This window comes from Siphateles boraxobius, unplaced genomic scaffold (assembly GCF_051911475.1).
Source record: "Siphateles boraxobius isolate OS27281-9 unplaced genomic scaffold, OSU_SipBor_1 24, whole genome shotgun sequence".
In the NCBI taxonomy this organism is placed as follows: domain Eukaryota; kingdom Metazoa; phylum Chordata; class Actinopteri; order Cypriniformes; family Leuciscidae; genus Siphateles; species Siphateles boraxobius.
Genome location: NW_027508855.1, coordinates 2,534,606 through 2,655,263, shown reverse-complemented (window position 1 = coordinate 2,655,263; position 120,658 = coordinate 2,534,606). Strand labels below are relative to the sequence as shown.

At 38.1% G+C, this 120,658-nt stretch overlaps 1 protein-coding gene across 3 annotated transcripts; it reads right to left on the bottom strand.

Moving 5' to 3' along the window:
- Positions 1–24,717: 24,717 nt before the first annotated feature.
- Positions 24,718–102,944, bottom strand: spns2 (SPNS lysolipid transporter 2, sphingosine-1-phosphate). Of its 3 annotated transcripts, none has more exons than XM_077240827.1 (13): positions 102,424–102,944; positions 81,681–81,746; positions 55,624–55,760; positions 48,387–48,538; positions 44,012–44,078; positions 40,865–41,007; positions 39,692–39,844; positions 39,405–39,594; positions 35,909–35,974; positions 35,305–35,403; positions 32,329–32,492; positions 29,581–29,620; positions 24,718–27,530 (listed from the first exon to the last, which is right to left on the bottom strand). In XM_077240827.1, exons 1-12 carry the CDS (start codon positions 102,653–102,655, stop codon positions 29,596–29,598), a joined length of 1,494 nt encoding a protein of 497 aa, XP_077096942.1. In that variant the 5' UTR covers positions 102,656–102,944; the 3' UTR covers positions 24,718–27,530; positions 29,581–29,595. The 3 variants fall into 3 exon arrangements, with proteins under 3 accessions (XP_077096942.1, XP_077096943.1, XP_077096941.1); XM_077240828.1 differs by having other exon boundaries at positions 29,581–29,617; positions 102,424–102,898; XM_077240826.1 differs by lacking the exon at positions 29,581–29,620 and having other exon boundaries at positions 102,424–102,898.
- Between the last annotated feature and the right edge of the window lie 17,714 nt (positions 102,945–120,658).

Sequence of the window (120,658 nt, the reverse complement as noted above, 5' to 3'; positions counted from 1 at the left end):
TCATTATTTATTCACTGTAATGTTGTTCCAACCCTATATTAATGTATTTCTTGTGCTGAACACAAAAGAAGATATTTTGAAGAATGTGAGTAACCAGACAGTTGCTGGTCCCATTAACTTCCATAGCGAAAAATATACTATGGAAATCACTGGGGTACATCAACTGTTTGGTTACCCACATTCTTCCAAATAACTTCAACAGAAGAAAGAAACTTATTCAGGTTTAAAACAACTTTAGAGAGTAAATGATGACAATTAAAATTTTTGGGAGATCTATTTAATGTTAATAAAACAACAAAATCGGTATATTTTCCTGCTTTTTTGTCCTTAGCCAATCACATGGCTGATTCTTCTGGATGTGTAATAAATCGGTCAGCATCAGCCCGCCCCTTTTTCCTAATATGGTGTCTGTGTATATCAAATCAGCGCTCTAGAATCTTTGCTGTGTATGTTCAAGCAACTCACTCGTCTCGCACGTTGAGCTGGCAATGTTTTACAGATGGTCTTGAAGTGGTAAGTGGGCAAAGCAACAAATCGGCATTGAATTAGTTATCGGATGATATTAAAAGGTAGTGGGATTATTTGTGGTTGACCTGGAAATTTGAACTTGATCAAAAAGTTATGGATTTGATATTAGCTGCGAATTCAGAGCATTAACTTAAGTTGTGTCAGTGTAACGTTATCGATAGCTAGCCTAGTGTAACCGTCAGAAAACAATTGCCTCAGATTGTGCCCCCTCAGAATTTTGGCTTGCATGACGCCCCTGGATAGCGCGACTCGCTGACAACATGTCTGACTGCGAAACTTCTGATGATGAAACCAATTTTAGCACAATGTCAGACGGATCAGATGATGAAAGTAATTTTAGCACAACGACAAAGGGATACCTTTATGAACCGGAGTATAAAAGATCAAATCAAATGTTATTGATTGCAACACAAAACCTCAATTGTGTGTGTGTTCAATCAAATAGTTTTCTCAGCAAATTGTACCAATATCCCTATATACTGTTTTTATATTAGACATCTTTTCACGTGTTTTATAATGGAATCTAAACATCAGCTTGTTTACCGTACAGTTTAGACATGGGATCATAAAGTTAGTAAATAGAGCTTACCCGTGGTACTGGTACAGCAAAACTCTTTAATTTTCCTTTTCCTCCTTGGTTGGGGATGTAATCGTCTTCGCTGAAGTGAGCACTACACATACGAAAATCCTTTATTCTGGATATTTTAGCTCCCGCAGAGTAGCCGATGGCAACCAGCCAAAGCTGTCTCATAGTTATATTCGAAACAGGAAAACGATGGAATCTGAACTTTGAATCACATCCTTGTGGTCACAGCCTGGGAATTTACAAGTTCGCACCAATTTTAATTGAATAATTTTTATGTCGTTGTCAATCGATTGTGTAAACACTATGGAACAGCTGATCGGAACGTGCGCACTGTTGACGTTGACAGCAGCGCGGATTGATAGAAATTGATAGAAAATAGTGGCGATTAAAACTGAGGTTTGAATTTTGACCGGCGTGTTTTTTGTGTGGTAAATTAATCAAGCTTTGAAACGCAAATCATTTTTTCACGTAAAAACGCAAAGTTTGTGGCCCCGGAAAATAACCGGGAGTACTTAATTGAAAAACTTACAGCGGCCAGAACTCTGACCAGGGAGGTGCAACAGAGTGGTTCAGTGTGTATGGACTATAGTGCTGGTAAGGATTGCATACAAATCATGTCTTAAATGGGCGAACCAACCCTTTAAACTATAGTGCGATATTTTCAGTTTATTGCCTACCGGCCATAATATGAAGATAATAATTAATCACCATATTGTATCAGCCACAATATTGGTACATCCTTACCATTTACACTTAGTGACATGCATTTTGATTGATCAGATTGGTGACATTCTATTTTCATTTGCCATAAAAAAATAAAACAGAGTTAATTCCAATCAATTTTTCAAATATAAGTGTTCAGTACATGATTATGCCGATACTGAGCAGCAAAATTTTCTGTTCAATGTTTTCTTCTCTTTAATATTGCTGTGACACGTTCCATGCGTCTCATTCCGCATTCCGACGTACTTCTGTGTAAAGTTTATGTATGTGTCTAATCAGTAATAATGCATGAAGTGACAAAATAAATAACCAAGACTGCGATGTGTGTTATGCAATGCTGTGTATGTTGCTGTAGTTGAGGACAGTGAGGTATGAAGCAATCTGTCCTTGCATGGTCCATCTGTGTGTTTTGTGTACCAGCAAGTGCTCTCACTCAGGGATTGAATATTTAGACCCTGACAGATTGCATGAGTCTGTACGGGTCATCCTGACATAATCACTAATACGCACTCTTCATTGACAGCATGACCCCATGGCTTGCTGCATCCCACACCAAGTGTATGGGTATTTAATTCAGTTTTTTTTTTTTTTGCAGTGTTTCAGACAAGTGTAAGAGAATAAGAAGTCCCTGAAGATGGTGTGGTGCAGTTTCTGTGATGCATTAAGTGGCTGTCATCATCTACTCTCCCTAGAAACAGGCATCTTCATTACGCTCTGAGAACTGCAGCATCCATCTTCACTGAGGACGCACTGTTCTCTCTCTCTCTCTCTCTCTCTCTCTCTCTCTCTCTCTCTCTCTCTCTCTCTCTCTCTCTCTCTCTCTCTGTTTGCTGATCTTCACCTTCTCTTTCTCATTAGTTCTGCTTGTTAAGACTAGACTGTGCAGAACCTCTGACCCCAAGTTTTACATTTTGTCTTTTAATTCATCCTTCAGAGCTTGTGCCACAGACATAAATGTTTCTTAAATCATGCAGATTATTAAGGAAAGGTGGTCTGTTACTTTTCTAAGCAATCTGATTCATGACACACCTGGTGGACATGAATAAAACCTGCATTAAAACCTGATGGAGGGATCCAAATCTAGAGACTTGACTTTAGTCAGTAAGCAACTACCTATGTTTTGGATGGTTGCCAGGAGGTTGCTATGCAGTCTCTATGGCATAGACCTTATTCACAGCAGCGCCATCTTTTAATGGGAATGAAAGATGCAGTTTGATGCTATGCAGTTTCTAAAGTGGTTTGAGCGGTTGCCAGGGCTTTGCTTTGTTTCTATGGTGTTCTGAGCGGTTTTTAGCATATAGATATTCTGTTGCTAGGGTGTTTAGGTGGTTACAAGGATGTTGCTATGCAGTATCTATGGTTTTCAGAGTGACTTTTAGCATATTGCTATGATGTCGCTAGGGTGTTGTAGATGGTTGCTAGGACATTGCTGTGCAGTTTCTTAGGTGCTCTGGATGGTTGCCATGATATTGCTATGCGGTTTCCAATGGGTTCTAGGAGGTTGCCCGGATGTTGCTATTCAGTTCCTATGGTATTCAGGGTTATTTTTAGCATATTGCTACGCCGTTGTTATAGTGTTCTATAGTTTTGGATGGACAAGCGCCACTTTCGGATGAGATGTTAAACCGAGGTCCTAACTCTTTTTGGTCATTAAAAATCCCATGGCACTTCTCGTAAAGAGTAGGGGTGTAACCCCGGTGTCCTGGCCACATTCTATTAATTGGCCCTTGCCTATCATGGCCTCCTAATAATCCCCTTTAATTGAATGGCTCGATCACTCTCTCTCCTCTCCACCTATAGCTGGTGTGTTGTGAGCGCACTGGCGCCATTGTACTTTGGCTGCTGTCGCATCATCCAAGTGTATCATCTGGTGGTGTTAGTGGAGAGACCCCTGATATGATTGTAAAGCGCTTTGGGTGTACAGTAGTACATATGAAAGCGCTATATAAATGCCTCATTCATTAATTTATTCATTCACTTCTGAAAACGTAAAAATCTGTTATTTTTACTTCTTTATGTTTTATAGTTTTGTATATTTCATATAATTTGTAGCAAGAAGGGAGAGTTAATTTTCCTTCTCTGTTTCTGATATGGTCTCTTTCGCTCCCCTCTTCTTTCTAATAATCACAATCGGTAACACTTTATTTTAGTGTCCTGATTACACATTACATGTAGTTACTATATAGTATTTACTATGAATTGTGCATAATTACATACAACTTACCAGCAAACTAATTATAACCATAACCCTATAGAAAAACATGTAGCTTATTATTGTTACTCAGTACTTAAATGTATATTTACACTGTAACAAATGTATCACTACAAAGTACAAAATGTATAATTACACTGTAACAAACATATATTCACGCTGTAACAAATGTATATCACCTAATTACGCTAAAAATCATAATTACACTGCAACAAATGTATATTTACACTGTAACAAACGTTTAATTGCACTGTAACAAATGTATAATTACAAAGTAAAAATGTATTACACTGTAATAAACATAATTACATGGTAACAAAACGTTTAATTGCACAATAACAAATGTATAATTACACTGTAACAGATGTATAATTACACTATAACAAACATATTACACTGTAAAAATATGTTATTACACTGTAACAAACATATTCTCTAATTACATTAAAACAAATGTTTAATAACACTGTAACAAATGTATAAGTACACTGTAACAAACGTATTAAAACACTTAATTACACTAACGAATGCATAACACTTAAAATGTATAACAAACATATAATTACACTGTAACAAACGTTTAATTACACTGTAACAAATGTATAATTACAAAGTAAAAATGTATTACACTGTAATAAACATAATTACATGGTAACAAAACGTTTAATTGCACAATAACAAATGTATAATTACACTGTAACAGATGTATAATTACACTATAACAAACATATTACACTGTAAAAATGTGTTATTACACTGTAACAAACATATTCTCTAATTACATTAAAACAAATGTTTAATAACACTGTAACAAATGTATAAGTACACTGTAACAAACGTATTAAAACACTTAATTACACTAACGAATGCATAACACTTAAAATGTATAACAAACATATAATTACACTGTAACAAACGTTTAATTACACTGTAACAAATGTATTTTTACAATCTTTAACTACACTGAAACAAACATATATTACACTGTAACAAAGGTATTATTACACTGTAACAAACGTACACTAATACATTGTATAATAACCATAATAATAATAATAATACACTGTAACAAATGTATTTTGACACTGTAACAAACGTAGAATTACACTAACAAATGTATAATTACACTGTTTAATTTTTCTTTACACTGACAACTTTTTCTTGTCAAAAAAGACACCAAGTGTAATCACGCCCGAAAAAATGTATTATTACACTGCAGAAAATATATTATTACAATGCAACAAATGTATTAATACACTGTAACAAACTTATAATTACACTGTAACAAATGTATTATTACACTGCAACACATATATTATTACACTGTAACAAACATATAATTACACTGCAACACATGTATTATTTCACTGTAACAAACTTATAATTACACTGTAACAAATGTATTATTACACTGCAACACATGTATTATTACACTGTAACAAACATATAATTACACTGCAACAAATGTATTAGACTGCAACACATGTATTATTACACTGTAACAAACATATAATTACACTGTAACAAATGTATTATTACACTGCAACACATGTTTTATTACACTGTAACAAACATATAATTACACTGCAACAAATGTATTATTACACTGCAACACATGTATTATTACACTGTAACAAACATATAATTACACTGCAACAAATGTATTAGACTGTAACACATGTATTATTACACTGTAACAAACATATAATTACACAGCAACAAATGTATTACACTGCAACACATGTATTATTACACTGTAACAAACATATAATTACACTGCAACAAATGTATTATTACACTGCAACATTTGTATTATTACACTGTAACAAACATATAATTACACTGCAACAAATGTATTTTTACACTGTAACAGACGTATTACACTTCATTACGCTTAGCAAATGCATAATTAGACTAAAAATGTTTAATTACAACGTAATAAAATATAGTTACATTGTAACACACGTAAAATTACATTGTAACAAATGTATTATTTCACTGCATCAAAAATACAATTACACCGTAGCAAACATTATTACGCTTAATTACACTGTAACAAATGCATAGTTACACTAAAAATTTATAATTACACTATAACAAATGTATTATTGCAGTGTAAGTGAGGATAGGAGCAGGCTTCACTCAATGTATATACTGAGGAATTTTAAGAGTGCTAAACTAGAAGATAAAATATAAAAAATGGAAAAGAGGCCGCACTATGCATATATTGTGCAAAATAAACAATAAACTGTAACAAACATATTATCACACTTAATTACACTAACAAATGCATAATTACGCGGTAACATTATTACACCGCATCAAACGTATAATTACACCGTAACAAATGTATTATTACACTTAAGGCGAGACACGGTAGGCAAAAACATCGTTTTTTTTTCACTGGTCAATTTTGAGATTTTAGGATATTTGTCTTCAATAACATGTCTTCTTTCAGACTTGTGGTGAAAAAAAGTCAGAAATACACATTTAGGTCTTTATTTTACTACACTTTGCCTGTTTGCGTCTGTAGATTTCTCATAAACTCATCAAAAGTTGTCGTTATAAATCATCCTTCTGCTCCGCGATCGCGATCTGCACTCTGTCATCACACACACCGTTAGAAATCTTGCTCTCTGCTGTACAATACTGCCGGATCCAAATATGGTCATTTCCTTTTTATCAGCAACCAATCGCGAAAGTAAAAGGGGGGATTTTACTCTAAATGCGCGATCTCATTGGCTGATGCTAATTCTTTAAAGCCCGTTTTCTCAAAATGACTTTTCTCTCTCACTCCAAGTCCGAAATCTCCACGTCAGTAGCACCTATATACACCAAACTTTCCAGTCTTGTACCTAGTTATATTATGAAGACATTTACAGAGGGATTTGTAAATATATTATTCTTAGCCTGATTTACATAACATTTTATTCCAAAAAACATGTCGAAAATCATTTTTTTAAGGCTATTGGCAGTATATTCTGATTTACAGGATAACAAAAGTAGATATCCATAAATCCCTCTGTAATTTTTTTCCCATCTAATATGTGAACACAATGAAAAAATAATTTTGAACCTGGCTTTATCCAATACTCAGATTTCGTTTTTTAAAATATATGCAGATTTGCGCATATTTAATTAGATAATGTCTAATTTGCATATTTAAACATTAAATTACAGAAAACTTGTAATACATTTTTTTCTCATCTTAATGTAGGTAATCAACTGGCAGAGTTTCATGGTGATATCTGCTAGTTAAAAAAAATACCCTATTCACCTGTAGTGTCTCGCCTTAATTACACTGTAACCAATGTTTAGTTACACTGTAACCAATGTATAGTTACACTGTAACATGAACATCTTAAAATAAAGTGTAACCTCACAGTCTTTAGGAAAGTAACTGCATCCAATTTATGTTGCTTTCTCCATCTGACTTCACAGTTCTACTCTGGCCACTTGCTGGTTGCTGGCTATGTTTGGATATTGTCATCTAAAATGTACTTCTACACATCTGCGCTGTGAAAGCCATTACACACCCAACTGTGTAGCAAAACAGTAACACACATGCACACCAAGCACTGACAAATTACACAAACATCCAGGTGTGTGCCTTTGATAGTCAGTCCCCTGAAGAGTTATCCGCAATGTTTGAGCTTCATTCATGCTCGCGCATACAACCTGGTGTGTTATATTTAGCAGGGAAAAACAAACAGAGTGTTTCTGCTCTGGTTCAGATAAAAGTGTGACTTAGCCACTTAGTGTGGGAATCTTTTTGCAGCACATCAGCACTACACTGAAAAATACACCCTCTATGTATAATATAGTGCAAGCTAAATGCGTGAATAAAAATACAACTCTAATGTGCACTAAAACCATATTGTTATTTCAAATTTGTTTGTGTGTGCAAAGATAGACCTCATCTAATGTACACAGCAATTGTAAATATATTTGAATGAGACTATTTTAATTGCAAAAACAAAAACCTAGATTTCCGACTAGATTAGACCAGCATCAGTTTTCATGCTGGTCTACACTAGTTTATATGAAAGTCCATTTCTGCAAAATAAGAAAAAATCATGCTTTGGCAACTCAAAATTATGAAATTGAAAGGTGAAATTATGAGATAAAAGTCCATTTTAAATTTGTCATTATGAAATTTAATGTAATAATTGTATGTTTTATATCATAATATTGTCATAGTAATATGTTATAATATTGTATTTTTCTTATGTGGTGGAAAGGCTTTTTATGCAGATCAATGCTGATCTTTTACATTTTTTTAATACTTTGCCTGTTTTTGTTCCACCAACGAAAATAGCTTAGTTTGACATGGTTATTACAAAATAAAAAGAACTTTATTTGTTTTGTTAGAAGAATATAATTTGTTTTGTTAGTTAGAAATAACTTTGTTCCCCACAGAAAGTGCAGTTACGGTAGTTACGGCAACCTCCCTTGCTAACCAGCCAAGCCATGACCCCTTGATAGAATCCATGCCTGAACCTGACCAAAGTCCAAAGTTCAAAGGTCAGCCAGCTGATTGATAAATTGAGAAGGGGCGGCCAACAAAGGTTGCCACCTTGCACTTTTAAAGATCTCAATAGTTGGATCAATTAATATGGATGTTTCTCTATGTTAAGAGATTTGTCAATTGATTACTGGAAATGTATGTATTTCTGTCTTTTCTTTTTCTTTCTTTGTTTTTCTTTTACGTTTATTTTTTTTTTTTTTTACTTTCTATTTATCAATTAATCAATTAGTCTCCACAAAAAAATTGCAGTACAGCTGTTTTGAACATTGATAATAAGAATTTTTTCTTGAACACCAAATCATGTGGCACTGAAGTCTGGAGTAACAGCTTATAGTTCAAAATATATTTACATAGAAAATAGTAACTTTATACCTTGGTGAGCATAATAGACTTCTGTCAACAACATTAAAAAGTTTCAGACCACAAACTTAAGATTAAGTTTATAATAGTGCTAAATATACTCTATAGAAGCATCAGTAACTAATAAAATGGATTCACTCTAATACTTATTAGAGCAAGATCACTGAAATAGTATGTGCTCAGCTGCATAGGGTGAATTCAGGTATATTGGGCTACTAGGCTGCTACATTAGATTTGTTTGGCCTTCCAGTGTGACATTTTCATGACACTTTTTGTCTTGTCATTGAGGACTATTATTGTGTCTGTTTTGACTCATCAGCCCATTGTGAACTTTATATTTGAGCCTGAAATGAATGACTTTATCTCACTTCACTCAGTACACACACACACACACACACACACACACACACACACACACACACACACACACACACACACACACACACACACACACACACACACACACACACACACACACACACACACACACACACACACACACACACACACACACACACAAATCTTGGTGCTGCAGTATTAGAGGGAGATTTTGCTGCAGGGGTGTGACAAGAGAGTGTAAACAGTTTTCCCCTTCATTTGCTTCGCTCTCTCTATTATCATTACAGTTGCATCGCTCCCAGGCTGATGATACTCAATTTTCATGATGGCGCTTTTAGAAAGCAGGCTCAAGTTGAATGAATTGAATAGCTGGGTTGTGTGTAGATGTGATGACACCCAAATGATCCTGATTGTAAAATCACATTCAGTTATGTAACAAGTTGTTTTCTTGGTGAAAATTTTTTATCTGATTGTCACACTAATGTGAGTGTAATGGGGTTAAGGACGGGTAAGCTGAAAATTGGCTGGTGTTGGTATGTGGAGTCATTCATTTTGCTTAACCAGCTTTGGAAATCAGTGACTAATTCTTTATACTGTATAAAAACAGATACATGATTGTGTGAATAAGAGTGAAAAGCAATGAATGATGTTCATATGTGTTCTCTTATTTGCCTATAGTCATCTTTTCCCTTTTTACATCTTGTTGAGATTCTATAGTTTATTTGGTCACACTTTAGATTAGGGTCCAATTTTCACTATCTACTAAATATTAACTTTGACTTTTGCCTCAATAAACTCCAAATTACTGCTTATTGACAGTTAGTAAGGTAGTTGTTAAGTTTAGGTATTGGGTGGATTAAAGGACGTAGAATATGGTCATGCAGAATAAGGCATTAATATGTACTTTATAAGTACTTATAAAAACAGCCAATTTCCTAGTAATATGCATGCTAATAAGCAACTAGTAGTGAGAATTGGGCCCTAAAGTGTTACTGTTTATTTTTTTTAAGGTTGTATGACTGTTGTTTTTATTCGTATAAGAGGATAGAGAAAATTTACTGGAGGAGAAGGGGAGGAGGACAGCTGCTGGAAGAATTGGTCAATGAGATGAAGTGGTGTGTGCTGCTTATATACTATGCTCGCAATGATGATTGACAGGACTGAATGTTTAGGCTCCTCCCAAACCTCATTTATCAATAATAGTGTGTAATGCTTTTAAAAATCCATTTTCTACAGTAAGACTGTCACAATCCTCAGTCAGCAGTCCTGTCACCACTGCACTACATTTCCCATGATCCTTCCTGGCTCCCACCTGCACACACTCATCAATCATCCACACCTGCCATCATTCACCTTCATCAGCTCCACTCCACTTAAGCCTGCTTCACACACTCATCAGGGTTTGCACTGAACCTGTACCTGACTTCTTACCTGCGCATTGAACTGTCCCGTCCTTTGTCTTCATCAGTCTTCCAGTGTGTCATCATCTGCATCGTCTCTTCAGCCCATCAGCCACTTCTCTTCACTATCTGCAACAAGATAAGACGTCTCATTCACATGCCTGTATCACCATCACCATCTGCAATCCAGAGAATCACCTGGTAACTTCATGTGTATTATTCAATAAACTGTTCAGACATACCTGTGTTTACAATCTTCTTATCCATGACAAAGACATTTATCAAAAATGTCTGAAAAGGTGAAATCATTGACTATTGACAATGTCAGATCATATCTGAAAATATATTATACACTCTGAGAAAATATGGCACAATATAGGCTACTGTGTTAATATGAAGATATTTTACGTATTGATTTTTTTTTACAAGTGAATTTCGCATTGCATTTTGTTGTGTTTAGGGTTAAAGGAAATGTCCGTAAACTTAACAGATAATGCTCTGGCAGACATTTGCCAGTATCTTTTCTGTTTTTCTATTTATTTTTTTCTTGCAGTGTAAATGGATAAGATTAATAATAGAGTTAATAGATAAGATTAGAAAATGAGAGAATAGTCCAATCATAAGAGACATTTTTCTTGTAATCCACATCAAACCCTCCCATATCTGTGCAGATTTACTCAAGATATTGCTTTCATTATTTAAAAAATAAAATAAATAAATAGTTACAATTCTAAAACCTATGTGTGCACGCAGACACCGATCTGCATTTTGCCACAGCCTGTGTAGTGAGCAAAGAAAGAAAGAAAGAAAGGTATTCTGAGGTGATCTGGGGTTAAACTCAGTTTCAGCATGGAGCCATATTATCCGTCAGAGCCCAACAGGCCTCAGCGCACAGAGTTCTTCTGTCCTCATGAGGGAGGGAAGCAATTTGTCATCGAGGAATTTTTTGGCATGGCCAGGGACTGAGACATTTCTCTTCTGAATGTTATTATAGCATTAAACAGTGTAGATAGAAAATGAGTTCAAAGAGTGTGGAAAGCTAGGTGACTGAGAAAGAAATTTCCTCTCTGCATTTCAGAGATGAACCTTGAGAAATCATCTCAACTTGTGCAAGATCAGATCAGTTGAGTAGGGCCACGTTTAACAACATGCACGAAGAATGGATTAATGAGCATGACAGGTTCTGATAACACTCACATACGGTTACAGAAGCATGTGCGAATCTTGTTTTACATGAACACTGATGTTGTGCATATACAGTAATATCAAGCACATTCAAATGATGATGTTTTGAATTGACTTCGTTCCTGCTGTTTGGAAAGGAAAGCAGTGCTAAAGTGTAGAATTGTTGCTGCTGAAATGTATTGGAATCAATCATCATTCAAATCAATATGGTGAATTAAATGGACTAAAGGTTGGAAAATAATTACAATGTTCTTTCTTGGTGAGATTGGCAACTGCAGATGAATTTACGCCTTTGTGGTAGGGGAGTTTTCCACAATGAGCTTTTATCATACAATGTTAATGTGTTTTTCTTGTATTGTCAGGTTTAATAATAAAATGATTTGGTTATTAATAATAAAATGAATGGTTTTTGGTGTGTATATGCACATTAATTTTAGGCTTGATATGTGAAAAGATATGAGAGAATCTTGGAGCTAATGGCACAGCTTTTATTCACAATAACAACAGAAAAACAAAACGTACATGTTTTGCATCATTTGTCTTTCCGGCACTTTTCCAGCTGTGCGCATATGTTGTGTATGCTACATACATGCTCTAGTTGGTCGATACCACTGCAGGGGCTTAAGAAGTGCTGTGAATTATTCACATGTAGCAAGCTGTTTATTAAGATGCATGCGCTTTGTGATGAATGGAGAAACAACCACGAAAATGAATGAGTGCAGGGAATGTGAACTTGAGCCTAGATTGGTGCACTGCAGCTGATTAGTGAAGTTGAAGTTAGTGTTGAAGATGCAAATCTGGCGTGTGAAAGTAAAAGTTCACAAATGGCCATAAAGCACACCATGAGGCTTTCCTCAATTTAAAAGACTATAAAGTAAGACACACTTGTACAATCCATCCAAAGCAATGGAGCTAAAGAGGCCATTAGCAATTTAATTAAGGTTGCACATCTTTGTCTATCAAACACGCACTCCTCTACAAAAATTTCTTGTAGATAACCAACACATTGCATTACACTGCAGTCCATATCCTATCAAGTGGTCATAAGAAGATGAATGTGTTTCAAGGTGGCATGAAAATGATAAGTAATTTTTAAACTGGCAGTTAATTTAGCATGCCAGTCTGAATTACCAAGCTTATAAGCCTCTTAACTGCATTAGTGCTGAAGATAATTAGTTCATAATGAAAGTGCTGTGTTCTGCTATTTACCTGTATTCTTCTTACTGTTTTATTTTATTTATGATTATGTTACTATTGTAGTATCTTTTATTGTAATGTGACTGTCACAGGATGAGGATGAAGAAGATGGATGAAGACAAATATAAACGTGATTTAATAAAACAAAAAGGCAGACAGGCATAACAGTGTGCATAACATACACAAACAGACCGAAGACATTCAGATACAACACAGTCTATTGTATAGACTGAAGACTGAAACAGAGGAACTAAATACACAGAGATGATGAAATAAATATATAAACAGGTGTGATGATTAGATGTGTGTGTGCAGGTGTGAGCCAGGAGGGATTATGGGGGAATGTGTAGCCTAGTGCACGTTGGTGACTGAGGATTGTGACAGTGACTTTCTGGAATACTTGATTCTGATTGGTCAATCATATTTGCTAATATGCTTATTCGAGTTCCTGAAACCCCCCATGCTTACACAAAACAAACCAGCAAGAGGACAAAGATGATAAATAATAAAATACATATTGCTGTTCTGTTTGACTTTAGAAACCCCAGGCGTGATAGCAGTTCTTCTTTTCATATGAGAAATACGGTTGGATGCCTCCATCATTAGCATGATTTTTTTTTAATGCCACTAAATTTGTCCCAAGGGCTTTTTTTATACAGGAGATCTGTCTGCAGTCATCTGCTATTTTCTGCCTTTCTTTCTTTTTATATTAATGGAGGAAGATGGAGACTGTGGCGTGTTCCCTTTTTGTCTCTATATTTAATGAAGTGTTCTTTTAGGCTAAGCATGTGCTATTTTATTCCCCAAATGCACAATTAAGCTGAGTTTTGTGGCGTATGGTGCTATTCTTAGCGTTGAACTTTGTATTGGTCTCTGGCTTTTGAGGAGGAGTATCAAATATGCTGACTGCACTAAAACGTGCGCGGGATGACTTCATTCATAATCAGACAGCATGAATATCATGAGGCTCTCCACAGATTATTTCTTTTATTCTTTTCATCTGCTGATACTTATAGTGTACTTATAGTGTCAGTCATGTTTTTATTTCCAGTGTTCAATTTTCACTCACTTTGCATAACCTCATACTATTTCTCAGGTATTTGTCACCGATGTTAAGGCCAAGGGTTATTTACCACACTCCGGAGGAGCAGACACCAGAGGACACCAAGAGGCAGACAACCAAAGTGAATTTAAAAGGTACGTTTTTATTTAATGGAAAGGATAAAAGCAGGGGCAGGGACGTTCGTGGCTGTAGCTTTGGTGAGATACGGGGAGGGGAGTGCTGGTAGGTACTTTTCCGTTCTTCAGGTAACTATATTCCTCTCTGGGTGGGCTCGTGGGACAGACAGTGGCTTTTCTCGTCATCAGACTCGTTGAATAAGCTTGTGGGACAGACAGTGGCTTTTCTCGCCGTCAGACTCGTTGAACAAACTCGTGGACAGACAGTGGCTTTTCTCGTCGTCAGACTCGTTGAACAAGCTCGTGGACAGACAGTGGCTTTTCTCGTCGTCAGACTCGTTGTACAAGCTCGTGGACAGACAGTGGCTTTTCTCGTCGTCAGACTCGTTGAATAAGCTTGTGGGACGAACAGTGGCTTTTCTCGCCGTCAGACTCGTTGAAATCAGCTCGTGGGACAGACAGTGGCTTTTCTCGCCGTTAGACTCGTTGAATCAGCTCGTGGGACATACAGTGGCTTTTCTCGTCGTCAGACTCGTTGAACAAGCTTGTGGGACAGACAGTGGCTTTTCTCGCCGTCAGACTCGTTGAACAAGCTCGTGGACAGACAGTGGCTTTTCTCGTCGTCAGACTCGTTGAACAAGCTCGTGGACAGACAGTGGCTTTTCTCGTCGTCAGAATCGTTGAACAAGCTCGTGGACAGACAGTGGCTTTTCTCGTCGTCAGACTCGTTGAATAAGCTCGTGGGACGAACAGTGGCTTTTCTCGTCGTCAGACTCGTTGAAATCAGCTCGTGGGACAGACAGTGGCTTTTCTCGCCGTCAGACTCGTTGAATCAGCTCGTGGGACATACAGTGGCTTTTCTCGTCGTCAGACTCCTTGAACAAGCTCGTGGACAGACAGTGGCTTTTCTCGTCGTCAGACTCGTTGAACAAGCTCGTGGACAGACAGTGGCTTTTCTCGTCGTCAGACTCGTTGAATCAGCTCGTGGGACGAACAGTGGCTTATCTCGCCGTCAGACTCGTTGGAATCAGCTCGTAGAGCGGCAGCAGATCAAACACAACAATCAGCAGACTCTCACAGGACAGCAATAGCAGTATACAGTGGCAGACGGCAGAATCTCTGTTCACATTCACAGAACAGCAATGGTGAGTACAGAATCCAACAGTTAATAACTGAGTCTTCGCTTACCACAGGGCAGCAATAGCAGAATGCAGCGGTAGACTCTTGGTTCCCAGAACAGCAATGGGGAGTATAGAATCCAACAGTTAACATGGAACACCGATCAGGCCTTAAACCTCAGCTTTCCGCACTTGTCGCCGCCCAATGTCACAGCTGCAATCCACTCGAGCACTCGTGCGGAGCTCTCCTACTGCCAGAACATTTTTTCTCTTCCCCTACTGTGCTTCAAGCCCCTCTCTTTATACTCCTTTTTCCCGGGCATGTGGTTCAATGAAGCGCTAATAATTGGCTTCAGCTGGCGCTCATTATGGTCGGCAGCCATGATGTGTAAACTCAGAGCAGGCCCGGTATTACACCGGCATTTCTTCCCCCTGGAAACAAGTCAACACATTTTTTTGGTTCCTGGTTTGTTCACCCGGTGACACCCTCCCCCACCGGATCCGTTCTAGTCCCAAGAACGGGGTCCAGACTCCCATTCTCCATACCTGGTAGGAGGTACTCCTCGGGTCTCCCGTTGGGAGTGTCGAGTTGGAATAACGGGTTCTTCCTCCCTTGGTTCAGGAGTTGGGGCTCTAGGGAACATAGCCCAACCCACCCAAGGTGGTGCAGGGGCCACAGGCGCGAGCGGCGCCTCAGCCTCTTACCGCGGATAGTTGGGAAAAGGGCGAAGCAAATTTCGGTGCAGGATTCTCACGGGGCCAGTCTTGCCCTCTGGCCGGATGGTATAGACGGGCTGTTCAGGTCTCTGTCGTTGCTATACCACTTATGGCACGGTTTCCCACCGGTCGCTGAGCTTCCCCTTCCCCTGGCGCCGGTTATCTCGCACCAGTACCCGTTCTCCGGGTAACAAGGGGGCCTCTCGGGCAGTACGGTCATACAGCCGCTTGTTCTTCTTAGCGGCCACGTCAAGGTGCTTTGACACTTTTTCATACGCAGAGTGGAGTTGGCGGTGTTGTCGGTGTACCCATTCGGTGGTGGTAGCAGGGGCCTCAGCCGCTTCTGCCCCGAGTAGCAGATCTGTGGGCAGACGCACATGTCTCCCAAACATCAGGTAAGCAGGAGCATAACCCGTAGTGCTATGGACGTTGTTATTATAAGCCTGCCCCAGGGCCGGGAGGCTATCCGTCCAATAACCCTGGTGGTCCGCATCCAGAGTCCCCAGGAAACTCAGAAGTATCTGATTGAAGCGTTCAAACCCCCCGTTTCCCTGTGGATGGTATTGGGTGGTGTGGGTCTTCCTGCATCCATACAGTTGGCATAGTTCTTGGATGACACGGGACTCGAAGTTCGGCCCTTGGTCCGAATGGAGTGTTTCGGAACATCCAAAGGGCTGGAAGACGTGCCTCCACAGAGCGCTGGCAGTGGTAGTGGCGGTCTGATCTAAGGCCGGTATGGCCCAGGCATACTTGGTGAACAAGTCAGTGACTACCAAGATGTTCTGGTAGCGATCCGTTGGACGACTCAAGGTCAAGAAGTCCATAGCCACCATATGCAACGGGGCTCTGGGCCTCACCGGAACCCTGGGGGCCCTCACGTTTCGTCGGGACTTGAACAGCGTACAGCGGGGGCATTCTTGCACATAGCTCCCTACCGATTCTTCCATCCCCCTCCAGAAAAAGTGCCGGCGCAGCAGTGACACCGTTCGTTCCTGGCCCTGATGTCCTAGCTGATCGTGGTAGGCCTGGAGCAACGGCTGGATTTGGGCTTCAGGCACCACCACCTGGTATGCCATCTCTTGGGTCCTCGAGTCCAAGACAGACCTACAGATTACTCCCTCCCGCAACTTTAATCGCTTCCAGTGTCCCAGAAGCTTCTTCAATCCCACAGGCTGTTCCCGTCGTTCATCCGTCCCAGGGATTTTGTTCCGCTCCAGGCAAGTCCGCAGGGTAGCTAACCCTTCATCCTGTTCCTGCCGCTCTCTCCATCGGTGGGGGTCCCATCCCCAACTTGCGGGTACTCCCTCCGATCGTATTCCAGGTGCCTCCACTATTCCTACCATCAGCCCTTCCTCTGATTTTGGTTCTGGGGTTCCCCCTTCCCCTGCCGGAGGTAATCGTGACAGGACATCAGCGTTTATGTGCTCGCGGCCTGGTCAATACTGCAGCCGATAGTTGAAATTGGCGAGCTGGGCCACCCACCTCTGCTCCACCGCCCCTAGCTTTGCGGTTTGGAGGTGGACCAATGGGCTGTTGTCAGTCACCACCAATACTTCAGATCCCCACAAGTAGTCCTTAAACTTCTCACACAAAGCCCACTTCAGGGCCAGCAGCTCGTTTTTAAAAGAGCTATAGTTGGCGTCATTCCGCTCTGCTGGATGGAGACTCCGGCTGGCGTAGGCGATGACCCTCTCGGTTCCGTCCTGTCGCTGGGCCAGTACGGCTCCCAGTCTGCTGTTGCTAGCGTCGGTGTAAAGTACAAAGGGTCGGGTGAAATCGGCATAAGCCAGAATGGGGGCCTGCAGCAACTCCTGCTTTATCCTCTGAAAGGCGGTCTCACACTCTGGGCTCCAAGTAATCGTGGGGGAACTCCGGCTCCGTGGAGAACCAGATCCGGCCAGCAGCTGGTTCAGGGGTTTCGCAATTTTTGAAAAGTCTTTTATGAAGCGTCTGTAGTAGCCGACGAATCCCAGGAAAGACCGCACCTGCCTGACGGTTTTTGGTGGAACCCAGCCCTGTACTGCGGACACCTTCTCCGGGTCGACAGCCACTCCCGCAGCGCTCACTCGGTGCCCCAAGAACTGAACCTCCCTCTTAAGGAGCTGGCATTTCCCTGGCTGGAGCTTCAGTCCATACCGCTCCATAGCCCGGAAGACCTGCTCCAGATGTAACAAGTGAGAGTCAAAGTCGGGGGAATAAACGATCACATCATCTAAGTACACCAGGGTGGAGTCCATCAGCTGTCCTCCCAGGCATCGCTGCATCAGCCTCTGGAAGGTCGCAGGGGCGTTGCAGAGTCCGAAGGGCATGCGATCCCACTCAAACAGGCCAAAGGGTGTGGTGAAGGCGGTCTTCTCTCGGTCTTGCTCCTCTACCTGCACCTAACAGTAGCCACTCGCCAGGTCAAGGGTGGAATACCAGGCGGCAAAGGTCAGTCCTGTAAGGGAATCCTCAATCAAGGGGCAGGGGGAAAGTATCCTTTTCCAAGAGCCCGTCTTCTTGTGGACCAGGACAATTGGGGCGGCCCATGGATTGCTGCTTTCGCGAATGACTCCATGTCCCAGCATCCCCTTTAGTAAGGCACGAACCTCTGAGTATAAAGTCGGGGGTACCGGACGTTACCGCTCTCGACTGGGTGGAGCATCTCCGGTAGGTATAGCGTGCTTGACGATGTCGGTGCACCCATAGTCCTTATCATGGGTGGAGAAGACGCATTGCCACTTGGCCAACAGACTCTGGAGTTGGCGGGTTTGTTCTTCCTGTAGGCCCTCCCCCTGCAGGGACTCACTCCGCAAATGGGTCGGCATGTTGTGCGCAGCGGGACCAGGACCAGACTCCTCCCTTGCCAGACCGACCTCGATCACCGTGGCGCTCACTTGGCAGAAGCGGACCTCCTGCTCCCCCCTCACCTGATGGGAACTCACTGGCGTAATACGGGTCAACCGTTGGTCAAACGTTGGTGACAACCGTTGATCGGGAGCTGGCGACCTGTACTCGTCGACAGTCGGTGACGACACGTTCCCACTCTCGCTTCTTGGCTACAGAAGTGGGACGAAGAGGACCAGCCGAAACAGCTTTTCCCAACAGTCCATGATTACGTTCATCCCCAACAAGGCTCGATGTTCCCCCAGACAGGAGTCCCGCACAATCACTACCCCCTTCTGTGGGATCTTGGTGCCATGGATCTCAAAGTCGGTCACCTGGTATCCAATATAGGGGATGTTCAGGTCATTCGCTCCTCGCAGGGTGAGCCAGGGGACTTCAACAGATCTCTGGACAGACTCTCGGCAAACATGGTGACCTGGGACCCTGTGACTACCAGGCACCGAACAGTAACTCCATTGACTTTAATCTCCGCGAGGGGGCAACATCCCACCAGGCCGTCTCGTGGGACTGAGCTTATAAAAGGGTCCATACGGGGGGGGGGGTCCCAACCACTTGAGTTGTAAGTGAATCAACTCGTTTCTCTTCTCATACATAGGGTGGATGATCCAAGGATTAGTGGTCTCAGAAGATGAACATGGATTCAGCGATCTTCCCAGCCATTACCATTACTGTTCTTTGCTCTGTCAACAGGATAACACACGCTGCCCACAAACACAGGTTAGTCGTACACTGGTGATGGTAAATCTTTACATGTGATTTTCTACAGAAGGTAAATCATAAAAGGGTGCCCTTAACTTTCCCTCGGTGAATCACATGAATCCTACAGCTGGTTTCCACTCTCTTCTGCCAGTCACTCTCTTTCTTCCTCCGTATAATTTTCTCACTTACTTCGTTGCGTTGCTGTTCGTGGTATCTAAAAGACTCACTTAATGAGCATGCCTCAGGGGACCCAACATGGAACACCGATCAGGCCTTAAACCTCAGCTTTCCGCACTTGCCGCCGCCCACTGTCACTGCTGCAATCCACTCGAACACTCGTGCGGAGCTCTCCTACTGCCAGAACATTTTTTCTCTTCCCCTACTGTGCTTCAAGCCCCTCTCTTTATACTCCTTTTTCCCGGGCATGTGGTTCAATGAAGCGCTAATAATTGGCTTCAGCTGGCGCTCATTATGGTCGGCAGCCATGATGTGTAAACCCAGAGCCGGCCCGGTGTTACACCGGCATTTCTTCCCCCTGGAAACAAGTCAACAAATTTTTTTGGTTCCTGGTTTGTTCACCCGGTGACATATTCACTTTGTATTTAATTTATACAATACATTAAATGTTATACTAGATGATCATGAGTGTTCGATTCATTCAGGTGTCAGATGAACAAAGTGAGTCAGCGTAAACTTTGTCCTCGTTTATCTTTTAAGAGATTTGACTCTGTGACTTTTTTTTTTGTCAATTATAATAATCAGTTAATAATCATTTTATGTATTTAGCTCTGTTCTTTTACCAGCCAATCAACTTGAGGGACACAATTTTAGAACCACTTATCTAGAGAGACAATGACAGGAAAGATACAGGTAATATCGTTACTTTGTTTTGTTCAGTTGTATTATGTTTGCTTAAAATGTAAGGACCCCTTTTAAAAACCTGCAGAGTAGCAACTTCATCTATAAAACGTTTTTAATTGCAACATGTTCCTGGATCAACATGTTGATTCTGGAACAAAATTCCATTCAACCAATCAGGAGCATTGCATCCAGCATGAAACAAATTGAGTAAAGAAAAAAATACATTATACAAGAGAATTATACAACAGAGAAAACATTCCTGATATAAAGCCTCTTTGAGTGAATTGCCATTGTTCTCTTTTTAAAATAAATATGATGTGCACATCACCAGGCCAAAACAGGCCAAAAACTAAAATATAACTCAAAAAGGGTAAAATTACTAAAATAATCACACAGGTAAGTAAAATAATCACACAGGTAAGTAAAATAACATTAAATTGGAGTGAAAATATAGACATAAAAGCAATAATTACAATATAGTTTAAATAAGATTATTAGGAGTCAGAGAAGCCAACCTCTTCAAAGCTGTTAACAATGCAAAAGGGAAGAGGAGGAGACAGAACAGGAAATGATGTTGGTTCGTGACATCACAACAATTAAAGAGGAAAGCACTCATTTCAATCAGACCATTATATCAGGTATATTTAAATGAACAATTTTGTGTGAATTATAATAGACAATACGTTGTCATAATACATATTACATATTTAACATAATGCATAATACATATTTAACAGTATAGTTTTTATACCTGTTACATCAGGACGTGCATTAAAGGGTTAGTTCACCCAAAATTAGATTTCTGTCATAAATTACTCGCCCTCATGTCATTTTAAACCCGTAAGACATTCGTTCATCTTCGGAACACAAATTAATATATTTTTGTTGAAATCAGAGAGCTTTCTGAACCAGCCATAAGCAGCAACGTCATTGCAACTTTCAAGTCTGTTCACGTAGTAAACACAGAGCAGCGCTTTGGGGGTCTACGTCAGAACGCCAGCTCATTATTGGTCAGCTCCTGCGTCAGCAGCACACGCACTCTCAAGTGAACAGCGTCAGCCAATAATGAGCCGGCGTTCTGACGGAGAATCCAGAAGCGCTGCTGCTGTGTTTACTACGTGATCAGCGTAGCAGATTGACATGTAGGAGAAGAGATTGTTTTAATAAAGTTGTTATTTTTGTTTTTGTGCACAAAATGTATTCTCGTCACTTCATAACATTAAGGTTGAACCACTGTAGTCACATGGACTATTTTAACAATGTCTTTACTACCTTTTTGGGCCTTGAAAGTTACAATGAAGTTGATGCCTATGGCTGGTTCAGAAAGCGCTCTGATTTCACCAAAATCTTAATTTGTTTTCTGAAGATAAACGAAGGTCTTATGGGATTGGAATGCACAAGGGTGAGTAATTAATGTCAGAAATTTCATTTGTTGGTGAACTAAGCCTTTAAATGATATCAGGACACCCAAACATTAAACTTCATTTAAGCATTCTCATGTTCTTTCAAACCTGTATGGCTTTCTTTCTTTTGTGGAACACACAAGAATATATTTTTGATATTTTTGAGCCCCATTGGCTTTCATTGTATGTCATGACACTGAAAAATTCTTCAAAATATAATTTTGTGTTACACAGAAGCCATAAAGTTTTGGAATGACATGATCATGAGTGAATGATGACATCATTTTTGGATGAAAATTCACACAAAAAACGAACAAAATAGCCAAATAAAGTGACTTGTCAAATTAACCGAGCAAAAATTGACATGAGCTTCAGTAAATATTTGCTCAAGCTTACAAATACCCCTAAAATTACCCTTGTTTTATTGTTTGTTTGTTTGGCTCACAGAGTGTTTTAACAGTTCCATGGAAAAGAAATCACCACATTGATTTTCCTGCTGAGTATAAGGAACCATTATATCCTGTCTACACCCTAGAGTTTCCTGTCAGATCTCCACTGTTCTGTTGACTTTGACAGTGTTTTCTCATGGTGTCATGCCAGAACTAGGTTTGGTTTGCCTGGCCGGTGCATTTCTGTCAGTTTATCAGAGTTTAATGTCCAGTGAGAAAAGGTCTTCATCACTTCAGTATAGAGTTTGATGTTTTAATCTAATCTAAATATAATTATTGAATGCCAGTTTGATTTGAGTTTACCCCTAGAAATTTCCATTTCATTTGATTTCCAGTTCAGTTCCATGTTTTAATTAGCATTTTAATTTTCTTACATATGTAAATATTGAAATGATTGTCAGTAAAACAGATCATCTTCAGTGTGTAATACTGTAATTGAATGGTAAGACTGTAAATAAGTCTGAAAATGAGATGTTTCCTATAAACTAGATAAGGACCTTCCTGTCAAAGGTTAGACGGGGTCACTTGTGATTAGAAAAGCCCCTGTGATCAATTCTTCTGATTAAACGCAGCCACAGTAAGCATTTTTGGGGTATTTTAGGCAATCAGCTCCGCATTTAACTAAAGGAAAACATCTTGTCATTATTGACTGACTCTTTAGAGATATTTGGCCATTAAGGGTCTTCTGAGCTTGTCATAAGTTTTTAGGGCAGTGGTTCTCAAACTTTTTTGGTCAGGCCTCCCCTTAACCCTTTAAAAACATTCCAAAATATAACAGTAAAGGAGAATATAGACCAGAACATAACTTTCAATTTAAATAAACAAAAAATGTAAATATTTCAGTGATGCTTTGTATGAATGGTATATAATCATTGGCTGCACGGGGCTTTTTTGATAACGACCTCAGCTTCTTGTACATCTTCTCGCTGGAATATTGTAGCGAAGTGGGACGTTCACAATAGCAGCTTGTGATTCCGCCTGCGGAAGAGGTGCAACGACTGACCCCCACCGCAAGCTGTACCTGTGCGCCCCCTTGAGAACCACTGTTTTAGGGTATGAGGTAATTCTGTACTCAACTGTGGCCACGGCTGCAGATATTTGTGAACTTTCTCGATTTGCTTTCATATGCAGTTTGGGTCACACCATGAGCAAATATAATTTTTTTCATCTGTAATATGGATGAATGTGACAGCTGTTGCTAGGCACATTTTCTCATATTTTCAGCAACACTGGTTATGTAGGTGTTTCAAGTCTTGTCAACACACTGGTGACCTTCTCCATCTACATTCTTATTCTCTGGTGTCACAGAAACTGTTGCCGGGCAACAGAGGTGCAGTGTGCCTCTCTAAACAATGCTGGACTTTATCCAGTCCCCCAAATCCAGGCTGACTCTTGCACTGCCCGGTGAAAATGAAACCTTTTGCTGAGCCCACCCCCCTTCTACCTCTGAAAAAGAGGAAGAGAGAGGGCTTCCTTCTCCGGAGCAATGAAAGTCTCCTTTCTGTTCCCTCAGGTATGTGCTAATGGGGCTCTCTGACATTAGAGCCCATTCATGTGCTGTACATTAGCTGCAAGGATCTTCTGAGAATGGACATATTTTGATATATATATTTTAGTCTGATGATCTTTCATATCTTTGTTAAAGAAATCAGATAATACTTTACAGTAAGGATTAATAATTAATACATTAGATATCATGAACAATACTATTCCTCAAAATGTATTAATCTACATTAATATTTCTACATAATATGAATACACTATTGCTATAAAAGTTTGGGGTTGGTAATTTTTTAAAATATTTTTGTAAAGTCTCTTATGCTCATCAATGCTTCATTTATTTAATCAAAAAATATAGTAAAAACAGTAAATCTGTAAAATATTACAATTTAAAATATTTTATATTTTAATATAATGTATAATGCAATGTATCTTTTTGATGGCAAAGCTGAATTTTCATTAGCCGTTACTCCAGTCTTCAGTGTCTCACGATCCTTTAGAAATCATATGCTGATCTGCTGCTCAAGAAATATTTCTTATTGTTGAAGCAGTTGTGCTGTGATTCATTTTTTTTACAGGATGCTTGATTTTTTTTGAAAACATGATAAATTTCCCCCCACAATTGATTAAAAAGAAAGAAAAGTAAAAAGAAAGAAAGCATTTAATTACTATAAAAATATTTTGTAATATTAAAAATGTCTTGACTGTCTCCTTTGATCAATTCAATGCATTCTTGCAGAATAAAAGTATTAGTTTATTTCCAAAAACATATCTAATGCATACCATTAACAAAATGAAATCAAGTGCACTTAAATCTAATGTAAAAAACCACGACAAAATATTGCTCTGTTTTGATTAAATAAGTTTATTTTGATCAGTTACATATAGGGTGTATATCCCTGTGGGAGCATCACAGTAAACGTCCTAGATACTTTTCTTCTTTATAATCACACTTGCTCTAAAAAATAAAATCAACTTTTAGTTTCTGCTTGACATCAGAAATAGGTACATTTTTACAGAATTCTTGTATGACAAGAAAATGTGCAATCTGAAATACTCAATTCTCACGATTCAGCAATTAAAACGATCTCATAAAACTTCTCATTAGCATAGGGTTTTGCTGATAAAATGAACTTGGCCGTACAAATATTAAGCCAGCCGTTCATCCGATCTAGATCACCGTGAGCGCTGCCTTTCAACAAACAAATAAACAAGTCATATAATCAGCATGTAAAATAACTTTGAAAAGCTATAGCCAGGCAGTGAATGGGTAATAACCCCTCAAAGCTAGCACTTAAAATGCCAGTGTAGAACTATTGGATTAGACAGTAAGAGAAAACCCCCTGATCAGCACATTATTCACACACTCAGTTGCTTGTGCAAAATAAATCAATTATCAGTTCATTGGTCTAACTAACATGTTGGTACACAATACATATCCTATTAAGTGTAAATCATGCTGTGTGTTTGTGTGAACCAGTAAAATAATCGGCTCCTGTGAAAACAGTTCTCTGAGATGAACAACTGAGACATTCTTCAAATGGTGATGAGGAGGAATTTTCAAAGAAAATTAAACAAAAACAAAACTGTACATAGTATATATGACAATATTTGTCCCTTATACCATCTTATCATCAAGGGTAGCAAACAGAAACATAATAATAAATACATTGCATCAAAGCCGTTTACAATATATTAAAATCGCTGCATAATAGTTAATCTTTATAGTGTTTATATATATATATATAAAACTCATATTTGTAAAAAGAAAGAAAATGACATCAGTAAAAGAATAATAACAACAGTAATAATACAAAAGCTTCATTAAGATAAATTTGCATGTGTAAACACATTGGATTGGACAGAATCACATTCAAAGGCTTTTCACCTGACATGATGAAAGCTAAGAGGATATGACTGGCAAACAGGGACGGTAATTTCACATGACATGTCAAGTCAGACCTTCAAAACACAGATTAGCTTTTTCCCCCACTTCAATCTATAGGCAAGGTGCCTCTGTGAGAACAGATTTACACCTGAACGGCTTCAGATACAGACGGATTTGGTAACACAAGGTTCCAGAAAAGTGACAGTGGTGTGTGTGAGTGTGTGTATGTGTGTATATATGTGTGTGTGCGTGCTGAGTGAATCTGGCTAAATGTGAGAATATACAAATTATTGCCACTGTGAAAGCTATCATTTTTGTCAATCTTCTTTTAAATTGCATATATTACAAACTATAAGTCAAACCACACAGGCCAATAACAGCGAAAACTGATTTTTCTCCAATTGTATTTCTTCATATCCAAGACTACTCAGTGAAAAGCAAAGTGCTTTTCTTAGCATATGCAACATATTCAAATATCTGATTTCTGAAACTTCAACAAACTTCAACAAAATTCACAGAATCAACAAAAAAGCAATCCAGACTTAGCTTAACCAGAGAGTTAGATTTCTCCCATTTTGAAGCCGGATGGATTGCAGTGTAGGTAATTAACTTGGCTGCGATACACTTTCATCCTGTCTCGCTCTTCTTTTCCAGTAAAGGGATATGTAAATCCAAATGAGCAAGGTAAGCCAACATACAAAGACTTTCATTCTTATAGACTGAGCTTGTGAATCTTATCCACAGTTAAAATGAAGGTTTGCCTGTCTGGATGGGTAACCCGGCACTGTGGACGGAATTCCGCACAGTAAAACACTAGATAAGTGACGATAACCTTGGCTTTGTTCACTTTTTACATTTTTTTTTAACATTTCTGCTCCCCTCTTGGGCATACTATGCGATTTATCCTGGCAGACTGTTCAGTAAAGTTCAGTATGAAAGCATTTACATTATGTTTCTTCATTATAAAAAGATATTTACAATCCAGTGTCCCTTTCAGCTATTTATGAAGTCCCTCCAGTTTCAGTTGTAAACACACACAGTCAGAGCAAGAAGAGAAAGATAATGATTGATGTGTCATGCGTGACTGCATGATGTCACTCACACTGCAATAAAATGGTAAGTGCTAAGAAAAGGAACGGAAAATACATTTAATAATAAGCAAAAAAATAATCTTTATAAAAGAAAAGTGACCGGGGACCAGACCTGCGCCTCAGCCAGATTTCTTAAGGCACGACTCACCAAGTAGTTTATGGGATGTGAGTGATTCCTTCAGTTCTGCATTTACTGATTTTTGGCGTATTGGTGAGCCCCTGTTGGCTGTGAGTATCATTGGTACTGGTCCCCATTAGGAATGTGATGTTATGGCACTTGGTGCAGATCGACAGGCAGCGTGACAGGACGGGAGTGTGTGTCTGTGCTGTGTTCAGTAGTATGGCACTGAGCGCGCTAGCGCACCCTCATCTAAACACCCACCAGAGCCCACATGGCTCTTTATATACATCATTGATAGCTGCACACCAGCTGCTGATTGGCAGACCTCTTGCCAGCTGAAGGTTTACTGGGGCAAGCAAGGTACGACTCGAATTCAGAATGGCCTTCACAGAATGGAACGAAAAAGCAGAGATGATAATGATAGCGGTAATCTTAAGAGTATGCTGAGTGTGCGTATAGCGAGTTAGCTGCAAGTTTTATTCCTTCTGTTTTTCCCTCCACCCGTCCATATTTTAATTCCACTTTTTCTTCATTGCAGCAGCCCCTTCTCATTTGGTAACCTGAGGGAATGAAAAAGAGAAAGAGGTGTCAGTCTCTGGCTGTTTGTAGTTATTGAATAAAATTTGGAGCAATAACATCGTAGTCTCTGGGTTCCCTACAGGATGTTTCATTTTAATTATTATAACTCAGTACCAAATGAGCCAACTGTCTGGTGCTGCTGGTGAAGTAAACTACCCCCCAACCCCCTTACCACCACACACACACACACACACACACACACACACACACACACACACACACACACACACACACACACACACACACACTTTTTCTCAGCTCTGTAAGCTTCCCACAAGTGCCCCACTGACACCCCAATATGTGTCTGTCACAAACTTGACAATTATTTTATTTAGTCTCAATTTATTATGGTAGCATGAGGAAATGCAGAGAACTCGAAGATATTTGGCTAATGCAACGTAACAAAACATGTTAAATACTAGGGTATCATGCTTAGATAATCACATCCCCGACGTTTACAGAGCATCCAGGGTCCTGCTTGGGATTTGTCTATCATTATGCCACAAATAATCTGGCCTAGAAGCTCCTCTACTATTAAACAAATCATTGTGGACGATTAATGGATTTGCTCTTTTAAACCAGGGGTTTTCAAGACCAAGACTATTTTAAAATACATTAAAATAAAAACAGTCAATTTAAATAATATCTCACAATATTACAGTTTTTACTGTAGTATTCTTTAAAAAAAAAATCAGTCTTGGTGAGCATTAAAAAAAAAACTTTTAAATAGTATTGCACTTAACTCTCAGTTCATTTTGAATAGATTAGGTATTAGAGTAAGGAAATCCAACCATGTTAAACTCAGCCTAAAGGGTGAATGGTTGAAAGACAAGGAAAAGGAAAGACAAGCTTTTTATTGAAAAGACTCTCCATTTTGTTGTATCATGCTACTATTTGTCCACTAGATTTAAGCACTCACTATGCAAGATCTCTTAAGTGTTTAGCACATCCTCCATCTGCTATATAATCCAAGGGCAATGGTCCATTTCTTTCTCCTTCATCTCTCATTTGCTCTCTCTACGATCTTCTCTTTACATTGGTTGCAGGCCCTTCCTGTCTGAAATCTTCTGCCTTCATCAAGCCTAATATCACAATAGTGATTTTTCCCGTACTCCCACTCCCGCTGTCACATCACCGTGCCTCCTCGCAATTCCTTTTCTAATATCGCGTGTGTGGGTGTCCGTCTGTTATGTAACTCGGTGGTTTCCTCTCCACTTGGGGCTTTGACCCCTATTGATTAGAGAACTTTTCCCATTTATATAAGTGACTTAGGCAATATGTCTTGTCATCACATTTATGCTAATATATGTGCCTCTGACAGGCTAACCCTCAAGGCCATGGTTTGCGCTTCGTCCAACCAGAGATGTCTTATTGATTTCCTGTTAAACTTCAGCCTGTTTAAGCTGTTAACCTAATGAGGAGCAGTAGTTTTGCTAATTAGAATGTGGAGGGTGTAGTAGAAGAGTAAAACAGCTAACTTGGGACAGCCTGTCTGCATTACAAAAATACATTACCACATTTAACGGTCACAATCCGCCCTCTCAATCGAATATTTGGGGGACTAGTTATTTTTAGTGTACAGCTCCCACACACATTGTCCTCCACCTAAAAAACTGGCAACCAGAGAAACTTTTTTCCTGATGTTGTTTTCTTTCTCTTTCTTTTGATGCTTTGCTGTTCTTTTAGGGCATACAGAGTCATGGTAATTATACAAACAGGCTCATAACAGTGTGTGAGAGGCTGATAAGAGAAAGAGGGGAAGGGGGCAGGAACAGTGGTTTGAAGAGGAGCCAAATTTGAGATTATTAATAATTAAAATAACCTGGTCACCCATTCTATTCTATTCACTGATATTATGATACTCAGTTACTTTAATGTGTAAAACAAAGTTGGTATATCTCCTCTTACAGTACTGAATAACTTCTTATAAATCAGCTTGAACCATTGTATTCTGCATTTAAAAGATCAACAGGATAACAGTTGTGTAACCTGGAGTGTTTGTTGGAGGCTTGCAGGAATTTGAGGTCTTACCTTAACTGTGGGCAGTTATCGGGAAAGCTGGTTTACTCTGCTGTTTGGAAAATTAAAGGGAAAAAAGAAACAGAATAATGAGGGGAAGTTTGTGTAGATATTTGTGCAATGTTTTTCATAATTGTACACTCACATGAGCAGGATCTCACATGAACAAAATATTTTCATTTGTGTTCCAAAGATGAACAAAAGTCTTAATGGTTTGAAATGATATGAGTGTGAGTAATTTCATTTTTGGGTGAACTAACCCTTTAATGTAATTTGAAGGGTTGTCAAAGTTAACATGGTAACTATGATTTGATATTTTGATTTCTAAAAATTGGTTGAAAATACTTTTTTTTCCCAGTCCTATTAAACGATATCCTAATCCTGCTAACTTGTAATTTCATTCACTCTATTGGAAATCTCAATGGGGATACTTCATAGCAGTGTGATTGTCTTCCCTACAGGCTCCATGTGCTTTAACACAGTTCAGGGATGCTTATATCTTCAGTACATCCCCATGGACACTATGCCAACTGAAGCCAGGCGGCAAAATATATGAAACAAATGCGTGTGTGTGTGTATTTTGCATGACTGCCTATGTTCACGGTGTTTTCCCCTGTGCTATAAATGGCTCCCCCTCAGCCCAAAACAGCTAACAACCTAGAAATAAAGTACTCTTCAAGCTCAATATATATTCCTCCGCTCCAGTGAACGCCTTTCATTTTCTATGTTGCATCTATAAATAGAGGAAGACAAGCGAGTATGCTACATTGAAGTAGCAAGATATATGTGAATAAAGAACTACTGAGCCTGAAACAGCACAGTTAAAATGCTATTTTTAGGCTCGATTGAAGCTTGTGATGATGCAATGCTTATGAAAAACTGTGAGAAGGGTGTTATGCAAGAGTATTGGTTGGAAATGTTTAGGCTCATGACGGCTGGATATAAGCTTATAGTTTATTCTGCATCCACAAACATAACTGCTTTAATTTGTAGCTTCTGCTTTTAGCATGCACAACATTGCAATTCATTACATGACATATAAAGCTGCAAATGCAATTCAGTGACTATTTGAGTGACTATTTCAGTAACTATATGATGGCTACATAAGGTGTGGTAAAACTCCTGTATAATCTACAAACTGCTTTGAATGTCTTTAAAGAAACGCCTTCACTTGTTATATTTACTCTAGAATAAATATGTAAAAATAAAATAAAAACACCCTTAAATTAAACTTAAAAGTCAAGTTTTATTTTCAATGTTAAATGGTTTTGTCATTTTTTTTACATCTGAAGTGACGGTTTTAGTTTTTTGAATGTTAAAATACTTTCCTTTATCCTATTTTAATATGCAGGGATAATAAGTTAGTCATTCATAGGTTTATTTCCCTGGAAAAAACACTGTGGTGCTTCAAAACATTGCTGTTTATTTGAGTGTCCGACCAGTAAGATTGGCTCAACCAATTGGGTTGGGCAGATATATCTGTTTGACTGACTTACAGCAGAAGTAGGAAGTGTTTAGGGAAAACTACTTAGAAATTTGTCAGTTATACATTATTTTGTTTGACACTACACTTTTGAACATGGTCACTGTGTTTTCAGTTGAGATTTATTCATTGTTAAGATTGATTTATTCAAGACCTCTATCTCTGGTTTCAAGTACACTATTTGTATTCCACTACTTATGATATATAGCAGGAAAAAGAAAATTAAATAATCTTGTTAAGTAGCTCCATGTGAAAGATGACTATAATGATTAATCTGCCTGTTGTAATAGATGGCGAGACAAGAAGAAAAGTCAACCTCCTTAGACATCTCTAAGACCTATCGTGGGAAGATCTTCCGCAGAAACCCAACATACCACCCTGCCTAAAAATGTCATCAAGCAGACAGAAAGGAAGTCATTTTTGAGTGGCAACACACACAGGAAATCCACTTGATAAAAGACGTCCGCAAAAAGGAAAATGAGTCGCAAAGTTTGAGTATCATGTTTGTCTTTACCTTTTAAGGGAACGGGACTCTTCCATGACTAAACCAGCTAATGTTTATAATAAAGGTCTGTTTTAAAATGTCTATGTGCAAATATACATAGGGCATATATACTATAAACATATATAGTATCTCATAATGGCTTATGAATGACATGTTAAAATAGAATTACATGTCTGGGTAGCTTGAATGGCCGAAGACAACTTTGAGGTTTATGTTCAATTCCTCTCATGTCGCCATGACTGTTTTTACTGGACAAAGGCTTGCAAACACTTTCTCTAAATGCTATATTCAAAAACTTGCATAGCTTGTCTTGGCCCAATGCTGGTGTACTGAAATAACATTTATATTGAAATCTCTCTTATAACGGATTAATGATTTGAGTAAGGGAAGCAATTGATCTTCTAAATGTCATCTGTAGTCCATGTGATGTGTCATTACCCCCTTGGCAGATCACTTATGCAGAGTGTCTTTGTTTGATAATACGTCTAGATCTCTGTCCATCTATCCAGCTCGTTCATCCTCACGAATTAACTATCCACCTGAGGCTATTCACCAGGCACACAAAAATGGCCAAGGCTACCAAAATCACCATGACAACCGCTATTCTCTGGATTGTCATTGTCAGTGGAGGAAATGAGAAATGATAGTCCCATTTAGGAATGTAAAGTGAGGACCCTTGAAACGGAAGCACCTCGATGCCATTAGAACAATGACTTAAAAGATTAGACTGAATTACTGTTAGCTATCAAGGTTATGAGGCTTAGGCACTCACTGTGTCTCCGCTTTGTCACGATCGTCGAGGAAGAAAAGGGCGGTGGCGAGGAAGAAAATCCCCCCCAGAACGATGACAAAGGGACAGAGCATGAGGGCATATCCCAAGCTCAGGAACTGCCATAAATCTGACGTAGCGTAGCTCTCCTGCAGGGAGTCTGATATCTGTAGGAACACATAGAGACAAAAACAAAAGAGAACTCATTAGCAAACAAAGGAAAAAGTCTGCCATGAGCCATCAGCGACATTAATGCAATAATTAACTTTCTAATATTGTCTTCAAGAGCTGTGCTGTCAATCAGTTACTGGGTGAACACTTAATCCTTGTGTTAACTTGTCTTAAGCTATTGGAAACTGTTCAATAGTAAGTCAATAAATCTATAAAAAGACAATTATAATTAATTAAACTATTGATTCAGATAAGGAGGCATTTTGTTTGTTTCAATTTATCATAATCTAATTACATTTTATGCTGTTTGTTCCCTTAAGATTCAATCAGTCAGCAGTCAGCAATGTCTTAATGTTAAAGACCACACGACATATTTCCTATGTAACATTAGAGAGGGATATTGTCATTGCATTTGATTGTACAAAAATAGTACAAATAGTGAAGTGCAGGATGCATGAGTCAGCAATATTTTTGTTCCATTTTCCTGGAAGACCATTTTAAATGCATACATCTGCTAAAATGAAATTTTTCAACTTATATGAGCACACTAGCATATTGACTAAAGAACACAAAACTCAACTTTACGACAAAACCCACTATTTTATAACAGACCTGTGAACAAAAACCAAAGTGACGTTTCTAGTGCTAATGCTTTGTTCTAGTCATTCTAGTGTATTATATTTTTTTCATTTTTACATAAAGACACTGACAACAGCATTAAAATGATGTTTTAGCATTGCTCCTCATCTGACTCACTTTAGCATGGCTAATCTGTTAGCATCAGCACTAGTGTGCGAGTCTCATGGGTCAGGTAGGAATGCTGACACTAAAAGGTGTATGAGTGGGTGCTGACAGTGAGGTCTGTGCATGTGTTCAGACCACACTCCTGTATATGTGTATATCTCAGCTTTTATGATGCCAAACATTAATGTTGAACTATTTCTACTGCTAAAAATAGGGCTGAAGTTGAACATTTGTGGTGCGTATATAATGAGTGTTTTTTGTTTTTTTTTGCGAACGAAAAAGAGGGTAGATTGCAGCTGATAGCCTATTTTCATAGATAATTACACCACCCATTATGCTTAAGGCATAGATTCACTCACAGGTACTATGAATGTTTTTACATCAGTTAGAGTGAAATGGAGCATTACCAGGTATTTAGGAAATGTTATTCATTCACAGGTCTAGTGCACATATTGTTCACTTTTTAGAGGAAAGTGTTGTCTGCCTGCCACATGTATAATGTCTGGAAAAACTATAGTGTCACTGCCCAGTGTCAAAGTTCCTGTGGTTTTTCTCTAAAAACTGTTCTTATTTTTATTGTTCAAAGCTGGCAGGTTTTTGTACGTTTTCTGTTTGTTTTTTACGACAGAAGTACGTCACAGCAACCATCACACTAGCTTGCCAGACCTCCGGAGTGAAAATGTCAAGTAACTGTTGATGTATGACTCGGCCCTTCATTGCTGGATCTGACAGGACAGAATGCCCACACACTTCCTCTGAAGATGTACCCACTATCTTAGAGGTAACTGAGAAGATCATTGTATTGACAGAGAGCAACTGAGTCATGTGAACTAACCATACATGAAAAGTTACAAAACATGTGGCAGCATTATAACCACACTTGAGTGAACTTTTAGCACTCTTGAAGCTCAAACAGTACAGCACACTGCTAGCAACAGCAATATAATGGAGTTAATTCCCCTTGAATTTACATTTATTCATGTAGCATAAACTCTTATCCAGTGCAAAAGGGAATTTGATAAAATGCACAAACTTGATAAAATATACATGGGCTATTCAATAGTTTGGGGTCAGTAAGAAGAATTTATATTTTTATTAAGCAAGGATGCATTAAATTAATCAAAAGTGACATGTAATGTTATAAAATATTTCTATTTCAAACAAATGCTGTTCTTTGAACTTTCTATGTCAAGCCATTAAATCAATAATGTGCAAGACGTGGTTCAAATACCAAATGATGGAGAGATAAAAAAAAATATATATATAAACAATATACAGGCAGATTAGACACACTTCTTACCTCCTGCTGTGTGCTTATGACACACTCTTGCAGAATATTGATGTGTATGTGGGAGATAGATAAAGTGCAAACACATTGCAAATGCACTTTTGTTGTAAGAGGTTGAAAGTGATAATGGAATAAGTGAACAATGGGTCTGAACCCTGAGCCCTACATGACATGGGGCTCCGAACCTGTCAAAAGCACGCACAGGAGTTACTGTTTAGCTTGGATCAACTCCAGTGTCTCCTGTTCAGAATGCCAGGAATGTCTACAGGAGTCGGAAGTCTAGGAACCACAGCATGCTTTTTCCGGAGTTAAGACGAATGATGAATTTTATGCTGCACTGTGATCGGTTTGCCTTTGTTTTGTTAACATGAACAAGAGTGGAAATGGGAAAAGGGAGTTGGAGCCAGGGTCAGCGTACAAAATCATAGAACAAAATGGCACAGGGCAGCGTAGCTTATTGTTGCACACCAGTGTTTAAGAGACCGTAGGGGACACTTGTAGATGTATGTAGCCTTGAAGCCTTGAATGAGCTTATGACTGGCATATATACCAACATAATGTCTCCCGAGGAAAGGTATTACTGGAAAGAAACGCAGATCAGGAAGAATGGGAAACCTTCAGAGGGATTTTGTGTAATTCTGAACTCAAAAAAAAAAAGCCAAAAAAAAAAAAAAACACTGTCCCAAATACTCAATACCAAATACTCAATACTGAACAGTATATACTTGTAGCAGGAGGCACTGCAGTTCACTGCCCTGAGAGTGAAACATTCTTACCAGGCCAATGAGGTACGGGCTCCCAGCATCCCCTAGTAAATGTGACGTGAAGCCCTGGAAAGCAACAGCAGTGGCTCTTCTGGTCGGTATGACAACATACTGGAGAAAGAAAAGAGGTGATAGGAAAACAGCAGTGAGAATCACATGAAAACAAAACAGGGAAACAAAAGTACCATGAGTGCTCATTTAAACAGACACTGTCAGAGCGCTTTACACTGACCCAGGCTGACTGGAGTTTAAGTATGCAGTAAGACCTTAGCTGACTCAACTTCATGACAGAGTGCATGTAAGGTAGTTTTAAAGATTTAGCAAGAAAAGCTGTTTACAGCTTCTCTCTTCTCTAACTCACTTACTTCTTTCACACAAAAACATCCGAACTGAAAATGTTATTCCGTTTTATTTTCCATGAGTGGCATTTCCATTAAGTGCAATCAAAAGCAGCAATTTTGTCTTGGGCCCCACCCAGGCTATACCAAACCTCGTACTCATGCATCCCACCATTCAAAATAAGAAACTAGCCTGAGAAGATGACCATTTTGTTACAGTTAAAGGCTTTAAAGTTTCCACTCAACCCAGCAGATAAATACAGGCTTTCAATACAAACCATTAAAATGTCCGCTGTAATGGCCCAGTTCAAAAAGAGCAGCGTCTCTCCAATGAAAATGCAGATCTGATGAGAAAAAGAGAGCGAGGGGTGAAAAATAGAAGGGAAAAGGTCAATTAAATTTCATTCTTTAAAATGAATTCTTTGGACTCTACCATGTATGTATGTATGAAAGAGAGAGATAGAGAGAGAGAGAGAGAGAGAGAGAGAGAGAGAGATAGAGATAGAGAGAGAGAGAGAGAGAGAGAGAGAGAGAGAGATAGAGAGAGAGAGAGAGAGAGAGAGAGAGAGAGAGAGATAGTGGCGCACACACACACACATACAAACACACACACACACACACACACACACACACACACACACACACACACACACACACACACACACACACACACACACACACACACACACACACACACACACACACACACACACACACACACACACACAGACTAAATTAACCTGGCTCATCTCACACACACACACGGTCAAAGACTCCGGCTCATCTACTAAATAAAAAAAAATACGAATAAATGTTGTGGAATATGAAAAGATGTCATTATACTGTGGTTATGTTATATGTATTTTTTGATTTGAGGGCAACAGGACCATGTTGTGCTCCAAACCGTAAAAAAGAGACAAGCGGTTAGCATTAAACTAGAGTGAAACTCAAAATGTCCGGCGGCTGAAACCGTGTCACATTTAACAAGTTATTACAACAGATTTGTGCAATCCCATGAGAACAAACTAACTGATTTAGGTATTCCCACATAAATTAACTGATATCCCACAGTGCCTAGTCTGGATTTTCAAGGTGCTTATGGCAGACTGAGACATAAGCATTGAATATCTCCACTAATCTTAGTGACGTGACAGAATGTAGATGGTCTCTCCACAACTCTGAGGCCAGAATACGACTGACGGCAGCTGCATTTTGTTTTTAGTTTGTGGGTCTAGAACCTTCCATTTAGATGTCAGTGTGAGAGAATATCTGAATAGAAGGTGAGGAAATGAAAGCATGAAAGTGTGCGTGTGTTTGGACATGTATGAAACACTGTGCCGAAGTGACTTAAGGCTCAGAGAGCGTGACGGACAGACAGGCTGAAACTGTAAAGCCCTGCAGGAATCTGGTTCCGGACTGAATTGTGATCAGCCAACATGCTGATGAGACAGCAGCTGTCCCCGCTGGAACAGACCCTGACAGAGCTCCAGCTTGCTGTCACATTCTCAGACTGCACATCTGTCACTCTCAAATTTTCTCACTCCAGATATTTTTCCTCCTTAAAGTTTTGGATTCCTTGTTTTTCGTATGCTACATTTGGATGTAATTACAGAAGCCTTATGGCAGGTGATTGAAGGGGTGCTCATGTCTTGGGTTGGGGACTGGCCGCCACTGTCAGGTTACCTGATTGACAAGATGGCATAAGGGCCTGTAGTCTAAATGAGGTGTCATTCATTTCTATAAATACCATAAATTTTAAATTTACTGTAAAATATGGACTGATTGTTGCTCTAAGTAAGACTGACAGAAATACACTTTTCCATGTTCACATTTTCAGTGATATTGCATTTGAATTTTAAATAACAAGTTTCTGTTTTCTAAGAGTTTAGAGAGATAACTAATATATTTTTAAATGACAATATACACTACTGTTCAAAAGTTTGGGATCAGTAAGTATCTTAAAACAATATATCTTATGCTCAACAAGTCTGTATTTATTTGATTAAAAAATACAATATATTTTAAATATAATTTATAAATATGATGACAAAGCTGATTTTTTCAGCATCATTACTCCAGTCTTCAGTGTCACGTGATCCTTCAGATATAATTTTTATATGATGATTTGCTGCTGAAGAAACATTTCTTATTATCATCAATGTTGAAAACAGTTGTGCTGCTTAATTTTGAAAAAAAAAAAAAAAACATTTATATATTTTTTGAGGATTCTTTGATTAATAGAAAGTACTATTATTTGAAATAGAAATCTTTTTAAACATTATAAATGCCTTTACTGTCACTTTTGATCAATTTAATACATCATAGCTTTTTTTTTTTAAACATACTGAACCAAAACTTTTGAACGGCAGTGTACATTTTTATTTGAATTTTAGTTATATTTTATTCTATAAATTGTTGTTCTTGTCTTGTGCCAATTATAGATCAAGATCCAACTCAAGATTGGTATGAGTCCATGAGACCCCAGGTCAGACCGTTTGCTTTTATAGTCCTTAAAGTCATCACAACTTTTAACAAAGGAACAAGAGGTTGAAAAACCAGGTCTGGTACAGTTAGTGAGTCTTTCATAGTTAAGATAAGGTGGCAAACGTTGAGCAGGCTTAGAGTTTCTCAAACATAACACCAGAGAGATAGCATCATCCCGGTGTATAGGTTATTTTGTCCATGGGAAAGACAAACAGTCTAAAATACTTTCTCATCAGACTTCTCATCATAAACACTTATGAGATTCCCAGTCTGGTTTGGCCATTCAGGGAGCATCCAGCATTTTGTTCTGACCTGAGTGTTTGTTAGGAGAACGAGTATGATCTGGTAGAATTGTTCTCTTAGTTTTCTTATGGAGCATAACTTTTTCTCCATTAGTGACTCACAAATGCCACAGTCTATTGTTTCTTATTTGTAACTGTGAAAACTGCTCCCTCTTCCTGCTTTACATGCCAATTAAATAAGTATGCAGTGCCTGTAGTTGCTCTTAATCTTTTAGGATTGGGTTTGGACCTAACAACCATGCCAAGCAACTATGGTTGTTAAACCCACTGAATGTAACAGACTTTATATCGTTTAAAGCCTTATATTGAACTCTAAATAGATGTGACCTTATTTGACTTTGACTGAAAGTACTCATTGTATTACAATGATAGTCAGAAGGGAGCTGTACTAGAGATATTCAGGCCACAGTGTTAAGAAGCAACTCACGAGACAATCTCAGTCTTTACACCACAATTCTATGGCGACCAATATAATATGAGCTATTTACGTTAAGTGTCATAATATTGCAACAATAGATCATCAAGTGTAATTCATCATATAGGTGGTGAATTCAGGTTGATTGAGATACTTTTTCCAAGTCATCTCAATTGCAAAACGTGTCCCAATCACCCTGAATGTGAATGTAATGAGTATTAATATTATTTTTAGTCTTAGTCTTAATATCTTAGAATAATTTTATTATTATTGATTGTTAGTGGAGAAGCCAAATAGAGTTTCTATTCTATTCTTGTCTGTTGTTTTTCCAAGTACACACACACACACACACACACACACACACACACACACACACACACACACACACACACACACACACACACACACACACACACACACACACACACACACACACACACACACACACACACACACACACACACTTTACTGGAAAACAAATCCAAAAGACTAATTTATAACTAATTAAAAGGTAAATTTTTACGGCGTAGACTTGTGAAGTAAGCTGAAACTGAACAAAGTTGAGTTACTTACATATGCTCCCACAATGCTTTTCTTGGCCACAACAAAGATGAGGCAGATGAAGATAGCAGAGCCCAACATGCTGACCGCACACACCAGCGGGTCGGCACGCTCCGTCTTCTGACGGCAGAGCCGTGTGGTCACAGCGCCGATCACCACTCCCAACAGCCCAGTCACGCAGGTGATGGCTCCAAATATCAAACTGGAGATGAGAGAGAAACATAGTAGGTGTCAAAACTGTAACGCTTGTGATTGACCGTTAGGTTTCAAGCGGAGAGTGTGTGTGTGTGTGTTCTGACCTGTCTTTACTGCTGCAGGGTTGATAGGTGCAGCTCACTGCTGTCTTCTGCACCACCTGAGCTCTGACTAGGTACTGCGGGATCCAGATCCCAAACGCCCCCGTGGCAAATGACACTGCGGCCGATGCCAGAGATGAAAATACATAACTACGGCTAGGGAACAGAAAGAAAAGGAATTAACATGCATAATTCTTGAGTTTTAGTTCGGAAATTGCATTTCCTGTTTTTCTGTTATTTTTGCTCTTTATGTCTTTCTGACATAATGTATTTGGTTGCTGTGATTTTGCCAAGTAAAACATGTTCCTGGATCAGCATCTATTGTTGATCCTGGAACAACATTGCTGACCAAAAACATAGTTCTAATCCTTTCCCAAACCCTAAACCTAACCCTACCCATAAGTTATCCCTTAAATCAGTAGAAAAATATAGGTGAATAAGAATAGTGTAGAAGCCCCTAACCCTTGTTGTAAACTTGACATTAACTAAAAAAACTATCCCTCGAATCTGATTGGTTGATTGAAATGTTGTTCCAGAATGATGTAAAATGTTCTACTTAGTGATATCATGTTAACCAATGCAATATGGGTAGTTGACATATAATATGGCCATTGCCTACATCCATTTGATGTCAGTTTAGCCACAACAAAGATGGTTGGTCTAGTGGTGTGAAAATTACATGTAATATATAATATAAAATAATATAAATATACATATATATATATATATATATATATATATATATATATATATATATATATATATGTGTGATATAGTATATATATATATATATATATATATATATAAAATATACAATTAGATAACGTAATTGATGATAATAGATATTGTGTAATATTTTATAAAATGGAAAATCTCAGTGTTTAAAAACTATTAAAAATGATAGAATGTAATTAAAATGTAGTTGAATTATAGTTGTCACACCACAGGATAAGCAGAGACTACTTGAACTACTTGACCCTTGAAATTCTATGCCAGCTACTCCAATAAACTGTCACCATGTTCAAGTGAAGGCAGGACTGTAAAAATAGACAATGAGGGTCCAAAATTCACTCAGTGGTTGATTAAGTGATTGCATCTGGTAAGTCCCAATCCAAAACATTAAGTTAATTTCATTCTTGAGTGATGGATAGGATGGATAGGAAAAAAGTGGCATACTTTTTGGCGAGAGCTTTCATGTCACAGAGCCAGGAAGTGCGTGTCTTTATCCGTCCAGTGAGTTGGTCAGCACTCCCTCTCTTCGGCTCAGGGATAAAGATGAGGATGAGGAACCCAGCAGTCAAACCTAACATTGGAGAAACCTTGAGACAGAAGAAAAAAAAGACAATATTGCAGAGTTTAACACTGCCTTGTTTTCCAGAACAATATCTAAACATGCTTAAAACAATAGATATGTAATTGAGAAACAAATTACTTGAGATTTTATGAAATTTTCAGTTAATAACTTACCTCAAATTATGTTTTTTTTTTCTACTCCATTTGTCATTTTTTTTAAAGAATAAATCTAACAAAATCAAGTCTTATTATCTTATATACGTTTTCTTACACAATTTGCAGATGTTTTTACTCTTAAATTAAATTAAGCAGCACTTTTGCTTTTTTCGTGCAGTGCTCTTAACTAGACTAAACATTGTTTGCTTGTATTACTGTCAGTCTGTGCTGTCTGTTAAACAAAATATTGTGGGCTGAACAATAAAAAACTGTCTCACATCCTGTTTGGTCTAGCAAGTTATTCGTAGAGTCGATAATGGTGGTGTTATGCATTTTATTTATGTGTGTAGTAATGGCAGGGTACTAGACTGCAGTGTGCAACGGACTCTATTAGGTGATGTTTCTTTACTCCATCCTCTCTTTTTCTTTCTCAGTTTTCTCCCTTGTGTGGGAGCAGCTGCGGTCCACCAGGCCATGAGCTATTATCTCTTTTATCATCCTTCCTGATGGCTACAGCACAACAGTGTGTATGTGTGTGTATGTGTGCATGTGTTTGTTGGTTCGCTCGCCCACATGGAAGCAGCGTAAGCACCTCCGTCGCTTGTGAAAGCCAAAGCAATTCTGTCTGTCAGACGCAATCCTCCTGGAGATCATTTATAGCACATTAAAGCAAAGCTCTGCTCATATTTGTGTGTCTTATGGGTATGTATGGGTCATCTGCACTGCAAAAAAGTTCCTGATCTGTATTTTTGTCTTATTTTCAGGGGGAAAAAATAAAAAAAATAAAAGACATTACATTAAAACAAGATTCATTTTTATAAGCAAAATTAAGATAATATTATCTTGAATCTGTCTTAAGAATTATATGCTACTGTAGAAAAGTTTGTAGTCTATATGATTTTTTCAGAGCTTCAAATATATGCTGTACTTTTCAACTTTCTGTTCATTGAAGAATCCTGAAAAATTATCATGGTTTCCACAAATATTTTAAGCAGCACAGCTGTTTTCAACATTATATGCAGTATAATTCAAGAGAAATTCTACAAAGTTTGAGAATATATTGGAGAATAATTATTAGACTTATTTGTTATTATCTATAAACATTTATACAAATTTGTGAATGTTTTATTTGTACTGTATAGTGTTTAGCATTATAAATAGCATGAGAGTGAAACAGATCACTACATCCCATTGACATGCTGCTGTTTCCTGCACTATACTGTTATTCTGTGGACTGAATGTGTCTGTGTGCACTGCGGTGCTTTTGATACAGAGCTGCAGTGTCTCGCTAAAGCCTGGATTTGGTCTTGTTATCCCTCTGTAACTATAAAACCCAGCAGCCGTAAAAAAAGGTCTTTGCAGTGGACCTATTTTCTAACAGTCACACTGTGGAGATCCCTCCCTGCCTCTCTGGTTTAGTTTCATATCAAAGCCTGCGTTGATCAGTCATCTTGAACTCTGACTCTGTCTCGCACTTTGTCAGACGCTGCTCCCCTTTCCTGCTAATCTCAAGCTAGTGCTGTAGCTTCTTTCGTGCTTGTTAAGGTTAGAGTTGGGACGAGTGCAATCAAAGAAAGAGAGATCAAGGTGCTATTTCTCCTGGCATTTCCCCTCTTCGACCTTCAGAAGATTGACATGGCTCTCAATAATTATGATATAATCCTCCACTCCAAAAAAACACACTCCCTCTTCGAGAACGGAAGGCGATTGAGTTCTTTAGGGGCCTGCAAAACAAGCGGAAAGTGTCACGGAGTGTTTTTTCCCCTCTCAGAGCAGGATATGGCCGATATGGAGTCCCTTTTCATCTGTCTGTTGTTTTTATACTCATTTAAAGTGCTAGTGATGATTAATTGTCCCCCAAACCATGAGCTTTGTCTCCTCAAGGAATGTTCTACTGCATCCAAGAGCTCAAACAATGGAGCTCTGCTACTGTTTGCAAAAGCATTCCGATAAATAGCTACCAAATAAACCCATTTATGTTCATGAGGGTCATATAACTGTCATGTTCAGAGGCGTTTTGTAAGAATAAGAGGGTTTAATGCTCCTCTTAAAGTCTCCTTTCAGGCATAAGAGCTCGACAACAGAACCTCGCTGGAGTTTTAAGAGGCAGCCATACAACAAGCTTAATTCAAGTTCACGATAAAACCCTCGGTCGATTCTTTATGACCCCGAGAAAGGAACAAGTAATGAAGCCCACCTGCTAACTTGAGCATCCACCTGTTAAAGTTTGAACTGAACGAGAGAAGCTTTTGGTTATAAAACTGCGCTGAGCTAATGAAGGAAGAAAGACAGGAATCTAAAGCACTTCAGAGGCCTCTCACTTTCTCAGAAAAGTTGCTTTTGCTCTCTCTCTTTCGCTGCCCAAAAAATGCAGACCACTACCCTTCCTCTCACTCAATCATTTCATAAATTAGTCATTTGAGCTACATTAAAAGTGCTCGATTTTGGGCTTTTGGTTAGCACAGCAATTCATCAAGGCTACTGAGGAATATTCTACAGCAAAAGGGTCTGTGTAAGTGAGCCCCCTCTTCTCCTGGGCCTATGCAGTACAAAGACCGCAGCGAGAACTGTGAAGACTGCATTACTCACGGATAGCGTGTATGAGCGGACCCGAGAGAGCCGGAGGTAATGCTATATTAATACACTTGAGCTAGCTGTGGTTGTCAGTGCCCATTGCACTGGCTTCAAGGGGGCAAGAATGTTATGTTGCTTTTTCAAGAGACGGGCTGAGGTATTTCGGGATTCACCTGCCTGCCATGGGTTTTAGGGATATTTCTGACCAGGCTGAGAGGAAATGGTGTATATTTGTGGAGGTTGGGCGTGCTTCCTCTAAAATATTGATACAACACAAGGAATCATTTCAACAGCTCTTACCCTCAGTGCCCAGTACCAATCCCCTCCAGCGTCTTTAGCTATGGATCCCAGGATGTATCCAAGACCGCTGCGGAGAGAGAGCAAAACATGTCATTTTACACAAGCAAACGTATCATATTCTAGGCATTAACTTCCGCTCTCCAGCTTGTTTGCTGGTCTAAGCTGATTTAAGCTAAACTAAGCCAGGGTTACTTCAGTTTTGACTTTTAATATATTTTGTATTGTAATAATTGTTAGTTATTTTTTATTTAGTTTTTCAATTTGAGTTTTAGTTTTTAAGTTTTAGTATATTAGGGCATCCAAAATGAATGTGCTAACTGGTGAAATTAAAATTATGTAGAAATGTATATTTCTCAGCCTAATCTTTTTCCCAGTTTAATAACACTGGACTAGCTGATCTAGCAGCAAGCCCAGACTGGTTTTCAATTAGTGTAGATGGTCAATGTCCAAAACCCCTCACAAACCAGCAAACCAGACCAGCCTGACCAGCTTAGGGTGGTTTAAGAAGTTTATTTATAAGCTATTTTGCCATGTGCCTGTCTCATTCACTTGTGCCTGTCTCATTCACTTGTGCCTGTCTCATTCACTTGGTCCCGCTCTCTTTCTTTGCAGTCTTTCTCTTCTCTCCCCGGCTGTTTTTCCCACCCAAAGCTGTGTCATGTACCTGAAACTTTCATGCGCTGGGTAGGCTGCCTGAACTCAGCATGCATACTAATGCCGCTGATAATGGCTTTACACTGAACATCACCTCTGGCTATGTAAGAAAGTCAACCACTTAGCATTACTCAGGGGCTTATGATGGCAGATCAGCTCCGAGGGACAGAGAAAGAGAGATGACTTCGGAGAGAGACCAGCTTCCCATACTGTGTCGCTTTGGGTTTTGGATGGATTTGGGGACTGTGGTGAAATACTAACATCAAAGGTTCAGATGGCCTAATTCTGAGAATCCCTGTCTGATACTGTAGGATATGGCATGTGTCTCATGAACCTTCCTTTAAGTTCTTCTAAGGCAAGACTGTCTGACATGAGTGATATAAGGAAAGGAGGAAGACGAGCAATCAAGGTGGGATCATTTCAACCCTGTCGGTATCTGAGGAATCTGTGAGTCATATCTCTTCAGACGCAGACCAAACTCTCTTAGCTCTACATCCTGTTTACAGTCTGATAAAGTTCATAATTACCCTGTTATGATCTTGGTATGGCTGAAGCACATACCAACTATTCTCTCTGTATACTATCTGTATGCTGATTATCTGGTTTGAGACTGTGCTGGCTGTCATCAGCCGTTGTATGAATTTTCTCCTCTTGGTCATATTGTGTTTAAAAAAAGTTGATTCGGTGTCTCACAGTTTTTCTTTCCATCAGTTCTCAACTTCAGGTCGAAAGTATTCCTCCATATTTTCAGCATCAGATTCATTATTATTCTCATTCTCAGTCACTCTCTCTCTGTCTTTCTCCTTCCCAAGTTTTTACACCTGTTACCAACCCTCACTGGTTTGTTAGAGTCAACAGGGAGTGAAAAGAAAAGTTTTTGCTATTTTAAGGTACTATTACACATATTTAAACACCAATTTTTAAGGTATTTATGGTATACTTACAATGTTGACAGTAGTGCACTAGTAAATGCATGTGGAAGCCACAGACAAAATATAAATTTAGTTTACTTCTCGTTTCTAAGTTTAGCATGAATAAACACATATTATAATTGATTTCACAACATTCTTTCAGAACATCAGAACAATTCACTTTTTTCCCCTTTTTTTGTACATTTTTCTAATTCAATACAAATTATTTTCATAATATTACTAAATTTTGATCAAATAAATGCAGCCTTGGTGACCACCAGGTACTTCTTTAAAAAAAACATTATTAAAAAAGATCTTGCCGACCCCAAACTTTTGAAAGGTATTGTACATTTACTTAAGCAATACTATATACCTATAGAGTGGTTTGAAAATGTAGTCTCCTGTATTTGGGGATTGTTCTTCTTTTGTACATCAGGCCCTGGCATAACTGCACCATTTTAATCCTTCTGTCTAAATTTGGAGCATCCCTCCCACAATCTAAAACCTCACGCACACTTCCTGTGTTCCAGACACTAGCGCCAGGCTGTCGCACAGCAGGTAAACTACATTGTTTACCTTTAACTGCCCCTGGCATATCCGACTGATGGACCAACCTGACCTGACCCATCAAACAATAGGACCTTATCATATGGCTCTCAACATGAGCCCACAGTGACCTCTGGATCTCATCCAATGTTAAGAACCCCTTAAATAAGCCTACGCATACCTGTGTATTCATGGAATATGGCCACTTGGTACCTTATTGATGCTCTTGATTGGATGAGAGTTTTTGGATATTAATTTCAAGCATTTGTAATGTGGTATTACCATTTTTATATGCCTGTATGTATTTGTAACACAAGTTGTCATTATTACTCTGTTTCTCTATGTTTATAAGCAACTACAAGATTTTTCCATGCCCATAAGAGGACTAAAATTTCCTGCCAAACCTTTCTCTCATGGCTGAAGTCGCTTCCTGGAAACAGTAACAACCTGACTGTAGATAAACAGGGCATTAGACAGGAAGTGAGGCGGCACACTGCAGCGCTCCAGTCTTTCACCTCTTATTGTTCATTCTGTCGATCGCTTTGTTAGGGCTGAACCCAGTTAGCCCGCAAATACCAGAACTCTCCTGGGTCTGCTATTTTTCCATCCCGTCCTTTCCTCTAACTGCACTCAATCTCTCATCGATACTATTACTAGCCCTCAGAACAGGTCTGATGGCGACAGCTGCTGTGTTCAGATATTTCTTTTCCTCAGTTCAATGGAGGTGTATAACACTCAGTTCCAAGATGCTGTATGTGAACATAATGCAGCTAAAATGCTATGCACAGATATGCATGCATTTATCATCTTTCCTCTGTTGTTTTCCCCCTTTTCTCTCCAGTCTTTTTCCACCTCAGTGAACAAAAGAAAATGCCACAGCCTGGGTTAAGTGACTGAAATATATGAGCTTAAATCTTTCACAGCAGCAAACAGATTTAGAATATCATTGTCTATTTGGCCCATCTGAGGCGGTGACTAGTGTTGGGCGATATACTCCATATCGTCAGCCTGTGAGATCGGGGATAGACGATATTATCGTGAGGGGGCGGGGCTTACTTATTTGATTATTAACTTGATTATTTACTCATTAATTTGCTTGTTTTATTACTTAATTTTATACAAGAATATTTTTCTATTTTGCTATTTGTTGCTGCATTAATGCCGCGTTCTCTTAGAGACGACGCTGGATATAACGGTATAGCGACTATCTTAATTTACTGGCTTAATATTTCTTTTGTGGACCTATATAATGACAGTGAAAAAATTAGAAGAATATTTCTTGTTAAACAAGTGTTTGAAGCTGCTTTTGATTTTCACGAATGGCAGAGTTGTGCTGTGTTCGTGAACTAAAGACTGGCCTATATAATTTTAGTGATATTATTATTATAAATATTTAATTGTATTGTTTTTATAGTGTTATCAGTGTCATTAAACATTTTGTTATTGTGCTATGGAAACAAAATACTGACGAACAACGATGCCGTTATCATCTTGGATCTGTATAAGATATGCGTACGTGCGTCTGTTAAAACAAGCACTCTTGACAATTTGTGAATGGATCACCTTGCAATTCAATTTTGATGTGGGATGTAGGCCTAGTTTTTTATTCTGTTTTAAAAATATTTTCTTAGAGGAGTCCTCATAAGCGTGTGTCGGTGTTGTCGCAAGTGTTAGGCTATGTGGTGATGTCATTATGAATTTAGGCAAGGCAAATTAATTGTAGTTCCTAATATTAATTTAATAACCATACTAGTTTTATAATACTACTACTACAAATTATAATTTCATACGCTCATGGTAAAACGATCCAATTATCGTATTGATATCGTCAAATGCATCTGCCATCGGCGAAATCTCAGGCAATCGTCGATACACGATACTATCGTCTATCGGCACAACCCTAGCGGTGACCACACAAAACACTGAGCTCAATTCTCCACAACTGACCTTTACTGAGTTGAAATGCTCTCTGAGATTATGTGGCTGTCAGAAGCTGTTCCCTTCAGCCTCAGTTCACCTAACCTGACTTCAAATGTCTAAATATACTACATTACGATTCTTATGATGGCAATAATATTATCTGGTTGTACAGTATTATCTCAGTGCTAAAGTTCTATTGTAAAACCATCTCAAATTAATTTTTGCAAATAAATTAAACAAAATGAATTTTTATTTCTAGGACTTTACCCATTTTATAGATGTAATTGTACCTGAAAATGGATTGAAAAGAAAATAGAGTGGTATTGCTCAAATTTGGCACTCACCTTCCTAGTGGGATGGCCAGGTAGAAGACAGAGAGCATCATGGTCCTTCTGTTGTTTGTGAACAGGTCTCCAATGATGGTTGGAGAGATGGATGAGTAGCTTGATTCACCAATTCCCACCAAACATCTGGACAGCACTAACAACCAATAATACTGCAAAAGAAAAGGTCATATGATCAGAAAATTTGAAGGAATTTTATATATACACTATTCAGTTGGCGCATATCTAAAAACTAATATGGCTCTCATTTTCATTCCTTGACACTTAAATACTATAGATCATGATTTGCAGGGTCATTGTGAAGCTCTTTTTTTCTTTTAGCTATTTAAGTCACCTTTTAGATGTTAACTATCGGGAAGAAACAAATGGCATATCCTGCATCTAAGGATTGACAGATCATTGAGACCTGAAACGTTTTAATAAATCTGTTGACATTGAGACTGTGTTCAGGTTTGTGTGGCTCTTTAGACGTTCAACATTCATTATCAAAAAGGAGCAAGTGTCCTACATTTCTGAAACAGTGGGAACATGTGGCTGTTGTCCTCTGACCTCTATCGGCTAGGAAGGAAACCAGACTAAGAAACCACCCTTCCCTGAAATGGCCTAGACTCATTGTATATATAGTCGTTTATGTGAAGACATTAACTGTGGGTGTGTAATAAACAGCTATACTGCTGTGGAGAATTTGGGTCACCCTGGCAGTCGACCAACTGAGGAAGCTAGTTATAGATTTCTCTGTTGCTTGTGCTCACAGTCAATTCCTATTTACGGTTTGACCTCTTTTTCTGTGTGAGTCTCACTCTCCTTAATAATATTTATTTTTTATTATGTCACCGGTGGTCTCAGTCTGGCAGCAGTGGGGAGTCTAGCCACACCCAACACTGATGGAGTGAAAGAAAATGAAAGCAGCAAACATGGACACTCTCTAGAGACAGCATGTCATCCCATTATGATATGATGTGCATATACAGCACACACACACACATATACAGATCTGTCATCGCAGACTTCCATCTCCTGGTGCGGGGGGGGGGGGGGGGGGGGCTAATTTATATATTCATACTAATATTAAATAATATTTTTAATATAATGAAACATTTAATTTGTAACTCCAGTATTCAGTGTCGCATGATCCTTCAGAAATCATTCTAATATGCTGATTTACTGATGTATAAATATGTATATATATATATACACTCACCTACAGGATTATTAGGAACACCATACTAATACTGTGTTTGACCCCCTTTTGCCTTCAGAACTGCCTTAATTCTACGTGGCATTGATTCAACAAGGTGCTGAAAGCTTTCTTTAGAAATGTTGACCCATATTGATAGGAGAGCATCTTGCAGTTGATGGAGATTTGTGGGATGCACATACAGGGCACGAAGCTCCCGTTCCACCACATCCCAAAGATGCTCTATTGGGTTGAGATCTGGTGACTGTGGGGGCCATTTTAGTACAGTGAACTCATTGTCATGTTCAAGAAACCAATTTGAAATGATTCAAGCTTTGTGACATGGTGCATTATCCTGCTGGAAGTAGCCATCAGAGGATGGGTACATGGTGGCCATAAAGGGATGGACATAGTCAGAAACAATGCTCAGGTAGGCCGTGGCATTTAAACGATGCCCAATTGGCACTAAGGGACATAAAGTGTGCCAAGAAAACATCCCCCACACCATTACACCAGCACCACCAGCCTGCACAGTGGTTACAAGGCATGATGGATCCATGTTCTCATTCTTTTTACGCCAATTTCTGACTCTACCATCTGAATGTCTCAACAGAAATCGCCTGGCACCAACAACCATGCCACGCTCAAAATTGCTTAAATCACCTTTCTTTCCCATTCTGACATTCAGTTTGGAGTTCAGGAGATTGTCTTGACCAGGACCACACCCCTAAATGCATTGAAGCAACTGCCATGTGATTGGTTGATTAGATAATTGCACTAATGAGAAATTGAAGAGGTGTTCCTAATAATCCTTTAGGTGAGTGTATATATATATATATATATATATATATATATTATTGAATGTTAGTATAAATATATAAATTGGAATGTGTATTTTATACATTTTTATATATATATATGAAGTTAATATAAATTGCATTAGAACAAAAACATGTTTTAACAAAAAATCATTGCTCTCCATTAGCGATTTATCTTTAGCTTGTTTTTATTCTCATTGGTAATTCACTTCGGATAAACATGTCTGACAATTCAAGACTGTAAGTATAATTCATCCCTTGCTCTCAAAACAGAGGCAGAAAACCTCATGTCCTTCAGTCATCCGATGGTCACTTTTCATAACTGGGAATCCCTCACTCCCTTTCCTGCTTTTCATCCTTTATTCTTTTCCACCTGACAGTCTTTGGTGTGACAGCAGCCCCACGACATACATCCAAAAGAAAAACAACTTTACTTGTTGTTGAATGTTACACAATTCTCAGCGGGGGAATTTCTTTAGTGTACGTGACAGGAATCAGCAATGAGAGACTGCAGCAAGCTGGGTTATCCTCTAGCACTGAGAGGATTTCTCTATCCCTCCCTCCCCTTTCTCACTCAGCTCCTTTCCTGCTTTTCATGACTCTGCTCTAAAATGACAAAAGCTGTGTGCTAGTTGTTTATTGACAGAAGTGCTGTGAGGGAAAAAGAGAATAGAGGGATGGTGGAGAGGGAGAGTGGACGACTGGTTGTTTATTTGTTACACAACCTTTCCTCCTTTCACCACACACTCTCACACACATACACACACACATGAAAAATGAATGCTTTGCTGTCATTTGCTGAACATAGATACGTCTGGAGAGTGGTTATTTAAAGTGACGCACACACTTATGTCATCCAGTGTGAGAAGATTTATAGTAAGGTGGAGGGAGGGACTTAAAGTGTGTGTGTGTGTGCGTGCGTGCGTAAAGTTCGGTACAGCAGGGGAGAGAAAACTATACATAAAATTGCTTTTTTGTCTTTTTTATTAAACAGTGGTCTACTGAACAAATTGTGTCTCTTCCTTAAATTCATTTATAATTAAAAATGTCTTAAGGATAAAAAAAACTATCTCTGCTAATGCTGTAAACTATATAGGGAGCCCAACCTTACACATTACTATAATATTATAGGTTAATGTTTATTCTGTAACTAGCATTAAAGAGGAAGAGATGATTGTGTTCTCTCACGTTGTGGCCCGTTACACCCCTAATATGTGTGTGTGTAAATTAAGATACATTTATACCTAGAATCTGATATTTTTAAGTATTATAAGTATTACAAATGTTGTTAAAACAAATAACTGTTGAAAGTACAGAGGCAAAAACACATTCATATTTCCATATGTCTGGAAAATATTATTAATAATTCAAAATACTTTTAAATTAAAATATAAAATGAGTAAATCTATAATAATGAACATAATTTGAATAGAAGACGGTCTGTCTCCTTTAATGACTTAATTTAGATATTCACAGTCTGGTTCAACTTGATTGCTTGCCAAAGTTTAGTGAATTTGATCCTGAGACCTTTTTGAACCTTGACGGTTTTTCTTTTTGTGTTGACAGACTGGATGCAAATGTAATTGTACATGTTTAGGTATTACTTTCTTTTTAAGGATTTGATTTTTTTCACACTCATACTTCCGTTTTTTATTTTGAGCTTGTTGTGGTTGAGTGGTTAAAACCCCAAGATTGAAAAGCAAAGTTGATGCATCTGCCTTGTTATTTTTGTTCCAGTCCACAACCAATTCATGAGTTTGCTGTACTGTAGGACTGTACACGTCTGACTCCCCTCAATCCCTGACAACCATATACATAAACATGAGCATTCAAATACATTCTGTATGAATATGTGCATATCTAACTAAAAACCACCACCGCTGACACCCCCTGATGTTTTGTTTTCTTGTAATCAGACAAAAGCGACACAATAATATTAAATATGTTCATGGGAATTTGAATGGGAATCAGACATCTTAAAGTCTCTCTTTTAATTGCCACTTAAATTCCCTAATTCTGTTTTTTTACATCACGATTTTTATGTGCAACAAAAAACGGTCTTTCAGTCTTGTTGCAGCAACACAGTGCAGTGAATTGACTGTCTCTTCCCAAAGCCCTGAGAAATCTTGTTAAATGAAGCTGAACATCGAGTTACGAGGGATTTGGATGCGGAACAGATCAGCAAGAGTTCTTGAGGTCAGTTTAAGCCATAGACATATTTAGTAGATATTTTCTTCCAAGTATCAGTGCTGGGCATCTTTAAGCCAAACTAATACACAAGAACATATTTACATTCTGATAAGATGATTATGATATAGTATTTTTTCTAATTTCAGTCTATTCTTATAAAACACACCACTCGTTATGAATAATGTAATGCAGACCTTGCGGCAATGTTGCGGTAACATTAGCGTGATGATGAGCCTGTGTGTAAATACGAGATGATCTGCTCACTTCTCTTGGTGGAGAGCGTTATATAACAACCCACCGCTGTGGGTTGGATGATTGACTGATAAAGGGATATCTGCAGTCCTCACGCTCATGTATGCATATGTGCATGTGTGTGCGGTCTTGGAGGATCATGTGACATTGATGCAAAATGGCTCGTCCTGACAGTATCAACTAAGCATTGCAGATCGAGGGGATTAACGCATTTATACCCCCTGTGGCATACACATACACACACACACATCTTCTATATGTACACGCAGTCCTCACACTGTCTGACTGTCTACAGGGAACCAAACCGCACACGAACCATCACTAAGTCACTAGATATCTCTAAAATCAGTTATTGTAGCCACAGGGAACATTCCTCCGTTGTTATTTCACAGTCTTCCTCTTATTAACATGGCCTTTTAACTAGCTTCCACTATTTGTCTATGTTGCAATAACCTCCCTGGAGACTGGCCACACACACACAAACATAATTTGATTGCGTTGGTCTATGCGAGATAATAGACAATAAGCATCAATTAAATTGTCAGGGTTTTTTGACTGCTGTTCTCGGCTTTACTGTTGTCTCAGTTTCTCTCAACATAGGTTTATTGTGTACAAAGACTTTTATGTTTAACACAAGCATCAATACATGACTATATTTACAGTGAGAATAAGGTTACAGTCATAGAGTCAGGGTTTGACGACTGTACTTACTAACAGATGTCACTCTTGAATTATACTGTTCATGCAAAGCTTAAAGAAGCAGCTCAAATAATGTCTGTATAAATGAAAGCCCCTGCCCCTAAAATGTATTGTGCCTCTCTCTGATAATTGTAAATGATAATACTTATTAGTATAAATAGTATAATAAATAACAATACATAAGAGTCTTCAAACTACAGAAGCAGCAGGTAACGTTGAGCTAATATGGAAAAGTTACATTTATCCTACCATGCTACTCTAAAAGTTGCGGCAGCATGCGAGTTATGCTTAACTAAAATAAAAGTATAACTCGATTTCAGCCTCAGTCTTAGTCTGACAATGTCATTCGTTTTTATCCAAGGCAAGTGTTATTAGCTTGGGGAAATACATCTAGTGAAATGAAATCTTACATCCATATCCAACTCTAAATTGTAAGGAATTTATATCTTTGATATTTTATAATACACCAAAGCACAAACTACCGGTAAGGGTAAGGGGCGTGACGTTTCCGAAAAACGTGCACTAGGTGGTTAGCGAATCACAACACACTGGGACAGCTAATCAATCTTTGAGGGACTGGCTTCATAGAAGCAGGAAACCATCAGACCGTTTTTACAAGGAGGGGCAGAGCAGTGTAGAATAAAGGTAAAATATATGAAAAATAAATCAATTTTTAAAAAACGAAGCATGAACACATGTTACAGTGCACCCCACAAACACAATCAAGCCTTCGGAAAAAATGTGGTTTACCACCCCTTTAACACATACAACTTTTGATTTAAATAATGTTTTAGTAAATGCTGAAATTAATATTAACTAAGATTAATAAATGCTGTAGAAGTGCAGTTCATTATAGTTCATGTTAACAAATTTAACTAATGAAACCTTATTGTAAAGTGGTACTGATTTCATGATAGCTAACACTATATGCAACATTTGTAACATTATGTAACATTTACAACATCAGTAAAACTAAACATGAATTCCTCATAATTACCTTCTTGATTCTCACTGTTTTGTTTGGTTAAGTACATGATGATGCAACAATTTGAAGAGAATCTTGTTGAGGAAATTCACTAAAATCAATAGAGTGGTACAAGGATGCAAAATTTTGTTGGCCAAAACCCAGAAACAGAAGAGTTAGCATTTTAGCACTTTCGGTTCTACTGTCTTGAAGTCAATGGGTTTTTTAAAATGGGTTTTTGGTTAAATGCTTGAAATAATGTCTGTGGCGAGCACAAGCTCAAGATATTTTCACTTTTTCTTATAAAATACATCAGTAATACTCTCTTGTGATTTTTCTTAAAGCTTTCACTTGTCTTGTAAAAGGCGGTTGCTAACAAGTTGCTAAAAAAGGCTACAGTGGTTGTCGTGGACATTAAATGTCATTAGCCGAACAGGTAAACTCATCTACTCACTTATTGGCTTTCACAGCCTCGTTGTGTTTATAATCGCACTCTTGAAAACATTTCTAACTTGAACTTTCAGGGAAAATGTTTTTAAACAAAGACCGAGGGGCCGTTTACATGACACCGTTTTCAACTAAAACGTTTTGGCCATTCATTTACATGACAATGGCATTTTGGGGCCCTGAAAATTATAACTTTTGAAAACGGGTTTCAAAGTGCAAGAGTTTGAAAATGGTCTCTTAGCAAAGAGAGAGAGAGAGAGAGAGAGAGAGAGAGAGAGAGAGAGAGAGAGAGAGAGAGAGAGAGAGAGAGAGAGAGAGAGAGAGTGCGCGAGCGCAAGCGCAAGCAAAAGTGAGAAACATCTAAATAATAAAGTACCTTGAGATGTTTTTTTTTCTATATAAAATAAGTCCGGCTATGTTGACTGACTTGAGTGTCATTTCAAAGCGCTCTCAGATGAGCCGGAAACTGAATGAGCTTTAGAGATGCTACTGCTGGGCTGGGCTGCTAAAAATACCCAACTAGCGCTGCAAGAACCAAAACTTTCTAAACAAAAACAAGCTACATTTATATTTGAAAGATTCTCAGAATGATAATCATGACAATATGATTTCTTTAAGAGGTTCTGGGCAGACATGGGTTTGAAGGTTTAGGCTGCTGTTTGTAGAGGAGGAAGAGAGTATGGCACTTACATCTTTGGTAATAAAGGAGCTTAGCAGTGTCACAAAGGACCAGAAGAAAATTCCACTGCTCAGAATGATCTTTCTGTTGAAACGGTCCCCCAGGTAACCGAAAATGGGTGCGGCCACCATGAAACTGCAGATAAAGACTGGAAAGAAAAACAGAAGCAGAGCAGTCATTTTTAACATTCGTTGTCACATTTATCTCATACTTTGTACCGTCATGATGGCAATAAATAGTAAGTTCTGAAAAATACTTTCCACTTAAATCCAGGAAACAAAAATCCACATCCTTATTCTTTAAAATGACGAGGAAGCTTTCAGATTCCCTTTCTATATCCCTAATTCACTTCCTACCCACAATCCCCTTATGTGCTACTGCTCATTAAATCAATGGCCAGAAAAAAAACTACTCACAAGAGTACTTCGAACACAAGATTGCTTTAACCAAGCAGTTTAACATGGGGTGGTGATGGTGCAATGGATAAGACACATGCCTTTGCTGTGAGAGACCCGGGTTCGAATCCACTGTGAGACACCAATGTGTCCCTGAGCAAGATACTTAACCCCTAGTTGCTCCAGAGGTGTGCGACATAGCAATTGTAAGTCGCTTTGGATAAAAGCGTCAGCTAAATAAATTAATATTTAATAAATAAATTTGACAGTGTTGTGGCAAAAATTCTGTTAAACATCATCACTGCGTAAGAGACACTCAGAGACAAATTAATAAAAGGAAAGTATTTATTCTTGCAAGAATAGGTTCAGTCTAGTACACAGAAGTTACGCTGTGCAAGAGAGTGACACCCAACAGGAAGATATGAGACTGCCTTTATACTCTTTTCAAGGTTCCTCCTCACCCGCTGTACCTTTCACCCACCTAGATAAGGTCCTTACTGCTGTTCAGTTTCTACTTAAAGACACAAACTGGTACTGAAATAAACTGGCCAAAACTGACCGTCCCTAAGGTCAGAGGTCCTGTCCCATTTGTTCCTGAAACGTCACACACAAGCACGTACACACATATACTTTCATACATTGAATAGGTTCTTTCTCTTATGATACCTGTTTGGGATCAATGACTATTAAAATTTCTACTACAACAGCTTCTATATTTTTCATTTTTTTAACATTTATGTTTTATATATTCCATTTCATTGTTTCATATTTTGATAATTTCTAGATTTTTAAGGGTAACGTCCTTCATTCAATTTTGAGTATGTAGGTTTTTCATATTTTAATTTCACTTATTCCATTTTGAATGATTTATATTGTGCCATATTTTGATCATTTCTATATTTTCCATTTAACATCTTTTTCTTAGTTTCTAAATTTTCCTACAGTTTCATTTCAGTTGTTCCATTTTTTCACTGTTTCACTGTTTTTTTTCTCTGAATAATTTCTGTAGTTACAGTATACATCTCTGATATGTGCACCTAATAGACCCTTTACTTTCTCATGCCATGCAGATTGTACTCTTTTGTATATATACACTACACAGCTGCATACTTCTAGAACGTACTTTATTAACAGTCTTCAACTGCAGTAAATAAAGTACACTTGAAAGTATCTAATGTATAATAATTCCAGTAAAAGTCCAAGATGCCATAATCATTGTGTAAGATTTCTTAATCCTGCAGTTGCTGATGTGACAACTCCAGTTGGGTGTGCTGAAAAAGGCATCCAAAATGCTTTTGTAATGAGTCTGCATAGATGGCATGAGGTAATAATGCTCATTAACTTCAGAGCTGCAGATTTTGAGGATTTTTGCCATCTGCATAAACATTGCAGTGGTTGTGAGTGTGTTATGCAAAGTGAGGATGTGATTATGGTTTGCAAGCTTTCAGAGAAAGAGAAATACAGTGCTAAAACAGTCTAAAACCCGCACATAGTACAGTCCCATGATATTTAATAATAAATCGACATCCTCTTTTGTGCTGTGCTGAGGTTGAGAGACCTTGGTAACCAAGTCGGAGGCTATAAAGTCTGGGCTGAATTTCTAGCTGTCTCTCACCCTTGATCAATGGCCATGTTTGGATATTTAATAACTCCCCATTTTTGAGGAAGGCTGAATTTGCTGAAGCCACCGGAAACATTGCCCTGTGTTATCCTTGGCTGCTTGTTCAAGCCAAACTCAACCCGACTTGAGTATATCCACTCTAGAAACAGGCACGGAGTCTACGCCGAGCCTGCTGGGAAATCAGTGCTCTATCCACACACTCAAACCTGTACAAATTACAGCAGAACTATATGCTAAATGATCTGCTATTTCATCCCTGACTTCACTCGCTTAGTGATCGTAATTAGGCTGCCTTTGAAATCTGTCCCAAAATAGAAAAAGACCTAAATAAATAAATTCAAAACAACAGTGAGTAAACTATGTTTAAGAGATTTAAAAAAAGTCAGAGCTCGACTTGTTTACAAAAGCATGCATCAGGCTAGGCTAGGTCTGATTTGATAAATATGCTGTAAACATGACAGGGAAGAGATGAGAGTGAAACTGGCGCTCTGTTGCACAACTTGCAAAACTGAAGACACAGGATTCAAACATCACTTTTTTGTTTCACGACAAGCAAAAAGTCTCATAATGAAACTGTTTGCATGTCATTGCTCTGTCAGTAAGTACCACACATCATCACAGTCCTTTCCTATTAACTATTTTGCTGTTACCGCACACTGTGTATAAGAGCAGGGGTTTTCCGACTTTTCCCCCTTCATACACTATAGTTAAGTTTGGGGTCAGTAAGATTTTTTAATGTTTTTGAAAGACTTCTCTTACACTCATCCAGGCTGCATTTATTTGATCAAAACACAATAAAAACAAAAATACAGCTTCTATTTGAATATATTGTAAAATGTAATGTAATGTGATCAAAGCTGAATTTTCAGCATCTTCAGTTTTCAGTGTAACATGATCCTTCAGAAATCATTCTAATATGCTGATTTGCTGCACATTTATTATTATTATCAATGTTGAAAACAGTTGTGCTGCTTGCTATTTTTAAGGAAAAGTTCAAAATAACAGCATTTATTTGACAGAAATATTTTGTAACACTATGATCTTAACAGTCACTTTTGATAAATTGAATGTCCTCGCTAAATAAAACTATTACTATACATAATATAAATATGAACAATTCTTACATTACATTATAACCATTTCATAAATTAACTGACATATTGTGAAATCTTTTTTATTGTATTCAAATATTTAGTGGTCCTTCTAAGCAGAATATCGCAGAGATGATATGAACAGAAATCCCACAGGCTATGATCCATCTGAGTACAGCTCAACTTAAGCAATTAACACCTCTCCTCCCTTCACCCTGAGCCATCTAAGCCATGTCTTCTGTTAATTCCTCAGTTAATGACCTCAGTCCTTGTCCGTGTTCATCACATCATATATAACTTTGCACATCAATTAAACCTGTGTGTGTGTATCTCTCTGTCTCAGTCAGAGAGAGACAGAACATATGGACCAACACCATACACACAACATGTGTGCAGTGAACGGCTCCTGAAATATTCATGTATCATCTTTCCCAGATGAACGGTTCACTCGGAATTAACATGTTAAACAGATCAAGTTGTTCACTCTCACTAGGGTGGGTTTCACATTAAGGACAGATTCTTGACAGAGGGACAAAGACTAGACTTTTACATTTAGTCATGTAGCAGATGATAATTCAAAGCGATTTACAAATGAGAAATAAAGTAGCCAAGCTAAAAGAGCAAGTAGGCTACATGCTTTTTTTTCCCTATACAAGCTTTAGCTTAGAAAAAGGGCAACATCCTGTTTACAAAGTCTGCACTATAATTCCATCCACAAATAAAGCAAACATTATCTCCATGCTCAAATAAATGACATTCAAAGATAGGAAACAGCTCTCTAGAATTCTGGTCGCTCAACTCGGCCATTTTGCTAATATTTTTCTATAATGACTAATGAACTTTACTGTATATTGAACATTATTCCAATCAACTGCTTCAATTCTCACTACTAACTAAATAACTATGACTTTTGCCTCAATAAACTCCTAATTACTGCTTATTGACCGTTAGTAAGGTAGTTGTTATGTTTAGATATTGGGTAGGATTAGGAATGTATGGTCATGCAGAACAAGGCATTAACATGTGCTTTATAAGGACTAATGAACAGCCAATATCCTATAGTAATATCCTATTAAACTAGTTAATAGTGAGAACTGGACCATCAACTAACGTGTTACCCAGCTTTCTTATAAAATAATTATTAATTTTTATTACTTTGCTAATTTAACTACTATTAACTTTTTAAACACGTGTTAAACATTTTTAACAAGTAAAAAAAAAACATGGTGCCCTGAAGAGGTTTAATGTGTTTATCCTCTGCAATTTGTTCTGACCTGAAGTTATTCGCCTGAAGCTCTTCAGCAGAAACATACTTCCTCATAATGGTATTTCTGACATGGCTTAAGGCATGTCACATACCTCACCTGTCCTTTCAGGTGACAACTGTGGGAATTTTCTGCTTTATATGACCTTCAATGGTGTTCTTCGGAGAGGATTTATTAAGAAAACACATGTAATGTGTTTCAAGTGGCTGATTCATTGCCTGTAAATGTAATTCTGGATTCCCTCTCTTTTAGAGCTCAATGTTCCTCTGTCACTCATCGCTACTTGCCTTCTTTTTAAAATTCATACCTTTCTTATCTCATACTAAATTCATACCTAAAATTCATACTTTTCTGACAGCCTTGAAACTGTCAGAAAAGCTCCAAGATAGATGAGTGTACACACTCACATTCCTGTGTCATCCTCCTCTTTTTTTCCTTAAGGGATGAAAGATGATATAAAGAAGGATCACATCCCATCACCATTCTGACAGAGAATGACAAACACTGCACCTTTACCTCTTCCTTCCTTGCTTGCTTTCTTTAACCCGTCTGTCAGAGCGTGGTGACCCTCCATATTCGTTTTTTGTCACGCAGGACCCTACTAGCTCTTCAATTTTATATTCCATAACAAGTTAGCCTCACAAAGTATTGCTGTTTGCCATGCTGTGCTTTAGCAACAGGAAGCAAAGAAAATAATGTGTTTTGTATATCCTACCCACAAATATTGAAAACCATCTTGGAGACCATGGAAAAGTCCTTTCCTGGAATATTTCTTTGGGTTTTACACAAACTTTGCATTATGTTTGCAGTGGAAGAAATGGTTTCAATGACAGTGGTGCAATAATTCATTGTAGAGAGTCAATGTAGCTTTGTCTATGGCACACAGACTTATAATATGAGACTCAGACTATACTAATAATAGACACATGGAGGATATAGGTGAATGTTGCATGCAAATGGACCCCAATCGGTGTCTGTATATTCTTTCTTTCTTTTTAGGAAACACTGCTGTACAATTTAAAATAAAATTTCTTCATGTGATACACTAACTTTACAGTCCCTCCAGAAAAACGCAATTATGCGATCACATAATTCAATGAATAATCAGCCAAAGTCCGCAAATTTATGCGGGGGCATAATTTTATGCATTATGAAACATTATGAAGTGACGTAATTATGCGACGTGAACATCATCGAAAAGCTGTAAAACAAGAAGCACACATTTTATTTTTTTAGATTTTATTTATTAATTTTTAGAGAAGTTGTAGCATATACCTTTTGTAAGCTACAGAACTTGTTTGACTCAATGTTTTGTAAGTTTGAGTCATGTGTTTATTAAGGCCTGAAATAAAACAAGATGAGAACTTAAATATCGTAGGAAGTAATAAGAAATTAGCCTAGTGAGAACAGGTTGTTGGGGGAAATCACTTTTTTCTCTCTTTTTCATCAAACCGCAGTTTTTGCAAGTTCCCGCAATTTCATCGTATAAAATTGCATAAATATCCCGCATATTCCATTGCATTTTTTAAGAATACGTGCTGCATAATCAAGGATTTTTGCCTGTAACAATCACAAAAAAACTCCAAATTTTTCTGGAAGGACTGACTATAAGGTTGCATATCTGAAGAAACTGTCTGTACTTCCTCCCTGTATCTGTATGACACTGCATTCTATGTACATACCTAAAGTCTAACCGTCTGCAACATACCAATGCTCTGATCCAAATGCAAATTCTCTTTAAAAGTTTACAGACAAGGAACAAACAAATTTTTGCCACAGTATCTCATGTCACACGCCTGAAGCATCTCAGTTTTGAATTTGCAGCTGATGCTTGACGATAGAACTCCTTAATGAAATAGCAGAGATGCCAGCTCACATTCTGCTACCTGTAAATCGCTATGAACAGAGGAAACCCAACCTGTTTCTGTTGATGCAAATTGCATAATGTAATCATTCGCTTTAAATCACATCGCACAAAAACATTAGGTGTGGCAGAGGGCCAGAGAGTCACTGTTGCATTTGAAACATTATGCTGGTGACATGGTCTAATGTCAAGCTCTTCAAAAAGTTTGTGTCAGGCCACTTAATAGGCTCATTTGGCTATTTTGCACTTCTAGACAACACATATTTGGGCTGTGTCAAAATAAAAGAAGCATCCAAAGCTCCTACACGGCCTTCCTCACACAGCCAATGGCGATTTGAGCCAGTGTGGGTGAATGTGATTTAACAGGCAGAAGTGGGTCATGTGTGGTGGGCTAGCTGTGGATGACTAAACTAATGACATCACGCCGCATTTAATTGCTTGGATATCTTTTATTTGCAGTGTTCAAATAACGCCTCAACTTCGTGACTCAGTCTTCAATCGCAGTTGAAGTAGGAGTGAGTGATGTAATAAGCGTAGGAGTAGCCTCAGAAACTAAGACACCTAGATTCATAATATACACCTCTGAAATCAGTATCAATCAATGGTCAATTTCAAACCATTTTAATTTAACAGATCAGATTAAATCTTATTAAATTAATTGTGTGTTTGAGTGGCTGTGCAGGCTGAATCTAAGGATACGTATAATGCTGCCTTTGATCAAAGACCAAAGCTTAACTTGAGACATGTTACTATGACAACAGGACTATACCTGTACTGCACTATGCAGTTTGTGACTCAGTCTACAGGAATTACCATCCCTTTAACCAGCATTGTTTCGCTATCAAGGAGAAGCACGCTCGGCCATGAAGCCTTTACCTGTGTGACAATAATGACTTCTGTTCTCCTCTAATCATTTCTTTTAGATGGCAGTCAGGCAGTGTGTGAGTGGATGTTTGGGCATAGAAAAATCGTGACTAGCTAGTCTAAGCAGAAACGGTCAAGAGGACACGCATAGATTCGCACAACCTCAGGGTGGAAGTCAACACAACTTCCACTCCACGGCTGAATGTGCAGAAAAACTTTCTGAAGACAAAACCGTCAGGGCTCCAAGTTCATTTTGAATGGGTTATGAAACCTTTCGCATACAAATTGCTGGCATTGAGATGGAAAGCATTATACAACAAGTTAATAAGGGGAAAGCTAAGCTCAGTGAGCATCGTAGTTAGCCGGAAAGTATCAGGTACAACCTTGATTTAAAAAGCTCTGTTCAGTGACAAACATTTTTTGTCTTTGCATCATGAATGCAACATCACTTGAAGAGTGAATAATGTCAAACTGTATCTGTAGAAACAAAGCTATGGATCTTGATTATTTGCTGAAAAACTGAACTAACTTGTAAAAGTTAATTTGTAGGAGAGCTTCACTTAAATTGTGAAATGGACAAGATAGAAACATCTTATTCTCTGAGCATTCAATTATCTTTGAATCAACAGTATAATAAAACACATTATTTCAATCTATATTTTTGTTTCCCTGTAAAAATAACACAAAAAAAACCTAAAACTCCTTAACAGTGTTTGAGACAGTTATTCCCTAAAAAAGTCACTAATTGCGTAACTTACTTTTTATAGAAAAAAATGTATTACGTTACTTTTGCGTTACTTTTTCTCATCTGCGCTGGGCTTGATTTTTTTTTCTTTTTAATAACAAAAATATATATATTCGGCAAATGTAAAATCCCTTTCACACCAAAAGTAAAATGAATAAGCCTCAGACTGAATGAAATGCAAAATCACACCTGTACAGTAGAGGGCACCGCTCAAACAAACCTTTCAGCTGTGCTGCCATTCTGGATCGCAGAAGAAGAAAGTACAAAACTCTTACTTCAGAAATAAAAAATAAAAAATTAAACAACTGTGAGGTTTAGCAAGTAAATTTTTATTATTAGTATACCGGTAGTTGAATTGGATCATCGAAGGTCGGCAGCAAAGACTAAATACATTGTGTTCAATGTTTCCCCTACAATGTATTCAGCAGCGGCGCAGCGCCACCGCAAAATCTTTCCATGATCAGTAATATCACGACATTCACTTCATTCACTTACACACCTAAAAACACTGAGACATGGCGACCGGTGGCGCTGCATGCGGTGGCTCTGAATCTACTTGTTGACAGGAAGGATCTTTCTTCCAAAAAAGGAAGAAAGAGTCACATATGGAAATATTTTCGATTAGGCTAATGTCACGTTGCCATTAGGGGCCGTTCACATAGCGCGTTTTTTGCGCGTGAAAAATTGGTTATTTCAAATGCGGCATGCGCGCATCAGGGCGCACATAATAGAAGCGACGCGGTGCGCTCGTTTTTCCAAGCACGCCTCTGTTCATGGTTGCATGTTGCAGAGTTTGCATTTCACTGTTTTATTTATATTGAGGAATACTAATACTGAATCTGTTTTTGTGCAAGTGAGATGAGTAAATCATGTTCACATTTCCTAGAACTACAATAACTATTATGTTCACAGTTCACACAGCGCACACAACACCTCTGCACTTACTCATGATTTCTCTCAACATAGGGACAGGAGAGCTGTCAGTCAATAAATGGAAAAACAAAGCAACTTTCATTACTTATTTGAAAAAGTAACTCAGATATTTTGAATATTTAAAAGTAATGCGTTACTTAATTTACTAACTTGAAAAAAGTAATCTGATTACATAACTCACATTAGGCTTGTAATGCATTACCCCCCAACACTGCTCCTTAAAACAAGACACATTTTCAGTTGGTATCTTAAAGATTATTTTTCTCATACACACTTATATATATATATATATATATATATATATATATATATATATAAATTATTTTTTTTAACATACACTTTTACTCAATGGGTTGTGCTATAAAAAAATAAAGTAGTAAATGTATATTGTTTTAAGTATGTTTAGATGTTTAGTGAAAAATATAGATTAAAATTATGTTTTTTGTAGTGTAGTTAAGTTTATGAGTTTGTCATGTTTATTATTGAGTTTATTATTGAGTAACCCATAATGAGTTTATTATGAGTTAAGTTTATACGTTTATCCACTAAAAAAATCTCATACTTGGAAGGTTTTAGATACATTAATCAGTGTCAGTAAAATGCATGTCAAATGCGCATTGTTGTTCATGCGTGCCAGATCTGACCCTGACTGAGGTCACCTGTTCTTCTGCTATAGGAGCTGAGATGTTTATAATCGGCATAATAAAGCAATAGGAGATATGTCACATCATATACCATTCAGTTTCTAAATGAATGGCATATTTCTGCCATGATGACAAGTACAGTATGTTGTGCTTTGATGTGTGAAGAGGATATTCCTGCTAAAAAAACATAAGTGGAATGCTTTAGTGGAATGCTTTCTCTTTCTTTTTCTCGATTCGACTGAAATGCTGATGTATTAACTGATGCTAGGTAATGTTCATGGGAATATAAATTGTAAAATATTTGAGCTGAAAAACAAGTCCTTAGATGGTTAAGAAGCTGTATTGCTGGTAAAGAAGCACTCAAAATTGCCTAAGAAAGTGTAGACAAGGAGTGTGTGTTCTCTCTATCATTGAACAAGAGTTTTGTTTTTGTTTCAGCAGAAACCACTGGACAATGACTGAGTCAGGTGCATGGAGATATGCAGATACTGCATTTCTAAAGAAAAAAGGAGCCTGCATTACATGGCCGCATTTAAATTACATAGTTTGAGTGACCCAATTCCGATCTTTTCCTCCCATGTGGCACAGATCGGATATGACACAAGAACCTGTAAGCAGGAAAAAAGCACATGGATTCCGTTTCAGGCCTCATTCATATAGAAATAAATCTGATATAAATCGGATAAGTGCATTTGCTTCTACCACGTAAACAAACAGATCGAACATTACCCTGTCAATGCAAGTCCTACATCACTGAAAAAGCCACAGTGGCAAATGATGGCAACTCATGTGAACACCAATCACGATCACAAGACTCTTCAATGGTGCAAAGGAGGACTAAGGCTCAAAACAATGTTTTGCTGTCCATTGCAAATCACACCATATTTACTACCTTTTCGGCTTAAGCTTTTCCGAGTTGTTTTGCAAAGTGAATAGTGTAAATACAGATGTCAGATATGGGTCACTTTTAAAAGAAGATGTAAGCTGGTTCTCAAAAAAATAAAGTGGATATAGTCAACAAATCGGAATTGGGCATCAAGACCTGCACTGTAAATGCGGCCTATAAGCTACGTCACACTTATTCAGGAAGTTACAGTTTAGTTTGGTAGGATATTTATAGTTCCTCACCTTTGAATGACTATTGAGGTTTATTAAGCCTGTTATGAAATGCTAAATACATGTTAATACCTGGAGATAAAATACCATGCATAAGTCAGAACGATTTTTTTAATGCATCTGATAGAAGTCTCTTTTGGTCACCAAGGCTGCATTTATTTGATCAAAAATACAGTAAGACTGTAGTATGGTGAAATATTATTACAATTTAAAATATCTACTTTCTATTTTAATATATTTTAAAAAGTAATTTATTCCTGTGATGGCAAAGATTGTTTTGGGAACCGTTATAACCGTTATACATAACCGTTATACCTTTTTTTCAGGTTCCTTTGATGAATAGAGAATATAATTTATTTGAAATAGCACATATTTGTAACTTTATAAATGTAACTACTGTTAATTTTTAAAAAGTATTATTCATTATTTCAAAATGATCTGATACCTGATACCAATCTTTTAAATGGTAGTGTGCATAAATATTGTATTAAGCATTCTGGTTGTAATTTTACAACAAGTTTCCTAAAAAATATTAACGCTGTACTACAGTAAAGCAGTGGTTTCCGAAGAATTTAAGATGCAACCTTTTTTTTTTTTTTTTTTTTAATTTACATAACCCATATATACACAACCATTTACATGCAATCAAGCCAAGTGGCATGAAAGGCAAGAGAGGACCAGGCCTGAAACTGTACTTTGTGGTTTTGTTTACATTTATGCAACAATTGGTCATGAGTTTTGTTGTTTCTGTTTATTTTTGTTATTAAAGTTACATTTTTTACATTAACTGTTACATTTGCCGGTTATCACATCCTTCTTCCCTGAGTCTTTAACTTTGTAACATTTATACATTTTCCTTTTTTTCAGTTTGAAAACCTGTGCTGTAAAGTATTTGCTGTACCAACACGTTTGAAACCACATAATAAACGGATACAGTGAATTATGAATGTCAGATCCATTCATTTCTCAGCGTGCTGAGACAAATGAGAGTCTATGGACTTTGCAGGTGCAGAGCGACAGATGCTGAGGAAGTGACATTAAACAGGAAACTCTCTGACGCCTGTGTATATTTGTGAATGTGGATAGTTGAATACCTGCCTATGTCTGTTCTCATTGTGTTTACAATCTATAGAGGCCTCAACAGAATAAGAGAGGATGTCGAGTTGTTTGAGAGTAAAAGACAGCGCAATGAATCAAGCCAAAACAAACTGATGAAAGTATAGTAGAAGATGGGAACAAAGAGATTAAAAGCTCAGCTTTTCTTGAAGGATATTCTGTAAAACACAGTAAACAGAGGTCACCTCATGTACACTGTGTGTTAATACAGTGAGATTAATGGTCCTAAAACTTACTGTATTATTAAAACACTGAAATCCAATACATCAATTCAGGGAGATTGGTAGGATGGGTAGTTTATATTAGGTGCTGCTCTAACAGTACTGAACAACCAGTCAGTAACTAACTAATATCTGACAAAACTAAATAATTCCAATTTACAATCAATCTTTAAAAAGGAAACTAAACTGTGACCTATCAGACGCTCCGATGTCATTACTAGCAGATGATACTCCTAATCCTGCACTGGAATAGAATGGACACAAATTTACATAACTGTATAGCCGCTGGAAACATGCATGCAAAAATACACCATCCACCATCACTTCTCATACACTTCTGTCAGTGTTTTGCGTTAGCAGCAAGGAAAATGGATGCGTCACACACTGTAAAAAATTATTCCGCATTTAATTTTTTTGTAAATTGATACAACTTGCGATTTCTGAATTTGTTAATCTCTAGTCTCTAAGTTGACTTAGACTATAGTATGTGCTGCCTCAACTTAAAAACATATGCTGAACCAGTAAGGTTAGTCTCATTATTTATTGCGATATCAGATCACGTGAAACGCGAAACAGGTCTCCTTCATCGGCCACGCTGGAGAGTTTATTGCCAGATGATTTAATTCTTTCTATTATCATCAAATCTGGTAAGTAAATATTCATTCATATGATGTAATAAGTTGTAAAATGACATATGTGAAGTAATCATCCATATGGTTCAGTATCAACTTTTCTGTATCACATTGGACCGTTGCTAATCCAGTTTGGCAAGTTATGTATGCTTGCTGATAACTAACTAAACTATATTAATAACTAAACTTAAACTGACACTTTAAGATTTTTCACATTAATAATACCCCTTTAACAGAAATAACTTTAAAACATATGAAATCTTCATATATTTTAGCCAAGTAAAATTAAACAAAGTTAAACAATGAAAATGGATGTCAGGCCATCGAAGCAGGGGAAAAAAATTCCCCATATGAATACACTTTCCATGCATTTTACAAATACATTTTTATCTTTAAACTTTATGCAATTGCAATACCATTTATTCCTTTAAATATGTGAGTTTGTTCTTAACATTTATTGATTTGTAGGGAACAATAAAATCGTTTGTATGGAAAAATCTGTTATTTATTTGGTTGAATGTGCTATTGCAAGTTGAGAAAATATGCCAAATTAAGTTCAATGAACATACATTTTAGTACAGATAACTTGAAAATTTAAGTTATTGTCTTTCAACTAAACTTCGTTATTTGAAATAAGTTGCTGGGTCAACTATTTTAACGAAGTATTTTCAACTTAAAAAGTTGACAAAGTAGATTAAGTAAATAAAACTTAACTGAGTCAAAGCAAAAATATAACTAAAAAATTTAAGTTGAGTGAATACATTTTTTTACAGTGCTATGTCTGTTCAAAATGGTTCAAAAAGCTGATAAAAAATGCTTAGCCATTAGCTCAGCGACTTGAGTCCATTAATTATCCACCCATAATCGGTCCCTGCTCATAGAGAAAAAAGGTTCCATAAAGATTTTTTTCGCCCCTCATTAGAAATGTGCTTGAGTGAAGTGGGTTTAATAGAGATATCCTTAAAACATGGCTAAATGTACTTATGTCAAACAGCTGAGGCATATCACGATAAGACCAAAGTTGTGACAATTTTTGATTTCAGTTATAGGTCACAAGGCCACATCGTTCAGATTTTTTACTTTTCCTTTGTGACATTTGCAAAACTATACTTTTTGAACATAAACATACACTGTTTTTATAAGACAGAAAAAATAGGAATAATGTATTGAGTACTGAATGAAAAAGAAAAAAAAGCACTCTCATGTGGTTTACAGCATAGAGTATCAGTTTGTATTGGAGTACACTGTTGTTTTTCTGTATGCCCATGCTAACTGCCCTTCTTTTCTTTATTTGAAAGTGGTTAGAAACAAAAATGTGTGCGTTTGTTGGTTTGTGGGAGGGAGAGCTGGAACAGTTTGTGGATTAGTGCAGGTTAATGAGGCTGTCCCAGTAATTTTTAAACACAAAAATTGCAAATTAGTAATTAGCACAAACTCTACAAAGTGAAAAAAAGCCCTCTGGGATCTAAAAATGGATACACTACACCCATTAGAGATATGGTTGACTGTGCTCATGCTTTGTATAGGTCCTATATACAATAGGACACAAATGACAAAGTTGATGTTAATGCAGCAGAGTGCTTATGGTAGGTTTTCCGGTCTCCATAATAACACAGGTTTTGCTTTACAAATACATTTTGTCTGCATTCTCTAACTACTCGAACAATCTCAGAGGCCAAATGTCTAATGAATGATGTATCATAAAACTATGTAAGGCACTAATCTTTCTAAATATGCTTCAGAACAATTTATATTGTGAAAAGTGTTACTGCAACTGACAACTCCATTTTAAAGAACACAATGACTAAGCTTAAAGACACCCATAAACATACACCTGCTGCATACCACTGCTGATGAGAACAGTCAAAAGTATGAAAAATATTCCCTTTTCCTGCCTGGATTCTCCTCTATACTTTAAATCTGTCAGGGAGGTTTAAGACGCTCTGTTCTCGGTGTAGAATTACCACAACAAATTATGTAACATTTTAAAGTAAAACCTGATGCTTCCTCTTTAAATATCTATAGAGGATTTCAAGGAAATGTCCTGAAATAAGTGAAATTTCCATCTAAGGATGTTTTTGCAGAAATGTTTACAGATATATCTGATGGAAATGCTAAATATTGATTTTCACAATTTTCAGTTTAAAGGTACACTGTGTAGTTTAAGTATTTTATTAGCTAAAATCAATGTCTTTATTCATAAATACGTCCTCATTGGTGTAAAATTACCTCTACAAACAATCTGACTTTTAATCCTCGTAAGCGAAGAATTTCTTATCTTTATTTACATTGGACGGGCAGGCTTCCATGTCGTTCCACCATTTTGAAAAACTATAATAGCAGAGAGGGACAAAAAACACTAGCCAACCTCAACGCGTTTCCACAACGCGTTTTCGTTCAGGGCAAGCGTCACGTGACTGAAACCAGCTGAAATGGACAAGGAGATCAGTGAGAGGCAGTTGTCACTGTCCCAGCAAATTTGAAAGGCTGCATCGCACGGTACTTAATGCAGGATCATACTTATGCCGAGCCACAGGAGAAGGAATCCTCATCGCCAAAAAAGCGATATCGGGATAGCTTTTCTCAGACATGTTGTCATAGCTTCTTGGTACATAATGGCTACCGCAGTTGCAACACACATTTGAAAAAGCAAGGCACTAGAGCACTATTCGTTTCAATGCAAAATAAAATTTCACCGCTAGATGGGAGAAATTCCTACACAGTGTACCTTTAAGTTCTATGAAATTCTAGGTTGATACTTCAAATGTCTTGAAAACTAGTTTGGAAACACTTATTGTAAACTGCTTAACATTTTTACATTTCTGTAGTGCTTCTGTCAGATTTTTGCAGTGGCATTTGGCCTCCAGACAGAAGCCGCTGTAATAGCTATGAAGGATGTATCTGCGCACCTACCAAGAGACTCCACCTTTGGCTTTTTCTCACCTGACCTTCACGCTCATGCATACCTCTGTCAGAATTCCCCCATCTGAACATCATCAGCATTCCTCTCTTTTACTTCATTGCAGACCATTTCAGGCTTCAGTAGTCTTGGCTTACCAGTGTGGGTGTGTTTGATTTATTTGTGTGAGTGCACATATGTTTCTTGGCATATTATATGCAAGTTGTTGGGTAAAGCTTCCCTGAAATAGGCCACACTGTTTGTAGCTTACCAGAATGTAGCATGACATATTTTTTTTTTTTTCAAACACCACTATTAGCTCTGCCAAGGTTCTGGGGTGAACCCTTACGATTGTATTGCCCGCATGTGGAAGTGGTGGTAAATGGTGTTAGGTTGTTACGCTTTTCATCACTCACTATTAGCTCGCAGCTGCACTTGTGCCTTTCAACAGATCTGAGAGGCAGAAGAGGAGTGCCACTGATAAAAGGAAGATCAACTCAACACTTTACAGATGAATAGTGTTAGCAGAGAGAGCGTGTTGGACATTTACATGATGTGTAGGCACACATTATGCACAGAAACACACTTTTCTTTGAGGAAACACAGTTTCACTTTTTACAACCTTCTACACATAGAATAATAACACCACAGCCTAGTTTAAAATGTTCACTGGAGGTTTTAAATTGAATCCAGATGAAGATTTATATATTTAAAATTCTCATCGGTTTAGTGCACAGGAACTGATCTGGACGAGCTATTTTGAAGCTAGCTTCCCAAGCTACCAGATAATCATAATTTGAGGTACTGTAGTTAATTTTGAACAGATTCATTTTCTATTTCTGTTAAACCATCTTTTGATTCCTTATATTAAAACAACTCATTAAAAGTTTTCAGAAATTGTCATTAAATACAACAAATAAAACTAGAAATGCTCTAATTTGTATAATGAAAACAGTGGCGAATAGCAACATTTAAGTATTTCACCACAAAAAGACAAAGTCTCACGCAAGGACTTGTAATGAAGCAGTCCGAATGGAATCATGTGAAGCAATGAATCGTTTCTTCTGACAGGTTTTTTATTAACTCTCTGAACAAACTGTTTTACTAAAATGAATCGTGAAGCAGCGAAACACTTATTTGCACAAGCCATTTGGTACAAACTGTCGAAAGCAAAATGAATCAGAATTCTCAAAACTATTCGAGAGACAGGACAGTTCAGGAGATTGTGTGATTCCTGCATGACTTCACTCAGATCTCAAGCTTCATGCAAAACATAATGTGACACAAAATTATTATAGAGCATCACACTTGTCACGCTACACTGTTAATCTTTGGAAAAATTACTTGTTACTGGAAAAGCTACATTATTGTGAAAAGAGCTGAGCCATTGTCACCCTTTTGGAAAATTTACTGTAGTTAAATTGGTTGCAGCACTACTCTTAATTGACCCTTCGCTAAGCCCCGCCCTCCCTAGTTACTGTTGCTACGCCTGTCAAGCTTTTGTGTCTGGCACGTCTATTACAGTGTGTATGCACCGGTGTCAGACATTTCCAATGTCTTTATTTATAAAAATTAGTAATTTTTGGCGAACATGTGAAATATCTGAGAGAGCAAGACAAAGGGGACTGCAGTGTGCATTCGAGCGATATATCCACGAAATAATATGCAACAAATTAGCGAATAATTTCATTCAAATTGAAGCTAAAGTCTATAGTCCCAGCGCAAGCAGCCGCCGCCTCATACGCTGACCATTCAAATGGGAAACACACAGCTATTTTCGTGCACAGCAGGGTAAGTGAAATGTGAAAATAATCTAATAATTATATATCAAACAGTTTATCCATACATTTTGTGGAATAACACTAACACCGGGCGGGCCGCGATCAGATTGGGTTAAAGTTACTCAGTCAGGGGTAACGTTAGTAGGCCGTCGATTAACGAAATGCTGAAATACAATTTGAAGTATGTCAGTGAGCCTCCGTCTTGTCTTTAATCGTCTTATTTTACGTTAAAATATATGCATTATGAACAAAGAGCAGTCATTATTTCCAACTTCCAAGCAATATGTGTTTTTGTTAATCCTGTGGACATGTAGTTGTGAATGTGGTCTCCCACACTGCTGATCCACGCACATCATTTCTCCTCTTGGCTTTTAGATTTTCAGGAAGGAAAAAAATTCCACTCCCCCGTCCAAACTTTTAGGATACCGGGTATCAGATTAGCACAATCCATACGCACAACGCTTCGGCATGTTTCACTCGCTCGAAAGCTTGCCAGACCTCCCGCGCCTAGTTACGGTTGCTAAGACACGATTGGCCAGTTGCGATTTTCGGGCGTGGCTTAGCGAAGGGTCAATTAGTCAATTACCTCCCAATAGTCCAGAGGAAATTTGTCCTGACACTGAAATTCCTTTAATATGGACATTAAAGATAAAAAAGTAAACCACATGGGAAATGGAGCTTTAACTGTATTTTATAATGGCCTTGGTTAGAAAGCAGAATTAAGACAAGAAAAGATAATATCCTGTAATTTCCTTGCTTCCGGCTGGTTAGACTCCGTGTTATAGCTGGGAGCTGGTGTGTGAGAAGCGTGGGATATGGGCTTTTTCAGTGGATGTGGAGTTTTCCTCTCCAGCCCAGAGCTGTACATCTAATGATAGGCCAGCATTCAAATGACAGAGTGAGTAAATGTGTGTGTGTTTGTGTCAATGCTGAGGTCCTTGCCAAAGCTGTTAAAACCAATGTGACAAATTTACTCACAATTGGTAAATCCAAATGCACACAAACCCTCACGTACACACATATATTCTATCATAGGATCACACCCATGATCTCTCTCTCTCTGAATGTACTGTAATAAATGATTTGACCTTGGTTGATGAAGCTGTATTGTGTGTGGATGGGTGGTTCTGTCCACAGGGGACAGAGAATAGACCCTCGCCTTGTATTGATTTCTCCATGTCTTTCTCGTACAAGAAAATACACAAAGTTTATGCTATGCCTAATCTAATTCTAATGTCTGAGGGATTTTGGGTCATTGTAAAAAATGCTTTGTTGTGTTGAACACTGAGAGAGCTTCAGAAGAGCTTTTGCCCTTTTATACGCTCTCTCCATTCCTGTCCTCCCTTTTTTACAGGGAAACTGTCCAAGCAGACTCTTTAAATTTAAGAGAGGATGCCTTTGTGAATCTAATATGAATGAGGTGGGCCACTCACTGGCTTTGTGGTTAATGCTTGCTGTGATTGGCATGAAGCCCTGTGAGAGTGAGCTGAGGATCAGGGTGGGGTTTAAGGGGGATCAATGAAGCCCCGTCCCCTTTGAGACATGGCCTAAAAATTCCCAGTTTCTGTTGGCGCTTTTCCACTGCATGGTACGGTACGGTTCGGTTCGGTACGGCACGATTTGGCGCTTTTCCACTGCATGGTACGGTACGGCTCGGCTCGGTACGGTACGGCTCTCTTGTGGCACTTTTAAACTGCATAGTACGGTACAGTACAGCTCGCTTCGGCTCGCTTTAAATGGTACCACCTCTGTTGAGGTTCCATTGTATTTGCGAGACATCAAACCCGCTAGATTTAAATAGCCAGTAACAGCCACCGCTGTAGCACCTGTTTTAAAACTACTTGCTTGACTTGCTTGAAGAAAAAAAACTTCCAAAAAAGAAATGGCTGAATCGTGGTCAGTGGACGAGAAGGGCAGACGTTCCTCTTGTTGGTTGCCGAGGAGCGGACAAACTATAACGATTAGTCATAATCCCACCCACTTTGAAGCGGTACTAACTGCAGTTGGAAAGCAACCGAGCTAAAGCTAACCGAGCCGTGCCGCGCCGCGCCGAGTCGTACCACGCAGTGGAAAAGCGAAGCGAGCCGAACCGTGCGCGCCGAGCCGAACCGTACCAAGCCGTACCATGCAGTGGAAAAGCGCCATATCTTATTCACACATACATTTCATTACAAACAGTACACAGAATAAATAATTACATAAAGAATTTCAGGATTAATCTCATATATACAAATGAGTATATTATATATATATATATATATATATATATATATATATATATATATATATATATATATGTTATATATATTATATATAGATATATATATAAATTTATTTATTTATATATATTGCCTGAAATATGACCCTGACATTTGTGAGATTTGTGAGGTTCACCCATCTGGCTGATCTAAAGCAGATTCAAGCAGTAAGACCTACATATCTATTCATAGCATGTGCAGAGATGTGGATTTGATGTATTGATTGCTCATTACCCAGTGTCAGAGCCAAACTTTGGTTTTTATTTTTTCCCTCCGTTTTCACATTGACATGTCTGTAATCCATTACATCTCTGTGCCATTGACAGAGGAGCGATGAGCAGGTGCTGGAATCTTTCCTCTTTCATTTCCATTCCTCTCACTTAGTCTACAACCCTCTCCTTCAAGCACATCTCCTGTCTCTTTCCTGCTGTTGAATCCATTTATTCATTTTTTTAATATTAGATGCCTTTCAAATTGACAGTGCTGCAAAACAGCTCCAGAGCAATGTGTTTTGTGAGAAACCTAATAATACAGAGAGACGAAGAAAGGAGGGATATCATAGTACAGCTGTGGTCTGAGTATGAACAGCTGATGATACACAGATACAGTAGCTCCTCGCTGTCTAGGCCAAAGAAATCAGAAACTGTAAGATCCACCATTAAAATGAAAGCTGAGAAGGGGACAATTTTGGCTGTGTAAACATACAGTGGAAGTGCTGTACTACAGGAGGCCTGTAGTAACATCTCACTTCTTAAATGATGTATTTTAATGGCTCATGGCTATGTAAGCCAATATCCTGAAAGTCACAATCCAGTCCACACAGAAATTTCTTCTCGATATAGCGCTTTCTTTGTCTGGGTGGATGTAGTCGTGCACCTGGGCCGGTGTCATTCACTTACAGACTGACTGGCCACAGACTGCAGCTATATACGACACATGCCCCAGACGGAGCGGCTAGACGGAGACATGGACACAGTGGAGTCATGTCAGGATTCAAAGCAGTGTTCGCTCCTGCAGTGACAGATGGGATAGCAGAAAACGGCAGACGTACACCTAGCATGCAGACAAGAGCTACCATCTTTGACCAGAGGGCACTGATCTCTTGACCTTTAGAGCAATACAGTCTAATTAGAGTCTCTACGGTATAATCAGAGATATGAAATATATCGTATCATATCTTTCTCATGAAAATGATTAGTTACTACTGCTCATACTCATACTCAAAACCCATAACCTTGAGTAATAAAGTTTAGACAAATTACCTAAATTCTTGCATCTGATTGAGATGTTTGCTATTACTTTTCTAAGAGACTGGACTTAGAATATTTGAAAAACAAAACAAAAAAAAAAAACAGAAAAAGGCCGTCTTATATATGGATACATATACAACCCACTGATATTTGGGTTGGGCTCTTTTGACCTGGGCCTGTAGCCAAACACTAACACCTACTCTGAACTAGGGCTGCACGATTAATTAAAATAAAGCAGAAATCTAAATATGACTTGTGCACAGCATGCGTCAACCATCTTTCAAAACTTGTTATGAGAAGTGCTCATAAACCTGCTACTGTCAACAAAAGAGAAGCTTTAATGGATCCATGCGTTTTTTTCACCAAAATTAATGCTTGATGGTAATTAAGTAATTATGACAGCCGTAAATATTGTTATTGTAGTTTTACAGTTGTACTGTATTATAATTTTTTGTTGTTTTAGTATGTTTTTTTTTTATTTACTACTGCTATTACTACAACTAATAATTATTATTATTATTGTATAGTCATATTGATATATAATCACAAAATATTTGGCCAAAGCATGAAATTAAACCTACAAACAAGCAAAGCAAACCTGAAACTTTTGTTATCGCATTTTAAATCACAATCTTTACAAACAGACAATTCACAATTAAATTGTTCCACAAATTGTGCAATCATACTCTAAACCCCTTTAGTAACTGCATTGCAACCAGCCAGGGATGCAATTCCCGTACATAACAACGTAACTCACTACTTAACCACCATAGTACGAATCATCGTTCTAGAAACTAACTAACAAGTCATACTGTTTCTATCACACCTCTGTCGTCTGAACAACAATAGTTCAACAATATAGTCAACAACAATATAAATTTGTTAATGATGTCATGTGCAGGTGAAGAAAGATCTTCAGCTAATTCATCTCTTTGATATTTTAATTAATGCATTTAATATTATTATAGTTAATTTAAATAAACAACAGAAAGCATTTTTTAAAATCATGTTAGCATATCGTATTTGGCGTATACTTTACTCCCGTATACATACGGTTCATTTAGTCAGTCAGTTTCGACTATGTAAGTTTGCAAGGTTGTTTGCGAATGTTCGTAGGAACTATGGTTTCGGGAAATTCAAAATCATTCAACTATGTTGATAACGAGGGAACTTGTGACCATAATTGGATTAAGATGCTTTTGGGCAATGCACCCCTAATCAAGTGATTAATGTGGTGGCATGTTTTCCACTGTCAAGCAAGACTCAAAACATATGTTTTATTATTATTTAGTTTCTTATTATTGCCCTCAAAACAAGTGCAAACCTTTTAACCATTAAAAATCAGTGCTGGTTTTAGATAGTGTAAGACTGAAGACCACCCACCGCTGCGTCACTAACCCACAGGAAATTTTAACATTCACCTGCCTAAGGCTCATCTCCATTCATCCATCTTCAGCAAATATTTCTCTTTTGGATGCAGGGAGGCCATCCAGATTCCCCGCACCCACCCTTAAAATGCCAATGTCACCTACCAAACAAAAGAGCAGGAGGAGGCCCTCGGGACAGTAATAACATCCAAGTTAACCCTCTCTTCTTTCCTCATTCCATCCTCATTATTTCTTCTATCTTGCAGACACCCAGGACCGCCTGCAGGCATTGTGGCTAGCAAACAGTCCATTATTTTTTGGTGTCAACAATAATTGTTCTTTTCCACTAATCTGAAATTAATATCTCTTAGTCTGATAAAGGTTTTGGTTAAACTCAGCAAGGCAAAAGAAATGAAGCATGAGAGAGCATTGTGAGTGGGATCAGATCTAGAAGGTTTGTCTTTGTTGATATAGAGGTGATTGACAGGCATGAGGCACAGGTAAAAGCACATTGTGTAAAGCCCGGTAAAGTCAATATTGCCCTGATATGGTTATATGTAAGGGGCCTATGTGTCAATATCAAGTATAGACACAGATTTGTCTGGAAATATGACACTGGGCATCACTTTAAGGACACAAACCAGACATTATCATATAACCAATATTTTACATCTGTGAAATATTTTTGCAGGGAGTTTTCAGCAACTGAATCTTTCATCTCGATTTGTTAATACAAGTGATTTGGTAATCGCCACAATAGATCAATTGAAACATGAGGCCTGAATCACCCTGTGTTGAGCTAAGGCTTGCGGTATATGACCTCATGTGGTACTGGATACTCCATTCTTCCCACATGGCATCATTCACTGATTTACTGTATATTTACTTCCTTTTGTTATGACAATGGCACAATGTCATGAAAGATCGACTCTCGTAGAATTGGCCTTTGAGTTTAGGAAATATATTATGAAAAGATTCCTCCTCCCAAACTGTCTCTGTATTTCACCTCCTGTTTTATGGTACACTGCCTTAGTCAGCTATTCTCAAGACATTCCTTAAGACATTAATCTCTCACCTCTTCATGCTATGTGCACTTTAAGACATACTGCCATAGTCTGTAGATTTTGGGAAGGCTAGCTCCTCTGTCAAACTAACAGATGTGTATATGTAAGAGATGTGTACACTGAAAAAAACGGGGTTATCTTGTTTCACAGTGAATATATCAACAAATCACATATATATATATATATATATATATATATATAAGAAAAGAAAAGCTTTCACTTTTTCATCAAGGTGAGTTAAACACACTGATCAAACCTATCACAATAGGTCGCACTCCAGTTGATCTCACGCCATCCCTTCAACCAACTTTTCACACTGAGGTTCTCAGCCAGTGACCAGAGCATCTGAAATTTCGTTGCGCTGTGTGAAGAATGAGGTCAGACTGGGATCAGAGGCCAAACTAAACCTACCACAGACACTTTCTCTACATTCTAAACACTGACCACATGCAAAGGGACTTAACAAAGGGACTTTTCCCTGCTCGTATTTTTCTGGGTTGCATAGGATATGGTTCAAGATGTGGTTTGCTTTGATATTTTGTTATATAATACAAAGGCAATCATATATTTTTATGTTCTTAACAAAAGAATCTGCTAAAACAGTATAAGAAAACTCGACCCACTAATGTCTAGATGGCAACCCTTGTGCTGTGAAAAAATAACACATTTGCAGAAATAAATAGTTCATCACTCCATTTTCTCAATGCTCCAGTCCTGATTTTTTGATTGTTTGAGGTATTACACCTAATTTTAGCAAATGTAAAAAAAAAAAAAAACTATTGTACATTTATTTGTTTGTTTTGGTGGGGCTGTATCTTGCCAGATTTTTGGGCTCCCCACCCTTAAATGTACAAATGCAACCCCTAGTTAGAGAGAATCTTGAGACAGTGTCACAGCATGAGAGGTGCCATCCCTCTTGTAGCATATAGAACAATAATTGGCTGCCATGCTGTCAAAGCATGAAAAGAAGCACCAATTCCCTGTTGAGAATCAACCTATAGAAAGTTTCCAACCAGTCGTTTACTTCATGGTTAGCCTGAGCCAAGCATAATTGTAATGTTTATTTGCAACCAATTACAGACTCATCAAAAACACATTTTCTTCAGTGAGTTACAGTATAGTCTAAATTGGTCAGCTAAGCAAAAACAGAATTCTTTCTTACTGCCTTTTAAATGAAAGGTTTCCGTTGTACATCTCACTCATCTCTACAGGCAGTTATATAATATAATTGAGCTGAATAGAGCCGGATGTTTTATTTAGAAAGTCTCAAAGTACCAACAAAGTTTTTATTCACCTTTTCTCCTCTTTTCTATACTATTTGGACTAAATTTAAGCTAAAACACAAAAACCTCAAATTAAATTTAGATATCAAACCATGCTTGAAAGCAAAAGATTTTACTGTATTTTTTTATTTAAAAAAATGCAGCAGAGTGACGATTATTTCAAAAACAGGATAGATCTTAACAGCTCCAAACTTTTGAAAGGTAGTAGATATTAATATAAATCAAAATATATTATATTTATTATTCATTTGTTCTGTGAAAAAAAACCCGTAATTGTTCATCTCAAGTAAATTGATCTTGTTTTACAGTAAGAGGTGTAGATTTTTAGAATCAAAACATGGCACTCTTAAATACGGAAAGATTTATGTGCTGAGGTCTCTAGGCGCCAGTTATTCTAATATTTTTAAACCAAATGAATGGAGGCAATAGATCAACATTGAGCTGGATCTGAATCCCAGACATCCCCGACTATGCAACTGCTCAATGACCCTCTGTAAGTGTGTGTGTGTGTGTGTGTGTGTGTGTGTGTGTGTGTGTGTGTGTGTGTGTGTGTGTGTGTGTGTGTGTGTGTGTGTGTGTGTGTGTGTGCGTGTGCGCGTGTGTGTGTGTGTGTGTGTGTGTGTGTGTGTGTGTGTGTGTGTGTGTGTGTGTGTGTGTGTGTGCGCGTGTGTGTCTGTGAGCATTTGTGCTTGTATATTCTTGCCACTGCATATGACGTGCTTGACAGTGTCTCTGTGTGCACACTCTGGTATGTATGTGAATAAGCACACGAGTATAGTTTGTGTGTTCAAGTGTTCAGATAGCCGCTAAGCACTCCAACAGGGCCTGCACACAGTGACTCTACTTCACAAAAGCCATTTGACGTGGACCCAGCCCAGTTCAGGAAGCCTCCAAAAAAACCCACCTGACCAAGCGCAATCCTGCTGTTTAAACACTGAAACCTCTCATTCGCCTCCCTCCATATACATCCACTGATTTCTCACCAACCACAAATAACCTTTAATGATGTCATAATTTGCTACACATCACTGTCTTCTGCATATAATGAGTGGCCGATTATTAGTCATTTTTTAATTTTAGCTGTTATAAACGTTAGCAAAAACCGCATGCATCGCACGCAGCTCTGTGTGATTTCCAGAACAAACTAGTCTTTTCCTCCCATTAAAAGGAACCATAGAGTGAACTTGCACTGTTGGGCATCCACTGCAGTACTATTACAGTTTCCTGTAACAACCAGGCTAAAAACTAAAAACACACTTTTACAGCTTCCCCAGTTGAACAATTTTACTGAACCATACTGTGGTATTTTTCCTTAATATAAATATTGGAAAATCTATGTAAAGTCATTGCACTGTTGAATAACGGGTGGGTCTCCAACTAATCCAAACAACTGTGGCACTCCTCTGCTTTGTTAAACCCAAACAAGTGCTTCAAGCTCAGTCAATTACACTGGCTTTGGTGAGGAAGGAGGTCTAGTTGGACCACCGCGTCCATAGATTTTTTTTCACTCCTTTGTTATCCCTGTCACTCCAGCTGCAAGGAGCTTAATGGATTTTAGTCTTCTCTTCCACCTCGTGCCAGTGATATAAGTCAGTGAGTCTGCATGTTTACACTGCATGATTGCAAAACCACGTAATTATGGGATTATGAGAGACTTACCTGTTTGCAACAAGCCTGCTCCACTGTCACCAACATCGAAGTGTTTCTGTATGTCAAGAAGGACACCTAAAAAACAGAGACCGAGAGAGAGAGATTAGAATTTGTGCTCTGAAGTAAATTTGAGTTGAGTAGAGCATTTTAGTCTCTTTTCGGAGAAATAATTACTGAATGAACTTTCGGGCATCTTTTGTGCTAAAGCAATTTAAAGGATTAAAAATATTGACAGTTGTTTCTCAATACATTTCCTTGTAATCCTCAAAAACAGAACAATCATAGGCTTATGGATGAACACATACACTTCTACTCTGGGCTGTTTGAGGTGTAATATTTCATCAAAATTAGGGATGCTCTGATATTACAGGCCATAATGATAAGCTGATCATTCTTTTCAAGTTGATAGTGGCAATAAATAGCCAAAATGAAACTTCTACGCTATTTTAATGAAATGAAAAATAAACCCACTGAGGTGAATCTAAACATTAATGTACAGTATGCAAAAATGGATATTAATTTTGACATTTGATAAAGATTATATTAAATATAAATAATTTAATTTACTTTAATAAAATATTATAAAATAGATAATAGAAATATATACAAATAAAAACAAACATATATTCTAATATCGAATAAAAGACAAATAAAATACGCTCTAATATAAAATAAAAATGAAATCTCCTGTTGAAGTGTAACAAAAGGCATGTCCTCAGAATATAAAAGACAAGAGAACGTAAAAGTGTGAATGTACCTTGAGTTGCAGACAGTAAGGAAAGAGACACTGGCTGCACTGGAATGCGAGCAGGTGCCGTGACTCGTGTGACAGGAATGTTACATATGTCACTATGTGTGGACAAGCCTGCACCTGCCAAAGTGCTTCTTCTCAGAACGTCTTTGCTACAACGTGCCAGTGACAAGTCAAAACGGGTGGCGACGGGAAACTGCGAAGTGATCGAGACGAAACTCGAAGATGACTAAAGCCACCATAGCAACAGAAACAAATTGCTATTTTTATTTCTCAAAGCCACTCCTACGTTATGTGTCTGTGTTTGTAAGACCTTAAAAAGCATGACGTAATTAGCCAGGCAGCACTGAGAAGTGAATGAAGAGACGTTTCTACAGCATTAGGTGTTTGATCTGGGTGCGAGTTAATTGCGGGAAGCCTGTGAAGCGGAAGTCTTTCTCTTTGCATCTGTTCGTACAAGACTGTTCAGTGACTTAGAAAGATGTAACTTCAGAGATAACGTCAAGGATGTTGGATCTCTATCGCTCTTGTCTAATTTCATTGGCTGTCAGTCACAGACCCTGTTTACAGCCTACCCTGCATTTAGAAGTGTCTGAATGCTGTGAGCTTTTAACAAATGGAAGATCAAAGCATATGTCTGAGTTAGACACTTAAAGAGCTCTTTTTTACTTTAAAGCGATCAGAAAGAAGGAATGTGTAGATGAGAGACTGATGATTTGAAGGCAGCAACACGAAAGCTGCAATTACACTAAAAAGGGAGATATGCCCTGATCAAGAGCCCTTTAGATTCCTGGCCAACACACACATAACTACAGCAACAAACCATAGAGCAACATGATGATATGGTCAGATTAAACAAAAGACAAGGAATCTTCTAAAACATTTTACTATTCAATTGATTGAAATCATTAGTTGTTGAGATTTAGATAACCTTTGTCATCATGTAACGCTCACTCAAAGTTATTCTTAAAAAAACCCTAATAATTTAATAACAGGGGTTAGTGGGTTTATGGAAAGCTAATAATTAATTAATTCAAATATAATATTAAAATTAAGAAATCATTAAAAAAATTTAAAAACACTGAATTAAATTAATTGACATAAGATAACCGCGAACATGCAAATGTTTTGTTAAATGATTGAGATTCCTAAATCCATGACTTGCAGCATTTCTTTTTTTATACCTATTATGAACAATACATTTTATTTAAAAAGCTGCTAATGAACTTGGCACACTTTGAAACAGCCCAGGCTCATTGGAAAAATATCCCCACTGGCAACATTTCTGCAAAAGTATATATGCCGTTGCTTCTTGCATTTTTTGCGACACTTTCCAGTGTCCAAAATGTCCAGTGACTGGTACTAAAAGAGTGTTAGTTTTTTTTTTGGTCATATTTGGTCATATTGATCATTTTATGCTATAAAAACAGGGGTTTGACATCATGATTGACAGCTGAGATTGACAACTTCTCTGAGCAAAGTAGTAGTTTTTTAAGACATTTCCATAGCTGTTTATTTCACACCGACATAATGAGTTGTTCTGCAGTAAACTGTACTAACCGATCCTGCGGGAGTGTGGGTCGGGCCTTGATAGGGCAGCTCCACTTCACGCTCACTGCTGCACAGACTTGAGTCCCGAATCGGCTCAATATGTCAGCACCATATTGGGACATTGGCAGCTTCACTTTTCTACAATGGAAGGTGACGTCCATCTTTTTTTACGGCCTATGGTTTGCTACGTCAGTTTGCTAAAGCCTTAGATTTGCATCAGGTTATGTGATTCAAATGTATTAGTCTACAAATCATACACTATGGTAAAAATGTTTTGAATCCATAAAATATTGTGCAAGGAACTGTGTGAAAATTATTTTCCAGTGAGCCAAGGTTTGATACGGAGGCGTTGGCTTCCACTGTTCTTCTCCATGCTCAGGAGTGGGTGATCCCGCCTTCTTTCCATTAGTCTAATCTGAGGGGGTGTACTAATTACCTTGGTCACACTCCTCCGTTGCTCCACATCCCTCAATCCCTCCGTCTCTCCCTCTCCTCCCACTGGGAGGGGGATCCCTGTGCCAGATGGTGCTGCGTTTCTCCTCTTTCAACCGAGACTGCACCTGCCCACCCTCACGCCTGCCAAAGACACAACCTCAACCACCACGCTCTTCCCTCCAAAACTACCACAGGCACAATTGATGCAAACTGATGACTTGTTTGGAAATATGATTGATTCATTGATTCATTGATTCACATTTGTGAAGTATGTCCTTATTTAACATTATAAAGGGAAGAATTGTAACTGGAAGAGACTGGTACTAGTAGGTCAGTGTGTGCACAATGTAACACTGAACTATTAGAGCAACTGTCATATTAGTGAATTATGTTCTGCGTTTGGCAGGCGATACTGTCCGTGTGAGATTTGCCCTAAATTCTTCTCTCTCTATCTTCTCTTCTGGCTCTCAGATAAAGATGCACTGCTCAGGGAAAACATGGCAACACCTTGAAACTTTTCAGAGAGAGCTGTCTTTATGCATCTGAGGTGCAGCAGCTCTGACTTCATCTTGCATCATACTGTAAAACGGTAGGTAATGCCACACAAGGTGATGCAAATGCCCCAAATGGCACCAGCAGAATCATCGACCTTCTAGTGTCCGCCTTGATGCCGCCAGCCCTGAGGTGTTGCCATAGTAACACGGCGCGGGCACACACACTGAGGAGGGAAAGGTCGGCTGGCAATTGGTCAGATCGGACTAACTAAGATGGAAAAAGGAACACACATTTACCGTAATCTAGCTTAAAACTTTATCTGAATCTTCTTACATGATAGATTACACAGTAACCTGTAATGCACTTTGATTTACTAAAATGTAGAAACCGCAACAGATACTAAGAGGCTAAAGAATGTTGTCCTGCCTGTTGTGACTGATCTATTGCATGCAAAACACATCTCTGAAGAGCAACAGCCATTGAACAGAGAAAAAATTCTGTTGCAGAATAACACCAAGATTGGCTGAGGTATAATCAGTTTTCTAAATAAAGAAATCTGATCATCTAAAATAAATAAACTTTGTGAATGACTGGTAACGTCAGGCTATTGGTAGATTATCGGTTCATGTGCCGCCAGGCGCTAGATATCTGTCGCGTCACATTTAAAAGCGCCAAAACGGTAACCTATTTATTGTTTTTGAATTTCGTAAAAAAATGACATAATCTCAGGATCTGAGAGCTGAGAATTGGTTTCATATCAAAAGTATCCTGCTCTATCTTGTTTGTCGCGGTGTCAGTGTCCTCTTTGCTTCGCAATTTTTCTCTGCGTGAGAAAATGGATGTGTGGCATGTGAGCGTGTGAAAAGGGTCAATTGCGTGAGTCTCCCGGTGAATGCGTGAGAGTTGGCAGCTCTATAGTTGAATCAAATGGTAAACAGTGTGTCAATATAGACTAAGTACAAGTGACTTGAATTCTATACCTACCATTAATGCTACTTTTGGTGCTGGTTTTGTGCAGTGCTTTGTAGTCAAGTAATATCTTTTAGTTCAACGACGCAGATTCAGATCAGTTCATGAATGTAAATTCGTCTGTCCATGTAATTTTCAAACGATTTATGGATGACCGGAAAATTACCGCTCCACTTCACAATCACATTGTCCAATGAAATTTGAACTTCTTGTGCCAGATGACGATTGGTCGGTGTATTATACATGACAAACAGGCTTCAATGAATTATGTAATATTTTAAAACATGTGATATGTGGATTTTTAATTGAATCGACACACAACTTTAAAATTGTTTGGTTTATTTATTTTTTCCTGCCGTCGAGCGATATACTCACCGGAAGAACCATATTTGGCTCGAGAGCATCGGTTCCCGAGCAATCTGTGGGATATCTACGTTTACATTTTTATTCTAAAACGCATAACTTTTGCTCGTCAGACAAGACCATAGACTGTTAAAAATATGGACAAAGCATCTGTGACGTCACCAATAGACTTTCTGAAGAACGGTTATGAGGCCGTTTATGGGGGGTATGGGCGGCGCCATCTTGGAAAATCTTTTCAGAAAGGATACAGAGGTGGTATGATGTGTTGTGTCAGATCATGGCTGAGACGTCAAATTTCAGGAATTCCACTCGGCGCAGCCCGTTATCAGCTGTCAATCACGCTGTCAATCAAAGTTAACCACGCCCTTATTTGTCAAACATTTTATAGCTAAACACAATCTAAACTAACGAGTTAGAAAAAAATTCACCCCCCTCACAGTTGTCAGGCACTCCGAACCTATCGAAAAATACAATAAAAGTCCATGGGACCAACCTGTAAAAACATGAATTTATGCTGTGAAAACGGACATTTTAACATGGGGGTCTATGGACATTTGGTCCCTTTTGGGACCTGCCCCCAGCGGATTTTCGATGTATTGCAGTTTTTCGCACTTCCGGGTAGGCTTCATTTTTCAGATAAGAATGTTGCCGCTAGGTCAAGACCGAAGCAAGACACACGCAAGTGACGCAACCCATAGCAGCGCAATGGCAACGACACATCAGACTGACAGATACGTAAAAATAAACGTGAATTCAGGCTACTTTAGTTTTGTACACCTTGTCATGTTAATTATAATCAAATGCATTTTGTTTTTTTGACCACAATAGTACCATTGATATTTGATTGAGAAGGGCACTTTTGATAAATGTTGAAATAAGGCAGGGGCTCGAGCACCCAAAGCCCAGTAGATACTCTGTATGATGTAAGTTATTGTTATTTAACACTAGTTTAAAAAATAATTAATGCAAAAGCCTCTAATGCTCATTTTGAACATTTCATTTAATATCAATAAAGTCATGGACTCATGGATTAGAAATTAAATAAATTAAACCCACTAATTCAAATTCAAATAAACATCTGCTACACAAATCACACAGTAAAACTGCAATGCAAACAGATTGTTGTGTGAGAAAGAGCGTCTTTTGTTTTCTAGCACACTAGTTTCATTATCCCAAATGCTAATTAAACATTGACCCGTTCATGTAGGTCTCCATCTTATCAGCTGATTGGTGCAGTGAAATGGCGATATGCTAATGTTGATGCTATTGCGTAAGATGCAGTGCATATGAATGCTCCTTTTTGCTATAATGCTTTCATAGCGATGTCCCCAGGAGACCCATTGACCAGTGGACTGACCAATAGCATGTTTGAAGAAAGCTCTGTGGGTGAGGATGAACAAATCAGTTCTGTTAATGTGTCTAGTGCTATTTCAAATCTCAGGGGAGTTCATTCAAGTGAAGCTGCTTAATGGATCCTGGAAGCTGAAGCTCCTGCATTTGATTTACACAAACCGTGTGATGCTATCTTTGACATACATTGTTTGGACCCACTTTTATCTGATCTGATAAGAGGAAGCCAGCCTTTGAGTTTAAGTGCTTGTTTGGGTAGAGTGTGTTCTTAAAAGAGTATGAGCTCATCCAAGCCAAGAAAGACCAAGAGGTTTGATTTTTGATATATAACCTTCTCTGAGATGAACTGGCGAAATGCCAACACATTTTTGAGTGCGTGAGACACGGTCTATATGTATACACCATCCATTCATTTGAACAGGAAGTGGTTCACCGGCTGAAATTCCAATACGGTCAAATCCTGAAACTCAAACATCATCTATTCATCTGTCAGAGGCTTTGACAATGGCAAACATTTTTCTTAGAATCTAGACACTAAAACTCATTTAGGTGGGGAAACTGCATTAATGCACACAACACCCTGTTCTTATTTTTTGCACACAGACGCGTCACCGTATATAGACCCAGAGGACTGTCTCGCCGCCTAGAGAGAGAGAACGAAAACGAGGATCATTGAGTGGTAGGACAGACCTCATTTTACAATCCCCAAAAGAGAGACGATAGACCTGAGCAACCCCCGGTGCTATTTCAGGGCTAGGAGAAGTAGGTTAGGATAAAGGCATAGCAACAGAGGCTGGTCGTCCTATATACTGTAACTGAGAAGATGACGATAGGTGAGAAGTTAGGCGACTGGAAGGAAAGAAAAGCTTATATTCAGAACTCTGTGGGGAGATTTTACTGAGAATGAACCTCGTATGCTGTTGCGTTGTTTACTTGCACACTCCACCACAGCAATCCACATTCCTGAGACAGGTTTTTAAAATGCAGGTTAGCTGAGATTCACAGCACATTTGTATTATGCCAAGTTTTAAAGTTTGTATCCATTATTTGATCATCATTTGATAAACAACCGGTGCCATGATCAACATAAATGTACACAATCTTTTAAATTAAATGTAGTTTAGCAAAAAGCTAATTACACCAGAGACATGGTGAGTTTTAGTAAGTACTGGTCAATCTATAGTAAGACATAAATATGCATCCCTGTGGCTCAAACAGAAAAGTGATGCCAAGGTCATGGGTTTGAGGGAATGCATGAACTGATAAAATGACTAGAATGCAATGCAAGTCATTTTGGTTAAAAGCATCTGCCAAATGCATAATGCATGTAAATTTACATAAAAAAAGATTGCAGATGGTTAGTAAATAAGTCACAGGGTTTTTTCGCTGCAGTACTGCATTTAAAAGTGGCAATCATATTGAATTAATTGACCGTCTGATGGCACCGTTTGCATGTGCGTGTTGTTTTAGCACCCTGTTAACTAAAGAAATTATGCAAATTATCAAATCCAAAGGACAATGCATATTATTATCCTCCATCATTTGATCACTATGTGATGATTTATTGCTGCCATGGTCAATAGATAGAAAAGATACACAAAACATCTCCTTTAATGCAGTTTAATACAATGCCAAAAAGTTTACTTTAAATGTTATAATTGAGTGCCTGCTTAAACTACATTGCAGATGGTTAGTAAATAATATGCAGGTTTATGTGCCGTAGTAATGCATGTAAAAGTGCCACAACTGTTTCAAATTTGCCTCTATGTGTGTGTCTAAGTGTGTGTGTGTGTGCGTGTGCGTGCGTGTGTGTGTGTGTGTGTGTGTGTGTGTGTGGTAGGTGAAACTACAGTACAAATGTACATTTCCATATCCTGTGTAATGCTACTCTTTGCGGTAAGAGAATGTTTCCTCTCTGCTCTGTTCTCTCCCTCATTCTTTTCATTCTACCAAACCACTGGTACACTGTTCGGCTGCTGTAACACCCTGAAGCTCTCTTCCTCCTATTTTCTTTTCCTCCTTTCCCATCCCCTTCTCTGCTTCTCTCATCAGCTCGGGGTGATCCTTCTTAAAGTGTCACAGGAATCGATGTAACAACACCTCAGCTCGCAGGAGTTGCACATGTGCGAAAGCGAGAAAAAGACTGTTCCCATGTTAACCCTTCCCAGCTTCTCTGCAAAATGTCTGCCCTTTTCCACCGAGCCAAACCTTTGAGAGTGCAGAGGCAGGGTAAGAGCTTACCACAAATATTCTCATCTTTTTTTGGCGAGCTCCTGACCGCCGGGTCCATCGATTTCCCGCAAAGCAACGGATGCTTTTTCCACTCAGCCTTTTAACCACCACACAGTCCGTATAAACACAATGCAGATGTCAGAGGAGCAGGGGGGTGTTTTAGCGGGCGTTTGCGGGTGTGGGAGTTTTGGAATTCCCTCACTATTTTATACCAGTAGTTCCTCATTACTGCCTCACCCTCAGGCAGGCTGCCAGAGCTGCTTGTCAGAGTATCATGGTGTACACTGCACTGCTGAACTGAGACTGGTTTTAAGGTGTGCGTGCGCGCGTGTGTGTGTGTGTGTGTGTGTGTGTGTGTGTGTGTGTGTGTGTGTGTGTGTGTGTGTGTGTGTGTGTGTGTGTGTGTGTGTGTGTGTGTGTGTGTGTGTGTGTGTGTGTGTGTGTGTGTGTGTGTGTGTGTGTGTGTGTGTGTGTGCCTAAAAAATGGAATGATGTATGAATATGCAATTGCAAATCCTCAGGAAATGTATCTAATAACCCCAGACACATTCCCTGTGTACCCAAATACTTGCCTGGAGAGTGTAAATAAACTGTGCACTGCAAGGCTTCTTCACCAAAACACAGATATTCTAGACTGCATCACTTGCTTTTAAATATTGCATAAAAATATTGCTCATCCGGAGATGCTATGCAGAAACAGCCTAGTATTTGGGCATTAATAATTCATAAGAGAATTATCCTCTGGAGTGTGAGCCCATGTGTCAGACATATAGCTGTGCAGTGGTCAGAATGCAATGGAGCGCAGAAAAATCCCTAGGCTGTCCGATTCCCCCTTAGATACTCAACATCACTGTCGGAGTGCGTATGGTCAGTGAGTGTATGGTAGAAGGTAAATATCAGTACACTTACTCCTTACACTGGTACAGAACTAGAGTGGTTTTCCAGTTTAAACATCAAAGACAGATACTGAGACACATGAGTAAAGATATTTAGCAACAGTAAACATTGGCAGATGTTCACTATACATTTATATAGAGGATATTTCACACAGAGGCTTTAAAAGAGCTGCTTGTTTCATTAAATGAGCAAATTTGTGGATCACATTTAGCAGGACAGAATGCTGCTGCAGACGCTGGAGTGCTATACGGCAACCCTTATTAAACAGCCTGATCTGATACCATCCTGTTGGATGCTATTGTTAACTGCCAACCAGAAGCTTCAATTACCTTCCCTTCTCTCAAATTCTAATAAAAAAAAACACTTTACGAGCAGTTTTCTTTCCTGTGTTGACCTATTTCCAATTGAATCTAGATTTGGGATGGTGATTTTTGTAAACAGCCATGAATATTTTTTGCTATTTGCTATTAAGTTGCATAAAAGTGGTATTAAGTGAAAATATTGTACTCTTTAAATTTGTTAGCAGTACGCCAGCATATACACTACTAATTAACAGTTTGGGGTCAGTAAGATTTTCTTATCTTTTTTATTATTAGTAGTACTTATTCAGTAAGAATGCATACAATTGTTCAAAAGTGAGTGACAGTAAAGAAATTTATTTTTGTATATTAGGCTATACATTACTTTTGAACTTTTATTCATCAAATGCTTTTATGGTTTCCACAAACATATTGAGAAGCACTCAACTGTTTTCAACATTAATAATAATAAGAAATGTCTCTTAAGGGATCACGTGAATGAAGACTGGAGTAATGGCTGCTGAAGATTGAGCTTTACTATCGCAGGAATAAATTATATTTTATTTAAACTTAAAAAATGAAAACAGCTATTTTAAATTTGAATAATATTTTACAATATTACAGTTTTACTGTATTTTTAATAAATAAATGAAGCCTTACCGACCATGAGACTTACAAAAAAAAATTGTACTGAGCCCAAACTTTTGAACAGTACATTCACTAAGACCAACATCATCTGGTGACGTAAAGCCATTAACTGACTAAATGTTTTGCTGACTGACGTTAAACATTTAGCCTGTAGCCTAATCCTGATGCTTTGTTTTTATTTTTTTATTTTTACATAACACAGAAAGGGATTACTGTAATTACGAGGGCTTTTTGTTTTTTGCCTGTAACGAGATTTAATTTGGCTTTTCTCACTCGCTATGCCTCTTTGCTTGTTCTCCTTTTCTTCTCTTTGTTCTCTAAGAGCTGTGTAGGAGCGGGGTGGGTCTAACCCAGGGGGGTGTCAACAGTGCCCGATTCTGTGAATAATAATTAGTCCTGAATAAAAGTGCTGAAGTGCTTGATTATCTTTCTTAATACTGCTGATCCCATTCAAAGTGTAAACCTATAGTGAAACATCATTAATTAGCCCATATCCCTCTGACAAACATGTTGAGATGGTAAACTGAATCTATTAACCAATGAAAAATGTTAGATTTAAAGCAGCATGCTAATACAAAACATAGTTCTTATTGATTTTTAAAATTTGTGTCCATTAATTGTGTATAGCCACACAAAAAACAAAATTCACAGTCTTTGGGCGAAACATCTTTGAAGCTCTTTGATTCAGAAAATGTCTAAGGAGAAGAGCTCAATCAATAAAGCTTCAAACGGCACAGCGAGCCAAGCTATTCTCAATGTACTAATAGACAGTGTTGAGCAACCTAGAGTGAGAGCTACCAGAGAGAAGAGAGACTAGAGGTGTCACGAGACTGAGTAAATGAAAACTGGAGAGAAAAGAGGACGAGGGAGAAAAAGAGAGAGCTAAATTGGATGGGGCATTTCAGCACACTTTGGTCTGAAAAAGCATATGTTGAGAGCTGGTCTTTCAAGCTCAATTTAGCATTAAGCTGTAGCCATACTGCTCTGTGTGAGTGCCCATGGGCTTCAGACAACTGACAGCTGAGGGTGATGAGTAGGAGAAATGTGTGTGTGGGAAAAAAAAAAAAAATTTCAGCCAGTTATAATGACCAATAGAGTGAAGACTACACACATAAATGTTTCACGGTTTTCTCTTTTGTTTTATGCTGTACAGACCAGTTATAGCTATACTTTAAAGAAAATATGACTCTTTACTACTTGCTAAGATTCTTCATCCAACTTAATACCAAAGGGTCAAACGTGGATCCAGAAGAGATAGAGCATTCATAACCTTAGAGAACCCTACAGAGGACAGTAATAACTATAAAGTGCTATATGGTAGGAAAGCTATCTATCTATCTATCTATCTATCTATCTATCTATCTATCTATCTATCTATCTATCTATCTATCTATCTATCTATCTATCTATCTATCTATCTATCTATAACTGAACTAGAATATAAAAGGCATTCTCAATTCAATTCTGAATGTCGTATAACCCTGTGATAAACACATAGAAAGCATCAGAACTGGGTTGCTTGAAATCAATACCTACAAGAGATCCACATGTGGCAGATATTCAAAGGCTACTATAGTCTGCAATTGACTGTAGCCCTAGAAACCTCTATTCTATGCAATCAATACACAGACACACACCCATGCAATCACACACAGACCTCCTGGTCATTTTTATCTGTCCCAGGCTCTTTTATTACATCCATTTTCTTGCTATGCAAAGGACTATTTTCATCCACTCTCATTTAGAACAGCTGAGAGTCACCAGCACAGTAATCCATCTCCCTTTCTCCTTCATGAATTAGAAATAAATCTCATTTCTTCCTGGTATGGTTTAATGCAGAGCAGTGCAGGACACGTTCAAGATACAGTATGTCTAAGATTTGTATTTTATCCTGCAGGCAAATGACAAAAAATGGACCACCAAAATGTTCCACTACAGAAACCCAAGAGAAACGTTAAAGGAATTAAAAGGGTATGAGAGCCACAAAGAAGTGTTTTAAGCAGTTTAAATCTAGATGCTTTGTATTGATTTTGTTTTTGACAAGCACCTTTCTGTTTCGTGGGCTGGTGACTGGTAACTGTAGATCAGAGGTAACTGTGGGAAAACAAACCAGCCGCATCACTGGAATTCCAGCTCTACCTCCACATTCCACAGCAGTGAGGTGGAGACACACACCTCACACACACACATAGACGAGTATTTTAGGCGTTAGTTGTGAGTAATTATTATGTTCTGGTGTGGCTAAATAACTCAAACTATTGTGCTAACCTGGTAAGAATGGCAAATTAATCCTTAAAGAAACTAAGGTCTTCAAGTATGTATCATACAGCAAGCGGCAGCAAGCCCCGGAGTTTCCTATCGCCAGTCTATCCCTGCGTACTGTACAGCATACATAAAGGCATTCTTGTCTCCATAGTATACAAGGGGTTAGTTTTAGGACTGGTGAAGAAATGAAAGAGCCTATTTAAAGATTCACTGGAATTTAAACAGGTACAGGGTAGGACGCTGACATGTGACAGTCACCCTAATGATTTGAGAAAACACAGCCATGTTTCTCTGTGCATTCCTGAGCCTATACTCTGGGCATCTACACATCACACACACTGAAAAATCCAGGGCAAGCTTTCACGCCGAGATGAAAGTCTTTCTCCCATGTAATGTGTCGGGGTGACAATCAAAGCCATACGTTTTCAGGGATAAATAGATGGCATACAATTACACAGGTATACACATACAACATAAGATAGATGTGAATTGATGTGCTTAATTAAGTGCTTATTTGGAAAAATGCTCCAAATACTGGCTTGTTGAGATGATATTTCAGTAGGCCTGTACTTTCATCCCTGCATTAATAGAGATTTCACAAAACAGACTGAGGTCTAAACCCCGATTTACCTACAGACACTGACACTGTGGCACACTGTGTAGTCACACACATACACGCTTAGGCTGTAATCTGGGAAATATTATGTTACATAACACCAGTGGCTGACTATTTACTCTTTTTCACTATTGATGGAAAGATTACATATTTCCCTCCTTAATAAGTAATAAGCAAATACTTAAATAAAGTGCAGTTTAAATATTTGTCCTGGCAATATAAAGCGCTTCCGAAGGCTTACTTTACGGACAAAGCTAAGCTTCAGTGAACTAGTTTACCCTACTGACCCTTCTTTTTGATTTTATTTTGGTCAGTATTTACTCAGAAGTCTTATCTAAAAAAAGAAAAGATTATCAGCCTAATCCATGAATATCACCCACTCTCATATAACTAGAACAACTACTTTTAAATCATACATGATTTTAAGAAAAGTCATTCATCATCTGAAATTCTGGTATCTCAGTTATGCTGTAGCACCTATTTGCGATGCTCTCAGAATGATTTAGCCACTGTTATGTTGTATCCAGAAACATTAATGTCAGGGTCACTGGGTTTGCCCCTCTCTGTGTGTAGATAAATGGAAGACAGGGTTTTGTGTTTGCTATTAAAAATAAAATAAAGAAAAACTCATCACTTAATGGAAAATGAATGAAAAATGCTACGGTATGTAAAAACATAAAAAATGGTCAATTTATATCAGATTTGGTGGTACTGTTTACTACCATTCAAAATATAAGCAAAAGATTTTTTTTTCTCATCAAAGCAATCTATTTGTCTAATCCGAATTTTCAGCATTACTCCAGTCTTCAGTGTCACATGATCCTTGAAATAATTGTAATATGCTGATTTGGTGCTTAAGAAGCATTTCTTATTATCATTGTTGTAATGATAATACAGTTGCGCTCCTTAAAATTTTTGTGGCAACCATGATACATTTTTTTTTTATTCTTTGATGAATAGAAAGTTCAGAAAAACAACACTTTACTATTACTTTTAAACAATTTAATGCATATTATCAAAGGCATAAAAAAATATATATATATAGAGGACAAACCTTTGAACAGTTGTTTTCATGTAATTTTACTGTAAAAAATAAATACAAATATAAAAGAAATAAAAGGGTTGAATGAAAATCTGTATTATATGTACTATATTTCATAAATACATGCACTTTTACCGTAAAATAATGTTCAATTATGCAGGCTCTTATAACAAAAATTATTATAGCATTATATAAAAGCTTCTGCTAAATGTTCATGTTGTTTGCTTTCTGTCCCTGTTTGGACATGTGTAGTCATCTTGGGTCAGAGGTCCAGCCAGAGGATATCTCCCACACTCATATTAATACATTTTGAATGATCTTGGTCTAATACACAGTGACATACCTGAGACTTCCAATCTCACAGGTGCGCTCCCCCCTCAGGCACCCCTCCCCCCCTTCCTCCACCCTCCTCTACAGCTGTCTGTCAAACTCTCCGCCCTTAATCCCTTAGACACACTCGATCAAAAAGACACATGTTGAGGCTGAGAATCACAGTGAATCCCTTTTTTGAACAGACAAACACCCACACATATTGCGCCTCTGTTTGGAATACGCAATGAGCTAAATATGGGCCACCAATTATATTAACAGGGTCAATGCCATTTAAACATGCACATCAGCCGTCTCTCTGGTGGAAAAACATAACAAACGCTGTGCCTTGTTTGGATCGTCCACGCTACATTAAATGAACATCACATGGGCTAAATGAAAGACAAGCCCGTTAAAAAATAAACCGAACAAATCGCATCCCGATTCTCAGAGGCTGTTAGCGGACATGATTGTGTCAGTGTTTATTTTGAGAGTCACCAGGCTGCTTCGCCCAATACAGCCTCTCCGGAGCAAGATGAGAATTTGTCCTGCTGAACACCACTCGTGTCTATATATATTATAAACTGACCTTATTGTTAGGGTCAGATAGGCAGTCATGGTTGTGTGTTCTTTATAAGGAAACTGCTGAGGCAGATGAATGAAAATAAACGATACAGGAACGCTGGAAGTTCTTTTCACTCACTTTCTTGCCCGACTTTTAGGGCTAGATCAGGCTTAAGGAGCCAAGCTGTCTTTAGGGAAGTAGCGGCTGACACAGAAATGGCTTTTAGTGCTTGTGTAATAAATGCCGTGACCACATGAAAAGCACTGTCGAAAGGAGGAAGAAAGGCTGCTGTCTAATTCCAGCCTCTGCACACAGGCAGCACATACTGTACATCAGCAAAATACAACCCCTCAAAAATACACACACATGCCAAGAAAGGATCTGAATATGAGAGAACTTTCATTTGAGGTCAAAATTTGTTCAATTAAAAGCAAACACCACATTAAAGTATGCCAATCGTATCTCAAACACTAATGTATATTGTACTGCACGGTTATGGAGCATATTAAATACTCTGTGCCTTCATCAATACAATTTAGCATTAAGAGCTAAACTTGTAATTGTCTTTTAACGAGTTTACTTTAATGGATTTATATTTCAGGTTTGAGAAAGACATCAGAGGTAAACACAACAGCTCTATAACTGCTTCTACGATGAACAATTAAAGTGCATATGGAAATCAACTTTGGAGAAAATGGAAGCCATTTGTTCTTCAGAAGATTTCAGAGGGTTTCAGAAGAGCGAGACAAGTTTATAAACTCAATTACTGAGAGTTTTTCATTACTTTTATGTTTTTGTTGTTTAAAGTCCTTTAATACGAACACAGTAAAAACAAGTGAGAGAAGAGGAGAGAGACGACTGCCAAGCCTAAAGTGATTGAGCCAACCTCAAAGTTTCATTTTCAACACAGACATTCAATTTGCTGCAAGTATATTTAAAATGCACTGCTGTGATACTTACCCACATACTGTGTGTGTGTGTGTGTGTATATATATATATATATATATATATATATAAACCTTCACAAATAAACACTTTTTCCTGTCACATTTGCCCTCTTTTGTTTAGCTGACATTCTACTGTGACTTACAGCACTTATATATAAGTAATTGCCTTGGTTAAGCTAAGTTTTCAGCCCACGGAGAGGATTGTTAACCCCTTGCAAAATATGTGTGGGGAAATCTTTCGCCCTCACACAAAATTCCGGATTGCGCCAATTCCTATTAAATTGGATTTCACCTGCAAAACTTTGCTTGAATAACGGTAAATGTGACTACACCTTTGTGCAAAAACGCCCCTAAACACGTCTATTATAAACGGCTTCCTTATAAGCGATTAGTCAGGCCAACTTTAGTCAATTTAAAAAAAATATGTAATTCTATCAAATAAATAAATAAATAAACATAATAAAGATAAACATTTATTCGCACATACGCTGCACACAAAGTGACATTATTTGCAGTGCATGTGCTACGTGTTACTTCTGCTGACTTACTTCAGTATACAGCACACTGTTTTGTTGCTGATTGGCCTTATCACACTTTCAACTCACACCATAAGGGGCACAAGTGGAAATGACAGTGTGCGGGGGGCGGGGGTGTATATGTATGCCTCACAAAAGGCACTGCTAAGGAGTGTGTCCAGGCAGAACTAGAGATGAGCCAGCTAGACTGGACCATCTAGTGCAGAAGAGCAATGCAGCAAAACGTACAGTACTGTAGTCTCCACTTCCCCTCATAAACTGTGAGCCTGTGTGTATCTGAATGTGCAGACGTACCCATTTTCCCTCAAGGAGCTCCTCGGGCTGCTGGATTACCCGTCACACTTAATTAAGCACTTGTTTTGAGATTAAACATTCTCATACCTCAGATGCCTTTAGAAAAAAACAGCACCTTTCAGTATCCTCTGCACCTCATAATCCAGATTACCAGTCAAACTGCCTTCATTAGAGCAGGCGTCAGGCCGGTGGCTCAACGGAGGATCTTAGATCAAATAATGTTAAGTGGCCTCCGTCTGTACGTCCCTGTGGTATTCCCTGCGCCTCCTAATCCCGGTCTTAAACGTAATCTGTTGTTGAGCTCAGCCTGTCTGCTGGAGGGACTCTTGCCAGCCAGCTTCCCTGGGTCTGAGCCATCACAGCCAAACCACAAATTTAATCAAACTAAATGGTTCACAACCTCAGTCCCATCAATCTGATCTCTCGGTCCCACTGGAGGCTGTGTTGGAGACAGTAAGAGACGGATATAGATAGTGGACAACTATAATGGGCCAATAGGGAGGGAAAGACGAGGGCAAATCAGGCCCAACGTTGCAGAAATGCACCTCGGGCTAAACATAAAGAAGGATAAAGTCTCCTACTACTTTGACTAGCCAGGTAAGAGTTATAGCAGAAAGCCCAACTACCAAAAATATACAACATGAGCCTATAGTGATCATATTACACTCACACCTAACCACAATCCAAACTTGACACAGGTGATAAGCAAGTTTTTCCCAAAGATTCAGGACACATGCACAAACTAGCATGGTTTTCTTCCTCTATGCTCCGTATCGTGCTCTGTGGTTCCTCATGAGGGATTGGTTGTGTCTCCTCTGCTGTAAAAACTGCACACCCACTAGTTTTGTTTAGGTGGAGAAAACAACTAAATTAGATCTTTGCTGTTCTCTTTCTCTCACAAGAATATCATCAATCAGTTAAACATAAGACCGACAAGGCCAAAATGACACACGCTGCTTTTTTAGAGAATTAACATTGTGTTCTGGCTAGAAGTGATGGGAGACTTTAGTTGATGATAAAAGATTCCAAGACAACCACAGCTTGGAAAAAGGGCTTGTAAAAAGTGAAACTGGCAGTAATTGGATATGACTTAAATAGCAAAAAAAACTGAAATTAAGTGTTTTCACTGTGACGGTATTTACTAGACCCGAATATAGTCATTCGGACTGCATTAATTTGTATGTAAGACACTGACTGAGAATGTACTGTTAAGCTGTTCATTTTTTCAAGCAATTGCTCCATGCACATTTGATTTTATTTTGTTTGTGTGTGATGCGCACTAAAACTTGAATGGGCACAGTTCTGTTTTCCATTTTTTACTACACCACTGCAAATGTTAAAGCATCATGGCTTAATGAATTTCTTTTTAAATGATGGCAAAACATCTGTTTGCTTTTACAGGGATAGTTTACCCATAAACAAAAGTGCTGTTATCATTTAATCACTCTCAAGTCATTCCAAACCTGCATGAATTTCTTTTTGTTTGAATTTTGAAAGTCAAAACAACATTGGACCCTACTGTGTTTCATTGTATAAACAAAAAATAGACTTTTTCTAATATATATTCGTATGTGTTCTACATTGAAAGTAAGTCATTCGGGTTTGGAACGTGAGTAAATGATCACAGAATTTTTTGGGGGTGTACTATCTCTAATTTTCCCTCAAACACACAAACCCACAAGCACTTACACACTGCTTATCATCATTAATAAGATCTCTGTGTCAGTCTGACTGCAGTACAAATGATTGAACAGCAGTGGTGAGGAGGTCTCTCAACCATGTGGATCTCTCTCTCTCTCTCTCTCTCTCTCTCTCTCTCTCTCTCCCTCTCTCTCTCTCAGACACACATACTAAAGAGTGACCGTCGCCACTGCAGGATGGCTGCGTCAGATAGCCTCTCTTCTTTACCCATGAAGGGGGCTTCGCCCTCACATACACTTCCCATAATGCATACTGAGGTGTAGAAGAGATCCGTGCACAACTCAACAACATTCAGTCTGCTGCTGCAACACTCACAAACCAAATGCATTTACAAAACTCCTCCCCTGAGAATTGACCATTTTTGCTGCAATCTCACTGCAATCATCATCTCACACATTTCTCTCTATATATTCTCTATTTCCTTCTATTCATTCATCTATACTGTCCAGAGTTTAAGAGGTTCATCAACTGTGTGTGTTTCACGTGAGCAGTTGTAGCCTATAACATGATAAATAATCTATTTCACAGACAAAGGTGTGTATTTGTTAACTCACTTGAGAAAAACCGGATGGAATTTAGCTTACATTGATATTTATCTATGAAAGAGGATGATTATTTTAGAGATGGCGATATCAGATGAGATAGCCCACGTAAACCCCTATTTTTCATAATGTTATCACAGCTCGACTGTCTTGTTGCTGAACCTTGTATAGCTTACAATCGAGCGAAAACCGCCATGAGCCGATAACGTTGCCTTGTCTAATCTTCTCCTTTCACGTCTTCTCACACTTCACCCCGAAACTGACTGTCTTAAAACTGTTCGCGTAGTCTACGTGACTTACGCGACCATCTGGCAAAATAACGCAACTTTTACGTTTAGTCCTATATGAAAGGATGAGAGAATACTTTGCCAACGCAGATCCTGCAACTGGAGGCACCCCGTGCTGTGCTAAATAACGACACCCCCCCCCCCCCCATTACAGTAAAGTACATGCTGCAGAGGCGCGCCATTCAAGCATCTCGCGCTGTCAAAAGTATCTGTGAAGCGCGCGCTGGAGGGAACGAGATGTTCAGCGCAGAAAGAACAGACACTGCAATATTCCCATTTCAATTATCGAATCGTCATAATGTAAAAATACCGTTTTTCTTCTTCTTGCAATTAATAATTATTTGTAATGAGTAGGCTATTTCCCAGTATAGAGCTACAATATCCATAGGCGTTTAAAATTAAATATAGGCTATATATTTCACAAACTTCACCTGATAATGAAGAAAGTGCATATGAACATTTCTTAGTAGGCAACATCATATCAGTCAAAACCACAATGCGACCAATCAAGAAACAGAAAGAAAAAATGTCATATAGTCTTCGTAAAGCAATGAGGGAAATGGATTGAAAGAGTCGTAGGCTATCCTCTATCGACGGCTATACTAAATCCCGCATTTCGGAAATCCCTAGCTAATAGCGCACTCTTGCCTTGTTCCAAATCTCTAATCGCTTATCATGAGTTATTCATGAAAATTACCCCTCTCAGAGTGCGCTGGAGCAAATGTCATCTGACATGTCGCCTCAGATCACCGAGTAGGCTACCCATACAAAAAAAATACAAAAAACGAATTAATCCGTACTTTTTGAGGGATGATAAATTTGACAACAGAAAAACTAGTAGATTAAATCTGTTCTAGTTTCTATGGAAACGTGTCAGACCACGGCTGCGCTCTGCCTTTATTCCTGAATAACTTGTTTCAAGGGCATCTTGTGTGTGGTGCTACTGAGGTTACTATTTATAAAACCGAGGATATAAGATGTGTCCCTCGAGAAGTTTGCTCTAAATTACTTTGAACTGTAATATTCTCGAGTATAGCGCTACTGCTTTAAATGAGATCTGTGAATGTTTGTAGCGTATTGGACGCAGTGTCCATAGGCTACATTCATCAATTGGTAAATAGGCTACGTTCCGTGATTTGAATCACATTTTAAATGTAGAGACAATGCTAAATTAATGAACCTCAGCCTGTGCACATTCTTATTAGTAGTCTATACTAGGCTACTGTATAGGGAGCCTATGTGTAGCCTAATACTGATTTGGAAAAAATAGCCCATAATGACATCAAATTTACATTTGTCATGAGACTTTGGATTATGTCTCTTTTGAGAGACATAAAGTCAGATTAGATTGATCTAAGATCATTCACAATAGTAATCAATATCATGTTAGAACAACGGGGTTACCTTTTACAATCCGGGTGGTTTGATTAAATCACACAGTATTAGAGCAGGAACCCGTTCAATAAAACTCAGCACGTGTGCAGCGCCTACAAATGATCACTTGACTTATGTTAATGTTTACAATGTGATTTTCCTGGCCAGTGTGTTGAACTGAAACATTGTAGGTGAAACATTAAACAATAGCTACAAATGACTATCGCTGTTGTTGCTCTCCTAATAAAACGAACGTCTAGCTACCAAGAAAATACTGGTCTTACCTGCTACGGTGTATCTGTCCATGTAATTGAGCACATTTCCAAAACTCAGAATCCCGGCGGCAACGAGCGGAGTCCGGCATCGGAGTAATGCGGCACGGAATTTTTGCCCAGGTCTGCAGGGATGCAGGTCTGTACTGGATATAAGAGTGGGACTCATGCTTCCAGACAGCGTGTGCACCACATCCGAACCACTGCACCCCTCAATTTCACATCCATCGCTCTCCACGCACATCTTCTCGCACGACAGATCCAGCGCAACCGACTGAACGATTTCTGAACAGAGACAGGGCGGTTATGACGGAATAGTGTTGCACCTTTGAGCGGAAAATGGAAAAAAAAAAGTGTTAATCGCTAAGAATAAAAATCATTGATTTGATTATTGCTCGCTGAGCTCAGTTCATGTCTGTACAGTGACAGGATTGAGCGCTCGGGAAGCGCTTTTCTCTCACTCTGTAGTGTGTGTGTGTGTGTGTATGTGTGAGGGAGGCGTGGTTGCGCGTTAAGCCCCTCCCACTCCGAGCGAATGAAGGAGCAGTAGTGTGCGCGGAATGCTCATGTGAGAGAGGAGATTTTAGCAGGGACAAAACAGCGCTCCCAGGGCGCTCTTGTAAAGTTGCTTTGTCTCTGTAAAAGTAGCCTATTCATCGAATAAACTCAACTGACGTTAGACGTCCTCTAAAGGTGTAAATTAAAAGAAAGCACGGAGCCATAAGGAAACATTACACTTAGAAGCAGGTCATCATGTTATCATGTTGACTCAAGACATTGCGAATTATGGGGGGGCTTTGGGGGGTCTGACCCTCCCTACTAATCTTTAAGCCTTCCAAAGGATGTCAAAACAAATTGTTAGGCATCTTGCAAAGTAGGCTACATTAAACAGGTTTAATTCTATAATTGTTCACAATGGGGCTTTTTAAACAACATTTTAAGCACATTCTCACTTGTGACAAATAGGCTAGAGAAATGTCGTTCGACTGAGGAAGGTAACCATAGCAACAGAACGCCGCCCGAGGACTTGATCGTTACTGGGATGCGATAGAAGGACCAAGTATCGTGTCAAACGGACACACCGGCAAGCACACATACATCTCGGAGACGTCTATTTGATGTGCTTGTCTTCATCTGGAAGACGTTTTTTTTCTCCTTTTTTTCTTTTCTTTTTTTCTTATCTGCAATATGACATTTACTGTCAAATGATAAATAGACATTTAGAAAACGTCTTTAAGATGTTTATGATTAAGAATAGCCTATGCAAAACTGACTTTTTAAAGATTTTTGTACACAGCAGATTCTTTCCAAATGAACCGCTCTTTAACAGACATTTTGGAGACGTACGTGTGCTTACTGTCTTTATTTTATCACTTTATTGGAGATTGACATACACACGTTTATTACTTGCGAAATAATTCCTTGTGTATAATTCGCAATTATAGGGCTATATACAATAATTGTAGTAGCCTAGCTTCGACGTCTTATGTAGCTATTAAAATGAGAGTAAAAATGCTGACAAATTATATGAAACTGATCATTCATATTAAATAGCTAAACACTGAAAAAGTAGGCTGTAATAAACATGAAATGGCCTCTTTAAACGTTTGCAATAAAAAGCGTCTGGAATAGAATACCCGTTAGTTGATTGCATTGCGGTTAACTGTCAAAGTAGGCTATAATGTTTTATTACGCAAAGTATTTAGGACACAATATTTGCTTAATTCTTATGAAAGGGTTTGCATGGGTTAAAACAGCTGTACCTCAAGTAGTAACACAAGTCACCTTATCTGAAAGCGATTGTGGTCTTCAGCACTCTGGACAGCTCATTATTACGATCTAAAACCCTACAGACACACTGAATTATATCATAAACACTGTTTCACCTCATAATAAATTACACTTACTGCATTTACTAATTAATATTCTGCAAAACATGTACTGGGAAACATGCTATTAAGCTCACATTGCAAAATGACGGTAGGCTATTTGAATAATGTAATAGAGACTTTAATTCCTACACGTGTGGGACTAATTAATTAAGGACAGCCTATTATTGAGCTCTCTTTGACTGATTTTATTGCCCGCTTTTCACCGAAACCCATCAATTAGCGAAGATTAAATCAAATCACGTCATTCAGTAGCCTACTTCTTAGTTTTACCCTCTTTTTGTTAATGCGCTAATCACTTGTATCTTACAACGCGAAATTCGTAAAATATTATCAAACTCTGGAGAACAGCAACCGGTCTAGCCCCTGTTAAAATGCCCATCCTTAAAATAAGCAGTTTCCCCAAGGGTCTTTCTGATTATCCTTTCGGAAATATCAAAAGAGGGGATTTTACTGTAGTTAAGATTTATCTTGATCACAGATGAGTCTTTTACGCTATGGTTCATTCTCATTCTCATGAGAGAAGGTTGAAAGATACAAATTATTGTCGGCAAAGAAGAAAGTTATTCGTTTGTTATTTTTCTCTTAATCTATTCCCAGATCAGAGGGTGCTACTTGTCAGAAGAAATCAAACTAAACGGGGTCATATACTGCACTGCCGCTTAAGACAGTAAAGACTTGCTAATTCAGTCATTCATAAAATTATTTTACACATCATTATTTTTAAGTAAATTAATCCAAGTGGCAGTGATTTAAATTTTCCATCATTGTATCAATTGCATAAGAGTCCTTAAACTTTAAAAGTTCTATTCAAATTTACATCATAACACCACAAAACAAGTTACTAAATGTGTAAAACTAAAGAAAAATAAATACAACTGGTCAGTGCATGCTGGGAAGAGGGCTAATGAGACTAAAACAAGATTTTGTTCAGTGATACTTTAATACATGTTTGTGAAGCTTTCTTGGTGCAGTGTAATGCTGGGTCAATATTCAGAATATACTGTACGGCCAGTTTAAAGCTGCAGTCTGTAGTTTTTCCTCTTTGTCGCCATCTCGTTCGAAATCTGCAATTGCCGTTTTTCACGTAATGATCAACTTTACCTGGGTTGTGCCTCGGCACGGCACAGCGCAGACGAATCCAATGTTTTGAGGAGAATATGCGGGTGTCAGTCGCCGCGCTGGTGTGGATACTGTCATTCGAAATCACAGATTCTACTTTTTGGAAGTATGACCCCATAATAATTTTCACCGGAAAATGTCATCTGAACAAGTAACATCCACTTTTGTTCTGACCAACTACGTGGAAAAAAGCATTGCAGTAAATCGCGCTGATTAAATCTAACGATCGCTCATCATATCACGTCAAAAGGTGCAAATTATACTTTGTTCTCAAATTGTTACATTTTTAATGTCAACAACATCAGCATTGTGTGACTACATTTAATGCCCTTCCGATATTTATCCTTGTTTTCGCATGGGCCCGGTTGCAGTCTCTATTTTTCTGTAGCCACTCCGAAGTCTTTTGCATTTTACAACGGATGAATATCCAGTTGTCACTGGTGATTGTCGTTTGAACCTTTCTGTATCCACGATCAAAATAAGTTTAATTATATCAAGTGCTGTGAGAAAAGGCTATGAATCTCCACCTCCAACATCCTCACACTCAATATAGCCTACTAGTCGTGACATCTTCTTTATGTGTACAGATGTGACGTAATGACACAAAGACATGTTCGAATTTCCCGTATCCACCAGTACCATTGGAAAATACCGTTTTGAATCGAGCTGACGGAAGCAGATAGTTTTGAACACTGGCTGGTTATGTACTTGCTCAGAAACTTATTTTTAATCATTTTTAACCCAAAAAAGTTAAGGACTGCAGCTTAAAATGACCTTGTGATCTTCAGTCACAACCTTCATGAGTGATCTGCATGCCAGCAAATCTCACATCCTACTGGTCACAGGCTGTGCAATGAGGAACCAAGCATCCTTTATCTGCCTCCTGCTGTATATCAGCCGCTCTCTTGCGAAGGCTGGATCACAGATAAGTCAAACAATCCAAATGCCTACCTTTGTCATCCACTATTCCTGAGTTCCTGTTGGTTCTGCACTGCATGGCCTATCAGTATCTGTATGCATATGCCAAGACTGATAAATCAATGAAACACACACACTTAGGTTAGTTGTGTAAGTATGTGGGTATTTTTGTATTTTTTTGTTGTGGTTCATATCATTTATTATCACTAAAGGAAGCCTTTGTAACTCCTGTCACCCAAATAATGACATGATAAGCACTATAGAGACGTAAGGGGAAAGGGGCTAGTCCGTTTGACTTCCACAATATCATTTATCTTCCTTCACATTCCTTGCTGCATGCAGTTGAACTTCAGACTTATGGCTCAGAGTACAGAGAAACGTGTGTGTGTGTGTGTGTGTGTGTGTGTGTGTGTGTGTGTGTGTGTGTGTGTGTGTGTGTGTGTGTGTGTGTGTGTGTGTGTGTGTGTGTGTGTGTGTGTGTGTGTGTGTGTGTTTTAAAACATGTTTAAGACATTTCTTTAATATAATGCACTAAATAATTCAAAGAATCCCTGTTAAAATAAATATGAAAGAAGCAAGCTGTGGTATACTGATTTAATCAAAACCAGAGACAAACAAAGTGTCATGGGCAGACTTTGAAAACAATAAAACTGATTTTTTGTAGTTTTTACATATATCCATGAGGATGGAATGAGTATTAGTCTCTTCAGACTGAGGAGATCACGCTCCAGCTGTTTAGTTTGAATTTCCATGACACAAGAAGAAACAGAACATGCTTGATAGAAACTAATCCATGCAATGGTACAGAGAGAGAGAGAGAGAGAGAGAGAGAGAGACTGATTATGGAACAGAATAGAATAGAATTGAATAAAGAGCAAGAGCTATTTATACATTAAAAACTGTGCTTTGGCAAGAAGTCAGAAAGTAAAAAAAAAAGTGAAAAAAGAGAGAACATGGAGGCATGTGGACATGGAGAAAGAGGTCAACACTGAGAGAGTACATGGGACTAACAGAGACAGATGGAGAAGTGTTATGACCTGCTGGTCTCTGCTATATAGGGAAGCTGTCAGAAACCAAGAAGGACATATAGAGAAGATGTGGAAGAGAGAGAGCGAGGTTAAAACAATAGTTTTAATTAATGTAAAGGAATGAACTCTGGTGACTGTGTAAACTTAACTCTCCTAAACAAACAATGTAACTGTCGAAACAAAGCTTTTTGACTGTTTGAATATTAAAATTGGATTATAAAAAGCCCAGTCATGAGTAAAATAATCGCAAATGAAAATAATCTTAATAGTATTTTACTTCAAAACAATAACATAATCATTACCATTTTCCCCTTCAGAATTATGTATTTTTACACATGTAGAGGACACCATGCATTTAGGGTGGTAATGTAAGTCAATGACCATTTAAAGATAAGCAAATAATACATTTATAGTAACTTTTGTTACAATTGTTATGAATTTTTAAACCGAATAAAGATTACAGTTACCAACTTCCTATCACCACAAACACTGAATGGACAGCCCGATCTCACGGCAATTCGTATGAATTTTACGAGGTGGCTAATTCGTACGAATTCATACGACCTCACTCATACGAATTAGTACGACTTTTGCTAAATCGTACATATTTTACGAGTTGCCCAATTCGTATGAATTTGTACGAATGACCTACCCCTGACCCCGCCCCTAAACCTACCCATCACATGGGTTCAGACAAATCGTACAAATTCGTACGAGTGAGGTCATTCATATTCATACGAATTAGCCACTTTTAAATCACTCGTACAAATTCGTACAAATTGGTCGTGAGATAGCGTTGGAATGGACTATTGTTCAAATGGGCAAATATGGTCTCCACTACAGTTTATTTTAGTTTAGGAATGTAAACAACAAATACATAGAAATTCTTGAAATAGAAGAGCTTTTTACCTGTCTGGGTGTCCTAAAAAAAGAGAGGTAATGCTTCACTGCTTTTGTCAGCATGTTGATTTTATGTGGTCATAAATAAAAAGAACACAATGCCAGATAAATACAGTCATACAAAATTATAAGAAAGATTCAGATGTAATCACCCATGTTGGTTTTGATGAATCATTAAATCCTGAACAGTCAGTTGACATTTAAAGTGCTGTCCATGGCATATTGAATATCATTCATTTGTATTGGTCTATTCCTCATGGAATTACAGCGATGGCATACATTGTATTTGTCACAGACTTGGCTTAGAGGGTTAGTTCACCCAAAAATGAAAATTCTGTCATCAGTTACTCAACCTCAAGTTGTTCCAAACCTGTATGAATTTCTTTCTTCTGCTGAACACAAAAGAAGATATTTTAATGAATATGGGTAACCAAACAGTTGATGGACCCAATTGACTTCCATATGGAAAAGAAATACTATGGAAGTCAATGGGGCCCATCAACTGTTACAGGTTCAAGGTACAGGTTCAACTATTACAGGATCAGAAACTCATACAGGTTTGGAACAACTTGAGGGTGAGTAAATGATGATAGTAAATTACAATTTTCATTTTGGGGTGAACTATCCCTTTAAGTGTCACAGGGTTCATTTGAGGGCCAGAATATTACAATTGTCACAGTGAATCAAATTATTATTGTATGCTTTTTATCAATAAGTTAAATATGATATGCCTCTTATAACAATAATCAAATAAAAAAAAAAGAAGATGCCAAATGGCACAAAGCCAGTTTGAGGTTTTGATGGTGTCTTTCTACATCTCCCAGAACCACAAAATAATGTGTGTCATAATGGTGAGATTGTAAAGGAATTGTATATAAAATCAAAGCTCCCATAATTTAGGTCCTAAGTCAAATCAAGTCGAGTCACATTTATAGCGCTTTTTACAATACAGATTGTTTCAAAGCAGATAACAGGAAAATCATCCAAAAAAGTTTGTTTCCAGAACAAAATAGCGTCACACTCCAGCTTAAGTAAGTTCAGTGATGTTTCATTTTTGTTTTAAAAAAACATATTACTTTAGTTAACTTATATATATAGCCGCTCTGGAGTAAACCGTGATGTCATTGTCCATCTCAGTTCAGTTCTTGTATAATAGTGTCAATGCAGGCAGATCAATATGATTGTTGAATATTAAATTTAATGTTAAATTTAATGTCCCCAACTAAGCAAGCCAATCCAATGGCAACAAAAGTGGAAAAAGTTTACACTGGCAAGGAACGAAAACTCCATCAGGTGGCAGGATGGAGAGAAAAACTTTGGGAGAACACAAGCTCAGTCAGGGGGCCAGTTCTCCTCTGGCCAACGAACGAACAGTGTATGATTATGATTCAGGCAGTATTATAGGTATTATCAGAGTCATCACACAGGGATGGAGACGGGTTTGTTGAGGATCCGTGCTGATGGCTGTCGTGTCGATGAGGTCTTCACATGGGAGAGTCTAGTTGACACAATCTCTGCTGACACTTCAGGGAGGCGTTGTCGTCGTATCTAGGTGCAGGTCCTCCATCTGGTCTGGATACGGCCCAGATCCGGCTGACTACATCATGCGTTGTGGTCGTGGCACAGGTCCTCCATCTGGTCTGGATACGGCCTGGATCTAGCTGATTACAGTAAACCTCGGAATAAGCAGAAAGACTAACATTAGCGTAGATGCCATTCTTCTTATGATGTAATGAGTACATCGGGTGTTATAGGAAGTGTCCCCGGTTCCGGCTGACCAAATGTATGCAGCCTAATAATCATTTAACTGATTAGAATAATTGGAATGTATAATTTTTTATGTGTATGCCAAGTTAAAGAGATGTGTTTTTAGTCTAGATTTAAACTGACAGAGTGTGTCTGCTACCTAAGTTAGGAAGACTGTTCCAGACTGTTTATAATGACAAAATGAAAAAAGGAAAAAAGTTTAACTTGTGAAGTAAATATATAATTATTACGTAGTATAAATTTAAATGTGCCTCAAAGGATATGAGCCAAATGTTCTCCCCATTAAGTTAAATTGCACAATTATTGCTGTGAGAAGATAAATGTGCCCCTGATAGCAATACCACTCAATTTCATGTTTCATTTTTTCCAACACAGGGATTTGGCCTTTAGTTGATCAATCATTTAAAGGATAATGTTGGGACAGATTCCTAAATCCACTGCATTTAAAAGCACTATATTTTTAACATGGAATGGATCAAAGTTAATAGTTAGTGCTAATCTGCAGCGCTGGGTGGAGGTCGAGTTGTGCACAGCTCTGGCTGATGATGCTTCTGGTGACTGTAGCCCTGGTGAGAGCAGGAGAGGGACGGGCTCAGACCAATGCAGTAAATAAGAGGATTCTGGCAGCTGGGAGACTACAGGCTTTTTAGCTGTCACAGGGCGTTATGGCCCCAAGTGGTGAATGGCCTCTGACTCAGCAAAAAAAAAAGCTGTGCATAAAACCTAGGGGAGGGGGGAGGGGGAGACTGATTAGCAAAAAGGGGAATAAAAGGAATAGGTCACAGCAATGAAGACACAATGTGTTTATTTAAACCCAAGACTTTGCAAAGACTACAAAGTTTTATTTTACATGGTCGTATGATCTAGCCTCCTCATGTAGGCTACAATTCTATTTTGTTTTCATACTTATTACTATTACTTATTCATCATGTCATGTTTATTTGTTTGATCCTCTCTCTCTGTTTTTTCTCTCTCATTGGCCGTTTACTCTGCGCTAGCTGGTGCTGTTTATTCTTTTCATTCTGATTCTGTGTTTGCAGATCAAACTCGAGATCACAGAAAAGTATTTCGTTTTCCTAGTCTGTTTGATCTCCACTTACTTTATTGTTAGCTGTTTTAAATTATGAAACGAGCCAAGACACAGCAGTAGATAACTCTGCTGACTTTTCCACACGCAAAATATTTACATGTTCCTTTTAGTTCACATGTTGATTTAAGTATCAGCAGCATACCAAGTATTCCAGCTTCACTTAATATTGGATTCTTAATAAATAAATATGCGGCCGGTCATGAAATACTATTCTATAATCTTAGCTGTATATTATCTTAAAGCTTCCACTAAGAAAAAATAATAAAACAATCAAACGAGCAACAAGATTAATGCTGCAACAAAATTACAGTAATATTAATATTTAATTACAGTAATAATAGGTCATTTCCACTGCGTTGGATAACTGATAGAGAAGTTGTACCAGTTGCGTATAAAACAAGATCTCTGCATGATACTAGAGACATGATAGTAGCTCCAGTTACAATTACTCGGATGAGTGGACTGATGTACAGCATTGCCATGAATGACGATTAACCAATCAGAATTAAGTATTCCACAGAGCTGTTTAATAGGTTGCGTTACATTAGGTTGTGACATTCTTCTTGTTGTCTTTAGGGAAGATGTTTTTAGGAACCCATTCTGATGCTTTTTAAAAAAAGAAAAAAAATTTTTACCACTTATTGAATAATAATAACTTATTAATAAACAGAGACATTCAAAAATGTCTTTCTGGCTCCATACGGTCTCCAAGGACATCCTTTGCCTATCTAGATGTCCTATTGATGCCTTCCTTCCTGTGTGGTGGAGCCACAGAGCTGTAAGGCATGATAATGCATTATCATTTCTTCAGCCACAGTGTGTTTTGAATGATAAATTGGGGCTTCTTTTAAACACATGTATGAACCTGATAATTAGGTGAGTGGTGAGTTCCATTTATCACTTTTTCTTATAGTAAATAGTGGGCAAATAACATCAGTTAATAGTGTTTTAGCAGTTCTGATAACACTCTTATAACGGATAGCTGTTTATACACACACATTTATATTTTGTTGCTACACTTCTCTCTTTATATACAGACTTGCATTTACTGTCCCACAGATGATCTTGAATTAGAAGCACATGAATTGGCTGAGGTTTCGGGATGCACCTGCTCTGGGGAAAGGCGTTCCATGAATTCCAGTTTGAAGATATATGTGTCAGAGATTGAGAACATCCCCTTCTACCATGATGGATATGCAGTCTCATTAGCCAATTTATTTAGTACTTGCCACTACTGAAATTCGGTTCAAAGCTGAAGCCAAGTTTCATCATGGCTTTGCTTGTTCTGTGCATAACATTTCCTCCAGATGTTCACACTGCTTTTTAAGGAGCGGAAAAATGTGTGCCAACTCCTAGAGTACAATCGTTATGGTGGGGGACAAATTGACCCTAATTTAATTCAATACAATTCACCAAAAATCACTCTATGAAAAACAAAAAAGAATCAGGTAAAATCAGTAAACCTGAAATTAATAGTTCTCATACCTTACATTTTTTAATATTTAAATACAGAGAAAGTGAAGAAAAGCACTCAAGAAAACTTCTAACAGTGGAGAATGGTGTTAGTAATGCCAAGATCATAGGTTTGATTCCAGCGATCTGAAAAATTAACTGATATAAAAAATGCAATCAATGCAGTGTAAGGTTATTTGGATGAAACCATCTGCCAAATGCTTACGTGTAAATAATCTGAAAAAGGTGTAAGGTTATTTGGATGAAACCATCTGCCAAATGCTTACGTGTAAATAATCTCAGAAGGTTTTATGACAAAATATATTAAAACATTTGTTTTTTTTGTCAGAGCCATAGGGGCAAGTGCTCCGACATACAGTGTGGTTTCACTGTATGTCAGACTAGGTCCTTTCTCTGTCTAATTCCCCTCTCTCTTCTCCCATGATTTCCTGTCTGGCCTATCTAAATAAAGGCAAAAGGCCCCAAAAATATAACCGTTAGGGATCGCTAAACTCTTACAATAACAAAGGCGTAGATTGATGACGCAGTGATTACGTGGAATCATGGAACTTGATGTCATGCTGATGGATCTAATAATGTTTATGAATGAGTGAAAACATTCATGTTTTTTAACATGACTGTGGTATGAAGCAGGGCGCGATTGCTAATGATAGACAGATATCAGCACCACATGCGAGTCCCGCGGATATAAAGGAATGACATTTAATTCTACCGAACTAACGTACCGACAAGTGCTGAATTACTACACACAGGTCAGTTTATTTGACGAATTAAACTTGTGAGGTAACGCAGCTCTGTAACGTCTGAGCACTGTTTCACTTGGTGTAACGTTACACTATCATACTGAACAGAATTTGAGTGTGTTGAAACAAGTTATGTTCTATGTGTTAGTTTGTTGGCTTTATGAGACTAGCAGTAAGCTAGATCAACATTAGAATAACATACTGATCATATTCTAATATTTCATCATGTTGAGCTATATAACATTGATTTGTTTTATGTACATTTGCTCAGCTGTCTAATAAAGTACATGCAAGATTGCGTCTCTGTCAAGTCGTGAAGCTCTGTCAAGTCCAAGTTTGCCGCAAAGCTCTCAGCATCTCGAAAATACTACGCCGATATTGATCCTCGCTTTAGATCTCCTTTTGTCCCAAAGTCTGCTTGCCATGATCCATAATGTTTGAACGAAACAACAACAGTGTGCCGCTAAACATTATGCATTTGTCCACATCTGTGGCCATGGTCACTGTGGCAATTCAAGTGGAAACCAGGGATAACGCGGATATTACGTCAGTGACGGGCGACAAGTGACAAGGGACGGCCCTATTTAAAATTTTGAATTCTCTGAATTTACAAATTCTTGGAAACATTTAAAATAATTTAACTACACAATTGAAAGAAATATATAACACTGTACAAGTGGTTTTTGGATGTTTTGATACAAAATTCTTACATATTGTAGCTTTAATATAAAATAACTGCTTTGCAGCTGCCTTTAAATCTGAAAGTGTAAATGTGAAATGTTTAAATGCAAACTTACCCTCAAACATCATAATCATAATAGAAATTGTGTACGCACATTCCAAAATGCATCAGTGGGTCGACACTCTGCAGGCATGTTCAAGAACATAAATGAAAAAAGTGACAAAAATTTAAGGAGATCATCATAGGTTACCCAGTATATTTGACACATATTAAAGGATTTGTTCACCTCAAAATGAAAATTTCCTAATAATTTACTCACCCCAATGCCATCCAAGATATCCATGTCTTTCTTTCCTCAGTGGAAGAGAAAATACGTTTTTTGAGGAAAACATTTCTGGATTTTTCTTCGATTAATGGACTTCAATGGCAACCAGCGTTTTGAAGTCCAAATCAATGCAGTTTCAAAGGTCTTTGAAGTGCTTGAAAATGCTGTGCACGATCGCAGCTGAGGAAGAGGGTCTTATCTAGCGAAACGATAGGTCATTTAAAAAAAAAAAAAATTATTATACTTTTTAACTACAATTGTTCGGATTGAGCTGATCTGCAACGCGCTGGGAACTACGTCATCACGTTGAAAGGTCAAGCTTGAAAAAAAAACTTTTAGGTTTTAAAAGATTTAAACACCCAGGATACGCACACGTAAGGACCATTTTAAACAATAATATGACACAAAGACATTCAACATACAATACAATTTAAACAATCCTCCTTTGCACGGTGACCTTTCAACGTGATGACGTAGTTCCCGGCGCGTTGCAGATCAGCTCAATCCGAACAATTGTAGGTAAAAAGTATATATATATATATATTTAATTTTTTGGGGAAAATGACCTTTCGTTTCGCTAGATAAGACCCTCTTCCTCAGCTGCGATCGTGCACAGCATTGTCAAGCACTTCAAAGATCTTTGAAACTGCATTGATTTGGACTTCAAAACGCTGGTTGCCATGGAAGTCCATTATTCAAAGAAAAATCCAGAAATGTTTTCCTCAAAAAACTTATTTTCTCTTCCACTGAGAAAAGAAAGACATGGATATCTTGGATGGCATTGAGGTGAGTAATAGGAAATTTTCATTTTGAGGTGAACTAATCCTTTAAGTATCTTTTATCACAGTCTAATGTAATGATTTAAATAGGAATTGGCTTCTCCGTGAATCAATATGTCTAGGTGGTTAAGTCTGTATTCTGTAAATAAAAAAAAACTTTTAAAATAAAAAAATTCTGTAAAAAAAAAAAAAAATTGTTTGGTTTGAATATATGGAGACTGAAGCATTCTAATATGACTCAAACTGCTCAAACAGACAGAACCTGTCTTGTTCATGGCCTAATAGAGGTCAGTATCAGTTTTAAGGCAGCTGATCTTCAGAGTTGACTCCTTGTTGCTGTACCTCCCTCCACAACCACTTCCTGTTTGTCATTCTCAGTGACTCCAGGACACGTAAACACAAGAAACCCCAAACTGTTTTTAATTTCCACTACATCGTCATGTTGTGCAGAGTTATTCTAGCCATTGACCATACAAATGAATGCGGTCACACAGATAAGTGCTGAATACAATATTCCAGGCCAGGTCACTCATTTCCAGACCACAAGGATGCAAAGTGGCAAATGAAAATAGAACTTTTGGATGTGGGCTTCACAATGTCAATATGATGTGTATTGATGCTAGGCCTCTTTGTCTCTTTTGCGTTCTTTGCCTTGATCTCTTTTCAAGGGACAGTTTACACAAAAATGAAAATTCTGTCAATATTTACTAATCCTTGTGTAGGTTGTTTTTTTCTGTGGAACACATATTTTTTTATAATTTTTCAATTGTTTTGTTCATACATTGGAAGTCAAAAACAACATTGGACACCACTGACTTTGATAGTATGGAAATGGCATCAACAACATGGGTGAGTACATAATCAGAATTGGGGTTTTACAGTTTTTTACAATCGCTATGACAATTTTTTCAATACTTTTGACAAATTTCCTAAGCTCTTAACACAGTTAGCAGCACATCGGTCTTTGTAAGCTATACTATTAACACATTTCTTGTTGCTTTAACACAAAATGCGTACAATTAACACAAATTTAAAATGCTTGAACTTCTTTTACACACAAGCTCAAACAAGACCAAAATAAATGATTTTTACTGGCAAATTTACCAATGCTTTAACACTGTATGTCAGTACAGATAACACCATGTTCTAAACCTAACCCAGGCTAAAGTCAAGGTGAACAGCTGTTTATATTGTGAATTGAAACACAAATATATCCCCTGTATTTTATTCTATTGTTACTGAGAAACAGCTGATTGAATTATGCAAATATATAAATTTATTTTTATTTATTTTTTATAGCAGCCATTCTGTCTCTGTCTTCGTTTTTTCATTACAGTAACCGTACATTATATAAAGCACTCTGAGATGGGTCTTTTATTATTGAATTTCGCAACAACAAAAAAATGTAGAGGCTTCAAAAGAAACTGCAGTGCAAAACACAATCTATGATCAATACAATATACTGTCTGTTGTATAAGGGCATACCTGACACATATAAAATAATGCAGTTTCTGTAATTCCATCTGATGTTAGTGTTTTTATTGCATTGTGCTATGATTGACTAAATCTTCCTGTTCGACGAGAACATAAGTTAGTGTTTTGAAAAATTATTTGATTTCGAGACATGTTTGCAGTGTTTTGGTAGACAGTGTATTGTTGCAAGTGTATTATTGTATTTTGAAAATTAATGTGGAGTTTAGTTTACAATGTGTGATTTTCAGCATGAAATTATCTGTGAAGTTAACTCAAATTAATTGTGCGTTGTAGGTGTGTTGGTGCGTTAAGAGTTTAGGAAATTTGTTAAAAGTATTGAAAAAATCGTCATAGCGATTGTAAAAAACTGTAATTGAACCCATAATCGAATCAACAATGCTAGTTTCTGTCTTTAAAAATAAGCATGAGCATGTTTGAAGCTGAAATATACAGAACATATACCTACAGTCATGTCTTTTGCAAGACTTAGACAAAAAACGGCATGGACACACAAATATGCACACAGACACACATTTTTGTTATTGTTTTTGGAGCCAAGGAGAGGTCTGGAGTGTGGCGTGCAGGAAAGTAAAGACCAAGCCACAGCTGACCTCCATGACTTTTGACCCCCCTCATCCCTGCTGTTTTAGGATGTAAGTGTGATCACATCAAGGGGGCACAATAGGCAAGAACGTCAAACCACCAACATGCATCACAAAACAGCAGAACACTAATGCATCTACAGAGTCATGTTACACACACACACACACACACACACACACACACACACACACACACACACACACACACACACAGAGAGAGAGAGAGAGAGAGAGACACTCACTACCATTCAAAAGTTTGGGGTCAGTGCAATTTTAAGAAATACTTTTATTCAGCAAGGATGCATTGCTCAAAAGTGACAGTAAAGACATTTATAATGTGACAAAAGATTAATGTTTCAAATGAATGCTGTTATTTTGAACTTGCACAGCATATTAGAATGATTTCTGAAGGATGTGACACTGAAGACTGGAGTAATGATGCTGAAAATTCAGCTTAGTCATCACATTAATAAATTACACTTTAAAATATATCTAATAGAAAACAGTTAATTTACAGGTTTTTTTCAACTGCTTACACTCATTTTCAAAACTGTGCCTCTTTTTTTTCAAAACTTTACACAAAAATCCAAGAATTACACACACAAAATGCAAAATGCCTCACTTCTCTTGCAAAATGAAGCTCTGCATTCAAAATATCACAAACACATCTCAAAAGCAAACATTTGTCTTACATTGCAAACACCTTTGCCATAATATTATATTTTTGGATATATCATATACACACAGTTATTCAAAACCTAGCTCTTCTTTCATGAGCTCCTATGTACAATCTGGTTTAATAATCCCTCTGATATTATTAAACCAAACTATTTATTTTTTTACTGTAAGCATTTGTGTTTGTGAATACACTATTACACAGTCCGGAAAACCTATAACTTGAACTTAGGCCTATTTATAGGCCTATTCTAAAGCCATTATTGGTTGGTTTAAAGTAAAGAAATGAGTGTTTGCACATGTGAGGAGTTAGTGTGAGGCACTGATGAATTAGTGAGGCAATTTGATAGGTTGTGTTTGAAAAAGAAAAGATACTTCCTGACTGATTTTTGTGTGTTACATACGAGAGAATTGTGTGTTGTGGTTTGCAAAAAATGTTTTATGAAATTGAAAACTGAGTCGAAGGCTGAGAATTAGTGTATGGTTATGGTGTGTGGTTCTGGTGTTTGAGTGTCAGGTTTCAGAAATTGTTTGACAAGTAAGGATTTTGTGTATAAGCAGTTGAAAAAAAATGTAAATTGTAATAATATCCAATAAAATCTTACTGACCCAAACATTTTAACAGTAGTGAATATATGACCCCTTGCATGCTGAACTGAAAGTATACCTACTATCTTACAATTTTATGATGACAAACACATCCAGGACAGTCTAGTGTTGTTTATACTGAGTACTGCCTGAGGTTTTTTTTGTTTTGTTTTTTGCATTTGATTCTCTCTTACTTGCTACAGACAAACTCTGCCATAAACACACACGCATGAAAAATATGCAAACATTGACAAACACTGTTTTCTTTGCTGCAAAGCTGCTTAGTTCCGATATGTTAGATCTGACATCTCTCTCCCCAGACTCCCATCTGGAGTATTCACATTTTTTTACTGGAACAAAGGCACTAAATTTAGCCTGCAGAAGAAGGGAGAGAGATACATAGATGATAGGAATAGAGAGAGTCTTTTATCAGTGAGTTTAATAATGTATTAAGCGTCTCCATCCTAGACGAGTCTCATTGCAGTGAGATTGCTCAGTCATGGTAATGTGTTCAACATTGCTTCCAGACTTCTTCAGCCTGCGTTTGTAGACAGAGACACTTTGACTGTCCTCCTCTAACCCCGTTCTAGTCTCAGAGTCTGCAACAATTACACACACAGTCACTGTGCTGAATTCTGATGTCTACCTCCATATTGCAATCAACCATGGATGAATGGATGGATGGATGGATGGATGGATGGATGGATGGATGGATGGACGGACAGACAGACAAATAAGGGTGGGTGGATGGATGGTTAGATGGATGGATGGATGGACAGACGGACGGACGAACGGACAGACAGACAGATATAGGTGGATGGATGGATGGATGGATGGATGGATGGATGGATGGATGGACGGATGGATGGATGGACGGACAGACAGACAGATAAGGGTGGGTGGATGGATGGTTAGATGGATGGATGGATGGATGGACAGACAGACAGACGGACGGACGAACGGACAGACAGACAGACAGATATCCGTGGATGGATGGATGGATGGATGGATGGATGGATGGACAGACAGACGGACGGACGAACGGACAGACAGAGAGATATAGGTGGATGGATGGATGGATGGATGATAGATAGATAGATAGATAGATAGATAGATAGATAGATAGATAGATAGATAGATAGATAGATAGATAGATAGATAGATAGATAGATAGATAGATAGATAGATAGATTAACAGACAGACTTATAAAATGTTAGATAGACTGACTGACAGATACTGCGACAAGCATTCCTTTATAATGCCTCTCTGTCTTATATCTTCCTCTCGCAGTTTTTTTTTCATGGTCTCTATTGTAGAGGCACTGAGGGGAGCTATTTGAAGTCATAATCCCTTGGACGAACAAGCGGGGGGATGATCGATAAGGCTATAATGAAAGAGTGTGTGTGTGTGTGTGTGTGTGTGTGTGTGTGCGTGTGCGCTCAGGGAGTGTTTTGTGTGTTTGGGAGAGGATGTTTCTAGATGCACACATGACAGCAGTGTGTGTGAGTGCATGTATTCTCTGTCACAATGGCTGCAAATACTGATTTAAAAATTGAAACAGAGTCAGTTCAGCATAAAAAAATTCTTAGTAAACTTTCAGCCTCTGTAGTGCACACTTCTGCAAATGTAGTGGACACTTCAGAAAACATCTAGAGCCCTGCAGTTAGTTATTGAATGAGGGCCCAGTGTAACCAGATCTCAATGCATCTCTTAGCAGTGCAGTTGTGGTCAATATTTTTAGAGTCCTGAGTCCTTTGTAATTACCCTCGTGCGTTTGTGTGTTTGCTTTCTGGATGGTGGCAGAAACAGAGGGGAAAAAAAGAGAATCACAGAAAAGAGAAATGCAACTTGCATGCAGGAATGCTAAATACATGGGAGAAGACACACCACAGATATACTGTGTGATTAAGAGCCTGACCTCAGTTTTGGTCTCATTCTTTTGGGTTTTCAGCTTTTTTTATTTTGTTAAAGACTGGCATATGAAAAACTGAATACTGACAGCTTAAAGAAAATAGCAACAAGATGCCATGTTCACACAACGTAAATATAGGCTAAATTAATTAGTCTCACTCATAAAGCAGTTGTTAGCAAATCATGAAGTGTATCAGCACCTTGTGCGGTACGGTATAGAGGGGGCTTAGCTTATGTTAAGAGAGTCCTGGTTTCGAGGTAAACAATACATTTTTTCCAGT

Coding starts and splice junctions, on each gene's coding strand:
- spns2 (XM_077240826.1), bottom strand. CDS start 102,655: ATGTGCGTGGAGAGCGATGGATGTGAAATTGAGGGGTGCAGTGGTTCG. Junction 41,008..44,011: donor ATTGGTACTGGGCACTGAGG/GTAAGAGCTGTT, acceptor TTCTGTCTCAAG/GTTTCTCCAATGTTAGGTTT. Junction 27,531..32,328: donor CGTGACAAAGCGGAGACACA/GTGAGTGCCTAA, acceptor TCATTCCCTCAG/GTTACCAAATGAGAAGGGGC.